The 144,179-nt window shown below is 41.5% G+C and overlaps 3 protein-coding genes across 6 annotated transcripts; 2 read left to right on the top strand and 1 right to left on the bottom strand.

The window, feature by feature from the left end:
- Nucleotides 1-52,187: 52,187 nt before the first annotated feature.
- LOC147248479 (leukocyte cell-derived chemotaxin-2) lies at nucleotides 52,188-58,924 on the top strand. 2 transcript variants are annotated; one of them, XM_086226894.1, is made up of 6 exons: nucleotides 52,188-52,274; nucleotides 52,568-52,616; nucleotides 54,678-54,986; nucleotides 55,775-55,865; nucleotides 56,031-56,176; nucleotides 58,260-58,924. In XM_086226894.1, the coding sequence occupies exons 2-6, from the start codon at nucleotides 52,574-52,576 to the stop codon at nucleotides 58,424-58,426; spliced, it is 756 nt and encodes a 251-aa protein (XP_086083020.1). In that variant the 5' UTR covers nucleotides 52,188-52,274; nucleotides 52,568-52,573; the 3' UTR covers nucleotides 58,427-58,924. The 2 variants fall into 2 exon arrangements, with proteins under 2 accessions (XP_086083020.1, XP_086083021.1); XM_086226895.1 differs by having other exon boundaries at nucleotides 52,232-52,274; nucleotides 52,537-52,616.
- Nucleotides 58,925-60,627: 1,703 nt separating this feature from the next.
- On the top strand, nucleotides 60,628-102,567 carry sh3pxd2b (SH3 and PX domains 2B). 3 transcript variants are annotated; one of them, XM_086226585.1, is made up of 15 exons: nucleotides 60,628-60,958; nucleotides 64,769-64,849; nucleotides 74,569-74,644; nucleotides 79,833-79,909; nucleotides 85,517-85,608; nucleotides 91,570-91,595; nucleotides 92,028-92,063; nucleotides 94,010-94,141; nucleotides 94,410-94,511; nucleotides 96,191-96,274; nucleotides 97,121-97,238; nucleotides 97,952-98,163; nucleotides 98,444-98,490; nucleotides 98,576-98,701; nucleotides 98,811-102,567. In XM_086226585.1, exons 1-15 carry the CDS (start codon nucleotides 60,887-60,889, stop codon nucleotides 100,344-100,346), a joined length of 2,817 nt encoding a protein of 938 aa, XP_086082711.1. In that variant the 5' UTR covers nucleotides 60,628-60,886; the 3' UTR covers nucleotides 100,347-102,567. The 3 variants fall into 3 exon arrangements, with proteins under 3 accessions (XP_086082711.1, XP_086082708.1, XP_086082709.1); XM_086226582.1 differs by lacking the exon at nucleotides 96,191-96,274; XM_086226583.1 differs by lacking the exons at nucleotides 92,028-92,063; nucleotides 96,191-96,274.
- Nucleotides 102,568-104,367: 1,800 nt separating this feature from the next.
- Nucleotides 104,368-143,958, bottom strand: stk10 (serine/threonine kinase 10). Its single transcript, XM_086226623.1, has 20 exons — nucleotides 143,402-143,958; nucleotides 132,798-132,962; nucleotides 126,558-126,606; nucleotides 125,762-125,911; nucleotides 122,335-122,407; nucleotides 121,039-121,233; nucleotides 120,592-120,673; nucleotides 115,116-115,250; nucleotides 112,777-113,133; nucleotides 112,267-112,629; nucleotides 109,032-109,156; nucleotides 108,325-108,448; nucleotides 107,320-107,499; nucleotides 107,132-107,224; nucleotides 106,909-107,038; nucleotides 106,692-106,816; nucleotides 106,329-106,517; nucleotides 106,121-106,246; nucleotides 105,879-105,992; nucleotides 104,368-105,599 (listed from the first exon to the last, which is right to left on the bottom strand). Exons 1-20 carry the CDS (start codon nucleotides 143,558-143,560, stop codon nucleotides 105,459-105,461), a joined length of 3,075 nt encoding a protein of 1,024 aa, XP_086082749.1. The 5' UTR covers nucleotides 143,561-143,958; the 3' UTR covers nucleotides 104,368-105,458.
- Between the last annotated feature and the right edge of the window lie 221 nt (nucleotides 143,959-144,179).

Raw genomic sequence — 144,179 nt, 5'->3', positions numbered from 1 at the left:
TTGTTGTTCCACAGATGTTCAGAGACCTGGTTAAACACTGAGCGCTCCAGTATTTTTGACAGGAATGGCAGAAGTGATACTTGCCTGTAGTTTTCAACCTTGGCGGGGTTGAGATTAGGCTTTTTGAGCAGTGGGGTAACACGGGTGTTGTTCCTTACCATAAAAAAACAAAACACTGACAAATAGCCAGGAATTGAATTTCCAGATATTTATATGTACCTGATGTAGAAATAACTATGAATGTTACATTAATCCATGACTTGCACTGAAACAAGCAACTCACACAGAGGCAAAGAGGTCCAAGCAAGTAGCACCAGTCCATCTTGTCATGCAGTACCACTTTGTTGATCAAGAAGGGGTGGAGAGCGATCGAAGGAGCCAGAAGACTGAGCCTGCACTCCTGGGGTGAAGGTAAGGGTTCCTCCCTGGAGCTCATCATCCAGCAGGAGTGAGACGACTGCAGTGCTGGGGAGCAGTGGTCCAAACCAACCGCGCAGGAAACTCATTTCAATCGCGACCTGAAGCTCGTGAAGACGGCGGGTGAGTGATGAAATCTAAATTGGAGAGTTGAAATTGAAGAATGAAATGATTGATTTGACATTGTCACATTAATGTAAACTTTTGTCATTTTCTGGCATTTATTTAAATGCTGTTCCACTGTGTATCATCATAGTTTCCCCTCTCTCTCTCCCTCTCTCTCTCTCTGTTGTCTAACTTTCTTATTTTTTCACTTTGCATTCCATCACTAGCTTGAAACTGCTTGACTGACATGAGAAAAAGGTCAGATGCAACTAAGCCATGACTTATAAAATTTGTGGGTGTGCATCTGTGGCTCATGGAAAATAATGCTGTCTAGACCTTCAATCAATAATAATTGCTAAGTGTATTTTATTTTATATTTTTTCATTTGGCTGGATTTTTTCACATCCTATCAGAAATATCAACATTTTGATGACGCACATGCAAGCTGAAACAAATTGCCACAACTTCCCATCCCGTGTGCATCAATAAGCAGAACTGACCAAGGTAATTAAGTATAAATACATCAAATACCTTAAACAAAGTAGGGCTGAAAGTTGTAGGTGGTATTTTTGCATTTATGAATACAATCATTCCTCAATTTGCAAAACCAAGTTCTACTAACCTTTTTCTGTCTGCTTTTTAATGACATTTTTCATTCCAACATTTTGTAGTTGAAGCTGTACACTTAATCAGTACTCAGCAATTTATTAGTTTTGCACACCTGGGACACTCCAAGTGAGGTATTTGTATTTGCTTTATAATGAGGAAGAGGGCCGTTGTATGATAAATAGGGTTAATGTAAACGTAGATATGCCTGATGACAACAGCATCCCAGAACAAGCGTGTGTGTGTGTGTGTGTGTGTGTGTGTGTGCGCGTGCGCATGTGTTTTAAATCTTGCAGAAATATGTACATACAGCTCACTGTTCAAATATTAACAGTGCTTATATAATCTGCATACAGAGCTGATATATGAAAAGACTTGAAAGGAAAACATAAATCACAGAGGAGGAAGAGTATTCCATGTCACATAATTTTATATCATCCCTCTGGTCTAATATCTACATGTGTCACGTTGCCATGGGGATCATAGCCAATCTCGCTGGGTTCCCTGTCAGGTAATGGAAATGTCTCTGGTGCAAACACGATGTGAGTGTGGCCTGAATGCAGAACAACTCGTCTCAGTGTCCAGCCATCAAACCAACGCAGGCTCTGAAACAGGGCTTGGCGAGCATCCACGGACTGACAGAGCAAATCAGTGCAGACCCCCTGATGTAGTGGAGACGGATGGAGAGTGACTTTTAGATTCAGCTGATTGCAGAGTGTGGATATGAGCACATGGTCTCCCAACGCTGTGGATGATAAACCTCACTGTATGAGGTCCAGCAATGATTTCGTTGGAATTAGAAGGGTCCTAATGTCATCAGCCATGTTTTTGGGTTGTCAGTCCTGCCGTCAGTACATCCCAATTTAGTTTACAAGATATTTTAGAAATTCCGAGAGGGATTTTTTTTTTTTTTTTTACATTAAGTGCAAACATCCACTGGAACTCAGAGATGAACTAGAAAAATTTTAACGGTCAAAGGTCAAGGTCACTGTGACAGGTATGTGGCAAAGACATATTCCAAAAACTAAGAATACCGTGTTGTCATGTAGGCCTCTGCTACGTCCGCTGTGTTTGAGTATGTGAATTAAAACGAAAACTGAAATAACACCATCAAATCCGTGCCTGGCATAAAGTAAATGCGTGTGGTTAACATTTCGCTAGATGTAAAAAAATAGAAAATACTGCAGGCTTCCTGTGATACCATGACCACAAGAATGGGTGGCCATGAGGTGTGTTAGAGCTGTGTATACATTCACTTTGACATCATTAACCTCCTCATGTTTTTTTCAAATATGTTGAGTGCACTTTTCAAAGTTAAATGTCTTCATTTACTTAATCCTATTCTCTCTCTCTCTCTCTCTCTCTCTCTCTCTCTCTCTCCTTCTGTCCAGTGTTCCAAAGCAATCTCAAGAAAACTGTCAATAATAAATGATGGAACATATGACAGGTTGTCAATAATACACCAAATGGTCATTATGGTTATGGCAGTGGGTGAACATTTCAGACACATTTATCGACGGCTGTTAATTTGATGCATTGAACAGGATTTTCAGGTTGGCATCTCTGGCTGCAGTATTCACCTATTGAGTCAGCGTGTCACTACGTGTGAAGCACTGACATTCAGTTTAACAGGGTGTCGATTTAATTTCTGTCCAGACAAATGAACCGATACATTAAATTGAGTTGATGTTGATGGAGTTGTTCTACTCTGGTGAGAGTGACCCGAGGAACCTTTGCTCTTTAACGGTACATGCCTAATAATGAGGATGAGGACTGCGTCCGCGTCGTAACTTTCTCCATAAATGAACATCTGATGTGACTGTGAAAACAAACATCAAACAAGTTTTTGTGTTTTAATTTTCTCTTTGGAATGCACTAAAATCTAGATTTCAATAGTGGATTGCAAATTCTGATGATTGCTGTTTTAAAAGCACTAGCTTAATTTAAAGAAAAAGGTTTTCTCATAAACCCCTCGTTCAGAATAAAAACACACAAACTGATAGAAATTCCATTCAGTTGCTGAACGTTGTAAAAATATTTTCATACGTTTGAATTGTTGAAATGGTGACCTCCATGTTAAAAAACAAACAAAAAAAAGCTCTCAACAGGCTACCGAATTCAGCAGAGATGTGAAAGTTCGAATGACTACGCAGTAGAAAAGTAAAAAATACTGAGCTTTTCAAACAAATTCCCGACAGACTGAAAGAAGTCAGGATTAAAAAAACTGCTGGGAAACTCTGACAGACACCTGCATTCTTCAAAACTTACTTCCAAAACAATAAGTGGCACCGACCTTGGTAACATTTGGTTTCTCACAATATGGTAGTGATAGGCTCCTGGCCCCCGCGACCATCAATGTATAAGCGGTATAGAAAATGGACGGATGAATGGAGGTCTCCTATCAACACAACTGCATTATCCTGACTAAGGGGGACAATAAAATAACACATTAACAGCAACAGCCACACTAAATAGATGTGGGATGTCCGTCTTGAGCTGTGCACTGATCGCAAAAGTAATAATGATTAAATGTGACAGCGCATAAACAAACTGTATTGGATCAAATGTAATCACATGCAAACACTTAATCCAAAAACCTTCCATCGGAATAATTTCAAATGACGCGTAAACTCAGCTAATGACAGGAATCATGCAGTTATTTCACTCCCCATCTCAATTTGCCTTGTATATCCACCTACCCTGTGCAGGTCTGGTGCAAAGGTTGATAGACACAAACAGACCACACAAGCTCCTCCTCTGTCCTTGCTGCTGTGTGCAGGCCACTGTGCTTTTAGATTCAAAGCTGGAAAAAAAAGTGCGTAGTCGTGCCCTTGTTGAGGTGGTGTTAATTCACACGTCTGTGTCTGTCATCAGAGTGTCAGCAGTGGAATGCATCTGCTGGTGAATACACACACACACACACACACACACACACACACACACTCACACACTCTCCACTTTCTCACACCAGCAGCCTTGCAACTATCTGTGGCCTGGTCTTAATCACTCTCTCCAGAGACGGGTCACTTTAATCTCAGGGGTAAGTCACATTGAACTTTCATATCTGTGAAACTGACCTCTACATGACCTTTTGCGAGGATTGTGATGTGTCCTTCGCTTGGTAGATAATATGAGCAAAAACACACAGGAAGCGAAATTTTCCCCTCACAAATAAAAAACTTCTAGCATCCTTGCAGAAGTGACTCGATTCTCCACTTTTTCAGCACTGTGACTAATACCGTACTTATAAGATTAATTGTCTGAATTGTGACTTTGCATCGTGATTTGTCACTTCAAACAAAGTGCGTAAGAAGGGCGGCCCCAGATTAGCTTCATTTTATCACCCTGCCCTTCCCACTTCGACAAGCTCTGCACCATCCAATAAAGATTACAGCAAAGCTAGACTACCTCAACCATTACAAATTTCTCCCTGATATTTAGTTTCACACATGTAACTGCTCAGGATACACACAGTAGATGCTGAAGACTCAGTGGTGTCATACCTTATTACCACGTACAAGGCATGCATGTGGATGAAAAGAGCCTCGCAGCACTGAGAGGAGCCCTGCAAACACCATGATTTGGTGATCTGACAATGGCAAGCAGGTAGTAAAAAAAAAACGGGAGGGAAGCTTTAAAAAAAACAAAGATTTGCTCATATCTCCTTGTTTTTTCTGACATGCCCTATCATATACGACCAGTGAGAGTGTGTAGATTCAGAGAAATTTAGGGATGTTGTTGATTTATTTCGACATGGAGTGCTTAGGGTTTAAACAACGATAAGGAGACAAGCATAACAGGAAAAGATAAAAGAGAGGAAGCCTAACACACACACACACACACACACACACGGTCTTCTGCATACATGAACCCTTGCTATTTTTCATTTGACAAAACAGTCGACAAGCATATTAATGAGTCTTAATCTAAGTGTAGAAGGAGGACGTGCAGGAGGAGAACATGAGTGATGGAAACAGCAACCATTATGGCAGAAGTTTTATGCGCATTGACTGCCATGCAAATGGGTAGCTGCAGGAGTCCGAAGCTGTGTCACAGGGTGCCAGTTGAAAATGTCACCCTGTGCCAGCCAGCGAGCCTCATGGCTGCCTGCTTCCTTTGCCCAGGGAGAGGTAATATTCATGAGTGCCAGAGTTGTTTATGCACTGCAAAATAACAATGGAGGAGACTTGTGGTGCATTAGTTTTACTACATCTCCATAAGACTGAGCTGTAGCTTACAATCAAATGAACGTGAAGCGAGACAAACGCAGTCAACGATCCACATTTTCGTGCGTCAAAATTCTGCTCATAAAAGCTGTTCAACAGTCTAGTCATGGCAGTTAAAAGCTTACAGATCATGGCTCCAGAGCCAAGAGTTCCTCTGTGAATGCCAATAAATGTATATTACTTTGGTTTTGGGAAGACTGTTTTCACTGGTTTGCTCACCTTCCCAAAGAGGCCAGACCCGGGTCAAATTCTGCAGTCTTATTAGATCTTTGTCTTCATAAGCTCTTGTCAGAAATTGTGCACTAATGAGATACAGCTGCCACAAAGACATAATGCTCTCATACCACATTGCATTTGCACTTAAACAATAGCTTAAATCCTCCCCATCTCACTGGCACTTCGATGACTGATTCAAACGCTGCGAGTTCTACACTTTGTAATCTCTTGTATAATTTGTTAATCCTTACTACTTTATGCTGGTTAGAAAAGAATATTTGCACCTTTTGCCTCCTTTTTCTTTTCATTTTGATCACCGGCAACATCCATTTTGTGTGCCTGTGACAGTTTCTCGCTCACATCTGTCACCCCGCCTGCACGATATCACGGTACTGAATGGGCCACTATCCTGTAATATCACATGGACATCCCCGTACGGAGTCACATGATGGGATGCCCAGGTAGAGCACTGCAGCATTTGATTACATTGCTCACTAACGCGGGGATCAAGTGGAAGCTAGTGATGGTACATGGCGCTGCCCAGAGCGAGTGGAGCAATGACCAACAAAGCTTGAGGTGAAATTGATAAAAACGTATATGATGTCAGTAAAAGGGGAACTAAATCCTTACATGTAGCGAGTGCTGGATGGATTGATAGATGTGCATGGTGGAAACTATTTTAATGGTCACTGCTGTGTTGAGGGGATATTTTGACACCATGCAGCCGCGGCGGTAGTGTTGGATTCCTTCTTTTCCTGTACCTAACCAAGTCTTTTTGTGCCTAAACCCAACCAGACTTTGCTAGAAGTGTGCCGTACCAGACAGTCGCATCATTGCAACCAATGATGAGCGTTCAGGCTCTGATTTGCTGCATATTTGCAACAGCGAGTGATGATTGCTTTTGTTCTTAAAATGACAACGATAATCATTTAACTAAGTACATTGTAAGCCACATTCTTCTAACCCATAACAAAGGTCTTATGTGCCCAAACCAAACCACCCCTTCCACTGACACATCATAAAACAGTTTGGAATATGTGACGCTATCTCCTGCTGCACTTTGAGAAACTTAGAGCGTCTAAATATGTAATAATTTTTCCGGTCTGGCAACCATTGATGTGGATCATATTGCAAGACTTGAATGAATACTAGTATAAATCAAAGTTGAAGTCAGGGGTTATGTAAATGTACCTATGAAGCATCAAACTCTCCAATACCCACTAATATGGCTTTATGTCACACGAGAAGACATAAAGCCCTAACACAGAGATATAGAACATTAATAATTTAAGCCATTTCTTATGAATCACGTGTCTCTAAAAACAAAGCTATAGTTAGGTCTTATGCGTGTGTGTGTGTGTGTGTGTGTGTGTGTGTGTACTCTGTACTACAAGTCGGAAAGCATACAAATGACCACATATCTAATCTTTAATAAAGACATGAGCTCCAAATGGGAATCGGAGTTATTCTATCTATTTTACACACACACACACACACACACACACACACACACACACACACACACACACACACACACGTTCTTGCTCCCACAGATGAGCATCTTATTCAGAAAGCACTATTTCCATGGCGCAGCAAAGCTATTACTGCCAGAGCGGGCATCTTGATTATTCAGTCTATTACGGCACAGTGTGGTACCTCTCGTAAATGCTTCCAAAGGGCTGCGTATTATCGTGACATATTCCACCACTGGTTCAACTGGCCTGTCTCTCATTGCAAAGATGATTGCTGTGCTTTGTTTGCACGGAATGGCAATAAAATCTGCCTTCTTTCTGTCATTGTTGTTTTTACTTCCCAACAGTTCCACACGATGACTGATGAGAGAGACAAGCCAGCACAATGAAACCTCAAATCAATGCTTTGAGTCGCCTTTTTTTTTTTGGCAGTTGAATTTACATCTACACTGAACTTTCGATTATATTTTTAAAACACCAAATGGAAGACAGCTGGTTTTCGGTGCATTTCTTAATACCAAATACCATTTTCCAGGCCTGCAGGCATCATCCTTCACACAAAGTATGCAAAGTTCTCAGCATTGCCTCCTTTGACTTTGTATGCGCCATGTCTGTTGATCATGTCCACCAGACCGTCGTAGTTCATTTAGATCAGTTCACAGTGCAGACACAGCTGAGATAGCCAAAGTACATTGTAGTACCAAGAGAAAATACAAAGATCCATGGATCAGATGTCATTGTCCAGACAGAGTCAATTACAGGTTGAGGCCTTGTTTGTCAATGAGGTGGCTCGCATTTAACAGCTTTAGCAGGTCCCACTAAGTGGAGACGGTGCAAGAGACACTGTCAATAAGTCTCAAAGTCATCCACACCCTCCATGTAACCTCAGATAAGCGAATGGTTGTGAAAATGCTACCTTTAAAACAGGCATTGCTGTTATTTAATTTGAACGGCTGCTCTTGCCGGCTATTCAGAAGCAAGTAACTCAGGAGAAGGTTCCTCTGAGGCAGGTTTGTTGCTTTGCCTGATGTACATAAAATAACGCCATTAAAAAAAAAAAAAACCCAAAACGATCATTTCAGTTTTAACTAGATTTACCATTTACAGCCACAAGCTTTCAACCTGTCTGTAATATTTCCTGGAGAAGTGAGATTATAATCCTGCTACTGGAGTATTTGAAAACAAGCTATAAATTCTTGTCAACAGACTCAACCACACAAAGAGAGAGCAGCATTTTTCTCAAAATACACACGTTATTCGACTCCATATGGTCGGGCAGTTTGGCCCAAGCAGTTGACCACAGGACCAGGTCTCCTCGGCTCAGCCCCCCCTCCGTCTGGGCGTATGGTCCTGTTGGATCCACGCAAACAGCTCCAAATGAAACACGAGCCGCTGTCGCCATCCAGCTCTCTGCCAGGTAACACCCACCCACAGACATGCTATCAGTGAGGCCTGCAAGAGCACAGAAACTGTGGTTGTTTTTGAGCAGATTTGGCTCACGCGGTTTCTGTCATGTTTTCGTTTATTTGACTCAGGCATCAGCCCCGCAGCAGGTTGTGCAATGGTGTGAAACAGCGTAAGATGGAGAGACGCCATATGACGCTCTGTATGACAGTAACATATGTGTCTTCCTTTTAGGTCAGCTCATTATGTGTTTTGAGTTAAGGAACCATATGACCATCAGCGTTATGTTGAGCTTTAGTTACTTGGTGTGGAAAGACAGTTGTTCAAAGACTTGAACAAGATACGTCTTCTGGCATCAGCAATTTGAAATAATTCTCACATATGATTTGTATCACACTTGACATAAATTTTAAATTAAAGCCTCCGTGGGTAATTTCTCCTGTCCCCTTCAATCTATAAAGAAATCAATAAGATGCGAAAAATCGAATGTGCTCTGTGATTCAAGATCTAGTAAATTTGTTAACAGTGAATAAACAAAACCAAATAGTAGATCTACGAATATTATTGCCCAAACCTGCCGGAGGTTTTTCACCCTGATTCAAATGTAGACAGAGTATTGGTTAATATGTCAGAAACGCCACTGACTGTAGTGAGGTGTAACACAAACATGATATATCCAAACAAGGCAGAAATAGCACAGCTATCAATAAAAACACAACATGCTGTGAGATGAAGCTTCAAGCTGTTCTCATGTCAGTCATCATTTCTAATCAGTGCATATTTAGAGAATGTCCTGACATACTTTGGCTGAACCCACGCTGTGCCTTTTGATTACAAGCAGCTAGAGTTGATTGTGATGATAAAAAGACTTGACCCACCGGTGCCCTTCTCTCGACCGCGGTAGCTCGCACATCGCCAGACTCTGTGTTTACGGATGTAATGAGGAGGCTTCACCAGAGGCAATTAGTGAGACGGTGTCTATAATAACAAGCACTCTCTGCCACTGCTGAGGCTTCTAATGCCTCTAACTCAGTTAATTAGTCCACTTTTTTTTTGGAGTAATAGCCAATTAACTCCTGAGCAGCGCCAGAGCCAATCAGTTATCAATATGAGTAGCTCTTAACCTTTCAGTTTAGAGGTCAGGAGGGTTTAGGGAGGAGGATCAATGATAATCACATGTGAGGTTTGTAAATGTGAGTTTATCCCAGCGGGCACGCAGCTGGCAACCAACATCACGACGACCCATCGTTGTCTGAATGTAGGTTGTCATGTCAGGTGACCCGGATTCACTCTCAGTACATTCAGAGACTGTACACCTCCACCAAGGAGGTTATAGTGGCACAAGTGGATAGAGTAGATGAACACAATATCCTCTAAATCTTGTTATAGGTCATCCTGATCACAAATCTAGACTATGACCAAGATAATTTTAAGAAAGAAACTTCCCAATAGAGCTATTATATCTATCCTCAAACACTCATCAGGATCCAGGATCTGCTACTTGAAGCAGATTGCTTCCTAAAGTCAATCATGTGTTCATTGTAATATAATCAATCACGAAAAAGAAATAATGGAAGAATTTTGAGGATTTGTAGGAGGTTTCCTGCACACAAATAAATTAAAACAAATAAACACAATTTTATCATACAAACAGCGAGTGAGGGGGAAACCATAATCTATTTCCTGTTGTCCTGTGGTTACAGTTCCTGTGGCCTCTAGATGGCATCTGTCACAATCTAGCTTGTTCTCCCACGTGCATAAAGGACAGTCACAGCCATAGTGAAGCAAACGCCTACATATGCAAATGTTGACCACACACTCGCATACACACATTTTTCCCCTTCCCAACCTCCAACAGCTGCAACAACAGGAGGTTAGGGGAGTAAAATAAATTAACAACATCTGTAGACTGCAGATTAACGGGAGAAATCATCTGTAAATTCGGCATGGAGCTCATTTATCTGCTCACTCATGCATGGAGGAAAGTGTGAGAGAGAGAGAGGTGTTAAAATCACAACATAAAACAGGGCAACCATCTTTAGGAATATTGTGAATGTGATGATGTCCGATTCCTGTAATGTCTAGTAAAGTCTGAATTGTTTTTTCCATGGAGAGGACATTTTGTTTGAGCTGCCACGTACATTAAATACATGAATATATGCCCTCCTTCCTACGGAGCATCACATGGGACATGGAGAAGAAAAAAAAAGTTTGAAAAAAGAAAAAAACTTTACTTTTCTTCAGGGTCACTGACCTCTGATTCCTAGCATGCCCATGGGAGAAATTAATTGATTTTTATTTTGAGATTGGACTGAAATATAAAGACATTAAATCCGTGCTTGCCAGTAGGCATCATTTTCAGATAAATCTGAAGAGAGTACTCAGTGCCAGGGGCCACACTCGTTCCACAGACTGATCTTGTGGCCGTGAGTGACATGATTAATACTCTGAGACAAAAATACGTAAACGCTACTTGAAACTTTCGCAGGGTCTCGCAAAAGTAGAGTTTTTCTTTTACATGAAAGTTTATTGCAAGTTCCTGCAATACTTTTGTGATATATTTTGTTTAGTATTTAACTCTTTTTCCCTCTCTACGACCCTTTTAAAAAAATCTGGCTCACAGTTTTTTCTCCTCAAAAAAGACACACAAGCCCTTTACTAAAGATACAACTCCGCCTCAGTGAATCCAAACTACCGCTGTGAGGCCCTCCATTGACAAACCATTTCCTCCATCCATTTTGAGGTCAGCGCTGTTGTGTTTCTTTGAGGACAATTTCTAAATGGGCTCTGAAAGCCTTTTGCTGCTTGAGTAAATGATGATTCTTTTTTTTTGTTTTTTGTTTTGGTTTCAAGACCGCACAGGTGTTCTCTGAGCGAGATCTAAGGTGTATGTTTCATTTTAGTTCACTCAGCCTCTTTAGGCTTCAGGGCTACAGAACCATAATCACTCCCACTGCCATTGGAGATGACAACTGAGACTCATTATATAATTGGAGCAAGCTGCCACTCTGGAAAGGAGCTGCTGTGGCTCCGCTGTCAGGCAGAATGGAAAGATGTCACCTTTACAGATATCAGCTCTTAAACACATGTTTTGAAATGGTTTGCCGAAGGGGAATATCATTTTGAGAGCTGCACCTTGAGTAGATCATATTTAAAAACCTTCCAAAAAAATACATCAGTGCTGACGCCTACAGGGCTCTGGGGGGGTGGGGGTGGTGGGCAGGGCTCCCCGCTCCCCGCTCCCCTCTGCTTCTGCATGGTAACAAGTCAAGCTTTTGTCTGAACAGCTGACCCGTCTTTCACCTTTCCTGCTGCCCAGTGACGCCTCCTTCAGGCAGGAAATTAAAGAGTGTGCTCATCTGGGCGTGCTGCTTTGAAGCACCACTGAACATATGCCAAGCCACCCAGAATTCAGATCAGACTGAAAATAAACTCGACAGCGTACACGTTGTTTAAAAACAAAGAAAATCTTAATTTTGATTCACTTACCTGAGGCTAAACGCTATAAATCCTGAGAGAAAGACATTTGTAAAAAAAAATTGCTGGGTAGATATGGCCATCAGTTTAAAAAAACAAACCAAAAAGTCATTCAGGATTTCATTCTCATGAGCTGTGAGTGTGCGCTCCAGTTATTTTTTAGGTGTCTTTCTCCCAGGTTGTCTGAAGGAGCAGTGGCATACCTGCATGCAGTGTCATCAGCAGACTCGTGCTGAGAGGACACCTGTGGATGAAGCTCATCAATAGTTTATAAAAGGCTGCCTGCCAGAACTCTGCAGCTAATTGTCAAATTGTATTTCCTTATGAGGACTGCCACTATGGGCTTCCTAGTTTTCTACCTTATTTTAGTTTTTCTAATATCTGGTTTGTTCAAAAAGTGACTTTGCACTCACACTTTTTTTAACTCTCTTCTCCTCTATCTGCACGTGGGTCCTTCCATTTGCCCTGTCAATCATCTTCCATGAAAAATGTATATTGACACATAGATAGGAATATACAAATAGTAATCCAATTATGACAGTACAGACTGACAATACTGAATAAGTAAGCAATAGTCAAAAAAATGTGGAGAATGTTGGAGTGGAACAACTGAAGCCTTTGCTGAGGTGTTCACACCTCAACTGCACTATGACGCAACACGTACGGCTGTTGAACTGCTCGATGACACATGCTCAAGTTCAAGGTAATTGTTACATCAGCTCCAAACATGCTATTTTGCATAATTAACAAATAAGCACTCCAAACAGACAGCAGCTGCGACATGACAGAAACGGTTCCAGGTCACAGTTCAACGTGGAGGAGGGCTCTAATGCTGGTGGGCGCCATTAGTCAGATTTTACTCTGAGGCATTTAATAAAATAGAATACAGTCAATAGTTGAATTATTTCTGCAAGTAATGTGTCGGGTCATTAGAGCAGAGCAAATAGCAAATAAAACATGATAAAGGATGATTTGGACGGATGCACACGCGTCTATTTGACTGTTTAGCTGTCCAGTGCAGTTCTCTTGAGAAAGACTACAGTATGAAGATGACACTTTCAAGCATTAATTTCACACTCTAAAGGGACTCCACCCATGAGAAAAGTACAATGCAATTAGGATTCATTCAAATATTGACAAGGAAGCAATGTTTCACTGTATTTCCTCTGGAACCTGTTAAAAAACACGGTTCTTCAGCGTCTGCTGATTTTGTTTTGTTTTTTTGCTCAGCTTCATATTTGTTATTCCCGACCCAACAATGGAAAGCGCAAGCAGAGGAGATCAGTCACTACAGAGCGTCCGTCTTCACTTATTTATGACACCACCGTGATGTTTGGAGCCAAACTGCTCTTCATCAGGCTAAATGGATGTGTAAAACGCCATCTTGACGATGAGATGGCTGACATTTAGTCTGACAATGTGCAGTTAGGATGGAAACGTCACAGTGTTGTGATAAATAAGTGAAGAGCAAAGCCCTGCAGTGTGTGAGCTCTTTAGTTTGTGTTGTCTGCCTTTTTATTATTTATTTTTTTAAGGGATTCATACATGCTTCAACATTCCAGCTTCGCGCTATACTAACCCAGTGTCGACCGGAACGGCATGAAGCACCTGAGTTTAGGTACGTGTTGAGATCCAATCCACTTCATGTTTGTATGTAAACTTGAGACTTGACTCGTAAGTGGACTTCATCATTAGAGCCAGCAGGCAGCCTGGTTCTTAGCTGATATGAACCCCATTAATGTTATGTAAATTGTGACGGGGAGAAAAAAAATCTGAAGTTATTTCTAAAAAAGCAGAGGCATGAAAAATCTCATTAAAACAGGAGATGACAGGAAAACTGAATTAAACTTGCACTGCACCGCGTATGTTCAAGTATGTATCATTTCCCTCTCCAAGGCATTTTAAACTCTTCAACTTCTAATGTCTGCCTCTCACTCCTCCAGTCCTACTTGTGCTTAATAGAAGACTGACATGTAAGAGGGCTGAAATCGTCGAGTGACTCAGCCTCCATATTAAAATTTCACCCTTAAGAATTGAAGTACGCTCTGCTAATCGTACACATTAGCAAAAAAAAACCCTGAAGGAAAAAAAAAATCCAGAATTTCTAGCATGTCTGCACATCCATCAATACATTTGGAAAGCTTCACTGAGGTCATGACATCGCGGAATAACGCATATCCAAAAGTAGCCCTTTGTTCTCTTTTATTGATTCTGCTACAGCATCTGGAACCTTTATTAGTGCACGTCATCCCCCGCCTACACACACGCACACACACACACACACACACACCCCTCCATCTCCCTCTCTCCCCTCCCCACCCAGCTTGCTCTGTTAAAATGAGCTACAAGCTTAGCGATGGCCGGTGGCCAGTCACTGCTGTCATGAAGAATGGGCAAGTAGCAAGGGGCCAAGCCATTACCATAGCACAAATTGACTTTGCTTGACAAAATAATTTGAAATTGAGCACTTAAAGGATTTTTTTTTTTTTGCTAATTAAAAGCATTGTGAATTTGAATGGATAGCAAAATTAAAGAATATCTGTGAGCTGAGAATGTTTTGCCTGCTGTAACAGACCATTAATGGCCCTGTATGTGGAGGTATTATATTTATTACACGCAGCCTCCTCACAAGCTCGACTCTTATTGACTGTGGCCATGCAGAGACGATTATAGCTGCGGGTTCGCTGGTGACGGGAGGTCACGCTGCAAAGGTCAACACCCTCGCTGCATCCCAACCTGTTCATCCCACCGTCCCTGCATGACTCTTGGATTAATGTTTCGCCGAGGGAGTGCGATTGTCATTAAATAGAGATTGTGACAGCGTATAAACCGATGTTCGTTTTGATGGTGTCCTGAAGCATGCTATCACTGGCCATAATTACTACTGCAAGCCCTTTAGATGAAATAGGTAAGCTAATTATATGGAGCCTGAGCATATTGATCCAGCGGGACAAGCTTTCTAATCACTGGCCTCATGCTGATAAAGTGTACATGGCCTCTGAAGTCGATCTGTCAACTCGACATGTCGGACGATCCGTTGTATTCATGCCAGTGAGTTCTCCTTGACTTTTCAGGAATTTAATTTTATACGATGTGTGCTTTACGCTCCGACATGAGCTGTATAGCCTTCTGGAAAGTGTCAGCTTGATTTAAGTATTTTCTTTTTCATGGTAATGAAGAGTGGTTTCACAACTTCCCTTTGTTCAAGCAGCTAACGAAAATACACGGGAAGAAAAGTGGAAAACTTTTGTCCTTCAAGCAAGAAGCCAGAAAGATTCAGATTAATTCACATAAAAATGCATGTAAGTGTGAGCGTTCCGCCTCTGCTGACCTTTATTAAATTCTGTCTGCTATCCTTCTCTCCCTCTCTGTCAGCTCTGTTCATCATTTGTCTTGTTTGACATTGCCCTCGGTTGCCAGGAATGGTTTTATGTTTTTTTATTTCAAATTATTTGATGCAACTACGCCACCACCAGTCTTTGATGACAAAGAGAAACCTGAGTAAGATTTCACTCCCTCTGTGCACAATTACCTTTTAATTGATAGCTTTCAGCCTGAAAGAAGTGCTTATTTTACTGTCTTCCTTGTGACTTAATTATTCTGAAACACTTTGGCTTTGTGTGCTTTGAGCTTCATGAGCCAGGAGATGGAGGAACATTAGAAGCTGTTCAGATTTATTTACTTATTTAATCCCTTAAGATCTTCCCTTAAGCCTCAACAAGTTTACCTCACCAGGAAGCTGAATCTGGCACGGCAAATTATAACCAAGTTGTTTTCATTCCAAAACCCTGACGAGACACGACTGTTTCCCAGTGACTCTTGACACGCAACGAAGGCTTGAGATTTCATCAGGAGCAGTGATCATTTGCGTCAGTGGACGTTTGTATAACTTTCCATAAGTTGTGAGTGTTTCATGCCCATAAATTGCTCGGTTAACTCTTTACCGTCCTACCTCTGGCAGCTCCAGTCGTCGATTCATCTGAACTCAAAGAAAGAGATGGCCATGACCTCATAACAAAGCCGTACATGATGGAGACACATATGGTGCTGAAATGATGTGCTGACACCATCGAAACGATGCAAAAGGAAAGCTGGGAGCTTTTACCCGAAGTGTTATGAGGCTTTGCACACAAGCACTCACACTGTAATGGCGGCAGTAATCATTTTAAGGGTGTCATTGCCCTGCAGATACGGATATACCAACATTTTTTTTAGCTTTGTCTTCAAATTGTCACTGAACATTAAGCAGATGCCAGGAGTGCTGACATTCAATACAATTAGTTTAAACTGTTCTCGAGCTCTGCTTACTCAAATATGTCTATCCTACTACTTCATCTTCTTTATTGATGCTCATGCTCTTACCTCCCTAACGCCTCCTTCCTCTCCTTCTATGCCTGCATCTCTTTGAGGGCATATGTGATAAGATGAGTAGTAGCCTGTAACAGAAGTACACGCAAGTGTGTGTGAGAAATTAGAAGCACGTGCATACCTAGGAGGACCCAGCCACTGTCTGAGCAGGCTGTGGCTGGTGGCATCTCTCTCGCTCTCTCTCTCTCTCTCTCTCTCTCCATCCCTATTCTAGTGGATATTTTTTGTCACATCATTGTTTTGCCCGAGCGCTAAGACACACTGTTCTGGCTCAGGTGCTCACAGGGACACCAGTTAGCGCTCCCAAAAGAGGGAAGTTGCTCCAGAGACGAAAACAAGAATGCTCATTCACACGCCAAGCCTTGGAGACGGTTGCGTGTATCAACAGCCTGGGCGTGTGCACATGTGAATTTACTTGCCTGTATTTTGGGACAGCTGCATCCAGATCTCCCTGCTCAAAGTGGGATGAGGCAGAAAAGAAAAGCATTTATTATCTTACCCAAAAGCATGTCGCTATAATGAATACATCATCCTGTTATCTGGAGTGAGCAGCACACTTGCAGATATTTTACCGAGTGGACTTTCCGGAGATTTTCAAATTTAAAAACCCGTAAACTATCTTTGTACCTTTAAGTAGTTTATCTGTGTCCCGCTACATCACTTCTGAGGAGTAAAAGGTGTGTCAAGGTGATTTCAGTTGATATCCGTTGGTGCATCCGTGTGTGAAAGAGTACAGGGAGAGAGAAGAAGTGAGACAATATTTTGAATATAGTCATATCAAAACTCTGTCAAGGATAAAAAATAAAATAGTTTTTCCTCATATGCACGGATAAAGTTTTAAGATAGTTTGTCTCCACAATATTCCAGGATTAGGAGAGGATGGGCACTGGAGTTTAGAAAAGACTCGGAATTTGCAGGTGATGCTCAGTGCTTTGAGTTTATACTCAATTACCAAATTCTAATTTTGCTCAATGGCCCATAAAACTAAACTGCATCATCTTTACACGGTCAGTTGACTTTTTGAAATTGTTTATTTCTGTTCTTCTCCTAACTTCTCTGCCAATTTCCATTGAATTTAAAGTTTGACAAAAGGGAATGGTGGAGGCGGTGGATAGACCTTTTGACAACGTGTCTGAGTCACTGCAAGGAGGAAAACTAGAGAGGGAATGGGAGAATTCATCAGTGAGTGGGAACGCTGTAATCTTTTTCAGCCAGCAGCCTATTAATGTTCTTCTCCTGACCGGAGACGTCACTCTTCACCCTGATGTCAGTTGTCTGGGGATGCCGGTTTAAACTCACATAACGAGAAAAAAAAATGTAACTGTCACCAAGGTGTTGATGAATAATCTATTCAGTTGTATTCCACATTAATAAGTAGATTTTTTTTTTAAACAAAACAGAACAAGCAGGACATTAAGACAGAAGAGAAGTGCCGTTTTCCATTTTTCATCCTGAATGTACGCTGACAATCCCTCCCTATTGTATCCTGGTCAATGCTCCTCCCCCTCTACTGGTTTGGGCAGCCTTCGTCACATGAAGAGTGATGTGATTACATCTTTTCAGCTGATGGAAAGGAGTTTCACAAGGGGGACGTCACGTGTGGTGGTGGTGGTGGTGGTGGTGGTGGGGGGCACACGCCCCTCTGACTTCCTACTCACAGACACGGCTAGTTGAGTCTGCACTGACAGCCGAGGAGGACCATGCCAACCCCCGAATTGGTAGGCAACAAAATATCCCTGCACTATCCATCATCATGTGACCTTTGGGACCCTGGAGGCCGCAGGTCATGGTTGAAGTCTTTACTCATCTGATTGGTCGCTCTCAGCATCCACAATCTGGCCTGTTGTCTCAGACCACTTAATGAGACTGACACTAGAGTCATCAGTACGATTGGAAATACTAAGGAATGGGAGAAATATTCAAGTGTGGTAAATTTATTAATATACACTCACAAAAAGTAAGCTTTTTTAGTGCCTTTTACCGCTGATTTTACTTTAAATTAATATTTTCATGTAAACATCGGCTTTTCTTCCAATAAATTCCAGGTCATGTAATCCAGAGGCTCCTAATCAATAACAATTATTACTACAACACTGGATGAATGCTCACCTCGCTATTCAAAAAAAACCATTCATAGTCAATACTGGTTATTATTACTGGACAGGACAAATAAGATTGCATTTTATGGCTTCTTTTTATTTTAGAATAATCTAAAAAGTCATTTTAATGATCAATAGAGTGTTTAGACACATTTGCACCCTCAGTGCTCCTTTCTCATGAAAGGTTTACCACATCCTGTTCTCTCTGGGTGCTCCAGCTTCCTCCCACAGTCCAAAGACATCAAGAGGGGACGAGGCTGATTGATACTCTAAATTGACCGTAGGTGTGGCTGTGAGTGTGAATGGTTGTCTGTCTCTATGTGTTGGCCCTGAGATGGACTGGCGACCTGTCCAGGGTGAACCCCACCTCTCACCCAAAGATTGCTGGGATAGGCTCCAGCCCCCCCCACAACCCTTAACAGGACAAGCAGTAGAAAACGGATGGATGGATGGATGGTTTACCACATCCTGACACGTGTTTTTGCACTCATCAAGTCCACGTGCAGAGTTTGAATTTTAGAAAGCACAAATCCATATTGAAATGTCATAACTTTGGCAGACTTTGAAAAAAAGAACTGGAGAAAAAAAAAACTACTTTCCTTATATAAGCACAACCTCTGGCCGAGGTCACATAAATCATCATGTGCCTATTGAAATCTTTCCGTTGATGTCAGTGCCTCAAACAGTCATCAAACTGGCTGGCCTTCCAACGTAATAACAACATTTAAATCGACCGGCTGAATCAACTTGACATGATGACAGTGAGTTGCTCCAGTCCAGAGGGTGGGCGTTTGGTTGGAGCTTCGGTCTTCCTACAAATAACACACAAACTGAAGCCAACTTCTATAATAAAAAAAAAGATGACTAATTGCAATGAAATGGTCTGCGCTTGACATCTGCCTCTTTCTGTCTCAGCTCTGTGTCCCAGGTGAGCGCTAAAAGTAATCAAGACATTTGCATACGTGTCATCCACATTTCCAAAACAACCCATCAACCCCCCCAGAGCTCAGTGTCAGCACACGCTTTGCTCATGCTTTGTGTGGGTTTTTTTTTTATTTTTTAACCATTATTCCATATCTCCTCATTCAGATTAAGTCTCAAAAGTTCAGTGCATTTCCATGTGAAAGGAAGAGTTCCAGGTCAGACGGTCGTCTTTCTTCTCAGGAAATGCTTCAAATAAGCTGCCTTGAGAGAGCACCTCCTCTCATCGGCCACCAGGACACTGTGTCTGCTTCACTGCATGTTACAATAACTTACCTGCAGACTAATTTAGGTTTTTCAGCGTTCAGTGATTTACTTATTTAGCAGGAAATACTGCAGAAAACCTGGTGCCTCAGTTTTATGCTTAAGTCTTTGGGAAACATTGGGCTTCACTCATGTTAGTTTGTTTTGCTCTCAATTTATTCTTGTAGACGGAAGCAAAAGCCTGATGATGACGACTTTTAACGTCTTGCACTTGATATTCCTTCTATACTAATTATAACTGCCGCTCAGCCGTGCTGTCAGGAGCGAGATATTACAAAATAGCCATCAGGTTTTGCTTCCTTTCTGTAAGACTAAATTAAGGGCTAAAAAATATCCTGAACATTTCATGAATGAGGTTTTTTTTTTGACTGAGTGCTGATCTCAGTGGGGCCTTCAGTCACCATTGCTTGATATGACATGCAACATTAAAAAACAGCTACCTTATAGTTTTCATAAAGAGCTATTAGTTGCATAACTTTGTTGTTTCTGCCTGAGTTTCTTTTGAAAAGATTTTGACAAAGGAGGAAGGAGACAAAGGAAGTGTAAGATCCAATAACAAGATGCTTGCGCCAAGCTAATTTTGCATACGACACATCAGTCAAGCTCATGTCATTCTCATAAGTACACAACCATGCAACAACTATGTTCTGCAACACTTGTGCATCATGGTACAAATTGTATACATTACACACAAAGGCCGCTAACTTCACCAGTGAGCCATTCTTCAGTGAGGTGTGTACTTTACTGAGGCAAGCACACACATTGCATTCGTACACTAAACACCCAAACTTTGCTCCCTTGAAATGAAGCCAAGCACTGCGGTCATTCCATCCGCCCACATGCTTTGCTGTCCGTCCAGTAAGCGGATCACTTGTGCCAGCAGCTGCTGCTTCACCTCCATCTCTCTGAGAAAAGCTCTCAGTCTCAACTTGACCTTTGGGGATGGAGTGGGCTGGAGAGGTGCTTCCATCTCGCCGGTGCAAAAGGTTATTCGCTGCAACGTTGCTTAGCTCCAGGTATGTCCGCTTTGTTCTGATTCAGCTTTTTAGAGGTAAATGCAAAGTTAATTAAGTAATGAACTTAACTTTGCTTTCACTTTTGACATATTTTCCTGACTTGATGCCTATTGAGGCCATATTTCTATCTGCTCTTGTCTGATAAAGAGAATGAAGAGGAAAGAAAACTCCACTGCTTTTCAAGTTGTAGCAGCTAATGCATTTATAACAGTGCCACTCACAGAAGGGGAGGCCTTACTAAAAATAAGCAGTATTCAAAGGCTGTAGGCAGAGACGCCACGCCACAAACCAACCCCAAAGCTATTTCATTACTTACGAGGTAAGTATACTAACTATAGCTAACAGATATGGCATGCAAAGAGCAAATACAGGATTTATGAGAATTGTCCTGAATATGCATCCCTTGTTTACCCAACTGCTCAATATTAGACCCGCGGGAGGTTTAATAAGCACAGTCAGTGCTTGAAAGGAAAGAGATTCTAAGACAATTCATTGGTATTCTGCAAATACGATATTGGTTTGAGTTAATATATTTCTCAGCGACAACTTAATAGAAGTAGAGGGGGACTGAATGGATCACTAAAGTCTGAAATGCAAGCCCAACATGTCGATTCATCTCACTGATATTCATCCCAGGCGCGTTGACAGTCTGCACTCGTGGGAATACGTCTGACATATTTCACCAAAAGCTGAATACGGTGTCAAGCGCAAGACCAGGAAACGTCAGAGAATCTCCCGCATCTTTAGATATGTGCACAACACCGCGATGACAGGCAGCATCAGCTTCCTAGAGCTTTCCAAATAAAACTAAACATTATATTAAAAACATCATATTTCATATTTTGATTGAGTTTATTTCATTCCAGATCACCGGATGACAGTAATGCACCTGCACACATGAAGAATGAAATGTCCAAAAATGTGTTTATAACAATTACTTTCTTACTATTTAGGATGAAGGGCATGTTTAATGTTACGAGCCAGAGAAATTGGAGTTCTGAAAAGATATCCACGTTACTGAGTTAGATCATTTTTTATTTAGACAGCCTTAAATTAAATTTTCCCAAACTCTGAGCTTTGGTTTTTGTTTTTTTTCCCCCAGTCTTTTGCTACATTTGCAATTGTTATCCACTACTCTCTAAATCTGTCATGCCGGTTCCTACATTTATTTGAACACTTTCAATGGATTATTTAGTGACGCTCATGATTTCCAAATACACAGATTGTCCTTTCAAAATCAAATACTTTGTGTGACTGTGGTCGGGATGCATTAGATACAAATTTGTGACATGAAATCTTTTGCCTGCACAACGGGGGATCTTCAAGAGTCTTGAACGAGCTTCAACGCAGTGCATCTGTTAATCCTCGTGCACACTTGAGTTTCAGCGTTGTTGTTTTTTGTCTCAGTAGTTGTATAGATCCGGGGTAAATGAGGAGCGTGAGTAATCAGATGGTTCAACCTTTCCTATTAAATGATAAGGAGGCCACCTGCTGACAGGTCTGCATGTTAAGAGACTTGCCACTGATGAATACAGCACAGTCAATCCAATTTCTCATCGCTGCATTGGTCTTCATCAAAAGTAACCCATGGGTGAAGGTTGTATGGGAGAACGTCTAATGATGTGCAGACCAAATCAATCTAATTTGCCTCAAGAGGTTTTTTGCAACACACAATACACACAACATAACACACAACACAATAAAAGAAGGGAGCCGCTATTTCCCATGTGTACTGCACACTCATGAGGTGAGCAAGATTTCAAACCGAATATATGTCACCAGAGCAAAATGTGATCAGATTTTCATCTCATCTCGCAATTTTAGTTGGGTTAGGAAAGGGACTTTTTTCCCCAGGCTGATTAAGTGTGCTTTACATTAAAATACTTATGGTACATCAACCAAAGTAACTGAAATGCAACTCAACAGTTATATACAGAACCCTGTCGTGTAGTCAGAGGGGATTAAGCACCAATAATATCCCGTTCATTTTTCTTTCTTCTCCTGAATATTTAAGTTACGGGTGTAATGGAATGGTTTCTTTATATGTAAAACCAATGAAGTATATATTCAGACACACTCTACTAAATTATCATTATTATATGTTAGGTTTTGTGGTGCAACAAGACTCAAATGCAGTGATAATACGGAGGCTGGAAGAACTAACGCCACAAACTTGAAAACCAGGTCAGCGTGAACATGAAGGTGATGTGAACAACACAAATATCTGATGTGGCTCGACGCAGACAGACAACCGAACTGAAGTACAAACTCGGCTAATTACAACGGGAAACAGGTGAGAGGGACACCAGGGCAGGGAAGGCGCTGATTGGATAGCAAACACTGACGACATGGCTGTGACTGAGGAGAGCCAGGTGAGTCCCTTAAAAAAGGTGGGAAACGAGGACACAAGACGGAAGTGATATCAAAATAAAACAGGAAGTAAACTAATGGTAGTTTCACTTGTTGCTGTCTAATAACCATGAAAAGAGACAAAAATGAAACAAACGTGTGGAGAAAATGAATGTGAACTACTAAAAAGCAACAGGTTCCTTACGGGATGAAAGAAATGCAGCTGTGAGCTTGGCACGTGCGCACACGCACACACACACACACACACCCTGGTCAGTTTGAAGACTGCTCAGTTTGTGTTGTTGTAATCATTGTTCTGGTTAGCTGTATTCAGTCTTTAACTGCTACTGTACAACAGAGGAACGTGTTTGCGTGGTCAAGTGGCCGAGGCTTGAATTAGGAATGACGTTGTGAAATTCCTGGTATGGGGAAAAATAAGCTACAGTGTCTCGGCTCATCTCTGATAACAAAATGGGGCAACTCAAGTCAATACAAAAAAGAAATCTGAAGAATTTATTTTTGTAAATCTCTAAAAAAATATATATGTTTGAATTCAAGATCCCAAATGCTATCCCCCACAAGGAAAGGGTCACATATGTGAATCAGGTCTGTAATAAGATTCTCAAAAGTGTTTGAAACAAGTATTTAAGTTTTGCTCTCTACATTTTGTGCACTTCAGTTGACTGTTTTTCCTCCACTTACATGCAGCTCCAACTCGATATCATCATTACATATAGAGCACTTAATATTATTACATTTGTTAGCACCAGCTGGCCTGCAGCTTCTGACAAGAAAGCATCAAAACTGTCTTTTATCATAAAGGAATATAATTCTTCATTTTTTTTATTCTGTAGATATTCAGTAGCTTTCCCTGCCCAGTAAAACAGCTCATCTCACAGTGAAAGCCTATCATTTATTACATGCAGTCAATGCATCTACAGCATACAGACAGCAGTTCATTTGTGTGATTGAATCCGCTCAGTCGTGCCAGATGAAAAAAAATAGACTTGTGTAATAAACTATTCAAAGGGCTGCATGGTGACGCACGTTCTACATATCTGCCTCTTGGTGCAGAACTTCACATAAAAATGAGAAACGACCCTGATCCGTAACTGTAACCACATCAGACTACATCCAAACTGCAAGCTTTCCCTCAACCAAATTATTTTAATTACTATTATTATGAACTTAAGTCAAGTCAAGTCAGTTTTATTTTGTATAGCACCAAATCATAACAAAAGTTATGCCATGACACTTTACAATGATGAGCAAGCACATCATGCAACAGTAGCAAGAAAATCCTTCCTCTAACAGGCAGGAACGTCAAGCAGATCCAGGCTCAATGGGAACGGCCATCAAATGCAGTGGAGTTACAGCTCTCTGTTTCTCTCCAGAAAGCCAGGGATGGGATCAAGGGGGAAGGGCACAGTTAAAATAAATCAATCTGTTATTTTGTCAGTCCTGTTAATTACAAAATAGATCATTTAAAAACTTGACACCCCTGATATTTTTTTGGCGGCTGCTATAAACGTGTCTTAGTACAGTACAGTCAGCCTTGAGAATTTCCACAATTAAGAAAAGAAAAAATAGAGTCATTTTAAAAAGACAAAGGACAGGAAATATAAAGCACTCCGGTCCTCTTCCTGGCTCTGGAGGAGCTTCTACTGTAGGCTGAAGGACACATTCTTGGTTTGAAGGTCAGAAGCCCTGTTAATCTTTTGGCCTTGATCGCCTCTCACATTAGCATGTCGGTACGTCTGGAGATCGATTCACACGCCCATACTCCCACATGTCGTCTGGACTTTGTTCAATCACGCGTGACTGATACCAATCAACAATAATTTATTGTCTTACAAGTGAAGGAGACACATACCGACCCAACTTAATCAGTGTTGGAGGAATGACAGGGACGGGAGCACATTGATCCGTCTCAGGCTTGCCTACTGTGGAGGCTGCACACCAGCAGCAGCTTTCTTTGTAGAAGTCATAGAAATGATGTCCCTCTACTTTCACATGTAGTAGTAATAAAGCAGTTCAGTCTAAGATATGTCCTCTTATTCATTTCCCCATTAATTCTCCCCAAAGGAAATATACAAAGTCTCCTTGGAGGAAATGATGCACGATAGAGTCCTGCTCTTTTTAGCCTGTCACAAAGACCGACGGTGTTTGTAAAATTAACTGAAGCAGCCGACGGGAGCGTGCTATCCACCTGGCCGTATATCTGGAAAAGTGGCTACTGCTGGTGGACAGGGAGGCGATGACGCACAGGGGCATTGATCACATCCAGAGGAACATGCTGACTCCGGGATGGTAAATGACTTTTCTGTTGTTTGATTCTCTTTTCTCTCCAGCACACATGTTGACTGTGAGTTTGCACATTCAGTTCTCCTTCAGTTATGGGAAAATTGCTCTCGTATAGTCTGAGTGTCAGTCTGTGCATTTCCAGTGACCGGTCATGTCTCTCACACTTGACCTGTGCACCAAAGGCATTAATCCCCCTGCCTCCAGTGACTCCCCTCACTTGAATGCAGTTATCAGCTCGTCAGCTCTGCAGTATTTGATGCCCAGCCTGTCTTTGCTAAAATGTCAACAAACCTGCGCAGTGGCTTTTAGTCTTTGCTTCTAATTAATTCAAAGTAGGAATTAATGGGATAAACAGACCCAGACTGTCATGATCCTGTGGTCTGGCCCCAAACTTGCTTCTTTTTTTGTAATTTTAGTCTAATTTTTGTATTTCCTCTTTTTTATGTACTTCCTGGTTTAATCAGAATTCATTTCATTTTGTTTACTGGTTTTCTTATTTGTTATTTGTTGATTACCTCATTCGTTTCACCTGTTTCTCATTCCACTCACCTTATTGGTGATCTGCAAAGCCCAGTGATTCATCTGTTAAAGTATCAGATTGTCCTTCTTTTCTTGTTTGTTTGTGTGTGTGTGTGTGTGTTTGTGTGTGTGTGTGTGTGTGTGTGTGTGTGTGTGTGTGTGTGTGTGCGTGCGTGCGCATTCGTGCACGTGCGTCATGTTTGCTGGGGCTAAACTGGCAACGTTAAAGAATAAATTTTTCAATTGTCTTACGTGCTACTGTTGAGTGAAGGGGGAGGCAGCAGGCATGGCAGAGTCTCAAATGAGGACGGATTCTGGATTCTGGCGTTGCCCCTGAAGACCGGATGCTTGGTTTAATTGTCCCGGTAAATGAGAGGGAAGATGGAGGCATAACACTTTTGATTCTCTGGGTAAATTGTTCACACATGCATGAGACCACCAGGTGCTAATGTAGCTAATGCGGCTCATGACGGTCTCCTGGATAAGCATGCATCCCAGTTTGAAAATTTAATGTAAGCATACAAATATGAATCAAATAAAAACAAAATATCACAATGATAAAATACTAGCTGACTGATTTTTTTTGAATGCACTAATGTAAGATTTATGAATTATAGAACAAAATCATTATAATACTGCCCTATGCTTAAATGTATTTCGTTATAATCAGAAAGGCCAAATATAATTTGTTAATCAGGTGTGTTTTCACTTCATGTTTCTAGTGAGTTAAAAATAACTTAAATCAAACATAGAAATCTGACAGGCTGGGCGGTGAACATGTTTATTAACCCCGAACTGTGTTTTTTATTTTTTATGCCACATTTATTAGAGTATATGTTGTTGGCATATGTCACTGTGTGTTCGTGTGTGATTAAAGTTAACTAGCGTGCTTGGCTTGTGTGAGGTGACGGCTGTACGGGATGCATGGAAGCGTTTAAGTTCCCTGTAGTGAACCAATTAGATTGAAGCCTGGAGAATGCTGAGAGCCATACGTTCACTTGCCAGCATGTAACTGGCCGAACGAAGGAAGGGGGTCTTTCTTTACACACACACACACAAGCACTAAGGCAATGCATACAGCCACTCTAAGGTGCAGGCAAAAACACCACCTGCCATAAACAAATCTGCCTTTTCAAGTATCAACACAACTGTTTTCAAGTGGTGATTTGAGGTGACTCACATTCTAAAGCTGTTCTTCTCATCTCTTTATGTTTTGATGTTTGAGCGGCACTTAAACTGTCAAAAGCACTCAAGAACACAAAGTACTCAACTCGTCTGTTAGTTGTCAAGTCATGTTAGAAGACGTGGATCCAAAAAAAAAAAAAAACTAGGCTGCAGACATTGAAGAGAAGCTACAGACTCACCACTTCTTATCTAGGCTATTGGATTCCTCTGGTTATTCATTAAAACTATGAAATACATCACAATTCTGAGGCCAAAGGTAATGGAGACCATGGAAATGTGTATGCTGCGCACCACCAGACAGAGACAGCTGCCCACCCTGAGTCTGTTCGTCTTTGAGGTTTCTTCTGTTGTACAGCTGTTTTGCTCTCCCATGAACCATGACAAGTCTTTGCTCATGGGGAATGAGTTTGCGTCTTCGCCTCTAAATTCATAAAGAGTGTCGTCCAGAACCTGCTGTCTCTGAAAAGTGCCCTGAGATAACCTCAAGAGTTGATTTGGTGCCATAAACATGACTTTATTTACGGATAACTTCAGAATACTTCTTTTGGTCTGAATATGTAAATATAAATTTGCTATCAACACTGATTTCAAACATAAACTTGGCCAAAGAAACTCTCAGCACATTCCATTTGCTTTAGATTAGTTTTAAGGAGCAAGTTGAGTGTCATGTTGTTTTTTTTCTTTTCAGATTCCTGCACTCATGCATGCATAAACACACCCAAAAAAAGGTGATGAACAAACGGCGGAATAATTGCATGTGTGACATTTTCTAGAACAAACCACTCTCCCCTCTCTTCTGTCGTATTTGCCTGCTCAGTTGATTTGCGGTGGGCTAGTAATTAGTCATGAAGGGTGGAAACTCATTAAGGAGGAGACTCTCCGTCGTTCTCGCCAGGAAAAAACAAACAAAACAGAAAGGGGCTGCAGAAAAGATGACCAACAGAATATTTAATGTAACAACATTTGTGAAAAAAAGATGCAAATGCTAGCTATGAAACATCTGCAATAAATAAACATTACAGTATCACCTGCGATGAATTCTGAATCACGGCATGTGACAGACCTCATTCAGTTATCTGTGGTAACATATTGATTTTTTTTTGGTTGCCTTGCCAAAGATAAATGCCATATTATATTTTTTCCGATAAAGTTGACTGCTCTCTTCTAAAGCAGTTAATAGATCTTTTTCGGCCACCTGGGGCAGCAAAACGAACAGTTAACACACTTTTGGTGTGTTATTTATCACCAACAACATCCAGCAGACACTATCATTGAAATTCTGTCCAATGTCTCTGTGTCTTTTTAGCTCTGCTTTGGTCTCCACCAGCTCAAGAAAAATATTTGGTTCTTAATCTTTGCTCCGCTGTGTGTAACAGCCTATTGCTGTCTTTATCTGTTTGGAGCCCAGTAGATACTGCGCGCGTGTGTGTGTGTGTGTGTGTGTGTGTTGTGTGTGTGGTTGGGAGGGTTATAACTTGTCAGCGCTATTCCCTCAAAATAGCAACCTGCTGCTGCTGCTGGAGACAAGGCTGAGGAGAGCTTTGAGACCGAATTGAATACAAAAACAAAAGAAAAGCAATGGCATGAATGGTAATAAATTGCTCTGTAGATGTGGGAGACTGCACCAGGGATTATCTTGAGTGAGCTCATGACAGATTCCTTTCACATTAAATAGTTTTTCTTTTTGATGAGCTGCTAATTATTGCATTTTTAAAAAAAATGTTACTATTTTCTACGATTCACAAACATGGATGCAATGATGCAGGCACACCAGACCCTTTCAGTAACTAGAGAATCAAGTACACAAATAAAGGGTTTACCAGGGGGGTCTGTGCGCCGACCACTGAGAGAACTAAAGTGCAGATAAATATTGGCTGTCTGGGTCCGTGTTGGGTCATCAGGCGGATCAAGCAAAAGTTTGAAACTACCACAACCGCACAAGTATTTTAGTAGGACTGCAGTGTTATTTCACACTACACCGGGTTAATGGGAACATGAACACTACAGTACGTGCTGATAGTAACTTCATACAATACTCCTCTCAGCTCCTGCGTTTCCTCCTCACAGCATCAGCACCGGGTCCTTGCTAGAAACAGCTGTAGATGGTGGAGCAACTGTGCGCCGTTGCAGAGTTGCATGTGAATCAGTCCACCTCAATGACATTTCTTTCCTGTGTAGCCCCCTGCGGGTGGTAAGGGAGATAACGCTAACTCACATTGATCCTCTATTTCAGCTCTTTGTTGGCTGATTACTGGAGAGACGTGTACCCATGGGCTGTTTTAATGCAGAGGCCCAATGTCAGGTCTTACTTGAGGCAAGGTAACCAGAATAGATTATGTGGAAGGGTGCTGAGTGCAGTTAAATTCTGATGTTGTAGTGGACTAGATGGATGACAAGTTACCTTTGAGGTAATATGAATCAGCATTTTACCTGCATGAGCTCTGTAAGATGTCCTCGTTTGTTGTCTGCTGGAATTCCGAGTGTGGCCAATCGTGCAGCGAAAGGAAGAAGAATAAAAAGACAGCCACACTGTTAGGAAAACAAAGCTTACATGACTTTAATTAATCTTTGCTTTTGGCCTGGAATATGACATCATCATTAGTTGTTTCATAATCATCTGTCATTTCTGTGGATTAGCTTTCAGTCTGGCAGCGTTCACACCAGGAGGGTGTAGGTAAATAATAAGATCCATCACACAATGCAGTGAACATCATTACCATGTGTACACATCACTGTTTCATGCTGCTTAGTTCCAGGGCCATTGTAACCACAAGGGGCATTTTCATTTTGTTTTTCTTCCACAGCTCCATGAAAAGTGGTGAGAGTGATGATACCGGCACCTTTTTTTGAAAAGCTCAGATTTTCAATGAGAAGGGCTTTGCCTTTATCTTGTGAGGCAGCTGGATTTGTGAGATCTCAAGAGCGCGCAAGACTCGATCGGAAGCTACGGACGTGATTCGGGCGTAATGACAATGAGACTGTTCATACGGCGGCTCCTGATGATATTAACGTAGACGCTGCTGTAGCATCAGCTGAGGAGTACTTGTCCCTGGAAGATGAAGGAAAGAAGATGGCACCTAGGGCTTTTCTCCATGGAAGAGATGTTTTTGCTCTGATAACGGTTTCGGTTTCTGTGACAGTTTTGTTATCTGCCGGGTTGAAGTTGGCCTGAGACGGATGTTCATCCGATCACTTGCTAAGCAGGGATGCGTTAGATATCTGTGCAAAACAAGTATCTGAATAATGTAGTTTTTATAACACAAGTGTCACATGACTAAAATGTGTTATTATCTGTAGTCATTTCATGAATGGAGTACTGTGTGTGTGTGTGTGTGTGTGTGTGTGTGTGTGTGTGTGTGTGTGTGTGTTCCTTCCCTCTGCTTCACATATCTTGACCTCCACTCACTGCAAAAAATCTTGTTCAATTTTTTTAAAAAGTTTAAAAACGAATCAAAAAAAGTCAGCCAAAGACCACACGTGCTTTTGTTCACTGAGCAACAGATAACACACCTGCAAATGGGCCGATGCCCAGCTGCTGTGCGGGGCTGATTATCTGTCTGAACATTGTCTCGACTCGTCCCAGCTCTCAGCGCCCGGCCAGCACTTTTCACAACCACTACGTGGACACAGGCTGGTTCCGTTTTTTTCTCATTCCATTTAAACTGCACAGGTGTGCTGTCTCTCGACTGGTCTCCCACTGACGAGATTTACATCTCAAGGGACTTCCTTGTTAAATAAATAAAATAAGGTTCAGTCCGACTCATTCCAGTTCTTTCTCTGACACCAAAACATTTCAGACAGCCAGAACCAAGACCAGTCAGGAATGAAACTCAATATTTGAGAAAGTGATTATATTCCCCACCCTCTCCATATCAGGAATCAAATAGGACACAAGGAGATTTAGCTAGAGGGGAATTTAATCATCCGGAGAATGCTCTCAAACTATCAGCTAACTCACTTTGGGGGTGTCACATGAGGGTATAAAACCTGTGAATTAAATTTGAGAATAACATGTTTGTTTTTTTTTCCCAGGCAGGACAGTTGAATGTCATGTTGCTCAGAGCAGAGTTTTTCTACTTAATCGCTGTGACGCCTTCAGACAAACACCTGTGACACCGCAAACACATTAGTTTTCCATTACAGCCAATAAAATTAATCTTTCTTGAAACTGCATCAGCCATATTGTTCAGTAGTACCTTACACTTGGAGATGGACAACACAGACAAAGTATACGAGACAACATTAGAGTAAGAAATAAGACACTTAGCGAACAGCAAATAAATCACATTCGACACATGATGGTGATTCTCCTGTTGGTTAGTCAAGCTCCTGGCGCGGCTTGTCGTCGTGCATGGGAGACCAATTCAAACTGCTATGTTTTCTCTCTTTTTTGTTTTTTTCATTAGAATTGAACTGAAACAATAAAGTCGCGCAGCAGTAAAAGAGTATGTGCCTGTTATTCTTGTATATGATTCTAAGATAGGGTCAAATAAATCAAAGTTGAGGCGACTAAACAATTCCTAAGATTTACTTGAACTAAGAGCTCTTCAATTTAAGTAAAGAAACGACCCATATCTGCAGAGTTGGTGTCAAATTAGATATAAAGCAACAGAGGAGAAGGGCTGAAATAAATATGAAGTGCTTGATAAAATACCTAAAGAGCAGGGACTCTATCAGCGAAATCTAAACAAATTTTTGTTTCATTTCCCACTAAATTCATTTAACTCCTCTGGCAATAGCATTATGATATCATCATAACAGTTTAGTGTTGGTAATGATAGTAAATTTAGCAATGTGTATATTAAACTCATAATTGAATGCAGTTTGAGAGACATAGCATATCGGCAGAATTCAGGCTAATCGTATCCATGGTAACAAAGGAATTAAGATTCTCTTTTGTGCCTCCTAATGCAGACTCACACCATTTATAAATTTGCTTTTTCTGAAAATTAACAAACACGGACACACAAGTTAACTGCTCCTCCCCTTCGCCGCATACACACCTCTTCTCTCTTGAACCCGCCGCTAGTCGGTAACACCTCAAGAGTCTGTCCTCAGGCTCTTGTTATACACCTCCTTACCATGTCAGAAGCAGAGCTCACCGCCATCTGTTACTCCAGATACATGGTGACAGCTTCTCCTGTTTTCATCCGGACAGTGTTTCCCCCGTGATGTGAGAGTGAAGGAAGTAGAGAGGTGCCAGGATGAAGGAGTAAAGAGAGAAACGACAAATGCAGAGAGACAGAGATGGAGTTGATGTGAGAGTTCTCAGTCTTCTATCGGTTAAAAAGGTGCAAAAAGGAGGAAAAAATGTCGAGGCTCTGTCACACCAGCGATACACATCCTAGCACAAAAAAGTGATGGACAGCATGATATCTTATTGTTTCGCGTTGTCTTTCTGTTGAGGATGGACTCTCCATTTATCTTACAAGCTAAAGCCCTCATATGAGAAATAGGACTAAAATACATAAACAATTATGTGTGAACATGTTTGCTCACAAAACCCAGTTTAAAGACAAGGTTTTAGTGGGCGGAGCTGTCAGTTCCGCTGTGAGACGTGACAGAGCGGGAGCTTGTTTGAGGATAATTCGGGTTTATTACAAATTTAGCTCCCTCACATCTTTATTTTCCACTTGACTTACATGAATGGCTTGAATTTAAGTGCACACTTCATGGTGAGAAATGCCACATCAACAGTATCACTCTGGTTGTGCGGTGAGTGGGCACCCAGCAAGCCACCGACATCATTATGATGTCATTTTGCTGCATACACTCAAAAATGGAGGTACAAATTTAAAAAAAAAAAAAAACCTCCACTAAAAGTAAACTTTTGATTCGTTACCACAGATGTACTCATTTGTTACCTCTAAAGTAAAATATAGGTCTTCAACAGGCCTGAAGTGCGTCCTAAAGTGTTGAAAGTGAACTGAAGGATGTACAATTGTCATTTATTTTACATCGGTGCCTTTCGACTACACAATCACACCGGTTCTTCTGTTTATGAGTGCGTGGGTTGTGATGCTAGGCGAGCAAAAGTCAATGACCAATTTCAATGCAGTCACCTCTATTTCATTAGTTGGCTACATTAGCGTGTTTAATTCTCGCGCCTTATCTGCTTGAATGTCCTACAATGGCCTTTCTCTTGACCCTGCTTCCCTTTACCACCATCCATCTTCAAGCTCCGCCTTGTTATTCTAACTACACATCCATATTGTGTTTGAATAACAAGAGCAGCTCAACATGGATATATTTAACGAGGGCACAGGGCTGCACTATTTTGATGTGAGGTTGTTTAATAAAAGCCTTGTGAACCAGCTAAGAGGTATTACACGTTACTTCTGAACATGCGTACTCAGTCATTTATGATTATTACACACTGTATCTCCACTCTGGTATTTGGTTACATCTTTTCTGAAAAGAGAAGTCACAATGCAAACTTCATTTGTGAAAAGGCAGAAGCCGAAGAGTGTGACAGACATTCTTGGTGACAAATACAGGATTACAGGATACATAGCAGTAAATGGGAACTCGGGCAGATTTACAAATGAAGGATTATTGGTGCTAAGAGGAATAGAGAGAAAGGGCGCATACAAGAGAGGGAGAGAAGAAAGAAGTTAAGGAGAGAAAATGACAGCTGTAGGGAGAATGCTTGAAAGAAAAAAGAAAAGAAAAAGGAATACAGGCAACTGACAGATGATTTCGAGGAAAAAAAAAGGAAATGACATCAGAAAGAGGATATATTGAGATGAAGGTGTGGTCGACTGAGGAGATGCATAAGCCAGGAAAGTGAAATAAGCTAGATCCTGCTGCTCGACAGTCTCAGCAGGTGATGAAAGTCATTTCAATTTTGCAGCCGTGATGACACGTCCCCCACCGGCTGCACTGTCACACTGATCAATTTCAGTGTGAGTGCACAAGTGTGAATAACCCATTTACAGTCTGCTAATGCCCTTGAAGCTGTGGCGTATCAGTAACTACCACCCTTCAGTGTGATCACACATGTATGCTTTTGGCCGGCATTTATTTATGTAAACTCAACCAAACTGACAGGTGAGAATAGATACTTCATTTTCTTCTTTTGTTAAAATATATATTTTGAGGGAAAAAAATAGATTTTGGTAACACAGAAATGTTCTCTTTTCATTTGCTTGACGTTCAGTTCAGTCTGCTGTGATTATTGTAATTAAGTGGCATCACACAGAAAGCATTTTTTCTTCTCAAATGCTCACAAATAATTGTGCCTGCAGGTTTTTTCCCCTACAGTATCTCTTTGTGGCTTCAGAAAACACCAGCCACAAGTTTTTGGTAAGGTATAATATGTAGGCTTAGGGTGGTATGATTGTGATTACTTTATAAATACCATCCATCCATTTTCTACCGCTTATCCTGTTGAGGGTAGCGGGGGTCCGGAGCCTATCCTAGGAGCCTTGATCCGGGGCTCGAACCTGGAACCCTCTTGCTGTGAGGCAACAGTGCTAACCACTGCACCACCGTGCCGCCCCCTTATTAATACCATTATCTCGAATCAAAAACCATTTTTCTTCCAATGGCAAACCAAATTAAACAGTTATGAGAAACAAGGTTAGTTGTCTTGAGATAATGCAAAAAATATCTTTGATCCAGACAAAATTTCCTTCAATAACGTGTTTTAAAAGCACAGCTGCACTCCGCTTGTGTAAATTACGGATTTCCGACTGTAAATCAAAACACGGTGGTGCCTGCAGATCCTCCATTCAGGCCGCACGGGGATTAGAATCTCCACCAATCACCAGCCTGACTGAGAGTTGAAGTCTAACACTTGTTGTAAATCTCTGCTCTGAACATGCAGGTAGCAACACTGAGCTTCCGTTTGTGAGCATACTTGAGCTCCTCTCACCTGCGTTATAGCACACGCAGGCCGTAAAAGTAGGTGGTATAAAAAAGAGGATTTGACATCATGGTGTCGGGGTGAATACAATCAATGACCATTTCCTGGGAGATACAGTATCTCAGATCTGCTTGTCTATCACTGTATTCCTTTGAGTGCATGTGTACTCATCACTGTTATGTGTGAATAGACTTGTCGTGATGGAGGAAAGCCTCTAGTGAGCGAGTCGGGCTGGGGGTCTGTCTTGTCTCTGTTGTTTTGTTGGTTTTTTTTTTTGTATTTATCTGTCCCACTGTCTGGTGGAAGGCAGGACTTGATCTTTTCTCTCTCCTCCAAGGAGAGGACACACAGGACCTTATATTCTTATACCTAATATTCACACGTGCAGGAATGCAGATGCACTCTGACATGGTGATGTGATAGAGACACAAACACAAACAGACAGTTGCACACATACACACAAAGCACACACCGGCCTGTATTCAAGATAGCCTGTTACTGTAGACTGGTGACTGACAGACTCTCTGTCTTTCATTCGGCTTGTTTTCTCTTGCTAGCATCTGGGGTATATTTGCCTCCACCGATGAGGTCATGTGATCACTGTTCATGGGAAATGATTGAAAGAATATTTTGCTATCTGGAAATCAGCACCATGGATCTATGTGTGCATATTTTAATGAATTCATTGAGGCAACATATTTTAATTACAGTGATAAGTATTAAGCTCCTGGAGATGGTATGGCTCATGTTATGGGTCAGTGATCCAGAAGATCTAGCTTTGCCGGTTGGGATTTATAAATGGAGTTTGATAATATTAATATTCATTAATTGTATCATGTAATTCTATGTTGAAAACGTGTTCTCTGAATGCTCCCTGATTATGAGGGTTATGTTGGGTGTTGCTGGGACACATAAGAGCTCAGCTGAGCTATAAATAAAAGGTCCAGCCATTCAATCATATATCATGATACTTCTCTTGTTTGCAGAAAACCAAAAATGTCACCCCATGTAAGTATAGCATGCTGGCATCTTCACAGATCCAGGAATAACAGCACTGCTGAAACGTAAGTGACATCACACAGTTATTTCTTTCCTTCTCAAAGGGACCTGCATTCCCTACACATTGGTAGTGCTTGACACCAGATTTGGACCTTCTTATTTGGTGACAAGAATTTCACAGTCAAATGCTTCCTGTCTGTGGATGTTGCAGTCACAAGATAAAGTGCCTTCCGCCATGGTGAGCTATTCAGGCGAGTGACAACAATTTGCATACAACTACTTTGATGAACAACTCCCTGGCGATACTGTAGATGGTAAATGGCCTATTATAATACCTTTGAGGAGTTGAGCCTTCAAAGGTCACCTTGTTCTGCGGTGGCTTATGTTTGAGTTCATGTAAATGGTACACACACTCACAAACTTTACAAATTTCCCCTTGATTTTCTGAAATGATGTCAGAGGGTAAAAGAAAAGTATTAACAACAAGGAAACAGGAAAAAAAAACTTTATGCACTGTTTTGTGTGTGTGTGTGTGTGTGTGTGTGTGTGTGTGTGTGTTTAACTTTCCAAGCTTGTGTCCCATGCGGACTGGCTGAACCTTAGGGCTGGAGCCTATGAAAACTAGACCGAGATGCAGACCTGTGGTACTGTTCAATCTCCCAAGACAAAACATAAAGCCCTACTTATAACTCGTGGAAAAATAAAACTTCCTCTGTAAAGCTTAGCTTTGTGACCCAGGACAGACTACTGCAAGTCCAGTTTTCCAAGTACTACCACAAATGTTAGAATGAACTCGATATCATTGTGTAGACATATTAGTATATGGCAAGGGGTGCCAAGCAGAGGTTTTCATAGGTTGAAAAGTGTGTTCTGAACCTTGAAATGAGCCAGTCTGCACAATATTGAGTCAATGTGACTTCAGAAACCTAATGAATCATTAATACTCACATCCCCTGTGCCTGGCCGTGGTGCACCTAATCCATCGTCTTTGCCAAGAAAGTTGTAGAAAACATCCAGGTTTTCTGTTCTTCCTCTCTTGATGATTGAAACAGCATGGCTAATCCACTCCTTATTCCAGTCCACTTGCTGTCACGGTGACAGATGACAAATGTGCCTCATTTAGAATCAGCTTTGCAGATTTGCTGCGTCAAGCATAGTAAAGATAACTTCCTCTGTTGGTCCGTATACTGTTAGGAGTGCCAGTTCATTGCCACGGCTACAAGCATCTGCATTGACTAACCTGCTATCATCTGCGCGCAGCGGGTCTAACCTCTGCCCTCTGACCGTTCTGAACCAGCAGCATGGGCTGGTCTTTTCAGATCCATTAACAGCTAAAATGCAATGTTAGGTGGACTTTTGCGAAAAGAGGTTTCGGTCCAGACCTGATTGACTAGGTTGGGTCTTGAGTCCTACTGTTCAGTTAGACTTGTGAAGACCCCCAGGGCAGCGTGGGAAAAATAAATGATGAAACTGCACACAAACGTGAATTTGGAGGAGACAGTGCCTTGTTTTCCTCTAACACCTCCTTTGTATCTGTTTGGCAGAGGTGCAGCTTTCCATTATGTTGGGGTTTGAAACCTTTACTGAGTTAAATAAATGTTTTTATCTTACCAATAAAGCCAGCAGCTGTTAAAATGTATGAAGTCCTTTATAGACACAACACAGCAGCTGCTATTTGCTTTGCGCCTGCGCTGCATGAAAAACTCTATTTTTTACTGGGGCCCATATGTTTTGTTAGTTTTTAACTTCTATGCACCTTGCGCAGGTGGCCCATGTGGTACCTGACAAGTTGCGGGATACAAGCATCTGCTGTACTGCTTTTCTAACCAATGGTGTCATTGGTGAATGTAATCAAACGTGACCTCAATGCCACTAGTACTCAGTAATGTCCCACCCAGGACAGTCCCTCTGCAGTCACACCAACAAGGCAGACCCATTGTCATCCCAGATGGAGTTTATAGCCCCAGATATAGACGAGCCATTGGCACAACTCCAACAACAAGAAATCAGGATATACTGTGGAGGGGTAGTAGAAGAAGTTCCTCCTCCTCCTCCTCTTACATAAGGAGAAAGATGGGGGTAACAGGAGTGGGAGGTATGTTGCATTGCTGCCATCTTAAAATGGGTCACATATGCAGTGCTGCATTTGTCATAAATCACAGGTCTATTAATCTTGGAACTGTCAATGCCCAGTGCTCTGCAGGTGTGTCCCTCTGGATGCCAGGGCACCGACCTCCGTGTACTTCCCCTGATGCTGAATTGGCTGTGCTCGCGTGTCCTCTGTATATATCCAACTTTCACCTATTTCTTTTAATGCTTCCTCACGTCACTTTCTTTCCAACTCCAACTTTTTTCTCGCTGCACTCTTTCATTTTCAAACTGCACTGACTTTCTGACGACTGACTCTTCCACCTGTCTTTATCTCAAAAATATCTCAAATTTTATACATGCCTGTCCCTCGTTGTCTCTACCTTTGTCATCTTTCCACTTTCAATAATTATCCTTATCTGTCTGCTCCCATCTCAAATATCTTTCTTTTTTCATTTTTTGTATAATCATCTAAAGACAGAGCGCATCAGGGCATCATACTCTTCTCTCTAGATTAATGTTGAGACACAGATCTGCATCTCCAATCAACCTGTTACGAGTGAAGATGTTGGGACATTGAGTTCTAAGGTGTTTTTACCTACTTTACACACACACACACACACACACACACACACACACACACACACACACACAATCTCAATCTCAATCTCAATCTTCTTGTTTCTGGGTAGAGAGATGTTAGTTTAGGCCTAAAGGGAAGCCACTCTGAGCCTTCCAGAGCCCAAGCAAACTGACATGAAACATAATAGTGCTACTGTTGCCAAACTCACAGGATTTATAGGATTTCAAAGGAGGAAAAGATGTTAAGGTCATTATACAGTCAATCAAGAATGAATGTGACCAAAGCAACACAGCAACATCATGCAAGTTTGAATGTCAGACAGTTTAGAATATGAGGCAAGGCAAGGCAGTTTTATTTGTATGGCCCGTTTTCACAAACAGTTTGTCTCAAAGGGCTTCACATGGCATCATAACAACATCCTCTGCCCTTAGACCTTCACATCGACTGAGGAAAAACTCCATAGAAAACCCTTTTAACAGGGAAAAATCTGAGAAACCTCAGGGTGAGCAACAGAGGAGGATCCCTCACCAGGACAGACAGACGTGCAGTCGATGTTGTTACAGACAAGAGAACAGTTTACAATGCAAAATGTGGGAAACATGGAAATGTTAATAACAGCTGAAGAAGGAAGCTTCTGGAAGGGGAGGCAGGGAGAGCAAGCCAGCTTGATGGGGGACTGGATGGCAGACTGGTTCATGGAAGGGGAGCGCGGGCCGGTGTAATGGTAGGGGATAAAGGGGGGATGGTAGGGGATAAAGGGGGGGTGGGAGGGTGGGGGATGCATGCAGCGGTTGCACTTCAGGTTAGATGAACCAACGAAGCTGTTGATTCCCTGTCTCAGCTCAACCAGACCTTCTCCCTAACCTCATTTTTCACGAGTGCAACATTGTCATGAATGAATTCAGTAAAACAATAATAAAGAAAAAAACAGAAATAAAACATGTTTTATTAAAACTGGGGAATTCAGGTGTTCACCATTACTGCGGTATTCGGTTGTACTTAATCCAACACAATTCTGCGATACTCTCACCTTTTCCATGGGTCACTGTTGACTGTGTGTGTGTGTGTGTGTGTGTGTGTGTGTGTGTGTGTGTGTGTGCGCGCGCGCGCGCGCACGTGTGCTGATAGCTGCACCCATCATTGTTGATAGTGTTACATATTTCAGTCAGATTCCATGGTCATATATCTGGGTGCATTTGAGACCCCAGATAAGGGGGGATTTATTAAAGCAGCTCTCTGCTAAGTCAAGGTGAACACCAGAGATACAATACATCTGTGTGTCTGATGCAGGGTGTGTTTGTGTGTGCTTCAGTGTTTGTGTGAAGAGCACACAAAGTCTGATCAAGTGTGTGTTTCAGTGCATATTTGTCACTGACTTTGGATTCTCAAGCTAACTACTCCCTCTAGGTAACGCCCGTGAGGCATTTGATAACTGTTGGTGCTGGAGATCGATCTTTTTCACTGTCAGTATAATTTCATTCTTTCATTTATTCATCCAACCCCCCGACAACTTAATCCTTTTTTTTATTGCTACAGGGTCTTAAGCCTTTCCCAAAATGCATCCGGCAGAACGCTAGAGGATCAATGGTCAACACTGGTGACCTGTTTTAGATGCCTCCCTCATTTTCACCCCATGGGTAATGAATCATTTAATTTTGAGTCTGCTACTTTTAAATTCTATTAAGCATGATGCTACCTTATGCTAGCAGTCAAGTCATCTGTTACTGATATTTTACCTCGTTATGCTCAGGTTACTAGGTTTTGGTTTAAAATAATCAATCTGCATTCTTACTCAATGGAAAAAGCATTAAACGTGTATATAAGTAGTACACCTGGAGAAAACTGTGTGTGGCTTTTCAGTTGCTAGTATTGTCTGTTTGATGTATGTTAAATAACTAGAATGTAGGATGGCAGCCAAATCTAATTAGAAGGTGAAGGATCATTACACTGTGGAGAGTCAGACTGAGATTTACTGCTAACATTTTCTTTTTATATAGGTCATACACCTTCGTTTAATTTATTGGCCTTCAAATAACCTCCACCTTCTTGAGGTGTCACCATTCGTCCTGTCATGCTATCCAACAGCAATATCACAAATTTAATAAAGCCTTATCTACACACACACACACACACACACACACACACACACACACTGCACACACTCTCTCCCAGCACACAAGGCTGGGACATGCAACAACACAAGGCCCAGGAACATAAACCCAGATTTACATCTATCTCTGTAGCTTTTTAAAAATGGTCATATTTCAGTCAGTACACGACCAGCCTCCATTGTGTTCATAACAAGGGGTGCAGGGATGCTTCAGTAGATATTCTGTTCATCTCAAGAGACAGTACACCTCGGTCCCTGCACCCAATCCCAATCCCCTTCTCTGGGAGTGGTAGGCCCACAGGCTCTATGTAGATTATTTGGGCTGTATCCAACCAGGCCACAACACGCTTGCTGGCAAGCTCTCCTTCCAGGCCTGGCTTCAGGAAGGTGTCACAATCTCCTGCTTCTGTGCGACATAGCAGAATTCTCCAGGACCGTTCATCAGGGTTTACTGAATCATTCACTGCCTGGACCTTCACCAAAGGCCGCATTGCCTCCCAGAACTCCCAGTGTCAAACCCCTCCACCACGATACAGTGACGATTCTCAGAGTAAAGGTAGTTCCAGCATCCTGGGCGCCTCCTGCTGGAGGTATCCCAATGACTCGACCTTGGCTGGAGGGATTGTATGTCTCATCTGGACTGGGGACACCTCGGGGTCCTTCAAGAGAAGCTGGAGTGCATCCTGAATGAGCATCCAAAAAAAAAAAATGTAAGGGCAGATAGATGACAGTGTCACGGTTACAGAGTTGATATTATTGGTGAGAACTGAAGATGAAAACATTTAATTGGCTCATTTGAACCGATGCTGACGGAAAGTCTACGGACCTGATGAAATGTTGTTTTTTTGGAAAAGTTTCTGTTGTTATAAAAGTAGTTTCAGGGGAATGAATGGATACATCTCTGTAGAGCAGGGGAATCTTGGGTGATATCTGTCACTCCCTATTGGATGTTGCTCTTCCAGCAAAAGCCTTTTCTATCAGGACTCTTGTCTCCTTTTGTCTTCGGTGCCATACAACTTTCTTAACTGTCTCTTTTTGACTTTTCCTTCCTCTCAGACAAAACTTTAAAACCTGGATCTAGTTTCTTTAACAATCACTATGGCACGGCTCATGGTGCAGAGAGCGTGGATGATAAGAGGGGCATTGCAAATGTGAACTTGTTGGTTCTATTGTGTGTTTGTTACTAGAGGCCTAAGACGTAGTAATCAGGTTTCACTGATGAAATAAGCCATTCATTGTCATTCATTTTTTGCTGGCACAGTTCTCAGACTCAAGGTTACAGTGTGTGATAATAAACACCACCAATCAGCCTCTTCTTTGTGATAAGGTTTAATTCTGTTTAGTGTCAGTCACACAACACCCACAGGACATATTGCAAAACTCCACCAAGAAATAACACATTTATCATAATTTGATCTTCTGGGGTTTGTTATGACACCTGAAGGACTATATTTTGAATAATTGAAAATGAGTCATTGTTAAAAAAAAATAGAAGTTAAAAGCAGTAAATGAATTATAGAGCTTGGTAGAATAATTATGTCCTGTTTGCCCAAAGAGAAGACAAACTATATCTAGTTTCAGGTCTCCGGTATAGACAATGTCGTATTTCTGTGCAAGATCCAACAATGAGGTGGTGCATATAATAAATTTGTGTATCAAATAATAGATCTGTCTGCTCTAGAAAGTACCCCAACCACTGGTGATTCTATTGATAAAATGCTGTTTTCCGATATGAGGGTAAGAACATTGCCATTCTGGGAGAAGAACATAATTGGGATACACTCACACACACTGTGCAACCTCGCCGGCTTGGTCATTGCTTTCTGCACTAACTGGGTAAAAAGGTACCCTTGTGCATTCTTTATAGCCTACTATTTATGTCCGACTGTGGTGACACTAATGACTCCTGTTAACAATGTCTATGCTTCCTTCTCCATGTTGTAGACTGCAAGCCTATTAGAAAACATCGTTGCTCTCTCTCTCTCTCTTTTTTCCTACTCTTCCCTTTATTTGCTGAGTTGTTTTAAGACACACACACACACGCACAAACGGATGAAACCACTGCAACATTAATGTAATGTGACCGTTTTTTTATATATTTATTTTCCCACACAAAATTGCAGCAGAAAACACAATCCTGTCCTCTATATTAAGTCATTTCCTGTAGCACTGGAGCTTTATACATGACACCCGCCTTTACTTTTCTGATTTGTTAAATTAATCATGAAGATCTTTACTGACAGCCTGAATAGATACGTTATCTTTTAAAGCCTAAAGTTGCCTAGACTGTTTACTGGAACTTTGAGAGAGAGACACACACCTAGAGGTCTTTAGCTGGCTGCAGAATTCAGTATTTTATAGCGTGGTTTTATTACAGGGTGAAGATACCATTAGTAGCAGGCACTAGGTTGAAAATATGTGACGGGAGTAAGGTCAGAGTGTTAACTGCAGCTAAAACATTACCCTCAACCAAACTGGTGTCATTAGCCAGCCCACGCCTTGAACTCCACCTGAGATGAATGTTAGCTAAAGTTAAATCGGTGAGAGTTCTTTATTGACCTCTAGTTATTACTTCATTCATGACTTTCGCTTGACCAAAAGTCCTATTCATGCTTCCCCAAACTATCCTCTCAGCTACAATGAATGTGATGAGCTTCTCCCTCATTTTATGTGACAAAATGGCAAATTGGTTATTAAGCGTCATCTGATGAGGCTACTGGCAGAGAGGAAGAGACAGGTGGCGCAAAGTCTAAAGTTCAAATACTGGGACTTGGAAAGCATTAACAAACCACACATAAAATCATATTTCATATCGTTTAATAAACTGCAGTACCATAGTCGTATTAGTACTGAAATAAAACTGTAATGTGCTTTTTCACTTACAGATGTTTTCTATTGAATCTTGCCAAAAGAGCCTGGTGTAAGCGGGGGGGTTCAACAGTCTCGCTGCAGGAAGTCTAGCAGCTCAGTGAGCACCAGTAGTTAATTTCATTAAGTAACCTTGAAACTACTACTACTACTACTACTACCACCACTTACCCACAAAGGTGATAATCACTAATCAGCATTACTTCATCAGTCCTAGTTAAGTGCACCTGCAGCCAGCTGCCTCCTGAACAATAATGCCAACTAGACACTTTACCCATACACACACTGGCTTCTCAGCATTAGCACCAGATGGCATCTCCATTATGAAGCACATCTACATTTGCATTGAACTGGTCTCTGCTGATTATTCAGCAATTATCTGATAGTGTTCAGCAGTAGTTCTTGTCATATAGGAACAAATATATTCATTTGAAGGAAAAACCAAAATAAATTAGTTAAAAAAAACAAAAAACGACGCTCAGAGTAGTTTTTGTCATCCATTTAAATGTTCGTCAACCTTTTTTTTTTTAATTTGGCAAATTAAAACCAACAATTAACAAATTGACAACAATGACGCTCAAACCAACAATAATCCAATCGAAGTAAATGTTTGTTTTTGTTTTATGGAATAGTCCCCAGGTTTTAACAGAAAAAAAACAAAAAATAAACAAAAACAAAAAAATTGACATTTGATTGGTAAAAGCAAAGTAAAACAAAAACAAACTGTCTCTCTGTAAACAAAAGTTTACGTAGTAAACAAAAGTTTAATAAGAGACTATAATCCACTGTTGTCACATTTGTCAGTTGGCAACTGTTAATTTTAGTCAAATCAAAATCAGCCGCCCCCCAAAAACCAAAAAGACACATTAAGGCTCATAACATATCAAGGTGTCATCGGCTAAAAGAAGACGAAAATCATTCAGGTTTTTGTCAACTTAATCTTAGGTCAATAAAAACAATATAAGGGAGACAAACAGATATAAACTAACACGTGCATTTGACACATGGCTATAGGACAACAACTTTGTTAAAAAATGTCGCCAAAATTACAACCCATGTCCCTACGTAGCCGATTTTTCACTGGATGGAAACCAGCGAGATCGAGAACGCTCTCCCCTAAACCATCGACAAAAAGAACCGAGGAGGGAATGTCTGTTGGAAGAATGGTGTTCATCCATCCAGAGCTGAGCAGAGCAGATCTATGCCAAGCCACTTTGAAACTGCTCTGCTGGCTCATGGCTGCCAAACACCTTACTTAGACTTGTTTTTGTTTTGTTTTGGGGGGTTTTCACCTCTGTAATTTGTCACCCTGCTGTTCAATTAGTAGATTATTTGCTGCGCATTTTCAAGTGAACAACATCCATTTCACCATTTTAATCTGTGAGCAAGATGTTGGCAGTTGAAAGTGGTTGATGGTTTCCTTTTCAACCCCTGGCATGTGGAGAGCTGCGTACTGAGGTGGGTTTACATCTGCTTTAGCCCACACATCACTGCTGCTGCTGTCCTTTGAGCCCAGACTCATTTAGTGCTGTACAATGAATGACCCTGCAGCCTGACGTCTCTGATGAAATACTGTATTCATGCGCTAGTGCCAAGCCTTGTTTATTAATACTGGGACAGTGATGGGAGGAGTCAAAACAGTTGAGATATTTGAAAACTATTATATTTTACTTTTATCTGGTGATCAAAATCTCTGTTTCTATCTGGTTGGATAGCATTGGAATGATCACGTTCCCTGCCATGAGAGTGCTATGTAATTAACCTATGAGATTTCTGCTTTTGCAACGTGCCTCCTGCCTGCCTCAGCGGTGTCTTCTGGTGGATTATTACTGCCATCTTCAGGGCAAACAAATTCTGAGTATCCCAACAGTGCAGGGAAACATGAGTCAGAGGTGTCAGTTGACAATTGAACCCCCCCCCCCCCCCCAAGTATTTCCTGAGATGACGGATTCCTGCCCAGTCAAAAGGCATCACCAGATGACCATGTCCGGCTCTCTCTCCATCCCTCAGTCTCTCTGTCCCACATGCCTCTCCAGGCAATTTGACTCAAAGGGAAAAAAAAAACAAAAACTGATGGAGCCCTTCTGAACTTCATACTAAAGAAAACCAAGAAAGACCCAGAGCTGTGATTAATCTAAAAAAAAAACTTTATTCATACAACTCTGTATGAATCAAATGTTGAAGTCAATTGTTTAAATATTCCTAAAACACCTGTTAATGGAATTTCTTAAGTGGCACTGTCTAACTAAGGAATTGTCCCATGTTTCCAAAGTTTGCTCCATGTAACTGGTTTGAGAAGAATTGAAGAAATATTTTGGACCAATTTTTTTTTTAGATGGCATTACAACAACTTGCAAAATATATATAGTCCCTTTTATACAGCCTAGTCAATGTTAAACCGGTGTTACGACCCCCAGTATGGTGGGACAGAATGTTCTACTGCTGAGCCGGGAACCAGGGTAATCACAGCGCCAAATCAACGTCTGTGTAAAAGGGACGGCTGGAATGGCAGAACAGCTCAATCTGGACTGTTGAGCTGCATGTCACAACTCCGGTACATAAAATCACACACTCGGGCAGTAGCATTGTTAGGGTCTGAGTAAACATGCAAAGCATCGTAATGTGGTCGGTTTTATGAGGGTGTTGCAGAATCCGGCAAGGACCCTAAAGCTGTTTATGCGTTTTGTGGTGCCCAACATCTGGCTTCAGCGGAAGGGATAAGATGTGCATTCATCCCTGGATCGAGAGTCTGAAGTGGGGTCACTGGGTATTTATCAGCTCCATCCCAGCTCCAACTGACAGAAGTGATATGTCCTTATTATGAATGAGGTTTCTCTACCACAAAACAAAAAACAAACCCGCTAGTTAGGAGGTTTGCAGCAGTCGTGGGCAGCTGCCATTTTAAGAGTATTTTGTCATTTAGTTTTGACATCAGTCATTCATTAGACCTCCTCGATTATTGGAGACTCAGCAATTTTCCACATTTCCTCTCAAGGAAACTCACACTCTTCTTGTTGGGGTTGTTTTGAATTCAGCGTTATCCGAAATCAACTTCTCTAACATCGCTTTTTTGTAAGTACAGTTTTATCCCGCCGTTATTTCAATTTGTAGTATTCAATTATATTGTAATCACCCCTGTGAAAAGGAGCATTTTGTGTCCGTGGGTTTTCATCTTTGCACCACTTGGTAGGCAGGTAGAATATTTTTCTCTCTAATTATGTGTGTAGTAGGTGCTTACTGAGACTAATTATACATTGAAGCTGCATTGGGGTTTTATCTTGGTAGTCTGATGTAAAAACTGTGTAATTATAGATAATGTGGGTGTAATTAGGTACTTTTTAATAAACAGATCTTAATTGAGAGACTGAATAGGGAAGAAAGTCTGTTTGAAACTTCTGTCTTCGCTCGCTCCCCTGTTTGAGTTTGTGACAATAACCATTGCTGTGAAAAGTGTGTTTGTGTGTGTATGAATGACGGGGCGTATCTGTCTGTGTTGGTTGCTCATCAATGCAACCTCACACTGAGGGCTAATCGATCCAATGGTCTCTGTGCTAGTGCTCGCAGCGTTTAAGACCTGAGATACATTTCATGATGGCCAGGATATCTCAGTCTTATTTACTCGTCTGCAGGTTAAATCCTGAGCTCTCATGGCTTAAATGTGTGTGTTTTCAGTTAAATATGACACACATGTATGAGCTTGAATCTTGGAGCAGTTTTAGAAACCGTCTCCCAGTAGAGGAAACTTGTTAGGGGTGACACAGCTGACTGCCATGTGACGCTTCTTAATTCATCCGTTCCCCTGCTTCACCTCAGCTATTCCCTTCGAACATCTTCCTTCTTCCTCATCAAAGAGAAGGAATATGATTTATCCACCCTCCCTGCTGTTTTTGATATTCTCACTCTCCTCTGCTCCGATCATCAATCACTGAACCGCACTTTGATCCATACACAATTCTCCGTGACATTCATCATTCTGACCTAACACATTCACTGAAGTCGTTAGGTCCACTCCTGCACAATTCAAAACTTCAGTCTTCAACCTTAAGACTCTCTATCTCTCTCTCTCTCTCTCTATCTCTCTAACAAGTTTTACGTCTCTTTATTCTCTCAGAATGACAGGTGCGAAGCAGCATAATGGCAGCGTTACAGTGTCATATCGAGCCATTTGTTTGACAAAAAGATAGATGGCATTTTGGGAAACATTTCCTGAGGCTCACTTTTATTGCAGCAAACAGCTTCACTATAACATAAAATGGAGTTTTTAAGGATAACACGACTTCTCCCTCAATACTTTTTATGCACTGTGTGTAATTTGACCTCAAGCTGAGCCAAACGCCCATCAATTGTGGAATCATCAGATGTTATTTAATGCTTGCTCTTTCAGTTGATAGCGCCTGCCTTGAAGGGTGATGGGCCTTTTAGATTGCAGGGACATTCAGTCGTCTGCTTTTTCCTTTTTTCTTTTGTCACTCTGCTTGTCGCTCAGGTCGGCTTTTAACTTGTGCAGCGGCTTCATTGGAATTCACAAGAGGGATGAAGGACATGGATTGACATTTGTATATTTTAAAGTATATGGTCAGCCTAAATGTTGTTGTTTTGTCCCCATAGACCAAAAGAGAGAGGGAGGGAGACAGTGATGTGTGACCAGACTTGTCCATCCTCCAACGCCTTTAGAAAACCCTCCCTTGGCAGACATGGAAATGCTTTTAGTACATTACGCAGACTTTGGTGCCCCCTGTCTGCTGACAAAAGCATGGCACATTCCATCCGGTACCCTACGGCATTCTGTTCGTCTACTCAGGCTTGCTAAACACACGCTCCTTAAGTCACAAAAATATGTTTACAAATCAACAGAGCCAAGTGGGTGTAACTGGGCGGCTGCGTTGAGAAAGCTGATTTAGTCCCACTGAGCCGTTACAGTCCATCAATAAACCACAAAGCCTTTACAGATGCCTGTTTTTGTGAGATGTTCCCTTCACCTGAGCAGCAGAAAGAGGAGCAAAGACAGAAATCAAAGAGGGAAAGTCAGTTTCATGCACAGTAATTGCACAGCTTGCTAAAGAGTGAAATATCGCTGTGTTCTTTTGATACTTTGTCAGCCAATCGCGGCGCCTTCAACCTTCACAAGGAATCGCCTCATCCTTTTTTTCTTTTTTTTTCTTCTTCTTTACAGATGATAGTGGCCTGAATGTCATTTGATGCAGGACTGGCAGTTTGCTGAAGGGAACGAGAGGCAGAGGGAGGGAGAGTCAGGAGAATTAGAATTTATTTCAGGTCTGAAGCAAGTGGTGCATTGCTGCAACTCACATCAGGGAAGGAGGGAGTTTAAAGGGGGGGGTGTATGGAGGAGCAGGTGGGAGGGACGGCGGGGGTTGCAGCGATCTGTTGCTAGGAAACACTTGTGGCATCTCTTCTCCCTCTCCTTGAAATGCCAGAAGAAACTGACAGAGAAGCCAGAGTGAAATGTCAGTCCTATCTACCCAGGATTTTGAAGAATGTGGCGTGTGTTTCTATTTAAGTACTCGTGTTTATCAAAGGTTTTTCAAAGAGTTAACACAAGCTTTTCTTCTGCTGAAACAGAGTGTGTTGAGGATGCAGACATGCCAGCTGCAGTTCTGTCTCATCCTCTTTTTATCTGGCTGGAAGTCTGTCTTCTCCAAGCAGCAAAACTATTATTGACATTATTATTATTAAAAACATGAAGATTCAACAGTGGTGTGATAAGATGGCCCAAATATAATCCATCATATATCAATGCAAACCACACCTACTTGACCCTTGGTTGAACTTTTGCCCTTTTTGACTTTAATCCAGATCTGGTTTTTAGTACTCGTCCTGTAATATTTACATGATCGTGACCACATTTGGCCCTGAGCATCTCTGCAGCAAGCAAACAAAAAAAAAACAGTATTGTGTTCATACAGTTTGCTATAACCGGCCCTCAAGCTTTGACATACTTCTTGGATGTTCGATTCTATCGCCACTATATTCAGAATCGAACGTCTGAGCGTCTCTGTCTTTGGATATGAAGCTACTAAGGATGACGACAAATACTAAATGTTTATATTTCATAATCGGTGATGTATTTGTATGAAATTCCTCTGACATGACTCAAGTTATTGAAGTGGATGTGGTTTATAACAACAAATCTAATTTTCCAGGGGAAACATTCTTAACCAAAAATATTCTAAATGAGTCATGAGCTGAGCACATAAACCAAACTATAAACTTATGGTCAATTCAGGATTCCATTATTTGTGATAGATAGATAGATAGATAGATAGATAGATAGATAGATAGATAGATAGATAGATAGATAGATAGATAGATAGATGTGTGTTAAATACAAGCACAACTAATTAGCACCACAAGTTTTCACATACATTCTTCTATGATGCTGTGGAAACCGAAACCTACACAACTTTTTTCAGATTCTCACATCAGTATTTTGTCTTTGCAAGGGTTTAAGTTTAAACAAACAAAAATAACTTCAGATTTGCTCAAATGATTATAAGTGACCTTAACTAAGTTTTTTTCTCCAAGTTTGGCTCACAGCACACCCATCGCCCCCCAAGAAACCACCCACTGGTATTCTTCCAGTCTTTCTGAGATTCACATTTGGCTGTTTCCTTCCAAGTACTACAATTTCTAAAAGTTTCAGTTCCTCTTCTTCATCTTCTTTAGTTTTTTAAGATGTTTCTTTCAGATTTCTCACTTCCTCTGCACCACCCCCGTCTTCACTCACTGATTCACTGACTCACATTTAAGAGCTTTTACTGCGGCTTTCATTATTCTCGCCGTGTCTTGCCCTGCCATGTCTTATTGGTCTCCTTCACTCCTTAATTCCCTCTCTTCTTTTCAGATTCAAAGCCACCGGGTCCATCTGTGTAATCCTCTGGCCAGATATTTGATAATCTAAGCCGCCTGGCTGCAAAAGGCTCAACTCAACCACTATTGAGCCCATACTCCTACCCTCAGTACATTGTAATTCAGAGAGTAACTTACAGAATGAAGGCAATCAAAAGGCTCCTCATCTCCTCCATGATGCATCTGTATAATAAGACATACTCAGACTGGGCTTGTGTTACTTTTTCCCGATTATTTTCTTGATATTCATACAGGTGTTTTAGATGGTATTTGTAAGAAAAATGTCAAATATAATAAAAAGTAACAGCTGCCACTGTCTCACTTAAATGCTGTGTGTTTAGAATGTGATTTCCTGACTTAGAACCCACTTGCTGGGTTTGAAAAGTTATGGCTTGTATGTAATGAATGGACTGAAGGTAATTGCCCCTTTTTCCCATCCTCTCGTAGAGACTGACTTTATCCCAGACAGGAAATTCTTTCTTTTTTGTAAATGCAGTGTTTATTGGATATACTGAGTAATCGAATAAATTTTGTATCTTTTCTATTACATTCCGATTTTTCAAAATAAAACATCACAACCTCACAAAAGTAGAGATTTCCTTGGCGATAGAGGCTGCAGAAACTTGTGTATCAATTGTGATTCACTAGGTGTCACAGGGTTAAGTAGTTGGTGCTGTACTCTACAATAAATGGCCTCAACACGCTATCTATGTGCAAGTTTTAGAAAAAGAGACTCCACACATTTGGTTAATACCTGCAAATATTGAAATAGGTATTAGACACACCTTGTACTGCTGTGCAAACACACAGTTTTACTCAAGCTATGACTTTTATCAGCCATGGCTGTATTACAGTTCCTGTAACCTTCAATAAATCATTAAATACCAGTCATGCACATTTACAGGTTTGTCCCTGTACACGATTTCTCACTCTGTGAAAATTCGTACTGCCGATTGATTTCTATTGGGAATCATAAATGCCAGAGTCATGCATGGAGAAAAAGGATTTTCCTCCCTTTGATTTGACTGTGTGAGAACATGCAGCTCCAAGAGACTTAACACATGATGATTGCTGACTGCGCTGCGTATGTGTTCCAAATGATTTATACAGGTGGGAGGGTAATGGAAGTCGTGAAGAGAATGTTTAATGCATGTTTGCTGCACTCTTGCTGCACCGTCAAGTCAAATCATTTGATCAATTGTGTCGTTGGAACTGGCACAAGGAATGGCTAATTGATTTTGTGCTGCAGCAGTAGATATTTAATAGGACATTATTCCTATTAAAGGAATAACAGCCAGTAATCCATGCAGATTCTCTCTGTAATTTAATTGGAGGAACAAATTAGTTCCACAATAAAGACAATGTTGCTGTAATATTTTGAGAGACTGTAATAAAAATTTGATATCATCTTAAATAATAGGCTGAATACTCACTGCTGTGATTTTTCAGATGAGTCGGTATGAAAGTTTATTATCGACAATGAATTTACAACATTATAATTAAGAGAAAGAGACATTTTATGGTTAATAAAACACTGTAAAATAACAAAAACTAATATTTGAATGTCAGCTCAGTTGGCAATAACCAATTTCAGAATGGAATCTTTATTCAAGTCATGTTTTTCAGTCCCTTTTTTTTTTTTTCTCAGAGGCTAGTACAAGGCTCTGTATAACTTTCAGTTTAGCAACAAAAAGTCAATGAAGTGTGCCTTTTCCAGCAAGTAAATGGATGGGTTTTCCAAAAGCCAGTATCAATATTGACAGAGGGGGGGCATCCTGTGGTCCGGGGCTGCAGCTTCCCCAGCAGGCTGGTATTCCAACAGTTCCTGCTTTGTGTTTCTACCCACTGCGCCAGAAGCCTCACTGCAACTCCTCCATAAGGCTGGTACGTATAGCTTGATTTGCTCTCACTAGAAAATCCGACTCAAGAGGAGGTTTTTGGCCTGCTTCTGTTTAGCTCTGGAGATTTGAGACAGGTTTACAAAAACAGTTTCACTATGCAACTTGAGCTCCGATTCTTGAGGCGACATTTATAATGAGCAATAACACTAATACACATACTGTCCTGCAGCTTGATACGAGAAATGACACCCTGTGTGACGCTTACCTAGATGGAATAGTTTTGTTTTTCTCTTCCTGTTAAACAGATTTTTGACTTCTGACCTGATTCTCTGACAGACAGACATGTTGCTGAGGGTTTGTCTCACTGCAGTTCTGCTAGTATTCTGTAAGTAGCCTATTTCACGCCAAATGCACACTTACACCAGCCAGTTTCAGCATGCGTTGTAGCACATGCAGTCTAACATATAAAAACGCCTGGAGTGTTTATGTGACTGTATCAAGTTGACCACGCAAAAACAAAAACAAAAACAGAGGCACGTGCACATGAAATGTCACGGTCAGACACAGTCACTGAACTTTGTCATTCACTAGCATGCACTAATAAGATTCCCATTATAGGAACAATAAATGGTTTATAAATATCCATTTGCCTCCAGAGATTACATGAACTGAACTCTATTAAGAGACTGCTAAATCGTGTAAACACAAAACCTTGGGGGGCGGGGGGGGGGGGGTGTCTTCTGCTCGAGTGACTGTGTGGATGGATGAGACATTTAAAGCATGATTTAATGCTTAATGCAACATTAAATCATGGCATCTAACCGCAAAGCTTAAGGCACCCATTGACTCTGAAGTGCTGCTGAGTGACATGAAAATGAGACGAACAACTAGTTCCAGTGATAAAGATGATCCATGACATCCACATGGACACAGCTCTGCATGAGACGCACCCTCTTATGCTGTACAGTGTTTACTTGCTATGGCTGTCAGTAACCCGCTGTCTCCTGTCGACATGCTCATCGAGGAACTCAAACGGGCTTCTTTTTATTTTGTCATACAAATATCTGTTTGACCAAACAGAGAAAGTATTACTCAAACGTACCAATAAAATAGAAGTATTTTCACCTTTAAAAGATTTGCATGTTCTATTACACCGTGCCAGCTTGGGTGCCAAAAATTTGAGTCAACTTTTTAAAAATAAAGGGAGAAATGGTATATTTATAACGTGTTAACTTACTTCTTAATATAATATAAGGCTTAAACTATTTATTTAAAAAATAAAAGAAGAAAATAAAAGCCCATCAGCTCCAAATTTACTGGTTTTACTCCATATATGATCAGATGTGGTCTTGGCCTGGAAGATATGCAGGTAATGCAAGGTGGAAATGTATAATCAGATAAGCTTCACATCATTTTTCATGAATGCCGCATTAACAAGACAGACTTGGTTAGAAGTTCAGGATAAAGAAAAATAAGTAATTTGAAGTCAGTGGATCAGCAACCACAGCAAAGAAGGCGTCAGTCAAACCCTGGCAAACACCCAGAAAATCAAACTCACTGCTCTGGATAAAGGCACTGAATGTATGACAATAATTAATTATTTCTACTAACATCATAGAAACCCACAAAATAATAATTAAGCTTCACTGTAAAATAGTCCAAACTCATTTTGCTGAGGTAATAGACACACATTTTCCCCTGTAAATTTCTGCCTTTTCTAATTTTAGTTCCCATGCTGGGGAAAAATTGCTTTTCCATGGCACAGCCAGCCATGCAGCCCGAATGGCTCGCAGCTATTAAAGTCTTCAAGTGATAAGCCGCTTCTTTCCATCACCGAGCCCAGTGTGTGTTCTTTTGCCAGGGCAGTGTGATTGAAATATTTTCTGTGCCTTTGAGGTTAATAGAGTTAATGAAGATCAAAGACTTGTGTATGGGCAGGGTAATTAGTATGCTGTCAGAGCCAAAACACCCCCTGAATAACTGAATTATGACTCCATATGTCCGTCCACGGAACAAGTGACAGGTCTTCAAAAGTATGTGCCTCGTCATTGCACCTGTGAAAACTCTGTGCTGATGTAAACAAAATGTTATGATTAACCAGGAATATATGTAACAAAAGTCAGAAGTCTCAATTTAAAGCTTAATCTGTGAATGAATGTCTATTTTAAAACAATCATGTACCTGAGAAAGTGATCAAACCTGCATGAGCTTCAGGAGTCAGGATATAACATCAGTTTTTCTGAGCTGTTTTCACTTTACTCTTACTGTGCCTCACAAACTATGTTGGTTTTGTTTTTCACTTTGACTAATGATTCACATTAGTGAAAACACTGGATTCAAACTTTCAACTTCATCAGACAGATTTCGGACTTGATATGAAAATTTCTCACGATGAAAATGTTCTCCCTCCTTAACTCACTTAATTCAAACGTCATCTCTCTTCAAGATGTCCTGTGCAGCTGCGCTTCAGAACATCACAAGCGCAAAGGTGGAGGTCTTCAAATACTTGACAAAACTAATGACAGCCCCACTAGGGGGATGAGAAACTACACAGTAAACGACAGGATACCTAAAGCTGCGAGTCCCTGGAAGAGGGTCAAGAAGACAGGAAATAAAAAAGTTTCCAAGGGACCAAAATTGGACACCAGCTGCACCAATCTGGGAGGCATCTGCCAGCCACACCGCTTCATCTGCCAAGGCCAATACCTGAGAGACAAGTGTTCAAGGGCTGAAGCGCGTCAGTGTTGTATGCCAGGTATACACATGAACACAGGCATACATGCAACTTTCACTTCACAACACCTAAGACAGAGTTGACTGTACATTCATAACCACACGCTTTTGTAACGTACACGTCACAGATTTAAGTGTCACGGGCTCTTTCCTGTCTGAGTCATAAAACTGCATGGAGGGTGGGAGGCTGACACTTTTCAAGAAATCAATAAATGACTTAGGAAACATGCTATATGAAGAGATTCTTTTTTTTTTTTGTTATAACTGGCCTCCTTTCGGGTAACACGGTGGTGCAGTTGTCAGCTCTGTGGTCTCTCAGCAAGAAGGTTCCAGATTCGAGCCCTGGCTCCATCACAGGATCTTTCTGTGTGGAGTCTGCATGTTCTCCCTGTTCCTGTGTGGGTTCTCTCTGGTACTCCAGCTTCCTCCCACAGTCCAAAGACATCAAGAGGGGACGAGGCTGATTGATACTCTAAATTGACCGTAGGTGTGACTGTGAGTGTGAATGGTTGTCTGTCTATATGTGTTGGTCCTGCGATGGACTGGCGACCTGTCCAGGGAGAACCCTGCTTCTCGCCTGAAGGCTGCTGGGACAGGCTCCAGCCCCCCCGGCCTCATTTCCAGATGAACAGAGCTTGACATGACTCAGTGGATGTTCAAATACGTTCCTTTCTCTTTTGTAATATCATTTGACCGATTTCTCTTTTATAATGGAATGCAAATGATTTTTTTTTTAATTGGTGTCTTTTGAGAAGAATCATTTAAGGTTGTTTACACACATATTGTTTTTTTTTTTACCTGTCTCTGTAGTTGGAGCTTGGAGTGTCCTTTGTGCTGGTCACTACAACAACAGAGTGAGAGCGTGTGATGTGTACGGCTGTGGAGCTTTCAACTCCAGAGGGTGATTCTGTCTAAACACATCATTATGCCAGTTTGCAGATAATATTGCAACATTTCTGGTTGTTTCAAATACTCTTTCAAACTGTAAGCTGCCAAAGATCTGCTGCGTGTGACCGACTGAAACAGGACATTTGAGATGATCCAATTCCTTTTGCTCCTCTTTCAGAGATAACGGCCTCCATAAGGCAGTGGACTTGGTGTGTGATGACTATAGTACGGTCAATGCTCCATTCTCAGGCTCTCTGGCGGGTCCAGTGAGTCGGAAAGACCCTGCTGGGATCCAGTACGATGGAGTCAAAATTGTCAATGATGGTAATAAGGAAAAATTGTCAGTCAGCATACTGAAGAGTTGTTAATGTCAAAATATATTTTTGATGATCTAGTTCATATTTGGGCGCTTTTGGCCCTCCTCTCACATGAAGTGATCATGTGAAGATAGAAGAAGTCTTTCTTCTGTTGCTACTTTGTTGGTTCCACTTCAAGAGGACTGAGTTCAGTTTGCTTAAAACACCACACACACACACTTGCCTGCACTGAATGTTTATCCATCCAGACATTGTCAAGACATTTCACACTGAGTCATGATTGCCAACCTGTTGGTGACATTAGAGAAGAATTCTGGAGTAGGATTCTTGGTCACATTGGAACCAAATGAGGTCAAACCTTTTCCACCAGAGGGGAGCAGATTTCATTTTTGGTTTGCATACGTAGACCTATACTGGAAAAGTTAATTCTCATTTGAAACCAAAATATGTGTAAACACTCCTGTGTAAACACTGGTAGGCGTCATTGACCCTTCATTGTTAAAGCATCATGAATTACAAGGATTCCTGTTCAAATAGATGGAAATGCGGTTTGTTAGATGGAAAGAAGGTAAACCACAAATGTCTTGACACCGAATGTCATGAAATTGGGCCAATTTCCTCCATTTTCTGATTACATTTCTTCCCGGGGTCGTTGTAATTTCAAAAAAAAAAAATCTAAGAAAGGTGCTATGTTAAAGCCGCTGTAGCCTTATACTTCTATCTCTACATCCCCGTAATATACGTAGAGCGTATAGGACCATGGCTGGGGCAAAGGTGAAGCCAGGTTATTACACAGGAGGCGTTAGGTGGGGATGGAGAGAATGAGTGATTTAGGGGGATTAGTGGAGGTGCTGGAGGAGGAGGCTGAGACTTCGCTGAACTCCTGTTTGCCTTTAACACCAGGACCCACCCAAGCGCGTGTGAAAGCCCATCAAAGGCTGTTCAGGAATCATGACCCCCTACTGAGGGGCCGTCATTACTGAACAAAGCACTGTGTCAGCGCTTGTGTGGGTTCAGACGGCAATGTGAGTGCACACATGGCTTTGCAATGTATATTTGTGTGTGTGTGCGCCTGGGTGTGTGTATATGTGCGTGTGTGTATTTTTAGAGCATCATTAGTTGTTCTGCTCTGATGAGAAAACATCATTAGTCCTCATCCTGCCTCTACCCCTAATTGAACCGTATTATCAGCAGAACACATGTACTGTCAGCTCCTTTCATCTCTGGCTAAAGTAGAGACATGATGAGACATCACAAAGACACATTACCTCGCCATGGCACTCGCATTACTGTTGAGACACTGATCATTAGGAGCTCCCAGGATTTAATGACGGTGTTTGGCTGGCTTGAGTGGAGCATATTTTTTGTTGTTTGTTTCTTTGATGGCATCTTCTTGTTGTTTTTTTTTGTTTTTTTGTGCCTGCAGAAAGGTAAAGGGTTAAGCTATGTTGATCCATTTGGAATTATGGGGGAAAAAAATGTTAGTTATGTCCGTGTTTCATTTCGCTTATAGGAATTAAGAGTGCATACACACCAATCATGCTAAGTTCTGTCCCCAAATGAACCACATGCAGGTGGTGCGCTACAAAAGTGGAGAGCTAGTTGAGAGGTTGTCGTGACATGTTTTGTTTGTGGCGAGAATTTGATTTGACCTCAGTCCGACAGGAACACGAACACGTCTAAGGCTGAACAACTCCTGAAACCTACTTTTTTTGATGTACTGCTCAAGTAGAAGAAAAAAGTAAACGCTTTATGCTAAAAAAGAAGTAGAAATAAGTAGAAATACTGTATACACGAGTCCAAACGTAGGATTTTCATCCTGTGTTTACTCTTGTGCTCCAGCCCCCCCACTCATCTGACTAATCGATTATTCTCACGTCCTTCCTCTTCTTCTCCTCTCTGGTTTTACTTGAAGTTGACAAACCAGCTCATAGTGTTGCTGCCACCTAACACAGTGTGTGGTTAAATCTAATTCATTAAAAAAGGAGGATAAACTCCAGCTATTGTTGCATCAAAGCACTGAAACAAACCCAGGAGGCTCTTGCTGTAGATCTCCAAGTCAATTATTCTATCTTTTTTGTTCTATTCAGTGCACTGTGTGAAGATCTTCAACATCCGTCCTTTCCGCTACATGGGCCCCGTGACTCAGGGAGATTCCTTGGGTTATGTGTTGCCACTGCAGGAACGCTTCTCCGGCATCACCTCACACCTGGAGCTACAGATGTGCGACGGCACTGACCCCTCCCCTTTCTTATGAGCCCTGATGTCTTTTCATTTCAATGACCTTTCGTCACCTTCACTCGTTTTATCCACCCCTCATTTTTAATATGATTTTAGAGTGGAATATTTCATGTCCTCCACGATCTAGAATATTTTATTCAAACCTTTATTTTGATTATTTTTGATAGCTCTGGTTACTTCATGTCGTCATCTTACAGCCTACAAAACTTTATCATCTCCTGCTTTTTGAATTATTATTTCACACGATGTTGTTTTTTAACTGTAAGGGCAGCAATTTATTTCAAGCGCACAAGCCAGTGATGAGTGTGATGGCCATCTTTTGTGTGTCTGATTTAACTTTTTTAAGCCATCTGTTTATCTGGTCATTTTTTTTAAAGAACTTTTTGATGAATTTCATTTTTTTTTTTTATAAGTTAAATTGAAAAAAAATTCACATCCTTTTCTTTTTTATACAAATTAAGTTCCATCTCTCATTGACTCATATAACCAGTTGTACACGTATGTAAATGATGTAATAAACAAGAGTCACAAATTACCATCACTTATAAAAACTTTTGAGAATTTTCCTGGCTTGCAGTTATCATTTTTTGTCATTTGTTCAGCTGTAGGGGAGGATTTCATGCAGAGAACTGCCACATACACAGTATTCATGTAATGAGTCAATCACACCAAAAGATGGAGCTCTTTTGCAACAAAATATTCAAATCTCAAACTCAATCTGGAGAAACTTCAAAATGTGATGCAAATTACAATCAGATTCAAATTTTAAACAATAAACTACAGCATGTGATATAAAAAAAAAGACCCCAGATGATGAAACCTACTTAAGATGTATTTAAGTAACAAAAAAAAAATCATTTCTTTTGGCTTTAACTAATCAGCGTTAATGATGTTATGACTGATAGAAAAATTTTCATCCAAAGCAGACAAGAGCGTCTCGTGTGTTGCAGTGAGTCAAGCCTGACATTTTCCGTCCTGCTGCCTCAACTTCATAAGTTAAAGATGATCAGTCTTTCCTCAGTCACTGGAAACATGTTACCCAACAGGAAGTCTGCCTCTTCAAAGGCAGAATGAACACCAGTACTGATATGATCTTTGTGAATTACAAAATGAACTTTTGTTTTTTGTGCATTACCTTTACATTTCCCACATAGATTTGTTTCTCCTGCCTATATTCAAATTGCCCACAAGAGTGACTGGAGGAAATAAAATCCTCCTTATCTTCTCTGAGGCTCCTCAGAATTTTTGTACACCAGTGAATTTCACCTACACGTGACTCAAAACAGCTCAAGGTTTTCTTTAAAATGATACTGTTGTCAGTGGGTGCATTACCGTTGCCAGCTAACGGTAATGCACCCACTGACAGTGCCCCCATCTATCAGTTTTTGTTTTGAATAGCCGAAACTGTACATAAGCCCTCTATCTCTATAGATACGGTTATATTTATTTATGTCGGCTTTTAATGAGTCAGCTCAGTTTTCATTTTGAGACCCTGGGGGTGAAATACTTATTAGGGCCTGAGCCTGAAGGTACTTCAGGTGAAGACCCTATTATGTTTGCTCGGCAGAGCAACACATCAGCTGCACTAATTATTAACTGCAACTGTTTAATGTTGCTACCAAAACTAGCAGTGGACAGTGGTTGCTCCGTTACTCAGGAATAGTGCCACATCTGACACTTTTAAGTGGGAAAAATTAAATATCAGATAGATAGCTAGATAGATAGATAGATAGATACTTTATTGATCTCCAGGAGAAATTTGCAGAAAAAATATTCAATGTAATATTTAGACTTAAGTATTCCAACCTTATTCTCAGAATCCAAGCATTTTATACTTTTTTTTAATAACCTCTTAATACAGTTACACTATAATATACATACATTACATGAGATGTGGTTAACAAAGTGAACTGTTCAACTCTGTTTTGGGAGAAGACACACCTGGCTTTGAGAAGCCAAATGTTCATTACTTACTTCATATATATCCACTGCTTTTGTAATGAATGTGTGTGTTTTGTATATTATTTACACCCAAACACCCCCGCCTGATGTTTGGATGGGGAGCCCCCAGGAGCAGAGCCAGGCTGGGGCGCTGCTAGCCTAGCCTGGCTAGCCCGGGGTAGCTGTGACGCTGCAGGGCTGGACCACTCCGATTTACGGTGCCTTCCATTTGCCCAGATGGGAGTGGGCGAGCTGGGGTAGGCTGGGAGTCTGGTTGGAGCCGTCAGTCAGCGGGACGGGACAAGAAGGAGGGAAACTAGGAAGCAACAACTGACTTCTGCTGCTGAGCGGCTGAATGTTGGACAGGAAATCCTTGGACATAGTTCGGTTTACGGAGAAAAGCATTTGTTGCATTCGGAGGTTACGGATCTCAGCTTCGCGGATGACAAAGAACCGTCGCGGTGCAAACTTTCTTTATCGGGTTTGGATTGTTCCAGATTAATTTTCTTAACAGAGACAAAGTGAGGAGGACATCATGCCACGGCGCACAGTGCTAGAAGTAACAGTGCAAGACGTCCAGAAGCGAAGGAATCCCAACAAACACTACGTAAGCTCGGTTTAACCATCACAACAACCGTGTTATTGTTGCGTAAAGTGGGCAGCAAATCGATATTATCCGGCAGGGTTGTTTTTCTTTTCTTTTTCTCCCCTTTCCTGTCGGGTAAAAACAAAGAGAGTATCAAATTACAGCTCGCGAAATGGAGAGATGTTTCAAATTTGGACTTTTTTAGGGACTTGTTGAAAGTTCGAAACCATCTACAGAATCGAAGGTGATCACATGACAAATGTAGCCGCTTACTCATTAACTTTGATCCCAGGAAACAAAAAGCAAACACGCAAACTTGGACACTTTTAAGATTTACTTGATGCCATTTGTGCTCCGTGGTGTTTTACAGATATAACACACAGTTAAACCAGAGTGTATAAGATAAGACTTATCAGTTCTTTTTGCTGCAGTGTTTGACCAATAACGTAAAAAAAACAAAAAAACAATTAAGACGACTCAGAGTATTTGTCTGGCCATTAAGGACCGGACTCTCGTGACCTCTGACCCTCCCTGAGTCTGCATACCTTTTAGTGACTCACTTCAATTATGTATTACATGTAAGTAGAGGACATTGTGTTGACTTCCAGTTCGCTGCTGAGAATCACAATGTATCTCAGTGCTGCTGATAGTCCTGTTGACACGTGCATTAAATTAATTTTAAAAAAAAGGTCACAGAGAAACAAGGATAAAGTTCATCACAAGCGTCACGGCTTTTCTTAAAACTCCAGCAGTTTATGTAGGAAAGTCATGTAACTTTTCATTAGAAGTTTTAATTGTTCCTAATTGGATAAAAGTGGAACCCCTGATTTTTGAATAAGCAAAGGCTGTAACTAAGACCAGATGTCATGTGGTGTTTTTGTTTAGGTTTATGACTGGAGTTATGAAACCCAGCGTTTTAGTTGTGTCACAAACATTGCTTCATATGAATTAGTGGGGGTTAACTGCATGGATTATACCGGTTGTCTGATGTTTTGCACCTAAAGCCCATATTTGCAGATGTCTCCATCTATGTAAATCAAGTTGTTGTTATATTTACAGTGTGCACATACTGCAAAACACGTCATCATTGCAAAATTGAGGAAATAACCAATATCTGCTGACGTGCTGATGTCACCCTGCATCTCTGTTACTTCGTTACCACATGTATGTGTTCAGTTATTTAGTGCATAATAACAACTCTGAGCTGCAAAAGTGACTTGGTTAAATCATTTAGTCGATGGAAGTTAAAGTAATTTACAACTATTCTGATTATTGATGAATCATTTGAGTCTTTTTTTTCGGGGCGGAAATGTCAGTCATTTGCTGGAAACGATTTAAGATGGCAAATGTTTGGGTTTTACGCTGTTGGATGAACAAAAGGAGCAAGTGGAACATGTCGCTTTGGATTCAGAGGCGACCATTTATTGGACATTTTATAGCCTAAATGATTGATCAATTAATCACGAAAATAATCAGCAAATAAATCATTTAATATACTCATTAATTGCAATTGCATTAATTGATGGAAAGCTCAAAAGAGGTTATCCTGATGTCTGCTACTGTAGGTTAGTGAGCGATGACGGGTGATTATACAAGTGTTATCACATTAACAGAGTTCGCTGGCTCACAGTATCTCTGTCACTTCACATGTACCTGATTCACTATTCTGGACATGTGAGAAGTAGGAATAGGAGAAATGTGGTTTTTTTTTTTTTGGTTTTTAAGCAAGATTTCCAACTGGTCCTGCTGAGCTTGCGTGGGAGACAAAAATGTCCAAATGACAAAGGTTCATTTTGTTTTTTTTAACTTGTCTGCAATTCCCACACAAAGGATTCTTTTCTATAATAGGGCATCAAGAGGATACATGTGTTTTAAGTTTGTGTGCAGAATTGCGTCCTGTAGGAAGTAACACGTATGACATCATCTAATCCGACAGCGAGAGTCACTGCCAAGTCATAGCAGGTGTTTGTGTTAGTTCCGATTACGTGGGGTGCGCGCCTATAAGCGTGCCTCGGTTTCATCCGTGTAAGTGTGAAGATATAGCCAGGGTTGATGCCAGGGTTGAAGGGCCAACAGACCTTATACCGCTGTGGGGGCGCGTGGTCAAGGACACTGAGCTTGCAAGGTCCTGTGTCTTCTCCATCTGTGTGTCCGGTTAGGACTGTGTTTTATTGGGCTTCTGGCAGTAACCTCGCATGCAGGCCGGACACTTAGAGGCATCCAGGACCCTCCCAGGAGGTGTGTTTGAAAGTATAACAACAACAACAACAAAAAAAAACCCTTTAACCCAAGATAAAAAGTAGAACAAATGGTAATCCTGCGAGACTTGTGAAAGGGTTTTATTGCAAGTCATAGTGTTGTGAGTCACTGTATTTTGTTTTCCTCTGTAGAGTTACGTTGTCAGACAGTGCTCTAAAATAGATCTTATGCTTCCACGCACACAAACACAATGATTTTTTTAAAGGTTGTGTCTTTTGGGGATACGACTTTTTTTTTTTTTTATTACTTAACAGCTTCCCCACTGGCTGATAGAGCAACTACAATTTTTTTGGTCCATCCATTGCCGTATTTGACTTCAGTGCCCTGGAAGAGCGAGAGGCCAGAGAAGGACTGGGAGTCTGGCCAGCAGAATTGAGCCAGACAAAGTGGGCCACTCGGGAGTTTCCAGTCACCTCCCTGCCTCTCCCCTCTTCTCCCTCTCCTTCTTCTTCTTTTAGAAAGGAAGTCAAGAGCTGTGTTTTTTCAGGTTCAGACAGAGGCTTCGACCAAAAGAATAAAGGAAGATTGCACATGATCACCACGATCAATTTTAACTGAATGACATGGAAGTAACAATGACGGCGTTTATACCCGTCTTAAAAAAAAACGTCTTTGGCGATGGGATCACTAGTGGACTGTAAAAGCATTAAAGACCACCAAGATGCATTGTTATCCAGTCACACTGGCACACCTGCCAGGTGGACTGGGAAACACGGATGTACCCTGGAAGTGTCCCAGACAAGGATGTAACAGGGAAACATGTCATCAGTGCAGGACGTCTCACTATGACCTTCTCATTAAAAGGAAATGATGTAACTACATAAGGAAGTGAGTGATGTGTTCAGATGTCCATGTGGATGGGTGACATCAGGCGGTATCCTGGTTTCCATCAACATTCATTTTCACTTGAAAAGATTTTATTTAAGATTGTTTAAAGGAAAGGGAAAAACTGTTAAATTCTCCTTCATTTTAGCAACAAAAAAAAAAGGTTTATGTTTGATTTAGGTGCTTTTTACATTTTACCCTGATCTTCAAATAGATGATAAATAAAAGTTACAACTTAATAACACATTTTATACACAACCCTACTGTAGTTGCATTGATGCAGGTTAACACTGTGCAGGAGAAAAATTTATATGATGACTTTTGGAGGTATGCTAATCAGCCCATCCACTACCATTCATTGTGCTAAGCTAACTAGCTTTTAAAAGTAAGCCTCCTCACTGCGTCATTTTGTTTTTCTGGGCTATGATGGAACTTTACTGGACAATTAAAACAACCAGCTACACTCATGGTCATCGTGTATGAAATCATGCATAAATGAGTACTTTCTTGGGCCGTTTTTCTGGAAATGTGTCATAAATCTGTAAAGTATTTATATTGAAACCCAAACATCCTCCTTATGGCTCTTCATGCTTCCTTCAGAGGGAGTCACACCATGACCCTTTACTGGCAGCATGAGTCAGGAGTGACGTGCCCAGAATGGAGTGGGGGGTGGATTTATCAGGTGTTTTACGGTATTAGTTGATTGTTTGATCATGGTTCGAGTCATTCTCCTCTTTGCTTTTCCAGGTTTACATCATCAAAGTGTCCTGGAGCGATGGCAGCACTGAAATCATTTACAGACGCTACAGCAAGTTTTTCGACTTGCAGGTGAGCAAGTGTGTCGTGCGTGTGACTGCGTGTTAATTTTTTTTGGTGTGACTGCGTGTTAATTTGTTTTGGGATGTGATTTTCTTCGTGTAGCATCAATGCTTTCCCACCAGTGAATACTCTCACACTGCAACATTGCAACAGTGTCTGCAGACAGTCAGAGCCAGCACTTGTAGCCAAGCCCTGCCTTCTCCACCCATGTGACACTGGTAATTATATTTTGTGAGAGGAGCCGGAAAAGAACCCAATGAAGTTAATAGAGGACAGTGATGAATGCGATGACTGCGCCGATGACCACAGAAATGTCTGAATCATTCTCGAGCGTCATGCTGGCAGTGTGTGGCGCACAAGGAGGGAATGTCATTAGTATCCTAATTCCTCTTCCTCTTTGAAAGGTAATGGATCGAGGCCCTGACCATGTCTGAGTTTAGAGACTACAGGAAATCCAGGATGGCAAACGCACACACAGAGCAAACTAATTGGATTACATTCCTCGTTATTGATCAGGATGGTCAAAGCATCCACACTGAAATAAAAGACTCTTATAGCCTTTGTAGGTTTTCCGTAGGAATGTAAATTAAATTTCATTTAAGCCGGAAAAGTCTTCCAACATTGTTATTTATACATCAACTTCTTTTAATGATTATTTTCAGAAAATTAATAGCACCCTTCTCTAGTTTGGCCCAGGTCCATTTCTCATTGTTGTTGTATAATGAAAACAGGTAGACTAAAACAGTAATTAAGCGCTGTTTCCTGCTGTTTACTGACAACCGTTAAAGAGATTATTAAGTCAATTATAAAGGGATCATTATGTCTATTATATCCACTGCTGGAACACTGCTAATCAATGCAGGAAGGAGGGAACATGTTTCTCCCTGTACACGCACAGACCCCCCATCCGTCTTATTCGTCTATCTCATTCATTACTACGGCCGTAATGACATAGACAAATGACAAAGATAAATTACCAGACTATCACTGCTCAGGGTTCAGATGTTTCTAATCTAATATTGTAACAATGTCACATTCATCTTGGTATGAATGTAACAGTGAGCATAATGTCCTGTGCTGGCTAACCTTTTCCAGGGTTGCTGGGATTAATTGCAGTATGTCAAATGACGATGCAGAACGTTTTGACTGCAATTCATGGTTGGTCAAACAGCCGTGCCATGGATTAGCTTCATGATGCAACCGTGGACCCGCTTTGACCGAAGGCTTTATCGACTTTGTGATAGGGGTCGACTCATTTTTTTCCCTGCCTCAGTATCGGATTTGATACTGAGTATTTTAAGATTCCCAGAATCTTTGTGTTTTAAATTGAATCTCAGATAAATACATTTTTAAAGCTTCTACTTTGGCTTTGCAGCAGACGCTTCCCTCTGGATGTATTCTGTGGTCTCAAGCAATGTCCCACCCACAGCATTGTCTGATTGGTTACTTTCAATGATAACCTATCAAAACAGAAGGAGACTGCGTGACAGACAGGAACACACACTTGGTGTTAGAGTTTTCACAGCAAAGATTTTAATATTTACTTTAAGTTTGTATCAGTTCCACAATGCTGGTTGTCAGTCCATTTGGCATCGGCCCTGAAAAAAAAAAAAAAAAATTGTGCGATTCAAGTATTAATCAAATAGCAATGTATTTTTCCTTCGAAGGGCTTGAATGTGAGCTTTAAAAGCCACAAACCTTGGCCCCTAAATGAATCAGTTTCCCATGTCAAACATCCATAAGTACGAATAAAACACATTCTAAGCGTAAGAATATCACTTCTTGCTTATCACACCCGTTCTTAATTATATTACAAGCAATAAATGGTTTGTAACAGACATTATCAGAGCAGTGGCATTGAATCCGGTGAGATATTTTCAGTTGGGGGATTCCCCTGCAACGCTGCTCAGCTGCTTCCTGCTGTGCTTCAGCCTCCGGGTGGTCTCTTGCCGGTGAGGGAGACCAAGATAAAGTCAGCTGGAGAGATTACAAGCCAATCTCTTATCTCCTGTTAGGCTTGGCATTAAGGTATTAGTCCACCTTGAGGCTGTGGCATCGCAGGTTTGAACACACTAAATCTCATCAGCTCCTCTATGATAAAAGGATTATACATGTTTTATGTGCTGATTTTGTTTGAAGAATTTATTTGAGGAAATCTTTTTTAAAAGAGTTATTTTACACAGGCGGGAACAATGAGGTATAAAGCAGTGGGTCTGACGTCATCAAGCGTCACCGAAGGTGTCTGACCAGTGTAATGAAGAGAAGCTGAGTCAGTCTTCTTTATTGCCTTTTCTTAATTTCCTGTCAGCCTCTTTTTCTTCCTCCATCATATCCTGCCTCTCTTCTGTCAGCTCCGGTCATCCCTCGCTCGTGACGGAATGATGTTGTCAGTCAGCTTCCATATGAAAAGAAAAAAAGATTACACTGTTTAAAAAATAACGCACCAAGCGTCTCGGGGTTCTTGAATCGTCATCACCTCAGAGCTAGACAGGAAGTGTTATTCACCACATCTCATCGACGCAGCTGGTCTAAACAGCTGAATCTTCACTTGCTACATATCCTTTTTTTTTTTAGCCCCTGACCACAGGATGATTTTTCACACTAACATGTTTATTCTATATTTTTAAGAGGAAATTCATTCAACATGGTGCTTTATCGGGTCGTTTTCTTTTACATGTAAAATCCACAGAGGCATGTGAGTCGAGTATAATCTCAACGACAAGAAGAAAACCACAGCCTGTCATGAAATTGTTCTAAACCCTGACACAGCATTCCTTCACCTTTTCTGTTGCTACAACTCAACACCGAGTTACGATTTTGTCTTCATTTATCACAGATGTAGCCATGGTTACCTGAACAACATTGCGGGTATGTTTTTTTTTGTTGGGTGATTATCTTGGTTAGCGATTCTCCCAGCCTCTAACCAACAACAACCTCTGAGCCAGCTACCAGCTAGCTAGCTAGCTAGCTACCTGGTAGCTGGTAGCTCCCTACGAGATGAAAATGGAAAGTTTTGATAAAGATTAGGAACATACAATAAAGCAGCTAGTTTTTTCCGTGAATAGCTGTGAAGAACCCTGTGTGGGAACACTTAACAACAAGTGTACACTAATAACTGTTACCACTGCATGATTAACCATGCATTCACTTGCTTTATGACTTTTATTTTGCTTTTTAGGGCCTGAGCCCGGAGGTACTCCGGGGCGAAGACCCTATTATGTTTGCACGTTCCTCCTGTCTTTGCAGTAACTTTTAAAGATGATATGAACCCCATCAGCAAATGACTTTTAGACACATTAGTTAACTGTTAACCAAAAAAGAGGTAAAAAAGAGCCCCAAGTAGCCATTATGGATGTACCTTTTCTGTAAAATGTTACCGGGCAGATAATGAACCATAAACTTACCCCTGGAAGTTGTTTTTTTGCACACTGCTTTAGATGGATGTCTGGCTTCATGAGACTATTGAAGGTCAAAAACAATACAGAATGAAGTCCAGGCCACTACATCAAATGCGTGATCTACTTTGGCACGAGACTTGCATCATGGCTCATGGCTTGCATGTCTTACGTGATGCACTTCTTTAAATTGCTTGACCAAGAGCCAGACATTCTTCACACCCCAAGTTATTTATGCTAGTTCTCGTTCACCTTTTGCCTTTAACACTCAAATGAGAGTCTCTATTTTCGCTGCTCACCCTAAATAGCATCAGCTCGTCCATATTGAGACACAATGATCGCCCACATTATAGTGAGGGATTTTTAATTAGCATTTTAACATGTGTTGCTTTTTCCTTTCCATTTAAATATCTAAGACATGGACAGAAATAGACCGGTCTATTGCTTCAGAAGGATGGAAAGTACAGAAACATTTTTTGCCATGGGGTCATCCTTGTGGTTTGGCAGTTTTATTTCCATGTCACCAACAGTTTCCATGCTGCACACGTGTCCACTCAACTACACAAGCCTTCCACCGTCTCCAGTCGCTTAAGATGCACTTTTACTTGAAAGCAGTCGCAAAAGAATCAAGTTCATCACTACTTGTTTTTAGAGCGTTGTGGAGCTGTTGCATATTTTCCATCTATCAAAACCTTTAAAAGGTTTTACTGGTGAAAGAGAGAGAGAGAGAGAGCAATTATATCTTGTTTAGGGTAGCTATGACCAGAATAACTCACATGTATCGTTTGTTGCTATGTATTTTCCTTCTGGAACAACCCAGAACATGTGTTTTTACTGAAGAAGTGCTGAAAACTAAACTGCACATTTTTGTTAAGAATCTAGATACGGTGCACTGAATTGAACTCCTCGAGGTTGTGACAGAAAACAGTCCAAGTCTAAATGAATTGATTGAATACCTGGAATTATCTGTGATCGATGAAGACTGCATTCTTCATAGTAAAGTGAAATGAAAACAAGAAAATGTCAAATATTTTCCTTCTTTTCTTATTAGTAACTTTGTCGATGATGTTTGGACCTGTTGGGGATTTTTTTTTTTTATTTTAGGCAGCATGGCTTACAGGCTCACAGAACACCAAATGTAAAAAAAAAAAGAAAAGAAAAAAAGAGGAATTGTTTTGTTTCTATCTATTTGTTTGTCACGCTCTTAAAGGGACTCTTAGGGACATCAATTTTACATACAAAGTTCCACTTAGCTGTCTTTTTCTCTGAGTGGTGCTCAGCCTGTAAAAACACTTGTACTGTACAGTGCATTTTATGGGTGTGTGGTGGGGGCCAAAGTTTTGGAGAAAAAAAAACAACACAAAAACTTGGATGCTGTCATTAAGTTTATCTCAGGCTGACCTATTTTCAAGAGAATGTCTGCATCACACGCTGGCGTTGTGGGGTTTGGAGGATGTGAGTATTAGAGAAGCAAATGAAATATGCGGAGTTACACCATGGAATAAAAACAAGACCTAAATTTCATGAATTTTCGAGTCCCCAAACTAAGGAGAACATGAGAAAATCCTTTCTCCCATAGCTGGCCTGTTTTGATTTGGATTAGTAAGCATAAAGCCTCGACTGGCATTAACCCTGTCATGGGAAAATAGTTTATTATTGTTGGTTGCTTGAGAGATTTCAGTGACACAAATGAACACATTTAATTATTTTTGACTCATCTACTGAATGTCTCGTCTTTTAAAGAAGGCTGAGTAACTGTGTTTGATGTCTGCTGATGGGCTGGTCCAGCATATCCTGCCTCTTCGTGTAGATGCAGGCACAGGATCCAATTTTATAATCAGGAATAGAGTACAAGGAAATTGTCTCAGAAACAAGTGGTGGTAGTCAGAGTAGATATGGGTAAACTCAGTCCTCTCAACCAGGCGTTGGCTCACTGAGGGAGTAGCTTCCTCTGCGCAGCTGATGAGGAGTTCATGATAAACTGGGTCTGGGCTCAGTAAATCTGCCATTAGATCATAGCACAGAGGAGGCCTGAGTTCTGTTACATCCTCAGATGAAGGATACAGGGTGGTGCCTCTTAACTAGCTCTCACCCTGCTGGAGCAGGCCGCAGAAACAATGAACCGCAACTGCACCCTTGGTTTCTGCCGACTATCAGGAATGAAAAATTACATCAAACCACAGGTCAAAAAACCAACATAATCTTATGTTAACTTTCTATGCAGATACACGCATCTCGTTGTTTCTAATCAAAAACAAATGAATGTCAGCGTAGAGTGCAGACATTTTCTTTTATTGGCCTCAAGAGTACAGGCACTGGGCTGTGCAGCTTAACTAAAAAATAACCTTTGGTTGAATATTCTGTGTGTGTTTAACTGAACCTGTCCGCCGATAGAAACGAGAGCGTGAGCGTAAATAGACGTTAGATAGCTCACAATGGGAGCATCTGTCTGTGCTGAAGTTCTTTGTTCTCACCACTAAATAAATGGATATGATGGGCTTTGTGTTAACGCTGTAATTGCCTGCACAGGGTTAAGAATGACCTCAGACAAGAATGTACAGTAAAGGGAGTGAGTGGAAGAATCTGAGGGCCGCGGAGAGAGCAGCCATTGTTCTCAGACTGTTAAACTCTTATTCAACAGACGCTGGTGCTTGAAGGCCGATGTGGTTAAAGCGGATATAGACTAGACAAATTACAGCCCTTTGGAAGATCATGTTAGTCCCTGAATCAGCCAAAATTTACAGAATTATTAACAGGCTGCATGGACATGTTGACAGTGAAAAGGTTTCTCTCTCTACCCGGGATTTTGTCATCCTCAAGGTAGATTAAGGTTTTGCTGGTGTTGCGTTTTTATCTCTTAGAATATGGATCCCTCCCAAAGATTGATTAGAATACAAGTAATAGCTCCCCATCAGGCTGAACGGGTGCTGTGTGAGCCAGTGGTACTATTAAGTCAATCAGTTGTGGGAGAAAAAACAAACCTGTTTTCGATAGTGAGAGTATGAATTAAATTTTTAAAGTATTAAATATTTATCTCTGCAAAAGAGTTTTATTGATGGGTGTCGTTTGTTTGTCTGACCTTTTGCAGGATAATGCAAGAACTTGCTGATGAAGTATTCCATCAGCATATCAAAACTCCTCACAAATTGACATTAAGATTTCTGCTTGTGGGTGCAATAAAGTAAAATAGTAGAAAATGTTACTGGAAACAATCCTGTTATGAGTTTAGCCTCAGAATGTCACGTGGAGGTTGACTGTGACCTGCGTGTGCCTGTCATTTTGCTTGTAGGGCATAAATATTTAATGTCGGCTGCATGATGTAACTGGTATTTTGTAGAGACATCTTGCTAGATGCCTCTTCTTGTCTGAGTGGCTCTGATTACAGGGTAGATACATGGTTGAGAGTAGCCAGAAGGTCTGGGTGTGTCTGCACTCACACATGGGAACAATTACAGTGTGGGGGGTACTGGATCGTCTCTGTCTGCCGCTCATTGTGTTTATACCGTCTCTCTTAAGGTGTCAGTGTGTCAGTGAGGAGGAATCTGGATCTAAAGCCAGGCAGCTTGGTGTTCAGGGCTGTTTTTCCTCCCCTGAATTCCACCTTTGCCCAAGTTGTATCTTTTGAAACTGCAGAGTAGAAACGGAGCAACTGAACTCCTGTGTTATTGTTTCTCTCAGAGTGGAGGAGTCATTGAGGGCTGAATATATATATATACCGGTATGTCTGACGGCTAATCTTGGAACACATTCCACACATTCCTCATGACCGTTTGTCTTTTTCAGCCAAATCCAATCCAACAATGTGATTTATGGGGGAAAAATTGGATTGGTTTCTGTTGTTTTTGTCCTAATCTGTCCAATTAAAAAAAAAAAAAGAAAAAAGTTTTAACTGTAAGTCTCCTAATGTTGACGGATGGTTGGATGGAACGACTGACAATATCGCCCAGAACTGTTTGCTTTGAAATTGTTGTGATTGAATGTGTCAAATAGACTAAACATATCAGGAATAATAAGACTCACATCCATCTTCATCAAGGTTGTCTATTTGTGCATTTAGCTCGCATCGACGTCATATCCCACCATACAACAAGCCATTCTCTTCTTTTTAAAAGATATGAACTAAATCACTTTACTCAGCTTCATTTTCCTGAAGCTTTATTTGAGAGCAGTATAACCAGACTGATAAAGCATAGGATTTCATCTTCAGGACATTATTATCCCAACTAGCAACTTTAGTGATTAATCACTTTGAAAGTGTGAATGAATGCTGCAGCCTACACTAAAAGAGTGACGCACTTGTTGCTTTCCATTCGTGTGTACGTATAATATAAAATTAGAAAAATGGAAAGTTGATTAGTGGGTATTTCATATTTTGAGTCAGTTATATTGTGTGTCATGTTGACAGTCAGTCAGGCGCGTTAACAGCCAGCAGGATGCGTGGGATTATTTAAAGATGAAATCTGCCGAACAAAAGGTAGCACATCTATTTTAAAGCCTCAGGTCAGGTGGCAGCTGTGGGCTGGAGGCATTGTGGGTTTGGTTTGTGCCTACATATGACTGTCACACTTGGTGTATATGAGTGTCCCATTTCGTACGTATGACTGTCCCATTATTGTTCACACAATCTCATGAAACACCTCGAGGGAAATTCTTCAGATATGGTGTAAAACATCCATTGGTACTCGAGGGAGGACTGAAAGGATTTTGATGGTCAGTGGTCACTGTAGCAGGCCCATATATAGGACACACACAACCACAATGCAGCGTTGCCTGTTAGTAAAACATTTAGACCTTGACAGTCTAATTTTAAGTCCTGAAAAATAGCCATTAGATTTAGAAATCATATGTAAAGAATTGAACTTAACATCCCTGTTTGGTAACCTTTGGTTGTTTATATGAAAGAACAACATACAAGAACAAGCAGTGTAACTAGCATGACAAGCCTCGAATGCTGCTGCTTCTTTTGAATCACCTTTATCATTCGTTTCTGCTGTCAGGTCCATCTTCCTTTAGGAAGTGAGTCTTGTCTGAAGGGTTTGGAACACTTCATCGCAGCACCAAAACAATCCTCTCTCCAAGAGTTTGATCAGATCAATTGATTTTCCTTTAAGATATCTTGTTAATGAATTTTTTTCACCCCTAAAGTGCCATACATACATTGGAAAGTGAAGACAAATTGCGGTTCCAGAAAAATACATTAGGGAAAGACAGAGTACGTGTGAAGTTGGTTGTTCTCTGTGACCAGATGTCATTTTATTACCCTCAGCTGTACGGAGAGCGGAGGACAAGCGTGGAGGCACATACATGTGAAGAAGACATGAAGGAGAACATAAGCACAGACGTTTATTTAAGTTACAAGATATAAGCAGAAAAAGAATTGAAGTAAACCCCAGTGTTTACCCGTGGTGGTGGTGGTGGCTGGTGCAGCATACGGCAGGGTGCTGTATGATGTGTACCTTGTTTTTGTTTTTTGCCAAATTTCAGTCCAAAGTTGGGATTGAACCTTAATAGACTAGATATTTCTTTTGAATGACGTGACCCCTATGACACACCTTGACTGGTCCTCAATGAGGTTTGGGTCCTTTTGTTCATGCACGTATGAACAAATGTTCATGTGCGATTCAGTTTAATCTTTCCAAGACATAGTTTTTAAATACTGTTGATTTTATACGGTGCATTTGAAATAGTGGTATGTCACCCTCACTTGGATAAGGCATCAATTACCCCTGGAAGTAGAAGTGCACAGATGGTCTGAGAGATGCACCACAAGCTAGCACGCTTTACATTACTGTTATTTACTGATATCCGGCTAAATGAGGAGAGAATGCAGGTTTAATTTCTTGAAGAAGAGGAATTCACATTCGATCTTAATCCACCTAGATGAGAAGTCCAAGTAGAACCTATGAATGGGAAATGCGACTCAGTTTGAAAGTGGATGATCGGAATGATTATGAGAAATCAAGAGGAATGGGTATCAAGAAACATAAGGAACCACTGCTGTCCAGTCTTTACAAATTATGGATACAGAAATGTTCCACTATGTCAGTGGTGCCTTGCTGCTAACAGCTCCTAAGCTGCAGAACTGGAGGGGAAAAACCAAACCATCTGCTCAGTACATTCCTAATCACTAGCAGGCCTTCCCTTTATTGGCTGAATTCCTCGCTGGAACTGCTGATTTGTAAAAATGTGAACCTTCCTCTCCATCCTCAGCTCCCCTGTTGTGTGTGTGTGTGTGTGTGTGTGTGATGTAAAGTTCATGTTTTATATATGTATGGGCGTAAATAATTTGTGGACTAAAATATTTTAATTAGATGTTGTGTTGCTGTTTTACAGATGGAACTGCTGGATAAGTTCCCGGTGGAAGGAGGCCAGAAAGACCCGAAGCGCAGGATCATTCCATTCCTACCAGGCAAGAGTTAAACGCACCTCTAGTCACCGCTAGTTCAGAACCTCAAGCCCCCGTTACACTTAAATGCATAGATGGGTTGCTATAGTCCCTTGAAAAGAACATTAATGTGGTGGAGCAGAGCTGCAGCAGTGTGAACCCCACATGATACCGGACACAACAGACATCTGCCTACAATAGTTTGGGGATTTCTGAACAGCAGGTAGTTGCTGGAATGATAGTGAGAATGGCTGCTCAATCATTACCTTTACTGGAATGATGCTCACCCTTAGTTGTCCTCTATAGTGAAACAAACCGCTCTAAACACTTCAGTCATCCTACTGATGCACTTGTTGCTGGTACAACAGTGTTTGCAGGTACACGACTTCTTCATGTCACCGCCCCAACTTCTAGGGCTCAACCTAACACTTGGGATTGGTGGTGAAATGCAGGGTTCTTTTTTTTTTTTTAACTCTGTAATTGTTTCCACCTTCTGTGAAGCAACAAAAACCTGGAAGTTTATCCTCTATGGAGTCTTGCAAAGCCAAATTTCTCCTCCATGAAGCCTCGGGCCACAGCTAATGATCATCACTGATACCTCTACCAAATTAACCATGAGAATATTTGGCAATGATTTTGCCTGGAAAAAAAAAGTCAGAAAAAACTGAAATATGCATAGATCTCTCATAGCTTCTTACATCCATCCAACAGTGAGGAATCGAATGACTCATAAATCATAAATAACACAAAAGAAGTAAATCCTTATTTTTCAGGGTCAAGAGCCACGAACCAGCAAATGTTTGACGTTTTTGCTGGTCTAACTGTGCACCTTTAGTGCTGAAAACTGAGTATAAACAGCGTCAACTTCAGAAATGAGCGAGGTTTTGATCCTGTTCCTTCAGAACCATTTGCTTAAATGGGGAGTAAAGTTTTAACTCTGTCATCTACAACTGTAGTGCAAATATTGGGAGTTGGTTCATCAAGATCAGCAGCAGGTAGCGTTTAGTCTCCTGTCAGGTGTCATTTAAACCACCACATCACAACAAATAGGGGCTCTCACCCCCTCATTCCACTTTTCAGATATCTGATATTCTTCCACTTGCCTCTCAGGATTTTGCCTCAGTCTCTCAAAGCCTTTGATTGTGGGGATGTCCAGGAAGACACCGACAGCGGAAACAGCTGCTTCTTCTCTTAGAGTGGAAACAGCTGATCAGTCATGTCGGTTAAATGTTCTCCATGACAGCCCACATTTGGGAAAGGTGTTTCCGTTTACCGTTAAGTGCAATAAATCACTTAAGAAAAAGGCAAAAGTCATATCAAATTTATTTATTTTTTTTCTAAAAAGGAGGACTTTACAAAAAATGTCCAATTCGTGTTTGATGTGTCTCATGCTATAGAGGAAATATTCTGTTGAATCTTGACTGCTGATCATCTGTGGCCGAGAGTAGAAAAACGGAATATTTTGCTGGATCCACACACAAAAAGAATCAAAATATCCCAACCATGATTGGTCTTGACCTCATTGTCAGATAATGTCTGTTAATCTAAACTTAACTGGAAGGATGGAGCAACATTTGCTTTTTTTATTTCCAAATATATTCCCTCATTTGTTGTTTTGGTGATGGTAGTTTTACACGTTGATCCAAATTCTGCCTTAACTGGGTTGAGATCATGGCCGTATTTAGTGACTCATATCATTGTCATTTACGTTTTCACTGGCTTCACTGTTTTGTACAGAAAAATCTGCATGTTTCTATATTTTTTCATGTTTTGTTTTTTTCTTTATTGGCCTCCATCTATATTGGTCATGCATTTGAATGGGACAATGAAATCTGCAAAATCTGGCAAAAATCATGTCTTTACTTCTTGTTAGTTAGCAAAAGAGTTTGTTTTGAATCAAGGTCTCTGGGTGTGTTCGACCAACATTTAAAAAGTGTCCCAAGATTCGATCTTGCTGAAAGTAATCATTTATGAGCTTGGATGAAAGCCTCACCTAAGAACCCCACCCACATCTCCCCTACCAGGCATGGGATGGGTGGGGGGGATAGGATTTCTTTGTGGCCACGCAAGTCTGGAACTCATTGAGGGGATACACACACAAAAACACACTCTCAGACTGCTTGATGAACTCTGAGTATGTTGGAGGAGGGGAAGAATGAAGACAGAAAAACATTGCTCTTCATGGTTGCTATCTCCTCATGCAGCCAGACAAAGAATACTGATGATGGATACTGCTACACACACTCATCAATATTAAAGTCTGCTTTTACTGTTAGAGGCAGAATTCAAGACTTTCTCTGAATTTTCTCTCTACTTCCCACTCAAACCTTAGCTCTCTTTGATTGAAGCTCTACATGTTGGAGGACCTCCTGTTTTCGATGGCAGTAGAAGTCCCCTGAGTAAGGCTTTCCAGATACACAACAGTCTGACTGGACTGCTCGCATCATCTTCTAAAGGATGGTACTGTGGAACCATGAGTAAACTGAAGGGGAAGAGGAAAAACACTCTTCAGATCAGATCAAACAAGCCTCTGAGGATTCCAAGCAAACATTTGGGTGGCTTGAAGGAGATTTTTCCTGACAGTCTAGAAAATCCTTCTCTTCTAGAGCAAAAGCTCTAGAAGAAGGCTGAGACCAAACTAATAACAAAGCAGCGACTTTACCCTCATGGTTTGGTTTGTTCAAGGCCCCCAAAGCTATTTTTACTCCTTTGGTATCTCTGCATCAGCAAAACGGTTTGGGGATGTGATTTATATTGTACACACATGCAGACCTTTACCTTCATGAGCAAGTTTCAAAAATTGGCCATAATGATGGTTCAGGTTGACTTTTTTTAATATCTCAATATTGTACATGTTCACTCGTCTGAATACAGCGACGCTGCTTCTGAAAGGTCATACAAAGACACCGGATAAAAGTGATACATCTGATCTGATAACACTACAGGTTTGAATAGCAAGCTTTTGACCATAGGGTGGCAGTTCAAACCCTCAGACTGGCAGGATGTACCTGGGTGTGGCAAGTCGAGAAGCAGCAAGCGCCCTTAACCCCAACTGCTCCAGTGGAGATGCGCAGTGACCAGCAGGTTGGACTGTGCTGTGGCTGGGTTGCAAACCTAGATACTGACTGAATTGCTTCGATACTATCGAGTATAGAAAGAGGCCTTAAGAATCCTCAAGTTTATTGTTATGTTGTAAAACTACTAGAGGGAAAATGCCAAGAAACACTAACTAAAGAGTTAAAGCAGCCAATTGCTATTGATTGCTGTTGAAATTATTATCCAGGAACTGGCATATAAGACAAGTTTTGCCTTTGTCTCTGGACTCCATGCAGCATGTCAAGTAATAGCTGCAACCAAAAAACTAGTAGAACTTGTACAACCAAGGCTAATTGCTCAAAACTGCAGTCCAGTTTTTGTTGTAGACCAAAGCAATAGGCAGACCTGTCATGTAACCTGGTCTTCTTCTTTTACATTCCCTTTAACAGCCATTATACCATTGACCATTGATCGTTGAAAATCAATTAAAAGTTGCTTGACATCCTGTGGAAACAAAGCTAATGGTGGTACTGGTATTGAAAATGTTTGAGCGATACTCACCCCTAGTGTTTGTGCTGATCGGGTTCCAGGTTTGAATGTGATCAGGGTGAGATTATCACACTTAGCGAACCTACCCTGTTTAGATTATTTAAAGAAGAAAATGTGTGCAAGTTAGCTTGGAATAGTCTAACATGCCTTTGAATAATTACCTAAAGCTGAGGTTGTTTAAAATCAGTCATCACCCAAGATGGAATGTGGATCTCATTCTTCAGGGCCTCTCCATGATAACTAGCCAAAAAAATAATAAAAAATACTGGCCAGTGTTTCATTTTGGTGTACTTGTTTTTTTTTCCTTGTTCCCCTCTTGACGATAGAGCCAGAATTCGAACCTCCTTCAGTTAGTCAGATTGGCCGGGATGTCTCTGCCTGCCACAGTGTGTTGGGAAGGTCAAATACGTTTCTGTGGAGCTGAATAACTCACATTCCCCCTGTTGGTCTTTGGTAAAGGGCAGACAAACACGAAGTAACTGAACAGTAAGAATGACCTTGTTGCTCATGCCTCATTCGTATCACGTTCATCTGCAGGGGGAAGCAGTCACTACTCGTGTTGTCTTGAGTGTGATATTCTGGTAGCAGGCAACAGCTTGTGGAGTTCCATCTGCCTTTAGTCAGCAACTTTCCTGAAAGCGCAGTACTTACAACATGCACAGGTCACACTTTGAATTAGCTCCATGCATGCCTGAGCTGACTGCATCTTTTTATGAACTGAAAATGGCCTTTGTCCTCACATAAAGTCACAGTGAGTCAGAGCAGTTTCTCCAAGTCGAGTTTCCATCCTTACTTTTGTGATCTAGAAATGTAAGTAAAGGTTCTCTCTGAAGTGGAGTGAACTAGGGTGGAACAAACAGGAGGAATTTGTATGGTGGCGCTAGTGAAAAAGGTCTATGTGTGAAGTCTGGTCCTACCTCTATCCATCTCTTGTCTCAGTCCACCTCACTCATTGGAAAACAAGTTGTTTTAATGCTCTCGGTCATTGCTGGCTCTCACATTTGCCTTAAATTCTGTCCTGCCTGGGTCTTGGCTCCGAGCTCCCATTCCCCAAACAAGCCCTTTTCATCGGCTGCACCCATGAGTTGCCGTGCATACAGAGTGGGCAGTGTTGAGTCACTGCCTCTCTCCCGACCCCAGAGAGTTTTGGAAAACTGTCAAGAAAGCTTTCTGTTTGAGGAGTGATGAGGAGAGGAGAGGAAGGAAAGGACAGAGAGAGAGGAGGAGAAGGAGGAGGTGTCCGGTGGTTGACTTTCAAATCACTCCGATGATCTTCAGTGTCCAGACAGCGTGTCCTTTTGGCTGCTTTGGCTAAATGTTGCCAACACCTTAGGGATTTGCATTGTCTTATCTGATTAATTTCAGTTTTTTTTAGTTCATGTAGTTATTTACATAAATGTGGAAAAATAAGCCTCTTCACACAAAATACCATCTTCATTTTTCCTTTGTCGTTTTTTTGTATCCACTTTGCAAAATGGTCAGTAAGAGTACCAGATTTGTTGGAGGGATAAAAGTCGGGTTTGGAAACACGGGTTACACCTGTACAAATATACACGTACTGCCTGTGTAGAACGGCTGAATGTTTTATGTAGAGTTGACCGAGTGTGTGTTTCCTACTTTGTTCCAGGGAAGATCCTGTTCAGGAGGAGCCATATCAGAGATGTGGCCATGAAAAGGTTAAGGCCCATCAATGAGTACTGCAGGGTGAGTACATTAACCCGTGTGTGGCTGCACTAGGAGGCGGGACTCCTCAGAGACTGTTGGTGAGCCATAAGTGTTTGGGCTGCTAACTTGCTAACTGCTGCTCAGTGCTTTGAGTGATCCCTGACCTACAGTTTGTGTTAGTGTTTGATAAATGTCTGCAAATCTCTCACCTTTCTTGTATTGTCTGTTATCAGTCAGACTGTATGTCTGTCAGTCACTTAAAAATCACGACTCGATTACATTAATGGAAATTAAGCTCAGCATTCCAATGCAAGACTGGAATAAAAACCAGATTAACAGGATTACATTGCTCACAACACCAGCTTTATAAGACCGTTGACTAATAAGAGTATGTCTAGACTACGACGAGGAAATTTCTTAGGTGTGTTTCCTCTCTCTGTTGAAGTCCTACATCCTCAGAGCCCTTTTCTTAAGTGCTTTGTTAAATACACAGCAGAGCTCTTATCATTAACCTACAGCGACTTTGGGAGAAAGGCTCTGGTTATTCTTTTTGGTCGCAACAATTGTAATACTATGTCATACTTCTGGTGTTGTGTTTATTCATTTTGATTGTTCTGTACTGGATTATATCAAAAGGTAAAATAGTGATTTGTTTTTTCAGACTGTCTTTTCACCTTATAAGGTGTGATGTTCAGTCTTGTTATTTGCTGAGAGGGCAGCGATTGAGTCTTTTCACGCTGGTTGTTTCACTGTGGTCCATTAACAAATGCTAGCCTGGACTTGTTTTAGTGGCTAGGAACAGAAACCTTTCTATGTTGCTTCGTGACAGCATAATTTCATTGTATGTACAGTGAACACTCACGATTATCTTCACATCTTTGATGAACTGCGCTTTTCTTGTACAGGAGTGTGTTGGAAACTGGTTTGTGGCGTCTGTAAACACCTCAGTTCTTATATGACACTTCGAATGGAAATCATTTCTGAGATCCACATTACCGAGCCAATTACACAGCTTTTACCCAAGAGATTAATTTGTTGGCCCCAAGAAAGGCAGAAAAATATAACTGTACCTTCTCTTCTCTGCACTGTAGCAGAACTGCAACCATAAAACTGCCAATAGCTTGCAACCAATCGCTACGGCCTGACAGAAATGTTACCACAGCAGCTTAATGAAAGCATTAGGATTGATGTTAGGCTACTTAACAACAAGGCAACAGTGTTTGTCCTTAAAATAATCTCCACATTGCTTAAAATGATTCTACATTACATCTGTGCGCAGTAACCGAGGAGCACGTCTGCAGAGGTTAGTCATTAGGATCAGACCACCACATAAAGGACGTCTCGGCCACAAAGTCACGAAACAGCTCTGTTCTTCAGAAACATCCGTCAGGATGAGCGAGCGTTGCGTCTCGTGCCGCTGTGGCAGCCGAAGTCAAAGAGCTTGATGGTGCTGAGCTGGTTCCAGTCAGCACATCCACAGCCCAAAGGATATGTTTTTGTTACATTTTACAGGTTTGCCTTAGGGCCTCTAAACCATACACACCTCCCTCTGGTTCTCTGAGAGGGTAAGAGTGAGTATGTTTTTACAAGTTTGGTCTGACTCAGCACTCAGTCACACCTTCGTGTTTCCTTTTCTTTTTTTTCTTCAACAAAATTATTTTTATCACTGGATCAAGAGTGATGATACATTGTATTACTATCTGATTCATGTATATGGTGGCTGAATGGGCCTTTTTATTCATGTATAAAAACATTGAGGACTGCAGGCTGGTGAATGTGCAGAATTGTCATCTGTGGTCAGAAGAATGTGAAGCTGATACAGGCAACATCTTTAACCCTTTATGTCCTGTCGGTTTGGAGTGTTGATGTTTATCGGCGTAGTTGAGCTCCCTTTTACATCAGTGGTGTTACTGCAGTCAGTTGCCGAAATATGTGAAAGGTAACAAAGTTAAAAGTGCGTGTACTTGTAGAGGATTATCACGGCGTAAAGTTCAAAGAAAGGACACAGTCAAGAAAGTATAATCAGGGTGGGTGTGAGGGTGAAAACGAAATATTTCTGAACAGACAATTAGAGGACTGGAAAGTTGACCATTTTTCTTAAACGGTCTTTGAATTTAAGTCCACGTCTTTCTGACTTTTTTGTTCTGTGATCGCAAAGGTGAACACAGTCTGATCGCCACCCGCTGTTACAACTTCCATCGACAAATCTCCCCGGTAAACTGAGACAATGACAGGACTCCAGTTAAATGGCAGGTAAACCTGATTAGTGTTTAACAAAAATTGACTGATTTAAAGAAAAAAATGAAGAAGAAAAAAAGATATGGGACATAAACAACCCCGGGGGAAAAAATAATGTTGACTTGATTATGTATGGACCCAAGTTCTCACCACTACAGTGTTATAGAAAAGAACATAATATCAAGGACATGTCTGAGAGTGCACTGTGGCCTCACAGCAAGAAGGTTCCGGGTTCGAGTCCCGGCTCGGGCACGGGATCTTTCTGTGTGGAGTTTGCATGTTCTCCCCGTGTCTGCGTGGGTTCTCTCCGGGTACTCCGGCTTCCTCCCACTGTCCAAAGACATGCAATTGGGGACGAGGCTGATTGATACTCTAAATTGACCGTAGGTATGAATGTTAGTCTCTCTATGTTGGCCCTGCGATGGACTGGCGACCTGTCCAGGGTGTACCCCGCCTCTCGCCCGTTGACGCTGGGATAGGCTCCAGCCCCCCCACGACCCTTAATATGTAGGAATAAGCGGAAGATGACGATGGATGGATGGATGTCTGAGAGTGTGTATTATATGGAGCATTTGTTGATAAAGTCTAGGCACGCTGCTTTTAAATCCTGGCAGCAGGAAGGCGCGACTCCCTGAGAGCCCAGACGCTTTCCCACTCGTCAGTGACAGATTGTTGATAAGAGTTGAAAAGATCAGTGGAGCCTGTGATAACATCCCGGCAGGTCCCATCTCTGAATTCAGCTCCTGCTGTTTGAATAGAAAGTTATGCTGAAACAAATCTGAACTCGCACTAAAGTTGCATCTTCATCCACCCCCATACGCAGTCTTGTTGACAAGGTGAAATGTGGTTCAGTTCATGTTTTCTTTCTTGGGGGGTGCTGAGTCAGCATTTCAGTCTCACAGCTGAGGCTTTGACCAAACTCCAGTGGAATTCCCCTGGTTCTCAAGCCTTATGTTTTTTTTTTTTGTTTTGTTTTTTTATTTTATTCAAGTCAGGAAACACAGTTGACTAAAAAAACATGGAATTACTGTCGGGATTGTTTGCTTGAAGCAAGACTGAGTCTTCTGAGCGGGAAGGACTTGCCCGCTCACACAGCTTTGATGAAACGTGTGGCATCAGAAAGGAGTTTACAAGTATAATTTCCACTTGACTTTCATTTCTTAAAAGAAGGATAATCTGTTTATATGGAAAGCTTGTCAAAATGCCCTGTGTTCTCCCTCCAGAAGTCTTTTTTTGTGTTTGGATTCAATGATATATTCACTGACATACTTTCGTTTTTTTTTTTTTAAATTGTTATGTTTTCATTGCATTCCTGAAGGTAACATGCAAAAAAATAGCCTCTTCTCTCTTATTTCCATTCCTTATTTTTCCTTGGAGGGATCATGCACACACACTTACACAAACACACTCTTGTACACACACACACACACACACACACACACACACACACACACACACACACACACACACAATTACCTTAATGCTGCCTGCTGTAAAGAACACCCATAAAGTCCATTTGCAGTAAAGTAGTCAAGCCTCTCTCACGTCTGCTCCCTGGGGAGAATTGTAATGAGTGGACAGGCCACAGGCTGACACCAGGAAGGGAATAAATTCAAGGAGAGGAGGATGCACTTCGACCCCGGGCAATGTGCATCAGTCTGGGCTGCGGGACGAGATATTAGTCCCTCTTGAGGTCATCGGGAAATATTCCCAGATCAAGTTCTTCGGTGTCAAAATATCAGAAAAATGTGCTGAGAAAAAGTAGTGCAGCGTGATTTGGTGACAAAGTCATGTTGTGATTGTATGTTTTTTTTAAGAAAAGCACACAAATTACTGATACATTTGAGAGTAGTATTCCGCAGCTCAAATTTACAAATTTAATTGAAACGAGCATAAAAATGCACTGTTTTTAAAGTAACTACATTGTAACCAAAAACACATGTATATATTTTACAGCTATTGCTGCAGCATTTGTGATAAAAAAGGCTTCTTCTTTTGCCGGTTATATAATTGATTAATTGTGCGGCACTGGCACGAAAGGAGATTCTGAAATCATATAAAAGCAGAATAATCTATCAATAGTGTGACTTAACATGCACGCTCATTTTCTCAGACTTTATAGCAAAAGGAAAAACACTTGTTTGTCCATGGCAACAGTCCCACTCCTCTCCTCCCACACGAGCTCCTGACGGAGACTTATAGTTAGACAGTATGACAAGGCAAAGTGCCACACGGGACAAGGACACCTCGGTCAGGTCTTTGGCTTCCGCTTTTATATCTGACGTGATATGAGCGTGTGTCAGGGGAAGGAGGAGACACTGCTCCCGTATAGGACAGAACCGAAACACTTAAGGGTATTAAAATGTGAGGTAGAGGCCAGCGGACGAAGCTTGATGGATAGCATCTAGGTTTGCCTGCCAGCTCAAGGAGAAGAGGGGCGTGGCCTAGATCCTTTAGCTGTAAAAGTGGTAGTCACCACGGGGTCGTTTAAGCAGATATTCTGTTTTTGGGTTCAGGGCATCGAGCTAGTGGGTGATTGATTGTTGGTTTCACTGCTGCCTGTTAGTGGTTTGGTTGAAAGAAAAAGAGATCGAGTAGGAGTCGCAGATTAAACCGATTCAGAAGAGAGCAAAGGAAAGGATGCGAGAGTGATAACAAGACGAGGTGTGTCTGTAAGAATGAGTGGGAGAGAGAGATCAGACTATGTGGCAGTTTATCTTTTATCTCCAGTCGTGTTGTCAGGGCTCATTCTCTCCTCTGTTTGTGATGCTCCACAGATGCAAAACCATGAGGGAGGAAAGTAGGCGAGACGTGATCGATGAACATAATGAAGGACAAGAGACAGAACAGAACCATCTGCTGTTTGGGGGGGGGGGGGGATACTTCAAACATATACATTTTCCTCCTTTTTGATGTAGTTTTTCCAATGTAATCATTGGACAGTGTTCTGTTCATATAAGAATAGAGCACCAGTAGCTCTTTGTTGGTGTAGGAAGCATCAGATCAATAATAAATCTGTTGTAAAACCAGACGCAATGTTAGGAACTTGAGGACCAGCACCTCTGCAATATCCTTTTAATTTCCTGTAATCCTTATCTGAATGAAAGAGCTTATCTGAGTCATTAGGTCTTGTGTTTTCCCGCCACCTTGTGATAAATGCCATCTCATTTAAAAGTGCTTGAGTGAAAAGCAGTTGATACATATATTTTTACAGTGGAATATTTATCCCTCTATGGGACCATAGTGGGCGGAACTTTGGCCTTCAAATACCGTATGTGGTAATTACTAGTGTGGGGAATTTCTTGAATGCCAAACATCCAATTAACACTATACTTAACCTTAAGTCTGGCTTCTGTGTGTGTTTGGTTGTGCGTTAACTATGTTTCCTGCCTACTTGTGTACCTGCAGGCCCTCATTCAGCTGCCAGTCTACATTTCCCAGTGTGAGGAGGTCAGGGTGTTCTTTGAGACCAGACCCGAAGACCTCAACCCTCCCAAGGAGTGAGTATGCTACCACGCGATGTCTCCCCATACACCCTCAAACCTCCTGTGCGAACTAATTGTTACCTGGATCACACAATACTAGTTTATCATGATATACTGTGATAGGATATTGATACTCAAAGCTGGAATATCGGTCATTTATTTAAAAAAAAAAATTATGATATATCTTGACATCGCAGTCATGTTCGTGGCATACACAGTGGGATTTTTTTCATGCTCAGCTAAAATCATCATTTACAGGCTCTCTTCCTCTTGCTCTCAGAAGGTCGTCATCTTTTTTTTTTTTTAACATGCATTACATGCATTTGCTACACTGCCTTCTCAGTTTTTACTGTAGTCGACAAACATTGTGGCACATCACTGCCCCCAACTGGAATGGAGTGTAGATGTGGTGTACATGAGTAGAACTCCAGACCAACACAGAGGCTCAGTCGCAGTATGAACGGAACTTCAAGTGGGACCGTGGGACTGGACTGGATCAGCTCTTCCGCATGTTTTTTTAGCTCAAGCTAAAAGACACGTTCTCCGTACGTGTGCCATGTCTAACGACATTATACCGTTGCGCTACATCCTGGTGGGAAAGTTATGCTCATATAGCATGTAGCTGGAGCTGAGATATCCCAGTGGCTGTTAAGATTTCCAGGAGACGCAACTCTTAACTGACAGTTACTGCGGGCTAAAACCAAGACATTTGTGTCCAACTCATTCAGGTATAACTGAACACACATGCCATGATTACAAATGTGTTGTTATAATGGTTTCCTTCCAGCAGCTTCGGGGCGATGAAGGTGTAGGTTATGGGTGGCTAGTTTCATGGAGACCATCATGCAGGGCTCACATTTTGACCCTGGAGATGGATTTTAAACCAACACCTGTCAGCTGAGGCATTCGCTTTAACCTTTCTGTCATCACACTCTGATGAGTGGCACTCGGCGTTGAGAGATTGCTTCATTCGATGGGAAAGTTTGTGTGCTGGGAGGGTATGTAGGGACAGCGGGAAGGTGCCATATGGAAAGAATAGAGGGTTATTTTTGTGTCCAGAACTGCATTCTGAATATCACAGACCTGACTGAATACTGCGTCACCGAACACTTATGATATTAAAATAACTGCCACATACAATAAAAGAAAATGATAAAATCAGCATTCTACACTCAACCAGCAAAGTATTTTCTATGTATGTTTTTGCATTTTGAACACATCAGCATCCACTTTGTTTGGATCGTTATTTCATCTATCGTTACTGTGGTTTGCATTCTAGGATAATAAACATCAACACCACCAACAGTGTTCAGCATTAATTCGATTATGAATGCTTAAAATGTTTATAATTTATTCCTTTGTCAGCGTGTTATTGCCTCAACACAAACACACACACACACACACACACACACACACACACACGCCTTTCTGATTATTTCATGGCACTAAAGAAGGTGGGTTCTGTTGAATATTTTGGTAATGACAGCCATGATCTCACTCCTGGAGACTGCAAGTTTGAGTCTACCTTTTTATATGCAAATCTCCCCCCTCACCTTGACATTTTCAGTCAGTAAAAAAGCAAAGCAAGTGAAATTACCAGATGTTGTCCCCATCCCAGATCCATTTTAAATAATTCAGCTCCTGGTACATTAAGTGAAGATTCCAGAAATTTTGTGATTAGGGTTCGTATTTTGTACACACAAATCCCGGTGTCCGTCTTTGTTATATGGCCATTTAAAGGTGTTTGTGTACGCCTGTGTCACCATTAATATTGGGGTTTACACTGATTTGAATCACACTCACATTTTCCAATGTGCTTATTACCTCATCTTGGTAAAAGGTGCTCATTTACATGAGTATTATTGGTTTATGGCTGAGAGGGAGTCACTTGGACTGAGTGAGCAGATGGGGATCCTGCTCAAGGACAATTAAAAAGAGCATATAGCTGTTATGGGGATTGAATACTAGAGGACTACCTGAGCCGACCTGCGATAATGTCATTTATAACGGATGGTGTGGATGGATTTAGTGTCACATTGAAGTGTTGCAGCTAGATGCTTTGCTAAGCTTTCACAGGCCTGCCATGATAAAATCTGTATTTTGTGGATGTGCCACTCAGCAAAGCTGCTTCTCATCCTGACATTTTACTAGACAGCTGTAACCCTGTTCGATCACACTTAAAAAGTAAATTTACTGCAAATTTATGCTCCCTCTATTATATATATATATATATATATATATATGTATATATATATGTGTGTGTGTGTATATATATATATATATATATATATATATATATATATATATATATATATATATATATATCTCAAGTATTTTCTGCAATAGCTCCAATTTTATGTGACCTTCCGTCTCAATATCAGTACCAGATATTCGTATGAGGCCGGGATAATAGGACACACCTTCTTTGTTTTTTACTTTGCATTTTACTGCTGTTATTTTTTATATGCAGAGTGTCATGCAAATTTCTACTCCCTTAGCAATGATGTATATTTTGTGGACCTAGGGACTCCAAATCAGCACCAGATATGAGGACCAGTGCAGGATGACAGGACACACCTCTGTTTATTTCGTTTTACTGCCTCATATTTTGTATTCATATTTCAAATACATGTTTTTGCCCACTATACTTTGTATGTGAAAAATATAGCAGGAATTTTTTTTTTTTGTCCTCCTCAGAAGCCTCCAAGTTGCGGCTTAGAACATTATCACAATATCTCAATAATATAAATAATATTAATCGTTATACTTGAGCGAATGGTATTCTTCTCTCGCTCAAGGCTAGAGGCGCATCTGCTCAGTATGTACAGCCAACAAGAGTTGCTGTGTGTCCTCTTTGATGTAAGGAAACTTCTGCCTCACTAGAGGTTGTCTGCCAGTTTTAGGATTTGAATCAGATTCTGTCAGAGCCTTTGAAATGACATGAACAATATGACCGCAAGAAAGAAAAGCCTGTCAGTAGACTGTTGATCCTGATGTAGTATCTTACAGTTCGCTCTCTCTCTCTCTCTCTCTCTCACTCACTCAGATGCATGTTTTGAGTATCCTGCCCTCCCTCGTAGGTTGCTGCCAAGGACAAATACCTCTTACTCCTCATACACAAACCCAGCTATGTGTTGGGAGGGGCGTGATGGAGAGAGAGGGATCATTTACTGAATGAATATAGGGAAGACCTTGGTTTGTCTTTATTGAAATTGGATTAATGCTTTCTGCTTGTGCAGCTTGATGTTTGTTGGACTTAAAAACAGACGCAGCAGCTACTGTGGCAGAAGATTTATCATGGCCTGTAAATCTGCTGAACTGAGGGAGACATCTTGGACTTTCTCTTTAAAAGCAGTAAAGAGGAGAAAAAAAAATGAGAAACTCCCTCCAAAGAGGAAGTGGCGTGCATGAGAGACGAGTAAGAAATGATCGTAGGTCTACAGAGAAGAGGAAGTTTTGCAAGAAACACAGTAAAGAAAGGACAAGGAGGAAGACTGAAAGCAAAGGAAGTTTGTAACAAAAAAGAATCAGATGGAACAAACAGGAGAAACTCCTTCACATTAGATTAAGAGAACAGGAAGAAGTAAGACTGCTACTATCAAGAACAAGCATGGATGCAATGGAATGTTGTTGCCCCCCGCTCAAAAATGTGGTCGTCTCAGCAATAAATTCGACCCGTTTTCATTCAACCAGCGCCCTGACATGAAAAACGAAAGATATGAAAATGTGCCACGGAAACACCATCGATGTTCTCCATGTGTTCTCTATTATACCAATGTTTTTGAGGAGCCCAAAAAAGTGAAGTGTGTCCGTCACCTCAAACATGGCTGACCAGACGGTCCAATCCTCATCTACTCGCAATGCGACCAGTTAGCATTCATTTGCAAGTTTATCGCATTTCAAACTCCAGAGTGCAGTATTCAGATGTCTGAGTCAATATACAAAGCCCACTGTTGTTCAGCGCCCACTTTCTTTTTATGGTTTGGCTCAAGGTGAATTAACTTGATAACTTTTATTCTAATTCATCTCCAAGAATTGGAACCCAGAAGAGCAAATGCACTTCTGTAGTTGAAGCTTTGATAGATGGCACCACATTAATCTTCGTCTCAGTTCAAAACAAGCATACACACACTTTCCTGCTTTATGATAATCCAGATCTTAGACGTTGCTTTGGGTGTTCCAGGCAGGGATTTATTTATCCACGTACATTAATGGGTGCGCTTGTGTGTCAAGATTTATTGGGACTTAAGCTTCTGCAATTAGCAGCTCTACTGATGGAACAATGCTTTACGTGGCTGAGAGCATTCAAGTTGATACACAGAAATGAAAAGGGGGAGTTAACAAAAAAAAGTGAGAATAGAGGTTGAGTGAGTAAAGTTAACTGAAGATGTCACTAGGAATTAGCCAATTAAGTAAAAATCTACTATTTAGAAAAAGAGGGACACTCAGGATGAGAGAGGAAACTGCTGAGTAATAGCCAGCATTGACTTTTTAGAGCATCTGGATATTGAATCAGGCCTGATCTGCTGCTGTGGAGTGATGGTCTATTTATCTGGCTAATGTCTTAACCAGAAAAAGCAGATGCTATATTGAATTTAACATTATGCTGAATGTCAGCAGCAGCTATCTAGGGGCTCCTCGTTCACAGAGTGTTGCAGAGAAATCATTTTCTCATATAACAGATGGTATATATATATATATATATATATATATATATATATATATATATATATATATATATATATATACATATATACATACATACACACACACTGGACGCAGCTATGATGCTGAGTGAGGTGAAGTTTGTTGACTGGCAGAGGTAGAGCTGGAAAGTGTCCTGGATTCAAATAGGCCGCCACGCTAGGAGGGTGTGTAGGATGACGGGGTTGAGAGTGAGGAACGTCAGACGTAAATAGCTGATCAGCTCAAGTTGGCTGCCTGCCTCAGTGGCGCCCCATCCACTGGGAGGATGTCCCAATGCGACCAGGAGGCTTGCTGAAGACAGTTTAGAATAATATGAAAACAAAAAATACTTTTACACAAGCTTGCCACAATTCCCCCCCAGTCAACTGATGACATTGACTGCTTCTTCCCCACCTGACGAGGGAAACCAACCTCCTCATATAACCTCTCAGCCAGGCTGATTACCTCAAGCTGAGGGAGAATATCCCAGGTGCGGCCAATAGCTCCTGATGAGTGACACCTGTAGCCTTGATTTTTACCTCTGCCCATGTCAGAGGTGACTTTGTAAAACTAGTATTCGTTACAGTGAAGAATAGGAATATGAACGACACAGGTCCATACGTCAGAGGCGAGTTGGTCGGGTTAAAGAAAAGTAAACATTATTTCCTCAGTTCCTCTAAACCCACAATCAGTAATGTCCAAGTTTATACCAAGACTATCAGGTCCACTGATGGAAAGGAAATGAGAAAAATGAGTTTAGGCTCTGAGGGCCGGCTCTAACAAAACCATTTAAAAATTAAGCTTTGCTGCTTTTATTTTGAAGGCCGGCTCTCATACATTTTGAAGAGGCTGTTATGGAAACGTTTCTAATTAAGAATCAAACGCATTTCTGTGTTAAAAGACACCATACAATCATCATCTTGGAACACAGGAACAGACGTTGATGGTGACCTCTCATCAGTACTCAGTCGTCACGACTACATTACGTCATGAAATTGTCAGGAGTGGTGGTTCATCATCTTGATCTTTACTGATATGGAATCAGCACAGAACGTAACACGCCCACACTCACACTGCTGGTGAACATGAGCGTTCTGGGGTTCTGTAGAACATGTCTGGCTTTCTAAATGTACAGTGTTAGATGAAAATAATTAGTCTACGGAACGCTGAATCGTTGTTGATATCCAGTTGTCTTCACTATTGACAATAATTATAACAATAATAATAGTCTTCTCAGTTATGCCAATGTGACGCTTCCAATTAGTAATATGACAATTTTCTCTTTACCAGGGAACCAAGTGGAAAGAAGAAATCAGGTAAGACCGATTTATTGGTGAGTTATGATTTGCCCAACATGTGTCAAAGTAAAATCAGGTTCTTTATGAGGTAAATTATGCAATTGTAATTAAAAAGTTAAAAAAAAACTGCCTTGTTGATACTCATAACGGCCTGCATTGAAAACACCAACCACACAATCCTCTAGATTTTATTTATCATATAACACATGACATTATCTCCATCTAGTGGTCACATAACAACATATCAGCCTTCCGATTAGTCTTGTTTCAAGTAATTCCTCAAGTGTCTGGAATGTTTTCATATTGTTGAATATTACAGTAAAAGAAAATAAACCAGCTTTTGTTCCACTGTTCACTTCAGGACTCTTTTCCATCGTCTCCGTTCAGCAACATTCTGCATCCATGTCATTTTTTTCAGTTCTCTTCTCCCTTCATTTTCCTTTCCATCAGGGTTTGTGGAGAGAGCGACTACTTTCCTAAAGCGAGGTAGTAACACACTGTCATGCTTGGTCGTGCTGTGTGTGTGACCCGGTGGGTTGCTAGTGGCCCATCCCCCCTTTCGTCCCCCGGTGGCCTGGGCAGGTGGGATGTGGTTCTGTTGACGAGGCCTTGCATTGGTTCCGTAAAGGAAGCTTTGCTCGTACCTGGTGATCTTAAGTATACGCGTGGCTATTTTGGGTATTTTTAGGTTTATAGTGTTGGGACAGAGTAGGGGGACCGTAGCTCATGCATGGCAACATTTACCATGGCATATGGTGGCAATGGGGTCATACACAGACTGTGCTTCTGTCGCACTAGCTGTGGTAAATGGACCCAGCACAAAACTAAACCCTGAGGAAAGTTATAATAAACCACTTATTATCTTTAGTTGTTTGTGTTCGCTCGTCAGCCAAGTTGATCTTATGTCAAATTAGCTTTGGTAAGTTTGCCAGTAGATCCGCTATTGGAAGTTTTCTATATTTTTTTATAATTTTGTTTCCTTTTGTTTTAGCCTTTTCCGATGACTGCTTGTATAGTTAAATTCCAATGATTACAGAATTGGTTATTTGCTGCACAGTGACCGGTTTAAAAAAAGGGGGGCTGTTTAATGTAACATGCCAACTTTTGGGAAACATGCTTGCTTATCAGGGCCAGACCACTTGTTAGCTTAGCAAAATGAATGTTAGCATGTTAGAATACTTTCATCAAGTGTCAGCAAACACAAAACTAGGGTTGTGGACAACATTTGTTTTGAAACAATTTAAAATGATGAGGTATCTTTTTTGAATCACACACAAAGAACTATTTTTCTGTGGCACCTCAGAAGTCCCATTGTCCAGTAAAATCAAACTAGAAGAGTGACTGTTTTTAATGAATCTTGGTCAAATTTGTAAAAGAGAATGAGGAGGATTACTTCTGCCATCAAATCACCCTGAACTGTATTTATTTGATGACTTTGGACAGAGGTGTGCTAACATATCCCAACCGCTACCATTCACTCTGCGAAGCTAACCGGCGGTCAGCCAGAGAGCTTCCTACCACACACAGATGAGGTTATTTTTTTGCCTGGCCTGAGCAAATAAGAGAATTTTTTGTTTAAAAAAAGCGGTGTGTCCTGTTAAATAAAGTTATTTGCCTCGCTTGTGGCTGCTAACTGAAGGAAGATGTATACTAAGTGGGTATGATGGTTGTCAGCCAAAAAAATATTTTGTTTTCAGTTCATTTGAAGTAGATTTCATCATTCAGGGGTAAAAATTGACAGGTTTTAAAGAACTTAAGTGAAGGGAAGGGAGTGTTGTGACTTGGTTAAGGCGTTAGTCGTCAGGTTTTTAGGGTTTCCTCTGGCCGGCTTGATGCTAACACTGGTGGTGGGTCTTTGCAGTGCTGGTTTGTTTCTGTGTGGAAGTCCGCACCATATTACTGATCAACTTAATCATCTACGCCTTTTAAATCCTGACCATTTATTCCTTCCAAATCTCCCATTCTTCCTCACATCCATTCTCTCCAATCACATCTGCTAGCTCCCCTGCTTTGTGTCCGAGTGAATCTCCACAGTCTAGAGAAGCCTCTTCTCTTTCCATTGTATTTTGTACACGTTCAGTAGCTTCTTCACTGACTCTGACCTTGGGAATTATTCTTGGCTTTTCACCAAAAGTCAATTGTTCTTTTCTATTTTGGATATTTTGCTGAGCTTAATTTGGATTTTCATTAAGTCTGTTCAGAATCAGACTGAAATGTTCATGTAACATTTTGCAATGAAGAAACATTTTAAAAGGTCAATATCTTAAAGCTACACAGCTAATGACAGTTTATGGATACGACCTTGAGGTCTTTACGGGATAATGAGTTGAGGCTTTTCTACATTATTGAGATTTCATCTGAAGCCTGCCTGAAAAGGATCAGAGAGAGAGAGAAATTAAACTAATCACTGTTCTGGTTTGTCCCACTAACAGGAGATTCTACATCAGCAGACCCTCTCCTCCTGGACCAGTATGTGGCAGTAACTGACTATGAGAAGCAGGAGAGCTCGGAGATCAGCCTTCACGTGGGTCAGGTGGTGGAGGTGATTGAGAAAAATGAGTCTGGTAAGTCCTTTCCAACATCTAGTGTAGCTTTCATTGTTCTGTCAGGTTTCATTTTAGCAAAGACCTCTGATTTAAATTGTAAACCAAAAAAAAAAAAAAGTGGAAACAGCAATAGTCTCATTCTACAGCTGTGGTGTTTTGAATTTAACCCAATTCTGAAGCATTTTTGAGCGTCCATGCTGTATATAGGTTCTATGTTAACTGAAATGTGACCATAATTGAATTGTTTTTATAGTGGAGCAAACATGTCACTGTCCGGCTCTTTTAGGGTGGTGGTTTGTGAGTTCAGAGGATGCCCAGGGCTGGGTCCCTGCCACCTGCCTGGAGGCACAGGATGACCCCGATGACTTCACCATTCAAGGGGAAGAAGGTACATGGTCCTATTATTTAGAATTCATAACTCTTGGAAAAAAAGTCATTCAGATGTTACTGTCAAGCTGATAATGTGGCGTGCTGTTGTCTGTGTGTTGTCTTCTAAAGCTCAGCCGCTTGACCAAAGACAGCTTGCAGCATTTAACTTGTGTTTTACACACCGTATAAACTTAAAACCGAGTGAAGGTTTGGTAGCTGATGTGTTAAAACAGTGTGATGTATCTGTGTTTCTTTTTTTTTTTTCTCTGGGGAGACACTTCTGGCGCTTACGTTAAAAATGCTGGTGGTATGGGAATAATCAATAATCAATCACATATTCAAGTACCCACTTGATAAAGGATTCAAAGTGATTGGAATCGTTTTACTGCAATCCTGTGGCTGTAACTACTGTAAAGTCCCACTCATCCATGTTGAAGTGTGAACTCAAAGAGATGTTTTTTTTTTTTACAATCTGCTGGTTATTGAAAGTGTCTGACAACATTATGAACAGGAACCCAACAGGGATAGAACTTGTTTATGTTTTCCTTCTTTCGGGATCATATTTCACACTGGCGGTTTGTGAATAATTGTTTTTGCAGCTCCTTCAAGTGTCCTGATGCTAAGTCAACACGGGGACATTGGCCGGTAACACCACCGCCTGTCTGTCTGCTGCAGCAGGTCTCAGGATTTTCTTCCAGACAAAATTTTTTTTTTTCGTCTTGTTTGTTTGGCAGCAGTCATCTGGTCCGCGAGTCACCGTGTACTAACAGAGCGTTTTCAATCACGCGTATTACAAAATCATTGCAGCTTCAGAGTGTGATTTTTATGCCACAATTGTGCAAACATAAATCTTTGCTCATTATTTAACATCTTTTGAGATGAAATTTCAATGTTCATTAGGTCCTCATCTGTAAATTCAAGACGCTGCATAGGGCAGTGCTTCGGTGTTTCCCTACTAGCTTCAAGTTATCGTCAAGCTCCTAACTTCCCCTTTGATCCTCTTCACTTGCCCCTCCATCCCTGCGGGGGCAAAAAATCCCTCTTCCCTGTCATAGATCTTCTCATTTCTGACGCCACAATGGTGGAGCGAACTCCCTGCTTCTGTCAGAACGTCCAAACCTCTGCCCAGTCTGAGACTAAAAACACATGTGTTCAGACTACACCTCAAACTTTCCTCCTTTAAAATAAATAAACTCACCACATTAACTTCTACTCAGTCCTATTAAAGGTATAAACGGATGAAGACTGTGGTGCGCAATTACTGCTGTCACTACGGTTGACAAAATAAATAAATGACTTAATGTTAAAACCCAATCCAATAAGTATAAATTCTCAAAATTACAATCTACAGATCCCCTTCATGATGCCTGAGTCCCTTAGTCTGTTTTTTCTCTTATTTTTAACAAAAATAACTGGTCCTTTTCCCTTCTTAGGAAGGAGGTGGTTGTGGACGGATTGGTTAGGCTGACTGGTGCACGTCACTTGAGTTGTTAAGGGTTGGCTATCTACGATAATAAAAGATGTTAACACGTGTCACCAGATCCTGGTTAGGGCAAGACCAGAGGGCTTAAATGGATAAAATGGCAGGAAGCCATCTCCACCTGTGAAAATGCTTTCATGTCGGATGAACACTTGGTCCAGATGGTTTATGTAATGTTCACTTCCTATTTTGCCCCACTTACTGTTCTGGGATGTCAGTGCCTCGGAGATTCTGGTCATTGCCAAGGCACGTGGGTCGTCGCAGAACTTTAGGGGATCTATTCAGCACAGGCTTTGGGCAAGGTGGAGCGCACGCCTTTCTTCTCCCCCTATTCTAAATGTGTATGTGTATGTGTTTTCACACACATGCATATCTGACCGTGAGCATGCTTGTCTATTGGTATGCATGGCGTGTCCCGCATTTTGCATGATCAACCCACGCATGTAAATTAAATCCTTGCATGCAAAGTAAGTTGTGTATTTGCACTGGTTAGAAGTCAAATAAACAACGTGATTTTGTTTAACCAGCATTAATGAACACTTACAGTAGAGATCAGGGGTATTTTAATTGTCTACAGTAAATAACAGTAGAAATCTAAATTCAACTAGAATTCATTAGCTCCTAGCTCAATAACAAGTTTGTCCTCTTTGTGGTTGATATTTGTGGATGGTGTGTGTTTTGTTTGTTTTATATGTGTGTATCTTCTCCCTCCACAACATGCTGCTCAAGCCTTGCCTCAGTGAGCTTTTGTAGAAGCAGTTTAGTTCTTTAGCAACAGAACCAGATCTTAAATCAGGAAGGGAGAGGGTTGTGATAGACAACAGATTCCCTTTTGATTTATAGATGCGAAATTAATTTCTTATCCAGTTTGGGGAATTTCATCTTAAATCACAACTGCTGTCTAGTTTTACTTTAGTAAACAGTCTATCTTCATTGATATTTCCTCAGTTGCTAATAATTCTGCTGCACACCAACAACAAGCTAAATCTTACCTTTGCTGCAGCTTGAATTGACGGAAAGTTCCAGATTCCAGCTTTAACCACTGTGCGCTTTGTCCCCCATCTATTACCCCCCGCCCCCCATCAGCACTTTATGAGCTCTTTCATTTGTGGGTCCTACACAGTAACTTTACCCTTTTCCTACTCCAGAAGAGAAGTATTCAGTGATTTACCCGTACTCGGCCCGAGACCAGGATGAGATTGACCTGGAAAGAGGCATGATTGTGGAGGTGATTCAGAAGAACTTGGAGGGCTGGTGGAAGATCAGGTACTTCTCATCTCTAATGTACCTCTGTCAGCGTTTCTGTTGAAACTCGTGGTCATAATTGAAGAGTTTAAAATATGATAAAATAATTTGGTAATTTCTTTTTTTCCCTTTTTAAATGGGCCCTCATCTTTTCACCCAGACACCATGACAAATAGTTGGGCCTTGAAGTAGAAAAGGGACCCCTTCGCTTGGATGAATAATGGAAATGAAAAACTGTACCATCCATCCATCCATCCATTTTCTTCCGCTTACCCTCTTAAGGGTTGTGGGGAGGCTGGAGCCTATCTCGACTGAACATTTCTTGTAATTAAAGCCACAGTGTTATACCACTTTCTCATTTTATTGTGTTGATTTTATTGCTCCTTTTGCCACTACGTCAGAAATGGGCTATTTAGGCTCCTGCAGTGCCTTCAAAAGCCAACTCTGTTGTGATTGGCCAGTGGCATAGAGTGTGTTCAAAGTGTTACACCCCTTATCATAATCCCTTACATAACCGCCTGAAATGAGAACACCCTTGTGGCTGTAGCATTCGAAAAGGAAAAATCTGGTTACTGGTTACAGTTTCATTGAAAACAGGTATGTACACCAGCTCTTTGACAAGAATAAAGAACAAACAATACTTGACTGACCTCGTCGCAGAGACCTCCAGTAAGTCTTCCTGGTCAGTTCTTTCAGTGTTCTCTCTGCTGAGTTCCAAATTCTCCTTCCATTAGGTACCAGGGCCGTGAGGGCTGGGCCCCAGCGTCCTACCTGAAGAAGGCTGACATTCAGAGCCAGAAGCAGTCAGCAGGCGCTGCTGCACATGCCAGTACAAATGACCTTGATGGGTTTTCCAAACAGAACCAGCAAAATAATATAGCCAGGGAGAACCGGGACAACAACCAGAAAGAAAACAGGCTTTCATTCTTCTCAGATAATAAATTCAGTAAGTGAATTTGACAAAAGGCACAACTCGATGTCCCCTTTGCTGATGGCACATTACTTTACATGTTTATATTTCTCTGTTAATATTTGGAAAAAAAAATGTTTTAATGAATAAAAAATATGTCGCTATAGGCTGCAATCTTATTATCCAGCCACTAAATAGAAATGACAAACCTAAATGTGCTATTTCTTGGTCAGCAGATTGGATGTTTTTCTACTGATTATGTTCTGTTAGTTTTTAAACCTTAATAAAGGATTCACTGCTTGTTTTTACTCCACAGAAGTGGGATTAAGGCAAAGACCTCCTCCACGTAGAGATCTTACCATTGTAAGAGACTCAGTTGCTTCGGTCATATTGAAACCTAGACCTCCATTTTTCTGTGACTAATCCTGTACATACGACCATCCCACAGCCACGTGGTACTAACCTGCCCAAGCCGCCCATCCCTCCTCAGGTTGAGGAAGAGTTCTACACAATAGCAGACTTCCAAACCACCATCCCTGATGGAATTAGCTTTCAGGCTGGAGTCAAAGTGGAGGTGAGTGCAGCACCACCTGAAGTGAAAAATAGTTTTTTGGTAAACCATAACACGAATATAAAGTCATTGAAATAAAATGTCCCCTTTTTTTTTTTTTTTTACTTACTAGGTGATTGAGAAGAATGCAAGTGGCTGGTGGTACATTCAGATCGATGAAAAAGAAGGCTGGGCCCCCGCCACATTTATTGATAAGTACAAGAAGACGAGTACTGCTCTGCGGCCTAATTTCCTTGCCCCTCTGCCTAATGAGATGGAGAAGCTGAGACTGGAAGATGGTGGTTTGGCAAATGTCCCTGGTACAGATGACAGTTGGTCCAAGCCTTTACCAGATGAGCCAACCACAGCCCCCGAATCCTGTGCCCGGCCAAAACTGAGGGATTGGAAGACCAGTGCCACCAAGGGGGCTTCTGCCTTCTCTGGGCCGCTACCTCCAGCCCCAGCTGCCCCTCCAGCTGAGGAGAAACCAGCTCTGCCCCCTCGAAGGGAGTCCATTAATAAGAGCTTTGAATTAGACGTCGTTGAGAAACAAAGATCAGATCTTTCAAAGCCTTTGCCCCCAAAACCCCCAGCTCCTGGGGTCATCATGCCGCTGGTTACACCCAAGGCAACACCTTTCAAACCAGACAAAACACCCGAGCCCAAGAAGGAGGATAAAAGTAAAGCTCTGCATCTTCGCAATGAGATGGGTCTGGAATGTGGTCACAAGATCTCCGCCAAAGAGGTGAAGAAGTTTAATCTAAAACCTGTGCCAAAGCAGCCACCAAAACCCAAGCCGGAGGTTACAGAGGAGAAACCAGACACAGCTGGTCCCGCTGCATTCATGAAGGCCAAGCCAGTGATACGACCCAAACCTGTTCCAGCTGCAAAGCCAGACCCCCCAGCAGAGAACAAACTGGACATCACCAACTTGAGGAGCAAGCTGAGACCGTCAAAAGCCACCGATCTTGGCTCTGCATCAGCAGAGGTAAACCATCAGAATGACACCTCAGCAGCAGGGAGCAGTTCCCACCCCAGTTCACCCCCGCGGTCTCCACCCATCCATGTCTCTGCTCTTAATAATGGCAAGTACTGTGATGAACCAAAATTTCCCCCAAAACACATGAATGGTCATAGCCAGGAGAGCTCATCACCCCCTGCAAAGCCAGCAGTGCCTCCCCATAAGGAACCCCCTCAGAGACCCCCTGCCATGGCTCCAAGGAGACCTCCTCCTCCAAAGAAGACTGACCCATCCAGCCCGACCGAGCTCAAACCTCCAGCTGCTCTAAAGGAAACCCAGGATGTTCCTAGACCTGGACCACCACCACTAAGCAGACCTCCTCCCCCAAAACCAAAAGTGTTCCCTCCAAACAAAGAGAAAGAAGAGTCCAAAGGTAATAAAGTCCCGATTCCTCCCAAACCCCAGGTGAAGAGTGAGAAGCCCGGCCCACCCAAGGACAAACTTCCACCGTTACTCAAGGAGTCTGGTAAGGATGACCTGTATCTGGCTGTGGCGGACTTCGAAGGGGATGACCAAACATCCAGCTTCAAGGTGGGTACAGTGTTTGAAGTGCTGGAGAAAAACAGCAGCGGCTGGTGGTTTTGTAAAAATGTAGGAGCAGAAGTTGAGGGCTGGATCCCGTCGAATTACTTGAGCAAGAAACCTTAGAATGTTCTCTCATTCACCGCCATCTAAAGCAAGAACGAAACGAACAAAATACATCACTACTTTGTAGCTAGGAAGCATTTTTAATTTATAGGTACCTTTTTTTTGTAATTTTATGTTTCTTTTTTCATATTCTTTCTAAATTGAACCAGCAATAACACATGACCTTGTGATGTTTACTTGTTTTTAATCCAAAAAGTTGCTTTCTTTGCCAAAAGCTAGTTGCAGCCTGTGTGTTACTTTCCAATGTATCTACACACATGCCTTCTATGATATGGTGCCTCAATATTATATGCAAAGTGCTTATAATGCTGTATGCAATTCCAGACATAGTCCCTCTTGGAATCATAAAAATCCATGTCACAGAAGAAGACATTGAACATTCAAATCATGACAGGATTTTCTGCTGCAGTACAAAAAAAAAAAAAAAAACTTCCCTACACAACAAACACTGCACATTTGATGGGAAGTTCGGTTACTACATCTGTGCCTGGTTGCATAAATTGCCTTAAATTTTAACTTAAATTTGTCCTTTAGGAGAAATAGTTCCCTTAGTTTAGGGGTCATTTTGGAGGCATTGCATGAAGTATCTTGTTCCCAGTGTCCCAAGTGTCCCAAGTGTTTGTGGTGATTATTGTTGTAAAATCACACGTGTGCACTTCAGCAGCCACGGTTACGCTCACATCATCTTTCAACAGCATACCCTGATGCTGATGTCTTCTTCCCTTAGAACTTATACCCATTGTCTTTTCAGACTGATTTTCAGGGCCGCTTGGCAAGTGCATATTTGATCTTGCAGTTTTGCAAATCAGTGCTCACATCCGTCCAGTCAACATAAAGTCAGCTATTAGTGCACCTTTAAGGGATCAATATGGATACCTTGAAATTGCTTCACGAAATGGTCTCTAAGAACCTCCTTGCATAGGGGAATATTTAGGCAGCAGAGGGCAACCACTTACAAATCAAAAGATTTCCCTTAAACCATCCTATAGGAAATCCTACAGTGACTTTATGTAACTTTGTTTTTTTCCCTAAGACGTCTTAAGATTAAAATTTGAGGGCAACCTTAGTTAAGTGTATTTATGCAACCGGGCACTGGGCTTGAAGTGCTAGTAGCAATTGCAACAAGAATCGTCTTTGCCAAGTAGAGTGAGTAAGTAAGAGTATTACTCAAGAAAACAAAAATATAAGATTTGGTTTTATTGCAATGTGTTGTTTTTCTGACTGTATTATTGTTTGCATATGTATTTTTTTCAGTTATTTTACATGAGTTCAGGTGAAGGTTTGCACATGCTGAAAAGAAGGACATCACTTATGCCACACTTTGTTTTATTGGCAATGTTTTTCCATCAAAAATAAGAAGGCGAAGAGAAGCTCTGTGTTGAAATATTTTATACTAACCCTGTTACCACACACAAACATGAGAAATGTGACTTGTCGAGTGCGTCTGCATACTGTACCTGTACCACGCATCCAAGCAGGCGCAAGAAACCTAGAGATCCGCAGTGATTTGTGCAATTTGTTTGCAGTATTGTAAGTATACAGTCTGTTCTTAACCGAATTTTGGTGCTCAAATAACAGCAAAGTATGACCATTGTACAAAATATTGTTTTACATGAATGCTTGACTGGTCTCAAGCATGGTCGGTATAGCAAATTATTTTTATTGTACAGTAACGGGAGGCATATCTTAACTGTTGTCACTTTTCTTGGATGGTCCATCTGTTAGGTCTTACAAGCTGAACTGATGAAGGGATAAGAGAGAGAATCTGGGCCGAGAGGGAATTCCATTTGCTAACAAGAGGAAAATATCAATGAAATGATTTCAATGGCTCATCCAATATCGGACCAAATTACAAAAAAAAAAAAAAATTGGGAAAATTAAAATATACGTTTGTAGACAATCAGACAAGGCTACAGGCTGTAACATCGACTATGTTTACATGCACTCAAGATTACCACTCTTTTTAGTCCTTATTTTGAAAATGACAAAAATCTAACTGATTAAAGAATAATCACGTATAAATCATTCTAAAATGCAGCTGCGCAGCTTCAGCACAACACACCCAGGCGTGAGAGATCATGTGGCAAACTGCTGTAGAAACCCAGACTCAAGTCATGATGCCTGTGAAATACTACTATTAATTTAAACTGCATGGAAACATAGTCTTTGTGTTCTGCTTGTAGTTGCTGGAATGTAACATCAATTTTTTATTTTTTTTTTTTATACACAAGTGACAGTAAGTGAAAAGATTAAATCCATAGAAAATTGAATTTTTCACGAACGTCGTGAGGATTAAAAGCAGTGAGGTGCAAAGGGTCGAGTTGGTCATGAAAAACCTTCTCTTCCAGGATGGGAAAGTCAGAAATTAAAATATAATCAGGAAGTTTTGGAAAAGTCATGGAATTCGATGAAGCTGTCTGGAAGGAAACTATTTAGGCGGCTTTGTTACTGTAATCTTACGTGAATTATCTTGAACTCCCGAGAATTGAAGCAAAATGGAAAGCCAAGCCCAGCATTCATCAGTAACTAATGAATAAATAATACAAACTAAATAACTAAAGTTTACTTCAGTGTATGTACCTGATGGTTTCAAATTATATATCCGAGTCCTTGAAGTCATGCTAAGTTTTGAAATTGTGTAAGTGGACATGTTGGGGAACCCTGGATACAGTCACCGGGGCTTGAGTTGGTTGATGGTGTCATCATTTCAGTATTGTAATCCATTTACTTTTTGCTATGTATTTTTTTTTTTAAACGCATCAAGTCTTTTACTTAAGTCAATAAACGTTTGATTTTTCAGTTCAGCTGTTATGCTTTTGTCTGGTGTGGCACTCCAATAACCATTTGTGTTAACTTGTGGAAGGATTTAGAGATCTCTAACTTGTTGCTGGACAAGTGAGTTCTAGTTTTTTTTTTTTTTTGGGGGGGGGGGGGATGTGGATGTTTTAGAAAAAAAAAAAAAAAAAGATATCTTTCAGGAACCAGAAGCAAGTCAAGGTACCTGTAACAACAAGGGCTCAACAACTCTCAGTCCAACTTGTTTAGCTGCCAACTTGTAACTCATGTTCTTCCTCCTTGTTTCAGAGGTGTAGAGGCGTGTGTACAGTAAATCCACTTCAAACTAGCAGCCGTGCACCAAATGTCAAACCCTAACGACTAACTAGGAGAAACAGCAACCTTTTGTGTATGTGAAATGACATCACGTCTAAACCTGAATTATTTAAACTCGCGGTACCCAAAACAGTAGTAGTTCTGATATTAGAGAGAGCCTCTGCCACAAGCCCATATTTAGAAAATCTGCATTTATTATTAGATATTTACAACAGTGGTTCCTTCCGATACATTTTCATTCACACTCGCAACCCACCATACAAATAATGTTATGTAAACTGAGGAAGACATAGAGGGAGCCATGAACTGGGAAAGAAAAGGATTTTTTTTAACAGTGAATTTATATATTTCTCATAAAGTGTGTGTGTGAGTGAGAGAGAGAGAGAGAGAGAGAGATTAAGATGTACCTGATTGCTGGCCTTACTCCACGTACAGCTGCTGGCCAAAATGATTACATTTCTCTCACTCGACAATAAAAGTTTGTCAGCCGTAAACTTCAGATGAAGGTCAAATACCTCGAGGCATCTTACAGCAGTCTGAACAGTTGCACTCCCATAAACATGACACGAAGAGTTCTAGTCCAAAATCAGTTGAAAATATGAGAAATGAAACCCCTCAGTGATTGCTGACATTAGATACACACACCTTTTTAAAGTTCTTTAACCAAGTTGTGAAGCTAGAATAACTTTCAGGCACTCTGGAATTAAACTCTTCATATTATTGCCAAGTTCAGTGCGAAGGAAGGCAGAGTTAAGCACAAAATAAACCTCTTTAAGCTTAGAAAAGACATACATGTATATTGCACTTTGGTTATTAGCATGCAGTTCATTTACTGCAGCGATTGATACATTTAATACATTTTTTATTTCAAACTTAATCATCTAGGTTACATTCACCCCCCCCCCCCCCCCCCCAAAAACAGTATTTTGCTTTGGCTTTGTCAGTTCCCATCCAGTGTGACTGATTTTTTACAGTAAAATACATCAGGAAAAAAGTTCTATTAGCAACACTAGGAGTAAGAATAATTCCCTTATTGTTTAATATCCTACACAAGCATTTAAAAGAAATTAATCATGATAAATTTGGTTTTAGCAACACCCCCTGTTACATTGACAAAACTGAGCACATCCTTTCTACCGTAGATTTTGGTTTAAAATGGAAAAAAAAGAAAAAGTTAAATTAATATTTACAGTGATGAATCGGTATTATTCTCCTTGCTCAAAGTTATTCTTCACCTGAAAAAATAAATAAACGCAGACTTTGGCAGCTGTATGACATGCGTCCGACTCGAGGACTAAACAGGTAAGTGAGCTGAGGCGTGCAGGGGTGGAGGGAAAGTCGGTAAATTATTTTTTTTTGGTGGGACATTTTTAAGATAGCACGGCCGATTTGGGGTTCACAAAAAAGTGCTAAGTTACTGGCTCACTGGTATCAAAACTATCACGCATCCTTTGATCAGATGAACTCGCTGGGTAAGACAACAGAGGTCTTCTTCCAAACTCTTAAGAAAAATCCTAATCATAATAAAGTTGTTAACTCACTGGCTGATGGTTTGTTTGGTGTCTTCAACTTTCCAACAGGAAATGGAACTCAAATCACTGTCTGGACTGTAATTGAGCCATGTGAAGCACGAGTTTCAAATCCATCAAATGCACTTACAAACTTAGCAAAGAACATCCTAAGAACATGGATTAAAACATAAATATGGACTAAAACGTTAAAGGAACCTAATTGAGGGGAATGGAGGCTGCTGTTACTGCCAGATCCAATTCAATCAAAGCAGCAGGTGGAGCTCAGGGTGTTTTAGCCTAAAATGATGGTCACCTGCTAAAGGCATCAGTTTCAAGTTCGAACGAAGGTTTTGGTCTACAGTGTTTTTGGTTGGATCGTATTAGGGTGATTAGTCAAAACTTGCATTTACAGAGAAGTTGACCCACATTTTACTGGACTAGTCGATGTGTGTGGTTATTTACGGTTGCCAAAAGTCACGGCAGCGTGTTTTTATGTGGTCGAAGAGTCTTGATAAGGCATGAACTTGGAGAGTTTGTTGGGAGAACTGGGGTTTGGGCAATCGGAACTTGCGGTCATTCTGAAGAACACCTCCTGCTCCCTTTTCTTCAAGTTTAGGTCGTCTTCCAGGGCCTAGCAGCGTTAAAAAGAAGACAATGTAAGATATGGAATCTACAGATTTTTCACAATACTTTGTGTTTTACACTCTGACATACTCTTCCTTCCACATATGGTCTGAGAATCCGTGCGGTGATGGCATATGGTTATGTTGGCGCCACACTGCCATGGCAGAATGATGTCAACTATGTTTGGTTTTAATTTCATTTCATTTAGAACCACAATCATCTTAGAGTGAAAACAAGTGAGACAACACACACACAGACGTTTCTAGAATATCAGTGAGAGGTGCACCTTCTTCCTGGGTTTCAACTGATCCCTCCAGTCCTTCAGCAGCTGGTTGTGTTGCTCATCCAGATGTTTCAGCCTCTGGGTCTCATTCTCCACTAACAGATGGCATTTCTCATTCTGAAGCACAACATTTGCACTTTTTAAACACTTGAAAGCATTTATTTCATTCACGTAATTTAGCATTTTGTAGTCAGCGAACGGCAACAAAGAGACGCGAGGGATAGAAGAGCGAGAGGGTGCGTCACCTGTAGCTGCTGCAGCTCTCGGATGTTGCTGTCACACTGGCCGATCATCTCTCTCATCTGGTTCTCATGTTTTTGTTGCTGGTGCAGCCTCTCGGCCTTCTGCCTCTTGTCTTCTTGTTGAGAAAACTGCAGACAGACGAAAGCAGCGAGTTACCAACCCACTTTGTGCTTAAATACGGAAAGAAGTAAAACCCTGCCGTCCCCGGACCTGTTTGATCTTCTCTCGGTCCTCTGAAGAGCTGCCCGTTGAGTTGATGCGGAGGCTTTTCTTGAACATGGCCATGCGGGTTTTAGCTTCACTACGCTGGATTTTAGGGAGACGGTTCTTCTCCTGCTGCTGCCGGGCTTTAAGGACCTCAATCATTCGCTGATTGTAGCACTGCATCTGTTCCTGCTCCTAAAACGACAGAATATTCAAACATCTAAATGCTTACATAACACATACTTCATCAACGCCGACGTGCACACGTGACTGATGGCTAAATGTTGAATTTCCTAATTAATTCCTCTGGTACAAGATCTGTTTTTTTAAGTACAGTATCATAAAGCTACGACGTGATCATCTTATTACCTTGTCATGTTTCCTGAGAAGCTGGTGCCTCTGGAGGAAGTACTGGTCTTTGAGCTGCTGCTTCATTAACTGGTGCCTCTCATAAAGGTTCTTCTCCTCCATGTCCCATATCGTAGCTTCACGTTCTGATCGTACAGAAAAGCAGGATGGATGCAGATCTTTAACAAGCACCACTCCGCTGCAACGCCTGGGCTAAAGAACAAGACTTCCACTTTACCTCTGACGAGACTGTGCTTCTTATTTAAACAGTTCCTCTCTGTCTCTGCGATCTCTCTCTTGTTGTTGTGGATGATTTTCTTAAGCGTGGTATCCAGCTGACTCTTCTGACCTGCTAAGAATTTTTCCTCCTAAATGACAGGAAAAACATAATGTTGGCGGTAAGACATGGAAAGTAGAAGAAGCACTGAAGTTGCTTGATTCAGTCTGGATCAAGTACTGACCTCTCTTATCTTCATTTCTTGATAAGAATTCATCCTCTGTTTCAAGGATTCTTTACGCTGACTTCTTGGAAGCTTATCAACAGACTGTTTAACCTAAATAAAAAGACAGAGGGCCTGTTTCATTAGACAGCGCATAATATTTGTACTTAGCCACGAGTTATTTCATGTGCCAACAGTCTCAAGTTTACCTCCTTTTTCTTTTGTTTGAGCTGTTCCTGGAACTTGTGGTAATCGCGTTCCTGCTCAGCTTTAATGCGCTTGGTCTCATCTTTGAGTCTAACATGGTGGTCGGCCTCCATCTTCTCAATAGTCTGCTTCTGCTGCTTCTCCAGGTTTTCCAGCTCCACGTCATAGTGCTTCTTCTTGTTCTGCTCAGGGATGGAACAAGCAAACTGTGAGCTCAGAGGGCACGACATTTTTCTGCCTTGTGTGACAACAATTGAATGACCAAGACTGTAAAAATACTCAAACTCTCATTATTTGTCAGAAAGCAGAGATAATCCTGAGCTCAAATCACAGATATGGCGCGTCAGGAAATATGTTGGCTGATGCGAGCGGATATGAAAACATTAACTGTGCTGTCACACGGTTTACTCAGTAAACTGTTTGGATCAGGACTCGGACTGCAAAATTCTGTGAATATTCAAACATGGGATTAAACACGAATAAACCAGTAAATTTGGGGACAACTAAACTGCAAACTGCAGTTGTGTAAACAATGCTACTAATCTGTGCGTGTGATTGAAGAATGCACAGTGCATGGTTGAATCGCCCTGCAGGCTCCAGCTACTGCCTGTTAATTCACATTTCTTCATGTTAATTTCCAATAATGCTCAAGTCACTGAGACTGATTCAGGTAATAGATGTTGACAGGTTGGAACTGTCCAAGATTTGTCATGTGGAGTCCAGTTACAACAGTTTCCTTTCTGTAGCTAAATTGGCCACGTCGCCACGGTAACACCATTTAAGGAAAACTTACAGTATTCACCAGAGTTTACGATCAAATTTGAGATGGCCGAGCCACACAGAGAAGAAAAAACATTTCCTGTTGCCTCCACCAAGTTTGATGAAAATCACTCATAGTTGTTGCACACAGACAGACGCGCGCCACCTAAAACAATGACCTCCTTGACTGAGGTGACACAATAAGCAAAAACAGCATCACATCACTGCAGGTTTGAACGAGGACTCACGTTTAACTCCTGGTCAAAACGCTTTTGCATTTGTTCTCGCTGTGATTCCAGTTTGGCATTTAGACCAGCTTGAGCTCGATGTTCTTCCTTCTGCAGGAGACGGAGCTCACGGAGCTCCTGACGTCTAAACACACACACACACACACACACACACACACACACACACACACACACACACACACGGTCATTGTTTACATGCATTCAGCTTTAGATTAACACATCTGTGATAGTGCTGGTCATAGCTGCAGTGTCTTATTCCTACCACTAGATGGCATAAGTGACACACCACCAGTTTTACAGGCATTACAGTGTTGAAACAGTAGAATTTAATCATTTAAATCTCTACTAAGCATATTGAGTCATTTATTTAATCGTGCTTCAAACAAAGACATCTTTACGTTAACTTAACTTCAGCGGGAGTTTCTTCTTCTCTCAAACCACAAAGAGTCTTTTTTTTCCGTTGAATATTCACAAACTATTCTCAGAGGGTTAAACCCCAAGGGAGCACAATGCCTGAAATAGTAGACAGGTCACTTATCATGGTACAAACTTAACTCTGCTGAGCTGAGAAACAAACAGACCCCTGAGTTCTCGGCCCTCATTTATAGAGATTGATTTGTCCTGGAAAAGAACGAGGAAGAGACGGAGACGACACAACTCTTTATGGAGTTGCCGTTTCCAGTACCTGGAGGGAATTGTCCACATACCTCAGGAACCTCATCTCCTCATCCTTCTTCTCATCATCCCTGATGATCTTAGACGTGGTCACGCTCACCTCAACGCCCTCGATGACAAACTTCCTGGTTCGTTTCAGAGTCTTACTTGAGTAGCCCTGAGGGTGGGATTTTTAAAACAGGTATAAAATGGTAATTAAATACTGTGTTTTAGTTCAAAAGTTTAATAAGAAATCACAGAGCTTTTTTTTTTTTTTACTACTCTGAAAACGCTGGACAGAAAAGGCGTGGGTACGGTTGCAGGACTTTTGGGAGTGGAAGGTGAGGAGGTTAATAACATAACACTCTGTGGTTTGAGGCTGCGCGGAGGACAAAATAAGACCAGGATTAAAGACGCGGCTGTTGGCTGACTCTCTACACTGTGACGCTGGTATAGGATGTTGGGTGCGTTTGACAAAGCAACAGTGTGAAAGCAAACCAGTCTAAATGACAAAAAAAAAAAAAGCAAATTTGTTGCAACTTCTCTTCGAGCTGTGAAAAGCAACCTGATAGGATGAAGGAAGGACGTTCCTGTCAGTCTGGTTCGACTGTATCAAACATGTTCTGTCATCATCATGGAAGAAGTATGCAGGAGGTAACGATGAATATCCAGTAACTATGACACAGTATCACTAACTCAAGCTGCCTCGAAACTCTCGGTTAAAAAAAAAAAAAAAAGAGCCGTAGCTGCTGAGATGCTGACAAGCAGATTAAATATACATCAGGATCTATTCAGTTTACTATTTCATATTTTAGTATGTTCATTCTCGCCTATGTTGATCCTTGTGCAAACAATTGGGACCAGAAAGGAAGAGAATGAGACTTCACTGCATCTTCTTTATTTATGTAAATCGCTGTTTGTCTTTATCCAATTGTTATGTATCATTGTTTCTTCTTTGGCTTACATTTATATTTGCTCACGATTAATAGTGAGGAAACCACAGTAAAGAAAATCGACCAGCTTTTCGAAAGGTTAAGGGAGGAAAAGAGCATTCCTTTTTCAAGTTCAAAATGAACTCGTGAAAGTGTCGATAATGTGAAAAGAAGACAATTTTGTTTTCACAGACATAATATCATTGATAATTATTGACCAAAATCAGTTGTAAAATATCAGCATGTAAGAAACAGGCAACAAAAATAAATATCAGGCATCCTCCTCTCCTTTTGCAATAGAGAATATTTACTCTCCTAAAATAGAAAAATAAGCCATGACTTGAGGATTTACTCCTCAGATGTTGTAATGTGGGATTGAATATGAAGGCGTCTCTCAATGACCCCCTTTTATAAGCCCAACCGCCACATTTGTGGGGTCTGACGCGGCTGACGTTGTTGAACAGTAACGTCTCCTGTAGAAATCAGCATCCACCGACTGATATCTGCAGAACTGATATGCAAGAGTTTACCTTGCAAACACTGGGAGGCTCAAACGCAGTACGGCGTCATTTCCAGGTTTATAAATAGTTTGCTTATGAGAAAGAAAATGTGAGGGTAAATGGAATGCAGAAGAGAAGGAAAGGGATTGTTTGTAGTCAAGAAAAGAGAAAAAAACCTGGATGATGGAATATTTACAACAGCAATAAATCAATCAACGCGTGTGTGTTACATGAGTGTGTTATTACACTCTGGTTCTGTAATCGGTGGACATCTGTGTCATTGTGATTCAGCTGCTTTGTTTCTGTTTGACTGGGGAGATCCTATTAATTCTTATTCACAAATTGGCACACACAGCACTCCTGCAGACACACACACACACAGGTGAAGTCATAAGTGTATCCGCTTCCTCGCACACACACACACTGCTGCTCTTAATCATTGAGAGAGAGAGAGAGAGAGAGAGAGACTGATAAATAAGCCTGCCAGTCCTCCTGTCTGAAAACAAAGACAGTCCATTCACACACTTGTTGCAGCAGCCTGCTGAATAATCTGTTCTGGAAAAACTTAACGCACAACCAACAGACAAGACACACACACGCGCGCGTGCACGCGGGCGCACACACACACACACACATATATACATACACACACGTTCAATAGGATTTCAATCGTGGTCAGTCAATAAGCCTCCAGAAGCAACCGAGTGACAATGAACCACATAGAAACGGCCATTCAGGGTGGTGAATACTGAACTGTCCCCACACAAAGGCCACATTGGCTCTGATGAATGGAACATGTTGCATATTTTGCCTCAGAAAGGCTCGGGTGTCTAAATGATAAAATGGTTTCGGCTATTCTCTCCCTTCAGTTCATCAGGATGGGGAAACATATCAGCGTGTTTTGGGCCATAAATGGTCATTTTGAACCAAGCAGATGATTGAGAAATAGGCAAGAAACTTTATAAGAGACATTTGACAACTTGGAATCAGTATTCACACAAACCAGTTAAGGGAAAGGAATCGTGTTCATATCTGTTAGGACAGTAGAGAAGCCGAGTGGAAGACAGGCAATGCTCTGTTCCAGCTGCTTGACACCCACACCCCCAAACACAACACAATGCAGTTTCAGTTCCTCGGTGGATGCTGAGAAATAGTTTTTCCAAGGAGGGAATTTCCTGGAGACACTAGGAGCTCCCTCTGCACCTCTTTTACACGTTAATACTATTACACCTTGGAGACAAGTTCTGCTGAGTGAAAGTGAGCGTTAAAGGGATGTGTCAATATTCTCAGTTCGTTCATCTTTCCTGTATAAACCAACGAGCCCTTCCTTTTAAAGCTGATGTCATCGCTGCATCTGGTTTTTAAAGACCGGAGGCCTGAAGGGCTACAGAGAGGAATATAAGTATATATATTGTTGCTACAACATTTAGCTTTTCCCACATTTAAATTAATTTGTGACCAAGAGAGAAAACCTTTCCCCTCAAATTAATTATTTTGTGGCTACAAGATACAACTGTTCCCACCATTTAATGAATGTGCAGCCATGAGATTTCACTCGTTCTCTTAATTTAATCATTTTATGAGATAAAATATATAACTTGTCTTAACTATTTTTTGTGGCTACAGGATATAACTTGTTCCAGTAATTTAGATATGATGTGTCCCTAGGATTTAATCATGAAATATAACTTGTTCCTATGTTTTGATTTGATTATTGTATGCAGGTGTATGTTCTCTCGGCGGCTGATCCGCCTCCAGGCTGTCTAACCTTCATAGACAAGAGATCAGCTTACTATACACTCAAAAAATGTTACCCGCAAAATTCTTTGTTGTAGTGAAACTTCATGCCTACTCACCCTTGCAGATATTGAGATGTTCTCTCTATTTATAGACATGTCCATGCTCTCTGACGCCATGCTGCCTGAGTACGATTCCCGTTTCTTAACCATCCCTCCGTTGATATAAGGTGAGACACTCTCAGAAGTTCCTCCAATTGATTCCCGCTCCGGCGTATCCATGGTTACGCTGCCGTTCTGCCCAGAACAGGGTGCAGGGGTTGGCGAAGGAGTGATAGTGGGACTCGGGCCTGGAGTTGGTACATCTGGGTTCTTGAACGCTTCTGGTTCTGTCGACTCTATGACAACATCAGGATTTTCCTCAGATGTCTCTGATCGGGGGAGATGTGGTAGACTTTCTGTCTCGGGAGTCTCCACTGCAACCTGAAAAAAATGAAATCATTTTAGGACATGAATGGAACAGTAAATAACCACCAGCAGTATTTTTTAGTGTCTGAAAAGCTTTGTGGTTTCAACTTCTAGATGAAACAAACAAGCTCTTCTGATAAGCTTTAAAAAAGCGTGGGCTACCTTCTCTTCCTCCGACGTGGGAGTAATCTTCCCATCCTCGATGCCAGAGTCTGAGCATGAAGTTTTGGTTGAGGCCTCATGCTCATACTTCTCAGACTCGAGGGCGACTTCATCTGACAGTTTGTCTCCCTGGTCGATCTGCTGCTTGGGAGGGGGATTCTTCCGCGGTAGCGGAACGGGAACCATCACGACAGGTTCTGGCTGCTCCTCCGACGTTGTGTCGGGGAACTCAGGCCCCTTCACAGGTAAAGGTAGTGGTGTGGTTGAGGAAGGTGTGGTGGGGCTGGGGGTGTCCGAAGACTGGTCTCCTTCCAAACTGGTCTGACTGGTCTGGCATGGCTCCTTGCTGGGAGACTCCTGATAAAGAAGAAGCAGGTCAGTACAAAAGAGGAGTCCTATTGTTATGCACCGAATGTGTGTTTTCAGGTTTTAAAGTATCTGATTGTGACACAAAGCTGAAATGCTACTAACAGGTGTCCCACCTCTAGAGAAGAACTGGAAATAGCCGGTATTCTTGATGAGCAATTTTCAAAATCCATTATGAATATTTGATTCATTTCTCTAAATAACAGGAACAAATTTTGACTGCTTTCTCTCTCTCTCACTCCGACAAATCTCATCTGCACGTCAGGATTCGATGCACAACTATCTTTCAAAATGAGCAACACTCATCTCATCTCCCAGACAAACATCTTTATGATCAGGTTCAGCTTTTCTGCAAACATTTCTCCCCGGCTGTGCACAATCTATCGGAGGTGATAAACAACTGAGAGTCAGGCTGGCCGGCTTTCAGGGCCCCATACTGCTGTGATGCAAGAGACAATAAAACAGCTGCAATAAATCACACTTGGCATTGACTACAGATAGATATTTGGGCAGCCATTTAAATTAAAGTACTGTCTATACAAGTGCCTGTTTTACATTACACATTAATTTTAATTAGTGGTGAAAAGGGGTGGATAGTTTCCAGTAAATCGGTGGAAACTTTCCTGAAATTACTTATAGAAGGTTAAGAATTTGGGGAATTCTCACTTATTTTTTTTCAGCACGAGTTGGAAAATCTTTCATGGGATTTCAATTTTATTTCACAGGAATAAAGTGGATGTTTTGGGTACTTTATACTCACTGTACTTAATGGTGCTCTATGCTTTCTATGATAATTAGTGTCTTGCAGGCTACAGCAGGTCACATTACTGTACACATCTGACCACAGAACTACATCCTGACAAGTTAATTCTGATAACATCGCTGGATCTAGCAACTCCTCTTCTACTCACAATGGAAACAGGATCAATCAACTTTTATTCACTGCTTTTAAAAACCTCTTCTTGTGTGGAGAGCTGCAGCGAGAAGGGGGGGGGGGGCAACTATTAACATGAGGGGAGGAGGAAACATTCATCGCCACGGAGAGAAACATGCATCTCAATCCAGCTTCCTGTTAGTAGGAGTACTTCTAGTATCCTGTGTAGTTGTGGGCCGCTGGCGTTTATTTAAGGGTCAGAGTACAGCAGCAGAACAATGTCTGACCTTACATAAATGACTCCGTCAGGAGTTGTCGGGCAACCGTAACTCCTTAACAGGAGAAAGTCTGAGAGCAGCAATCTATGAATGGCCTCCACTTAGTGGACCTGCAGTCCTTTGGCAGGAAGGCCATGTTTACCAAGAAATGCACTTCAAAAGGTGCAAAAGACTCATAAAGGAAAGGAAGTGGATAGTTTAGGAAAACAACTGGAAATGGATGCGTATTCAGGCAAGTGCGTGTTCCTGCCACTTGCATTCAGCAAAGTGACGGCTCTCCGATTGGTTCCATCCACCGATACTTTTCAAGTATTTGCCAATCAGAAGCAGAGTAAGGCTGCAGGTAGGTCTTCTGAGGATGCACAACCCAGACGTCCATTGCCCCCAGAGTTGGAAAAATAAGCACCGTATATTTTGCCTAACCTGCCTAGGTAGGAGACCTGTAACCATCTGGGGCTTCTTGTAGTGTGTCTGAGAGAGCTAGCTGTAATGTTAGCAGTGCCAGCCTTGCTACTAGTGGCGCTAGCACCCATCTATGGAGGTAGAGGGGGTAACAGCAGGAGGTTGAATGTTTCAGAGGGTACAGGAGAGAAAAGTAAAACCACTGATCTAATTCTCTTAAAAAGGCTCTTTTCTGAATAGTTTCTTTGTATTTAATGCAGATTACAATCACTCCTCCATTACTATCTGAAAACCCAACAACTTAAATGCACTGCAGGGACATGACCTTCCCACACTCCCGTCTTTCTTTAGAAACAAACAATGACAGAGAACAAAATAAAAAGGGACAGATAAGTAAAAAAAAAATCCAGGTTTGGTACCACAGGGAGCTCCATGGCGTCGTCCTCCTCTCCTTCCTCTCTATTGTCCTCTATTTCCTCCATGACCTCAGCTTTGGCCTCGGCCACCAGCTCCATCAGTGGACGGTTGGACGTCACAGAGCTCACGAAGGGGTGCTGCGGGCATAAGAATTAATACAAAGTTGTCAGTCAGATAAGATGTAAGTGTCCAAAATAAGCCAATAGTCTTGCTTTTAAATTTAAGAATCATATCCTCATCTTACATAAACAAATTCTAAATATAGTCATGAAGCATGGAAATAAGTTGGCACCGCTGAACGTCCGGTTCCTGCCTCCAAGCCATTGGGATTTTTTTTTTTAATGCATTTTTGGTTAAAATGTCTGAAATAAGGTTGTGGTTACCACGAGCTCAAGATATTCTAATGTAGGTTATGAAATAAGTCTGTAAACACGGCACTCTGGAATTTCCGACTGTTAATGTAAAGTCAGAGAGGTGGAACATGAGCGGCAAGGCGACAGGAGACTTTCACTGCTGAGGAAACTCTACCTGCTAGTTGGTTCCTGAACAGCATCAACAATGGCGCTCTAAACAATACATGGCCATACTAATGTGGAATAATGCCCTTTAAATAGCATGTTGTCTTCTAAAGAGAGATTTTGTTTTTGCAGGGTGCAAACTAAGCCCTCCTAAATTGAGAGCAAAGAGAATAAAAAGATAAATTAAAAGCAGACTGCAGCCGAGATAAAAGAATTATCATCTATTATTCAGACGCTTTGCACTGCTGTGTAATTTAATTGGAACAGCTGACAAAGGCAAAGGCTACAAGTGGGGCTGAAAGTGTGCGGGAGCTGTTAGGAGTGTGTGCACATTTGTTGGCCCAGTTGTTTGTGTGTACTGGTTCTTGTCCCTGAGGATTGCATCGGGCTACAGATTTTAACGTCACAAACAACAGTCAGCTATTGTCTAATGAGTCAGGCAGTTTAAATGCTGAGTGTCATCTGATGTTCACATCACGTCAACATTATATTTACTCATTTGGGGGGGAAATTTCTTGTCCGAAGTTGCTAAGTGAGCACCAGGCTTCAAAGCAAGGAACAGTAGAGTTTTAAACGCCTCATTGATAAAACTAAAGTGATAATTCAGTCACGTACTTCAGTGAATTTACAAACATGTTGTTTTCACCTCTGTTACTCTTTCGTGAATCTAGAATTCAGAAAACATCAGCATCACTGCTGGAAGCTAGTGGAGACTATAGATTAATAGCAGGAAAACTACATGAAACATCTGTTTCAATCTCAAACGCATCACTCAGGATAATCCAAGTCCTCTTAATCTATTCACACCCAGACTTGCTCTGCTGGCCCCTAACAACCGACCAGCTCTCATTTACCTAAATGACATCAGATTTGCCATCAGCCATCAGTGTGAATCAATGTGGTTTTAGTGTTTAGCTCAAATCACAAGTGTTTATGAAGCGTTTAGTTTGACAATATGATGAAGAATACTTGGATTATACAGGACGAAGCATTTGAGAGTTTGGGATTTTTGCTGTTGTTCATCTTTGTCTGCCACTAGCTTCTACCCACAAGTATGCCTTTTCTGTATTAGCAATTCAACAAGAAGTCACGCATGGGGAGAAAAACCTCATGAATTCTGAAGATATCTGCCAAATGTACTTCATAAATAATTGTAAAAAAGGTTTCAAACTATTCCAGATTAAACTGAAACAGGTAGAGACAGTAAATCAGATAGAGATTTAGATCTTACATCACAACAGTCATAAGGTTTAGCAAGGAAATGAGGAAGCAGACTCCTGGAGACACGTCCTTACTCAGAGATTAGCATCAGGCGAAGTCATGCTTGCCAGCGAGTCGTCATATGTTGCCAAGATTAAAAATGTACCTCTTATTATCTCAGTTTACATCCTTACGGTAAAAGCATACACTGGATTTGAAAGCAAACATTATCTGTGCACACCTCGCCTCTCCCTTCAGGCGGAGCGGAGCAAGCACACGGAATCAACAATTGAGTCACAGTATTTATAGGTGAACATACATCTCACATGCTCCAGCTGAAGTATAACTCGTCCTGAGGCGTATCAAAAGACACAGGGAAGTCAGTTCAGCGTTGCTGCCCTGTGAAATCTGGTTAAGAAATGTGGAACGGAGGAGCTTCTCTCTTCTCTTATAGGGTTCACGTTGCCTTTTGAGCCTTACATGCATGTGGGGGTGTTTATTGTGAGGCCGTGAGGGAATCAGAGCAGTTACCTGTGAAGCAATAACACTGAGTTTTAGATCTGAAGTTAAAGACTCAATTTTCTTTGTAGAGTGAGGGCATTTTGGCCAGTCCTCACATCTTCAAAGACTACTTGGAGGTTAAGAGTTGTGTTTAGATCTGGGGCTATAATTAGGTTTGGGTTTGGGTCATAGTTGGGGTTAGGCGTGTTGGAATTTTTGGCAACACAAATAAAACTGACTCGACTTTTATTTGCCCACATTCTGTTATACATTCAGCTCATATTATTGAAAGTACAGTAACAGTAATCTGAACACCAAGGCTACCTGGATTTTTTAGGTAAAATAACATGTACACTGCATTATACATGCATATATATATATGCATATATATATATGCATATATATACATATATATGCATGCATATATATATGCATATATATATGCATATATATATATATGCATATATATGCATATATATGCATGCATGCATATATATACATATGTATATATGTGTATATATACATATGTATATATATGTATATATATATACATATGTATATATATGTATATATATACATATGTATATATATGTATATATATATACATATGTATATATATGTATATATATACATATGTATATATGTGTATATATACATATGTATATATATGTATATATATATGTATATATATACATACATACACACACATATACATACATAAACACATATGTCTATATATACATATATGTATATATTTATACACAAACACACACATGTACATATATGTATACATGCATGGATATATGCGATACTGTATACGTAATATATACACACACATATGATATATAGGTATATATGTATATATGTTATATATGTAATACACACACACACACACAAAACAGTATTTGCAAATGTCAAACTAATCTGCTGCTGATAATTTTTCATAATCCATCTGAAAGATTTAATAATTATGAACAAAACAGAATCCGTTCCTATCAAAAGTGTTGGCAGTCTGTTTTCTGCTTTTATTTTCCTCGACGGTAAAATGACAGTCACGCTTTGATCAAAACCAGTCAAAATCCTCACCATGGGAAACTATGTAGGAGGAGTCGCTATATACACTATAATGAACACAAGTCATCCAGATGTTCTCTCGCCAGCCACACAACCGCAGTGACTGATACTGTGTCATGTTGTTTTGTGTACATTCCTGACACATGTGGACCAGACGGGTGGCCAAGATGTTCTCAACTACTGTTCTAGCAAGCGCTGTGACGTTCCGTCCTCCTTAGATACGGTCAACACGTGTCTCAGCCCCCACGATCCAGACCTTATCTATGATTCATCGTTCTCTTCGTTTACTGACTCTTGTCCATTCCTCAGGTCAACATGTCCCGTTGAGTAACTATCTAAAATAACATGACTTATTATGCATCATTTGAATCATGATTAAACATCATTTGATATGTATTATGCACCAGGATCCTCATTCCATCATTGCTCAGCTGGCTACAGTAAATGCTATCTGATGGCAGACGGTAGTACAGAGTATGATAAACATCTAAAACTTCCAGCATTGGCACCAAAAACCAGACCGCGCCCGTCTCTCCCCCCCCCCCCCCCCCCCACTGGAAAGCACATGTAGAATTCCCTGCGGGCCGGAGTAAGGGATTTTTCATCTCCGCCTGTCTGTAATTGGTCAGAGGTGGTGAGCTAAGGGTGATCCACACATCCTACTGGCTGAGAAGGGAATGTAAATAGCTGGCATTCCCTCAGCTGTGGGATACAGACAGGAAACTGTGGCTCTGAATTTTAATAGACACTGCTCTCCTGCTCCTATCCGACGCCATTTTTTTTAAACTTCTTTTCTTCTCCTTGCTTGAGATTCTGTACTTTGAAAAACATTTGTCATTAACCTCTCTGGAGCTTCATTCTAGGTGTGATTTGATTACGTAAAGACGGTCATTCAAAAAGAAAAACATCAGCTAATAAAGACCCTTTTTATTAGCCTAAATCCCACAAACATCTGGGAAAGGGTTGAACCAGCCTTCAATGTGAAGGCAAATGACAGTAGATGTCCTTCGTCAGCACTGAGGTAAACACAAAACCTGGGCAAATGCGGCTTCTTCTGGGACTTTTGTCAACTTGGCCACATATTCCACACGTCCGCACACAAGCAGAGCTCTATCGTCCTTTAGTCTGCGCTGAGATTGAAAAGCACAATGTGGTTAAAAGGTTACCAAACCCCGTCACAGCCCTCCATGCTGCTATACAGTTCGTCAACCCTGTTTTCTGGCGTGCTCGTAGTATTTCCAGACATCAGAGATGCCTGCCTACTGAAGTCTGGAGTTTTTAGGAAGGCCCGATCGCTGCTTAGACAGCGAGAACGGCTGCTCACAAGCCCGCATCCTTTACATTTAGTCAAGGACGTGCCAAACCAGAAACGATGCTCTCCCAGTTGTAGTGAACAAACCGGAGACATGACTAACTGCTTTTAAAAAAAAAATGGAAAAAATTAAGGTTCAAGCAACATTAATTGTCTGTTTTGAACCGATCAAAATCTTTTACCGTTAATACAAGTAACAAACCCTTAACAGGATGAGCGGAAGAAAATGGATAGATGGATGGATGGATGGATGGATGGACAAAAAAACAAACCCTGAAGGTGACTTCAGTTGGGCCATCCTACAATGCCCGTGTTGCTGGTAGGACAGTGTTTACCAGTACACAACTGCTGCAGGACATGTGCCGCCCTAAAAACTCTGGATTGGTTTTGCAATGCAGGTTTTGTTTTTTTCCTCCTCCCCTTGACTCTTTAATAATTTCCACTCACTTCTAAAACCTAGGAGTATGTCCTCAGTGTCCTTGAGTGAGGCGTTACAGAAACTGACCCGAGTCCAGTGCCTTCATCACGTTAAATGTGAGGCACAAAGAAAGAAAAGAAAAAGAAAAAAACAGAAGGGCAAGGGTATAAAAGTAACTTCCATTCATGTTTTACACACTCCCTCATTCTTCGCCTGCTGCATTTGCCGTCCACTCCCTTTCTGTCCCTGCCCATTCACATGCCACTACCCTCCAGTGGGCACCACCCACTCCCCTGGCATAGATCACACCATTCAGATCTTTAAATAGAAAATTAAAAAAAGGCTCCATATATGTGTCGGTGCAAGATAAGGACAGAGAGAGGACAATGTTCCCTTGTATATCAAGATGAAACGCTATGCAGTGTTTTATAATAGTGCACCGCGTCAGGGTTTACCTCCAGGAGCTGTGCTGCAGATGGACGGGTCTCTGTGTTTTTATCCAATGCTGTCTTCAGAAAGTCTTTAAACTCCGGTGACCTGAGAGGAAGAAATGACACGAACCAAAAGCAAGAGAAAGGAAGAAAGGGGGAAGATGAGGGATGGGAGTTGTTAGCCTAACAAAACATTTAAGTGTCATCATTTGCAAAAGTCTCATGACATGGAACGGATTTGTGCACAAACGAAAGAATGATGAGTATGCTCCACTTCCCAAGACTCCTATTAGCACCTGTTAAAAACAGATAATACTGGTAAATCTGCAGCTATGCTAAGTCATAGCTCAGCATCTCTGCTCGGCTGGGGTTTTAGATAGTCAGGGTGGTGGTCGGGTGGGGACGATGACAATAAGATCCTAAATAAGTGCCTAAAAGTACAAAAAATGGATTTCAGATTTATTTTCTCACCATTTGCTCGGTTGCTCCAGGGTGGGAGGCTCGGACTTGGCGATCTTCAGCAGCACCCTCATGGGGTTGAGCTCATGGTGCGGAGGCTCAATCTGGGCAAGCTCGATCAGAGTAATTCCAAGAGACCAGATGTCAGCCTTGTAGTCGTACGGAGCATCCTTCATTGTCTCGCACATAACCACCTCTGGGGCCATCCTGACAGAGAGAGCGAGAGAAAACACTTGATCATAGTGAAGTGAAATCCTCCATGAAGTTGAGCTATGCAGTTTTTTTTTCTCTGCTAGTGCCATTGAATTTGTCAGTAATTTAAACTGAATGCGTGGTGCGGAACTTTCCAATAAGATTCACATGCATAGCGAATGCGTCTACAAAGAGTACCGAAGACCTCAGGGAGTTTGGTTTGAATGCTAGAGTTGCAGCAAAAATAAATAATTTAAAAAAAAAATCAAGTACCCAAAGTCACGCATTTGAATATGTGTTTATTAAGATTCTAATAAATGTAAAAATCCATAAAATTGGATCTGCTTCTTTGTCAACCTGCACTTTTAATGTCACAAATGCTGGCCCTTAAATAAACTGACATTATTCTCCTGTTATCGTTCTGATAAAGCAACTATTTACAACACTTATCTGAGTGACTTACTTTTACAATCAGGTGATTAACAGCACGCCCCCCCCCCAACTTAGTGTTTCGCATGTGTCAACATCAAGCACACTTCTCCAGTCACTCTGTTTACTAATGTGAAAAATGGCGCTCAAAACAAAAAGAAAGTCATGTTTCCACTCTTTCTTGTTGACTTGGGGGATCAGTGCGTTGGCTATAGGACCAGTGTCAGTGCTGTGCAGCATGAATGCACGGCCATGTTTTTATTGAAGTGGGAGTGTCTTCCGGGTGGATGTTGAACCTGTTGTAGGCAATGATTAACTACCACATTCACATACTGCAGGGGAACACTGGGACAAGGTTCACATTATCAATTTGTTCAGTATGGAGGAGGCAACCACACTGTTGTCACAACAACGGAGGAGTCCAGCAGGGTAGCCGAGGTATCGAGATCCATCACTCTCCTACAGTAGCTCACGCAGGCCAGTGGCTGCTGGTGGTTTGTGACATGGGGTTACTGGGATAAATAGTCCTTTAATAGCTCAACACAATGTGGGGACACTGGGTTCACAGGATGGTGAATCATTGTGATGACAAATCTATTCAATTCTCTGGAGCACATTTGCAAGACGTCCATTATACAAAAAAATACAGTGACAAATTGCTCTGAAAAGGGTGGCGGTCCCACTCACCAGTATGGCGTACCAATGAAAGAATCTCTTCTTTGTAGGGTTTTGGTGTTTTTTGCCGACACGCCAAAATCAGCTGTAAAATGGAGACACACACACACACAAAAAAAAGGGATGATGAAAAATAGATGAGAAACCCGTCCCGTTCCCCCGTCAGCACCGTACAGTGAGCCGTAATAAAGCCGGTTCATGGACCTCCATCTTTTCCTTTCTTTTTTTTTTTCTTAGTTGTTGTAGACAAATAGTTTGTAGTTCATAAAGCTGTCATGCTGTTGTGATGGGCAGAGAATTTATAGTTCGCCCCGTTTCCTAAACAAGCCGTCCCATTTCCTCCGATTACAGGGGTGTTCCCATTTTGGCTGATGGCTTTTTCTCTATGACTGAGTATGTTTTGGCAGCGTTTGGCAGATGCAGTAGACTTCCCAGTTAAACCTGTCATTTGGACAGTTGATGTCTTAACACTTGCAGGGAGAGTTTTCCCTGACAACAAAGACGATAAATCACACTACCGATTTATACTTCCGAAGAGATTAGAGCTGCAACAATTACCTTGGATAATTAATCGTTTCAGTCTCTTTTATTGTGGTTTAAATAAATGTCCAAAAAAACCTGCAGGTTCCAAGCTTAAAAACAAAAATTTGCCTTTGTTTGTCATCATGAGAGAAAACCAAGAGTTTTGGATTGTTGTACTGTTGAGTAGACATCAGTATCAAACCCGCCTTTGGGAAATTTTGATTAGCATTCCTCAAATGTTCTTTGCATTTTAAACACAGAAGATGGATTCACTGATCAACTGTGAAATTAATGAACAGATTAGTAAAGGATGAAAATATTTAGGATGCATGAAAGTGTTTTTTTTTTCTTCTTCTTTTTTTTGCTGATATGCCGATATTTTAGAAAAGATTTGGCCGACAGCTGATATGAACAGATGTTGATATGATATGTACAAAATAAGATAGAAGATATTTAGGTTTTGCACAGAGAAAAACACATGTAAACATTAAGAATTGGGGGGAAAAAAATGTTTCCGTCCATCTTATTGTGTATTTGCCACACTGTTTAATCATCATTAACGACAGATGAAGAGCAAGAAAGAAGAAACTTCATCACCGATGCAGTTATGACAGATGTCTGCTGATACTGATGACGTCCTGATACCATCGCGCTGCCCTGAAAATGTTCACCAGTCGCCGCCCTACAAGCGATGACAAATTCATGTTCTGAAAGGTGTTAACAAGGAGATATGGGCTGAACCAATAAATAGGTCAACTACATTCTCAAATATGAAGCAGTTGGTTTGACCTACAATCTCGCACGTTCCCAGCGAGAACTGGTGAGGGTGTTCCTCGATCAGTATCATGAATATATTTTTACTGGACACACTTAAATCATTTACCCATAATATAAGAAACTAAATTAGTGCGCCGTGATGCGTTTCCCGGCGTTTTCACTGCAATTATTTCAACTGGAAAAATGCAGATATTTTCTATAATGAAGAACTAAGTTGTTGAGTTTTTGTGAGTTCCTCTATATCTAAAAAATAACTAAATAAAAAAAATCAGCCACTAAAAAAATTCTTATATATATATATATATATATATATATATATACACACACACACACACACACACATACACATACACACACACACACACACAAGAGCCCGAGATGTTTACAGCACACTATGCTGCACAGAACAACTGGAATTTTTCTTGGCTTACATCGCCGACGAACACACTGTATTTGGTGGAGCTCGAAGATGTTTAATTGCTGCCAAGTTTGAATGCACTTGCAGTTAGATAGATTTGCAGACTGCAAATGAGTCCGTCTCAAAACTTAATGAGTTTAAAGGAGGCAACTCCCAGTGATTATATCTAAATATAGTGTCTACGGGAAGAATGGGTGGCAATAAAATTAAAAAAACAAGGTCTCAAACAAGATGCGCAGCAGGTCTGACTGAACGAATACAGTAGCTGATAAAATGTTCAACTTGAATTTAAAATCCAAAATAAACACAGTCGCGTGAAATCACACGCCCACAATAAAACTAAAGCAAACAAATGTTGACCTAAAAATGTGAGACTGGCAGATGAAAAATAATTAAAGGTGAAAAGGAGCCAGTGAGTGTTAGGAGCAACAGAGATCAAATATTTCTGCCAAAGGGTGACAAGTTGATATACGAATATTAATTGCTGTGAACCTCTGTGGGTGTTGTCCTTTGCTGGTTAAAAAAAAAAATGAAATGAAAATAGTTGAATGTTTTACTTCTGATTATGAAGATGTCAGCGTTCCCTTAAGTGACAGAACAAAGCCATTTCCCCTTTTTTTTCTGGAAAGCTTCAGTGTAAAACATTAAATCCACAACTTCAGCTGTAAAATGTCAAGAATGTGAAGGTCTCTTCAAAAAAAAAATTAGGCAATAAATGAAAATATGCTAAACTTCTTAGAATGTCATTTTCCCACATGGTCCTCCGACAGTGCAACGGCTCTGAGTGAGTGTGTGTGTGTGTGTGTGTGTGTGTGTGTGTGTGTGTGTGTGTGTGTGTGTGTGTGAGTGTGAGTGTGTGTGTGTGTGTGTGAGTGTGAGTGTGAGTGTGTGTGTGTGTGTGCGCGTGCGTGTGTCGGCAGAGATACAAGAGTTCCAGTGCTAACCTGCAGCACGGCCATGACAAGGTGTTGGGATTAGTTTCAGATTCTGTCCACCTGCATCATTTTAACATGAAACAGATGGGTTTTATTTTTACGGTCTACAGAGAGACGGTGCGCTATGTTTAACACGCCGCTACAGTCTCCATCGCTTCGTTTGATCACACTCCATTTCCTCCACTGACAGGGTGATGTCTTCACTGACGTGTTGCCTAATTGTTAGCAGGATCTCTCTCTCTCTCTGTCTCTCTCTCTCTCTCAAAAAAAGATGGACTTTAATGGAAAATGATTGGATGTTAACATCAAAAAGGAACGAGTAACTGACATTGGGAGGTGATCTGAATCAAATCAGAGATCTTGAATCTTGAAGAACAACCATTCATTAGTAAGATTTAGCTATGAGCAAAAGCTAAAGACTCGATCATATTCTGCAGCCACTTTCTGATAAAAAGGTTAAGATGTCCAAAAACTACTTCGGCAGATTTCCATTAAACTCACTGAGGCTACGTATTCAAGTGATGCTACGATTGTGCTCTAGATCTGGAAGACCTGTTTATTAAAATCTATGAATGTATTTTGGCGAGCAACCCAAATTTAAATGACTGAATTGCCATTTACACTTTGACGTCTGCGCGGATAAGGACAGTTCTGCTTCTTGAATCAAATCAGATGAACTCAGAAACCGTGATAAGGCTCTTTTCAGACACTGTGTATGATGAAGAGATAAATATCCCTTTTGTATATTGAAGCGATATTTTACAGCGTTAAGTCTGTCCAGCCTCACCTAGTTTGATGTCCCCGTCCAGCATGAGGAGGATGTTACCAGCCTTCAGGTCTCTGTGGATGATCTTCATAGTGTGCAGGTACTCCAGAGCCTCCAGCGTCTGGCGACAAACCACCTTAATCTGCGGCTCTGTCAGCCCGCGATCCAGCTCTGATGGAAGGCAGAAAAGAGGTTGACAGAGGGAAGAGTGATGATTAGATGAGGGAGAACCGGAGAGGAGTGAGAGCCGAGAAAGAGAGCCGAGCAATAAGCACACACTGCAAATTCCACGTAGACACAATCACAGCTAAACCAAGTCTTGATCTGGTGTGTGACCTCCCTGAGAAAACATGAAAAAAGGTTAAATCTGTAGTTATCCAGCCTCTCAGATAGTGTTGCTGAATAAGTTATCTCAGATAAGGGGAGCTTTCACTCATGGAAGCTAGTCCTCCCCTGCAGACTTTGCGCTTACGTGTCTGTGTTTGGTTAGCTGCAGTGGGGGTACAGACAGTTATGAGGCTGTGGATTACCCAGAGAAAACACACCAGAGGGATTTCCCACACTGGAGGACTCCACTGTGTCTGACTGCTTTCTGGAGCATCTGAGGCCAAACTAGAGAAGTTTCAGTTCACGGTTACTGTTCAAAAACAGGAATCCATCTTGACGGGAAAGCTTTAGTATCTTGTATTTCTTCATAAGTTGCTGCTGAAGGGGCAGGTGTCCTAACAGCTATGGGGTGCGTGGAACTTGACCCTCGTGACAGACAGGAAGGTGGAGTGCGTTTGACGACACACGGACAGCAAACGGATGGACCTACCGAGCATTGTGGCGTCCACAGCACCTCCGGGGCAGAACTCGATCATGATCTGGCGAAAGAAGAGGGAGAGAGAAAGTGAGACTAAACTTGAGCTTTTCATTTCCAACTTATTTTTTCCAAAGGATTTTATTCTTACATCACATACAACTTTCAAAACCACTAACATTGTTAGACGCTTCGCAGCAGATTTGACAAGAAAATCCACCGTCTTATTCTAAATTGACTCTTAAACCAATTTCATTGTGTTGTTCTTGTTTTTTTCCAACTACAAAAGCCAGCGCAGGGACAGGGGTTGTTAAGCAGCCTTTGCTAGAAACCGCACATGTAGCACACCTCTACTCTCTTATTTGAAGCTGATACGGGGTTTTCTCACATTGTCCCTGACATAAAAACAAATAAAGAAAATAAATCGCTTTTTTTTCTGCTTCCTTCATTTTTATTTTATTGTCCTTTTTAACTGTTTTATTTATGCTTTTTTTTTTTACAATTATTAGTTGGGTTTTCCTCCTTTTAATTGTTAATAGCCTGTTTATGTAAGCAGTTTTTACCGGTTGTTTTGAAAGATGCAAGGTATGACACGAAAAATATATATTTTCATTGAATAATAGTTTCAACAATAACAATTGCTGTATTTGAAGGGAAATTGTTAAAAAAATTAATATACACTTTTAATGTATCAAAGTAAGTATGCATGTAACTGAGGGTGTGTATGTGTGTGTCTGACTGTCTGTCTGTCTGTCTGTCTGTCTGTCAGGCCACGCCACAGACTTCCTGAGACACACTGCCAGATATATAACAACAGCTCAGCGGTGAAGTAAAAACACAACGTGAAAGAGAAGAGAGGAAGAAAAAAGCGCACTCTCTCTTGTTGGCCATCTCATCATCTTTCATTTCCTCTCTCCTTCTGGCACGCACAAACACACACTCACAAACACACAGAACTGCACAACTGGCTAAACTTCAATAATCTGAGCAAAAAGGTAACAAACACACCATTTAATAATCATCTGCAGAACCTGTGAGCTACAGTGTGTTACCAGAACTGTTGGTGTACATGTCAGTTTATGTACAATACACAGATTCAGCAATGGCCTCCCGCCTCGACAGATCAGTCGTGCTGCTGGTGGTTTGCAGCATACCTGTAGTGTGACATCATCCTATTCTTCATTGAGCCCTGCGTGCTACGACAGCAACGCAAAAGCGCCAACCTGCTGTACAGGGCGCAGAGTTTCACTCCAGTCAGGGCCATACGGAGGACAATGGTTGACCAAAAGTTGTGCATGGACTCATGTGCGTGCACGCGCGCACACACCCCTGCACACACCCACCCACACACAAACACACACGCGATGAGGAGTGTAGTAAAGAATGTTCTATGTACAGACAGTCACACGAAGACGAGTGTCAATCTTGGCCTGTAACTGAAGCTGCGACAATGATTCTTTGTTTCGTTTAGTTTTTCTGTTACTGAAGATGCTTTGAGATTCAAATCCTCATTTTTAAATATACAGAAAGTGGAAAGATGCTCAACTGAAGTCAGCTGTTACAACTGCATTTCAGATTTGCTCTCAGGTTATAACTACAGTTCCTTCATGAAGAACGTAGTTCTATCAGAAGAATTCCAAGTATTTGTTATGCTGAATGTGTGAATAAATTAACAACATTCTTGGCTAAAACAGAAAAAAAAATCCCATTTTCTTTATCCAAATGTTTAAAGTTACACTACAAATAAGATCCCTTTTCTTCCTCTGACCTGACCAACACATTTATTCATTTATTTTCATTTTAGAACACTGTGCAGCCCAACCCTACACAGCTGGCGACAGTTTCAGAGAAATGCGTTTTGCAGCGCTCCTTCTCCGGAAGAATCCCGGATGACATGTTTGCTTCAGTGAAGAATGCGGCCCAACTGGTCGAGCTACATGCGACACATACCCACGATGGGTTGAGCACAGACAGGCTCGAGTTTTCATCCCTAACAGACTGGAGGTCCAAAATTCTGCCAAAGAAACAGCTGGTGCTTGTCTAGATGTCAGTGTCAGTATCTACCAATTATCTGGATTCATTCATTTTCACTGTCAAGAGATGAATCTGATTTACTTAGCAGAGCTGCTGCTAAGCGAAGGTTTTTACTGAATAATGTCAGCACTTTTGAGAGCCTCTTTTTGTTTTTAGAACCCCGTTAAACAAAGACTACAAACTCTAAAACGCTGCCTTCGCTGACACTGCAGTGTCCCTCCTAGTCACGGCTCTGTGCTTTCACTGACTTCCCACCTCATTTGGAGAGAGCCCTCTCAAAAAAGGCTGCTCGCCAGCAAAGCCCTGCTGGAACACGCAGTTATACTTTGTCACTGTGACTTATGTCTCGGTAATCTGTATTTTCTCGAAGGTGTATATGGAGGGTGGTGCCAACAGAGACATACCGTACCCGCCTTCTACTGGGGCTTTGAGTGTCCAGAAAAAGTCTCCTAGCAACCACACCGGGTGGCACTGCATAGATTTCATGCAAATCATCACAAATACATAACAACCCAACAGGTTTAAAGGATTGTTTTCTTTGTCTGTCAGTGACTGATGATACAAACTTGCCTTATGAAAGGCTCTTTACTTGCAAGATGTGTTCACGTGTGTGTGTATTGTGTACCTAGTCTTTTCTAAGTTCTTTTCTAGAGCCTTTATTTTGAAAGAGATCTCTTGATCTTTGATCTCTTTTAGCCCCATGAGCCAATTCTTCTTCCCTTGAATAAAAGATCACATTCTAAGGACGTGATACACGAGCGAAGAGCCCAAATCTGGACACGAATGCTGGAAAGTGCAAATCATCAGAAAATAATGCACATTAATCAAGGCGATTGTTACTCTTTTCACATGCCACACACCATTGAAACGACAATTCATCAATCACAATGCAGCCTGACTGTATGCAACCCCACTCCATCCTTCTTCAACGCCTTATCTGAAGTCAGGTCACTGAGGTGGCGGTTTGAGTCGGGGACCCCCAACTTCCCTTTCCTTGCCCACATGGACCGGCTCTGACAGGAGGATCCTGAGGTGATCCCAGGCCAGCGTGAAGATGGCAGTCCAGCAGCCTCCTCCCAACTCCACCCACCTGGAACATCATGACTACATGCCTGAACCACCTCAACTGGCTCCTTTCCTTTCCTTACATTACATCCATTTCTACTCTATTATTAACTGTAAAGCTTTACTATTCTTTGCTGTACGTCACTCAACAGGCCTCCAGATCTCAAGATAGACTTTGAAAGGGTGTGAATGTGTCAGACTCATTTGTACAGGCAAAACCAGTTGTTCTGAGGTTGACTTAAATTGCTGCTGTAGAGTGGCAGCGACTGATAAAAGCTCTTTATTGTGCCCTTTGTAAAAGTTACATCAGCTTTTACGATCTCTAACAAGCTTTGAAAGACTTTTGCTTGCCTGTAGTAGCGTATCACCACGCACACAGTCTGGTTTTGTTCTGGTAAGGAGATATTAGTTGTTGTTTTTTTTCCCATTGACGTCAGAGCAGTGGAGTTGATCATTTTGTCTGTGGTGCATATAAAAGGTTTTTGATATGGTACATTCTGATTTACTTCATATTTTAGTAACAGTATCCCCATGAGTCCGAATACTGTCAGAGACAAGAAGAAATAAAAAAGCTGCATGGCTGCTGCGTAGCTTTGGATACACTGGACAACTTTTACAATCCTAACACATTATTGAAAGACTGGGAGTGTACAGCAAACCACTAACTGGAGCAGAATTCTTTAATGAAAAATCACACAGAGAGCGACCTTTCACTTCAACGGTCCCAGCAGAAGCTTTATCAATTCCGCTTCAATCAGCATTAACGGAAACGCAAAACCGGGTTTACTGCAGTAATTTGGAGTCGGCTTTTACTTCTTCCAATCTTGGGACACACGTACGCGGAGCAGTCAGAACTCCTCTATCAACAATGTGCATGGAGGGATGAGAGCCAGTCGCCCAGTAGCTTAACGTCATCTCAGCCACAAACTCAACCAGTCTGCACTCAAGCGGCGGCGCTCTGGCATCGTCCAGTCGGCTCCGACTTTAAAAAGTACGCTCCAGCTACAAATACATCAGTAATCCAACTCTGTCCTGGATGCTGCTTTAACTACAGCTAACAGTGATTAGCATACAAGTCCAAAATACTCTGTATTATTTCGACGGTACTGATCACTTCTTTCTCGTGCAATGACCGTGATCATGATATCAAACGTGACGCACCAGGAAAAAGATGAAACTCCTCGTAACGGCAACAGGATCAGTCGGCCTTCATTGGTGGTTTTACAGGTGCGTGCATGGGCAAAGGTGCATATAGATTTTTGTGCTGGCTTACCACACACAGCTTAAACTAGCGCAGACTTGGAAAGACGCAACGGAACTGTGAAGTCTGCTCAATATCCTGAATGAAAGTCGTGAAGTGCACCTCCAGCGTAGGCGAGAAAATGTATATGTCTGGCTATGCTTCTACATGATACATTTCTCTTCTTCTCTGTCCTCGTTGTCTTTCATCCCCTCTGTTTGACTGCCCTTCTCTCCTTCTTCTCCTCTGTGTGCTGATGCAAGCAATCCCCATGTTAAAGGCCCCCTTTTTCTCACGCTGTGGGCCTGGCTGACTCAAGACCAGATTGTTCCTGAAATGGGAACAAACAGCCCTTCTCTTACTGTCTCTTTCTTCCTTCCTTTTTTTTTTTTATCCTCTTACTCAGTAGAAAGCAGAACGGGTGGGTCGGCGCTGGAATGCGTCAGCTCACCCCTGCTCAGTCCACCCAAATGGAGGTTACTGAGGCCTGACCGACAACTACTGAGCTAGCTGTGAAGATTCTGAGGCTGCCCCCCCCCCCCACACACACACACACACTCACATACTGCTTGTTATTTGAACATCATTTTTCTACTACCAGTCTGACATGCATTTTAATGAGTTTATTTGTTAAAACTGGGATTGTGTAAAACATGGACTGATAACAGATTACAGAGGGTTTGACAGTGAAAATGAGTAAAATCTAATTTAGTGTCTGAACACACAGTGGAAGTGAGACAGTGAAGCAAAAAGCTGAGTGTCTGACAGAATCCACACACACCCACAGGAAGCATTGTGGCTTGAACGCTGCAGGCGGGGTTGTTTGTTAGTTTGTGCTGTAAAGTCAAACTTACAGTCTCAGATTTGAGTGAAGGAGCAGGGGGGCGGTGGACAATCACCTTCCACACTCAGGAATTCCAACTATGACCGGGACAACCATGACCGACTCCTGGGCTACACTGACACAGCTGTGTGTGTGTGTGTGTGTGTGTGTGTGTGTGTGTGTAATGCAGATCTTGATACTTCAGTTTTAACTGCTATTAACAAAAGACTTCCCTTAATCTTAAATACAGAAGTACAATATTCAGATATTAAATCTTAACGTTAGGTTATCATAACATCAAAATGAGAAGGGCTAAAAAAAAAAGGGTAACCCAACTATCTTTAGCCTTAAGGCTGCCTTGTAATTCCTTAGACATTCAAGGTCGTGGCCCAGCATGAGGTCACTATTTTTCTTGGCCAGAAAAACTGGGAGATTACAGAGGGAGTTGAGAAGTTTATACTTGACCTAGTGTGTGAGCGTGGAGAAGAAAAATAACTGGAGAGCAGAAAACGTTACACTGAAATTGATCTACATTTTTGCAGTTAACAGCAGGGTGAGGACCGGGTCACTCCTCCCGCGTGATGTCACCCGGCGTTTTGTCTCCTTCCCATTTTTAGTCAATTCATATCTTTCATGTTCAACATTTGTTCGGCACTTTTTTCACACGTTGAAGAAACATACTGTAGATAACACAGTTTTAAAAGGAAACCAACTAATCGAGCACAGAGAGGAATCCCGTGGGTCTGTGGACATACATGGTGGGAAAATATGGCTTTTCCTTGCTGATTGTTTGGGTTGTTGTGGTTCTGTTTGGAGATTTGGACCCAGAAACTTCTCAGTATCGTAAGAACTAAACATCTGGTAAGGGAGGTAACAGATAAGGTCGTCTCGTACGTAATGTGACAACCTTTTACTACAATGTCTCTATGTGGCTGCCGAAAGAACATTTTCTATTTATCATTTAGTTTATTCAGACTGCAAAAAAAAGGATAATGTCAATTATATCAAAGGCAGTTGAGTGATGTCCAGTCGTTTTCAGTAAAGAGAGGATGTAACCGGCAGGTACCGGCTTGATCCAATCCGTGTTACCCACCCAGAGATTGTTGTCATGGTAAAATGCGTCGAGCAGCTTGACAATGTAGCGGTGGTCACATTTAGCCAGGATGTCGATCTCAACCATGTAGTCCTCCAACTCCTCCTCACATTTTGTCTCAATCACTTTGGCGGCTGCCAGAACACCCGTCTCCTTGTTCCGGGCCTGAAAGACAAGGAAAAAGACGAAAATTGAAATACATATAACGTTTTTTTATTAGAAAGTATCCACGAGCATGTGGATTTAGAATTGAAATTCAGAGTGAAAAAGCTCCACAGAAAACATGGAGAGTGATAGAAAAACAGGGTGTGGCTGTGTGATGTGAAAAATGCAGATGAGGAAAAATGTATCAGTGTTACTGAGACATTTCTGCCAACATCTTGTCGCAGACTTAAGTCAGCACAGCCGGAGCTTTATTATAAGTTGCACATTTGCTTCAAAGCAGTTTATTGCACGAGCCTGTCACTGTGAGTTGTCTGGCTTCTCTCCACGAGTCAAAGGGAATCCGAAACATCGCCAAACTCAGGACAGCAATTAAAATGTTGACGAGCAAACAAACAGGAAAAGAGAAATCCACACCCTCCCTGAGCGACTGGGGACCAGGAAGAACCACAAAACTCATCAAGATTGATGATTGTTTCGAGCCTCGCTCAAAAGCATCAAAACCAAAAACCATAAAAGTGACTCAGAGCGAAGAACGTGGCGCCGAAAAGATGATGCTCAACCTTGTGTAACAGGCAGAATGTTGCGAATGCTGACAGATGCTTTTGTGTGTGTGTGTGTGTGCACAAAAACATGAACCTGCGCCAGCACACCACTTGCTCAGTGACGTAATTGTAAACAGGCACTGATGAAGAGATAAAACAGGCGAAAAGTTCTCTCCACTGGTGTTCATGTCTGCAACAAACCTACCGTGGATGGAAACAACACCGGTTACAGTTGTGGAAAATCAACGACAATATCTCACCTCATCCAAAATCTAAAACAATGTGATACAATTTGACATTAAAAAACAAAAGAAGGAGACCCATCGTGCCCGTCTATGTGTTCGCGTCCCCCCAGTGACCTATAGAAGCAGACAAAACAGCCTGGTGGGGTCTGATGCCTCCACCACGCTTTACAGGAGCTGTGGGAAAACATCTGAATAAACAGTATAGGCCCAAGGCAACACACTTTGAAACCATGATGTTTTGTGTGTGTGTGTGTGTGTGTGTGTGTGTGAGTGAGTGTGTGTTAGCCAAACAGGGCTCAAGAGGAGCACAAACCGCCCGCGACGGTAACCTACTGTGTGAGTCAACAGGACGTTCTCCTCCTGCCACCGAGCCGTCAGTCAGCGGGGTAACAGGCCTCGACAGTAAACACTGAGACACCAGACACTTTCACTTCTCTGCTAACATCTCAGCTGCCCGCTACTCTCTCTCTCTCTCTCTCTCACACACACACACACCCCTCCTGCTCAAACAAGAGCCCGACTTCTGAAAAGAAACACTAAAGCTCTGCATACACATCCATTCCATAAATTCTCTGAGATGACCACGACACGATAATATTTCATGTTATACTGGAATTCATATTTGACCAAAGCACAATAATAACTGCACGTTCACTCAGGGACTGCCAAGACTGATTTTTAGCAGGACAGCAAGAGCAAATTTCAACACTCCTGCAATACCAACAGACAGTAAAGAGGGATCGACTAGATCACCTGTTCCAAAATGGAACGTTTGTTTCTTTTCTCCACAAAACAAATGTTCTCAGCATCAGAATGTTCCCTCCCCTGTGGAGGTCAGGTGATGTGATGTCTGGCAAAAACTGTGATATTTGGTAGAATGACAAAACAACCGATTTGACTTTGGGATAGATAACAAATCTGATGCGGATCTGATGATGTCATTCGGGGCTTTGGGGTTCCACGATCTGAACTGACATAAACTGGCTGACTTACTGTATCTGAACAAGAGGGTGTATGTAGAACAACAAGGCAGCAGTGAATGTAGGTGAGAGCTCACACTTTCCAAACTGTGGTTAGTAGAGGAGCGCTGTGAGTTGTCCCCCACCTATCAAAATGTGTTTAAATACAGTTTTCCTCCTCCACTGGGCTGCACTTTCAGGTAGGTGCAGTATTTGTTAAAGGCCAACTTTGCGTAAATAAGTTCTATTCCAGATGAATTTTTTGGGTGAATTACCACTAACATTTCAGATCATATCGCGGTTGCAGTATCAGCCAAACTATTCACTATTAAATTTTGTTCAAAACTAAATAAAGTAAACCAATTACTGTTTGGTGAAATTCCAGCCCATGTTATCTTTTGGCTTTTCAAAGTAAGAGTCTCTCCTGAATATGAGTGCATAAACACAGGCTGGGCAAAAGAAAGCATTAGCTGTTTTATTTTGTGTGTGTGAGGAGAGTGGTATCTGAGAGCGCCAGAAACTGAACAGCGCCTCTCATACCAGCAGCTTCAAACGAGCTGCAATGTGCCATAAGTTTTGCATTCTGCCTAACTGCTCTTCTGGTCAGTAAGCCCAGCTGTAGGCGTCGTTGCCATGGCAGTGCCGGGTCAGCGGCAGCACTGAAGAAGGAGCACTGACGGTGAAGGAGGAAGGGATTTGTTGAGTTCAAAATTATTGAGTTCAAATATCAACAATGTTTCCCTATGCCAAACCTTTAGTTTTAGTAGTCAAAACCTAACTCATTCCGAACTCATCCTTACGTGTGTGTGATGCAACACACACACACACACACACACACACACACACCTCAGTGGGAACAAGGCAGAGGAATGCATCTCTGGTCTTCAGATGGTTGTGGGACAGTATGGGTACACAGACAAATGATCAGCTTAAGCACTCCTGTAGCTAATGTGTGCAGCAGGGACGGTATGACATCACTGTTTAGCACGCTGCCATACGTGTAAACAGATACGTGCACTTTACCGCCTGTATACACAGCACTGATAGCAACACCGAAACACCTCCTGCATGTTAGCATGACATCAATGCACAAGTGTTTGTGCGTGTTTTGGTGTGCGCTCACAAGAGACAAACAAGAACATAACTGCAGGGGTGTGTGTGTGTATGTGTGCGCGCGCGGGGGGGGGGGGGGTCCTTCTTAAATCTCTTTAAGTTTAACAGCCTTGGAAAGACTGATAATGATCTGTCTCAAACACAACTGATGTCTTTTAATTACAGCCTGTCTTAGATAAGCAACATTTAATATCAACTCATGTCAACGTTGGTTGTGGAGCCTGCTGCCGACCTGCCTGCATCCTGACATACAACCTGCCAGTCCTGCGCTTATTGTATCTCGCAGGTGTGGAGCATTCGTTTAAACACACGTCAGACGGAACATACAGTCACACAAGTCAACTCGGAAGTACACACTTAAGAGGTCACTTCCAAGCACCTGAATAAGCTTGCGCCAGTCGAAAAGCAGATCTCAACAGTCAGGAGCACTGGACCGCGATTCATCTCCACAAATAATCAGTTATGAAACCAGCTAGCTATGCAATAACAGTGTACAAGCGAGCGAAGGAAGAGGAGGAGGAATGCAACTCCCTCCATATTGTAGCTGCCAGCATTAAAGCAAACAACGTGTCACTGTTTCTAATCCACCAACTCCTCTCTCCCTCTCTCTCCACTGGAGAAGCACAACATTTTGGCTTGGATGGGTCGGATTTCCACCAACATCAGAGGGACTTGGTTCTGCTCCATCCTGCCTCACTAGATCTCTGCCTGGCTGTTTTCCTCTTCATTAGTGACTTGCCTTTTTTTACAGTAGGTAAAGTTCAAACAGAGAAACTACTGTAAGGCCTAACCAGTACAAAACAGATGCATTCTCACTCTTCCAATTTGAACAAATTGCCTAAATAGACCATAACATCGCATGTTTCACTTCATCTTGTAGCGTAAAAACATCTTAATGTAATAAAAAACAGCATCCCCTTCAAAAGTTTGTGAACAACACATATCGCTGGCTAATAATCTGCTTTGTTCATACCCTTTTAGATAAAAATGTTTAAAAAAAAAAAAAAAGCAAAGGTGCACTGCAGGATTTCTGCCATAGATATTTCAATCAGCACCTTTCCATCAATCCCCGCAGCGGCCTGCGTTTCCCTCACCATCATACGGCCCGATTAAATGCCTGCCGCACTTTTGTCTCCATCTCACCATCTCACCTCACCCCAAATTTGCCTGTGGTCCCTGCCTGTCCACCTTCACACCGATCTGTCACACATGTTTGTCCATGCATGCAAGTGAAGGCTACGGTCCATGAGAGAGGAGTGCATCCACGGCCGCTAAACAAAAGCTTCAGAAGGGGTGACGTTGTATAAGCAGGTGTTACTGACCCGTGTGTTTGCATAAAACACCCTTTATGTGTTGGTAGACTGAGTAAACACACAGTGCGTGTGGTGTGGTGTTCAGAATCCTGAATGAAAATGTTTAATATTCTATCTGGGAAGTTATCGGTCAGAACTGTGGGTTTGTTGGTTCAACAGATACCGGACCTCTACAATAAAAGTTAAGCAAGCTTAAAAATAGCTTGAAATAGAAAAAAAAGGACTTACTGTACGCCATCAACTTTTACAATTTTATCTTCAAACTTACATAACAATGGAGCCTTAAGTTGAAGACTAATAATAATAATCATATTGTCAATGGGCCAGATGAACTCGTGTAACTGATAAAACAGAGAACGTTCCCCGGGGTCAGTCGCCTCCAGGTTGAATGAACATATGAAGACATGCTGACGTGGGTGTTTTTGCTTGTTTTATTTTTTCCAACTTGAATAATGTGTTATTGTCTCAGCAAACACACACACACACACACACACACACACACACACACACACACACACCTCCCTTCAGGGGAATGCATGTATGCAGGACCTTTGCCCCATCATAAACCTGTGAACCGCCCCCCTCCCCTCCAGGACCTCTCCGTGGGTCTGTGAGCTGTAATGATGTTCTCAGCAGCTAGTAAAACTACACCTCTGACAGCCTGTAGAAGAGAAGAGATCTGATTCAGATGAACAAGCACCGGTAACAGCAACATCAGCAGAAGTTGAGCATAGTAAAAACTGTTGCCGTTTTATGATTGAGCCGTCACAAGCCTTTTAGTGATGCAATAAAAAAAAAAATTAGTACGAATGTCAATTTAGCATTCATTGCTAGAAAAGTACAAATCATACGATCATGAAAAATGTATGACTCAGAAATGATATGCTTATATTGAGCAAAGATGCATCTGTTGAACCAGAATCCTCTGTTTTCAGTTTCAATGTACCAGAGAACAGCAGATCGGTCGCCATTACATTGGAGCTCGCGCCGGTACGAGCATGAGCAGCACCAACGTCCAAACAATGGACGAGCAACCACGGTAGCGGCAAACTTAATCAGACACGTCCCATCATCACGCCGCTGAAAAGGACCACATTGAAAAAACCTGCGCAAGCAAAGCGTATAAAGCCAAAGGTGATCAGGAGCTTCTGCGGCAGATTTAGCTGATGTGAAATAAAGTCAGAGATCTTCTGGATTTCACTTATGGGTTACAAGTTTTGTCCAGTAACCTGGAGTCCTTCGTTTTAAGTGAGAGTTATGGAAGGAAGTACATTTCCATAACAGAACTGTTAAAAAAATGTTGTTGTTTTTTGTTTTTGTTTTTTGTAAATTATGTTTTTACGAAGGAAAGAAATGGCCTAAAAGGGAAATGGGCAGGTTGGACTTAAAAACTGGAATCAGCAAAGAAAAATTCAACCAGTGAATCTGTGATATTGAGCAAATATACGGATGATCAGTTGATTGTTATTTCACATTAAGGTTACAGACTTTTCGCTTCTACCAAGTCAAGGAGCTTAGTCCGTTTAAGAGCAAATTACTCCAAATCATGAATTACCTACTAAAGTCTGAAGCTGAAGCTCGAGCTTACTTCTCAACCAATAATTCCATCGGAAATGTAATTTACACTCTAAACTCCAACGCAAACAACACATAACTCTGTACTAAACTGAGCACTCTCTCAAACAGTGAAAAGCCCTTTGCTCCCGTTCTGCAAAGAGGAGGGTCCTCAAACTGAAGTTTAGGTGAAGAATGTGGCAGACTCCTTGATTGCATAACCTCCTGACTCACTGAAGGCATGAATTCATGCATTTATAGAATGTAAATGGGCGTGAAGCACATATAAAACAGAAAAGCTACAACCTAACACCTTAACGTGGAGAGCGAGTCTTTACAAAATGTTTAATGTTTTGATCAGGATTGCAAAATTCCCCACATTCCAAACTTTGAGGTGAGCAAACAGGCGCAAAGCCAAAAAACCACCATACTCAAAGAAAATATTTCAAAAGCCAGAATATGGTGACAGACGAGATAAACTTCCCGTCTCTGGCCTGCCAAACACAAGAAACAGATTGGAGGGTTTACACACTCATGTTTAGACTGAGCTGCTTGAAACCAAGAGCAAACAGGCACTACAAGATGCCAGATTGTTTGGAATAACTCCATCCAGAACTAATCCGAAACAACTTTGAGAGAAAACAAAAGATGTGAAGACCAAAAACTGTACAAAAACACACGAGGAGGTAAAAGTATATATCTAAATGTGTAATCCTGCTGCTCGCATCGACCTCTACGTTGTCAAAGAACTGACTTTTGCGTGACTCAGGTGAACATCGCTAACATAAATTTCCATGAAAGTTGTGGTCCTCCAGCTTGTCAAAGCCTTACTGTCATCACGAGGATGATGGGGTCTCCTGGCGTGACGAGCCCACGCCTAACTACACTGTCTCTTATCAGTCACCACGGGCCCAGCTGGTCCCCGAGATTAAACACAGAAAGGCCCAGACCTCGAGCAGTACTGACGACCGTCTCGCTGAAAGGCGCTTTACTGATGAGTAACAAATTAAAGGAAAAACAAACAACAACATTGTGTGACCAAGATGGGCCACCGTGAACTACATTAAAAGCTTCATGCATCTTTTCAGACTGAAGCCATGCGGTGACACATGGATAATAGTATCAAAATTCTATACTCATTTAACCAAGTTTTCCTTTCTGTTCATGTCACCCGTCTGTACTTCTTTGCACACCCAGACCGTTGCTTCTAAATGCAAAAGGGGAAGTTGCAACCTGAGTCCCCTCCCCCTCGCTGACGGGTGATTCTCTTTCACTTGATTGAGGGGGATAATCATGGTTGAAGTGATGTTTCCATAAGCCCTTTTCTGTTGCTACACCATCTGTCAGTGCAAGTCCCACTGACAGAGGAGAAGCAACTGTCCCACCTTCACGTTTCACACGTATCTTCACAAGACTTAAGACCTAAAAAAAAACAACTGTTGTAGAAACAAGGACCCGAGGTTTACGTCTATCCAGACTGGATACGTTTGGGCTGGTTGTGGACAGTCAGGTGGATTACAGGCTCAACCTGATGTGCTGGGTTCTCAACTTATTGCTGCACTATGTCTTTGCTATCTAATCCATTTCCCTTTACAACCCTCTATCAAAATATTACCACTTGCCAATACCACGCAGTTCAGAGTTCACCAATACCTCCAAGATCTCAAAAAAAGCACTTGTATGCAACAGTACGCAGCACAGACGAGTCACTGACTATGCAAGAGTCCAGGTGGAGAAAACTATCATTTCCATCACAGACCTTCCAGGATAAACTGCACTGTTTTTCTTTTTCATCCCACAGTGGGAATTCAATGGAGTGTTACATTACAGCCTGTGTGCATGTGTGTGTGTGAGAGTGTGTGTGTGTGTGTCTATGGAAACACTTCACCAGCACCAGCAGCAGGTTAGCGGCATGTGGCCCATTAATTAGTGAGGGGAACAATACAACTCATCATGCTTCAGTTGCAAACACACGACGCATAATCTCCAACACGCGCCAGCACGCACAGACAGATGCACAGAATGAGATGCTGGATGGACAGGAAGTGAGACATTCATCAGACCTGTCACGACTGGAGTCATGAATGAGAGTCCAAAGAGACGGATGATGATAATACCTCAGAGAGAAAGAGACGGAGAGAGAAATATCTGAGGTTTTGTATCACATTTTGGGAGGTGCAACAATCTGAGGGTTTAAATTGTAATCTTCATTAGGCTGTTAAACTGGATCACTGCCAGTGTCAAAGTATAAAAACATAAAAGATGTTGGAGTGGGGAGTGAATTATTGATGGAAGTGTGTCCACCTCCAGAGCGGCGGAGTTGGTATGCACCACACAGATGCTTTTTGATGGAAATCGAGTCTTTTGGTTCACGTTTTCTGTCATAGACCAAATGAGTGAGCAGCTTTTGATCTGCTGACTTATATTCAGCTACTATTTAAACACAAACGCACTCAAACACACACACAGCGATACTTTGACTATGCATTTCTCCACTTTCAGCTTTTATGAAATGTTTTAAAGTGCACTTTAAATGCACTGAGAGTGTGTGAAGGACAAGTACCCAAAAATGATTTTCCAACTGAAAGCAGCACAAGCACTGATACTCAATAACGACCGCTTCTTGTAACGTGACATTTTGACCAATTCATTGTGGTTAGAAACTCCCTGGTAAGTCTAGAAACCTTGGCCATACTTCTCAAAACCAAACCAAGCAACAGCTCCAGTGGTGTCACGCTGAGGTGAACAGGATACTGTGACCTTGTGACACAGAAAACGTCCACAACAGCTTGCTGGTGTACACATGTGTTCTGAGCGGTCTTACACGATGAAGATGCGTTATTATTATACCAGCTCAATGCTTCATTAAAAACGCGTGGCGAGCTCTTCTTTAATTAATTAAGCATTAATTTTTCATTTCAACTCCACTGACTCAAAATTGATGAAGCACGTTACGTAGAACAGTTACAACTCAACTGGTTAACTTTTTGTGGATGGGGAAAAAAAATTGGGAATAAACTGAAATCCTTATGATATTCTGACAAAAACGTATCTTGCAATGTAGCATAGCGCTTTTTAGCAGTAAAGGCACATGAAAACAAAGGAAATACATTTCATTTTACAGTAAGACCCATGGATGCGCTGTGTAATTTGCACTCAACACTCCTCTTCAGCAAGCTGTTACTCTCCCAATGAGGTCATTAACCTCGAACAGCACTCTGTACTCTCCAGCAGTGACAGAGTACAGGGCTCACAACGAAGAGGCCACCAAAGAATTCTCAAATGACAAGAAAAACTGCCTTTTACTGAAGAAAGCCTTCAAAAAATGTACTGGCCCTCTGCTCCCAACAGCCTGACGAGCAGCTGATTACACTTGTGAGGGATAAACCAAGCATCCAGAAAATGAGCAAACTACACCACTGGAGGCCTTTCCCTCCTCCTATGTACACGATGATTATCTTGAGGTTTGGGAGCTGTAAGAGGAAGCTGTCCCCTGATGCGGTCCCACGATTTCCTGTCTCCGCCATCATCTGTTCCCACTCAGCCTCTCTCCCGCCCTGGATCTGACAGCTGCAGGTGTGGAGCTGTGCGCCTCAAAGCCTCTCACGCAACGCAAACAGCAGAGGTTACATTTCAGACAACTGACCAATTAATTCAATTCAAGCAGGAGGATGCCATATTTTACTTTGGCTATAGTTACACTATGTTTGAATGACTCAGCGCTCCATAGATATTCAAAGAATGTGTTCGTTCTGCCCAAAGGAGACATTATTGGACTATTTATGTCATGTTTAATTCATCCTCAAGTCATATTTCCACTGAACAGTCAGTCCTAAAACTCTATCTGATGCCCAAACTAAATCCTGCTTCCTCTGCCTCCATTTCCACCAATATGTCCACTATCCAGTAAAAACAAAATACCTAAATAAGGTGGGGTCGTCTGTAAAGACTGCATTTACTGTTCAATGCAGTGAGACATCACTTCTTCCACTGAAGCGGTCAAAGACTTTCACTGTGCTCCGCTGGGCAAAGCAGAGACAGAGGGCCTCTGCTCTCTGCTGGGCTTCACAGGGGGAACTGAGCAGCTCACAGATCCAGATTAAACAGCTCCACTGAGCCAGAACTGCTGCTGCTGCTGCTGCGCTTTTGGGAGGAGTGGATAATGAAGAGAAAGCTCTGGAGGTGGGATGGGTAACTGGAGAATGTGCTAAACACTCCCGACTACTGTTGTTCCTAAAAGCATCCGCATTTCCTAATCAAGTATCTTGGAGATGACTTACTGTTGGGAGGAGAGGGATGAAAGGCAAGAGGAAGTGAACAATCTTAAACTGACAGGAGTAATTAGTTATTACATATTCCAAACATTTCCCATCCACTTCGGACGCAGTAAAACCTTGTTTGACGACACACAGAGCTCATATCTTGGGGTTTTACAGGCGATACACTAAAGCTATGAGTCACGGTATTGTGAATGCCGGCGTGGTGAAACGCCCACAGGTGAGGAAGTAGTTCACGCCCCTTTCATGTATGACTTTTTCAGAGGAACTGGAACTTAAATATATTTAATGTGCTTCAAGATACCCTCACCGGGGGAGAAGTAAAGGGAGGAGATTGTTGATAGAGTGGGATTTCTAAAGACAAGAAATGTGTATTTATCAGTTTAGACAGACGTTCATCAGCACACATAAAGATTTGGCCCTCGGGCACACCTACCTTGTAGACTTTTCCAAACGCTCCATCACCAAGCTCGCCAATTATTTCCCATAAATCGTTCGGATTGATATCCCGATGTACGTGCTCGTACTGTTTGAGTTTCTTCTTTATTTCAATGGTGGGTAAACGAAAGATTTTACTGAACCTCGCCAGCGCCATTATTTACAAAAACAACAACATTCAATTTAGAGGAGAAAAAAAATCAAAAGGTTCGGGATGTCGCCACGGAGAACTGCTTTACGCACGCAGGAGAAGCGCAGCCCGTCACAAACAGTCTCTTCCCAATTCACAGCCCTCACTTTCTTTTTGGAAAAGCCAAAACTACCTGATTGAAGTTATTCTACTCCATCCATATCAGTGCGGAGCTCTGAACCGAGGCAAGCTGGTAAAACTGTCCCATAATCCCATTCACAAACCGCGGTAAAGTGCCGGACGCGTGGTGATCACCTGCGGCTGCTCACACGATGGAGCGACTCTACCGTCTGCCGGGGTAACTTGTTGCTTCACACGGAGCGGAGAAGCCCCACCTTGTTACTCAACACACCTCCCACCGCCCCCATGGAAATGTAGTTTCTTGCCTGGACCTTATTATGGCGGACAATATGGCGTAGATGAAGCGAAAGGACTTCACGTCCGCGTTGGGCGTGTCCTCTGACAGTGGAGGTGTCTCCCGCAGCTCCAAACAGCTGTGCTGCGAGCACACGCTGCAATGCAGTTGTCAGTTATTGTTATTGATGATCGATCCGTATTGACATATTTGATTCTCTCGCGTTCTGAT

This window comes from Aulostomus chinensis, chromosome 15 (assembly GCF_037954235.1).
Source record: "Aulostomus chinensis isolate RoL2024-O1b breed Wild chromosome 15, RoL_Achi_v1.0, whole genome shotgun sequence".
NCBI lineage: Eukaryota > Metazoa > Chordata > Actinopteri > Syngnathiformes > Aulostomidae > Aulostomus > Aulostomus chinensis.
Note: the sequence above shows the minus strand (reverse complement) of the source record. Positions and strands in the feature narration are given on the sequence as shown.

What these genes read in the sequence shown, in the direction of transcription:
- LOC147248479 (XM_086226894.1), top strand. Translation starts at nt 52,574, where the DNA reads ATGTTGCTGAGGGTTTGTCTCACTGCAGTTCTGCTAGTATTCT. An exon ending in TGCAGTTCTGCTAGTATTCT is followed by an intron (nt 52,617 to 54,677) that starts GTAAGTAGCCTA and finishes TCTCTCTTCAAG; the next exon opens with ATGTCCTGTGCAGCTGCGCT. An exon ending in GGAGCTTTCAACTCCAGAGG is followed by an intron (nt 55,866 to 56,030) that starts GTGATTCTGTCT and finishes CTCCTCTTTCAG; the next exon opens with AGATAACGGCCTCCATAAGG.
- stk10 (XM_086226623.1), bottom strand. Translation starts at nt 143,560, where the DNA reads ATGGCGCTGGCGAGGTTCAGTAAAATCTTTCGTTTACCCACCATTGAA. An exon ending in CGTTTGGAAAAGTCTACAAG is followed by an intron (nt 132,963 to 143,401) that starts GTAGGTGTGCCC and finishes CTTGTCTTTCAG; the next exon opens with GCCCGGAACAAGGAGACGGG. An exon ending in TCAAACAAAAGAAAAAGGAG is followed by an intron (nt 107,225 to 107,319) that starts GTAAACTTGAGA and finishes CTTTTTATTTAG; the next exon opens with GTTAAACAGTCTGTTGATAA.
- sh3pxd2b (XM_086226585.1), top strand. Translation starts at nt 60,887, where the DNA reads ATGCCACGGCGCACAGTGCTAGAAGTAACAGTGCAAGACGTCCAGAAG. An exon ending in GGAATCCCAACAAACACTAC is followed by an intron (nt 60,959 to 64,768) that starts GTAAGCTCGGTT and finishes TTGCTTTTCCAG; the next exon opens with GTTTACATCATCAAAGTGTC. An exon ending in GCAAGTTTTTCGACTTGCAG is followed by an intron (nt 64,850 to 74,568) that starts GTGAGCAAGTGT and finishes GCTGTTTTACAG; the next exon opens with ATGGAACTGCTGGATAAGTT.